Source organism: Malaclemys terrapin, chromosome 21, assembly GCF_027887155.1.
Source record: "Malaclemys terrapin pileata isolate rMalTer1 chromosome 21, rMalTer1.hap1, whole genome shotgun sequence".
Taxonomy (NCBI): domain Eukaryota; kingdom Metazoa; phylum Chordata; order Testudines; family Emydidae; genus Malaclemys; species Malaclemys terrapin.
In genome coordinates this window covers 4,916,620-5,036,954 of record NC_071525.1, presented here as the reverse complement: position 1 = coordinate 5,036,954, position 120,335 = coordinate 4,916,620, and the positions used below count along the sequence as shown (strand labels likewise).

Below are 120,335 nucleotides of genomic sequence, written 5' to 3'. Positions count from 1 at the left end.
TTGAATGGGTGGCAAGATGCGGCTTAGATGCTCTGAACCGAAGGAAATTAACCCACCACTAGTTCTGCGGCGCTCTCAAAAATGCAGGTCGTGGTTGAAGTTCATGGATGTTTAAGACCAGAAAGGACCATTTGGCAGTGGGAAAGGGAGGGAGGCAGTGGGAAAGGGAGGGATAGCTCAGTGGTTTGAGCATTGGCCTGCTAAACCCAGGGTTGTGAGTTCAATCCTTGAGGGGGCCACTTGGGGATTTGGGGCAAAAATCAGTACTTGGTACTGCTAGTGAAGGCAGGGGCTGGACTCAATGACCTTTCAAGGTCCCTTCCAGCTGTAGGAGATGGGATATCTCTGTTAATAATAATAATAATTAATAATCTAGTCTGAGCTCCTACGTAACATCGCCCAGATGATTCCTGCACCCAGCCCATATCTTGTGGGGGAGCTAGAGCGGCTCTCGCTCTAGAGAAAGCCTCCAAGTAATGGAGATTCCACGCACATCTCTTGGGAAACTTCTAATGGTTAATTACACTCACTGCTAAACAACTGGCACCCTTTGACTGTTTCTAGCTTTAGTTGCTGGCCATTGGCTCTTGTGGTACCTTTTTGCTAAAGAGCCCTCTCTGATCTGGTATCTTGTCCCTATGTGGAGGTACTTATAGACCATGTTCAAGTCACTTCTTAGCCTCCTCTTCGAGAACATAAAGGAGCTCAGGCTATCCAAGTCTCTCAGGGTAAGGCAGGTTTTCCAGACATTGGATCATTCTTGCAATTCTCTTCCGCATCCTCTACAGTTTCTCACACTATCTGCCTTCGCGTCCTGGGCACCTTCCGGCAAACACTATTGCCATATTTTAAACCCAGACCTGTAAAGCCGTCCCTTTCTTTTGACAGCTCCTTGTCGAGCATGGTTTGCAACTAAACACAGGAGAGCAACTTTTCTTGTTCCCAGCGGTTCTTGTCTGGTTCCTGTACTGCCATTCTAATCCCCATGTTACCACCAAAAGGGAACATAGGGTGTGTTATCCGTTATGGATCAAACAGACCAATTAGTGGGGCATGAGAAATACGCCTAAATGCATTGGTGAATAGGGAGGAACTTACATGTATGCTTAATGTTATGCTTAATGTTAAACAAGTGCTTTTCTGAATCAGGGACTGGGGGGAAATTTTCACAAGTGACAAGTGTCTTGTTTACAGCAGCAAGATGTATCTACATGGCAGGATAATGCGTGGCGAGCTGGTGCACTCTAGATTCACGCCCTGGCTGGCTGTGCAATAACTCACTTTGTAGAGAAGCCCTGGTTAGTCTAAGTGAAAGTCACTAATAATTGTATTTTAGGTCTTTTCTGTATTATTTCTTTGTCCTCGCTTGGGCATACGGCTCCCCCCAATTTGCAGCCACCTCTGAACTTGAATCTCTCTGCAGGTGACTTTCTTCTAGCTAATGATGAAGGGCGTGATGTACACCTGGGCCCTAACAGATCACTGCAGCATCCTCCCCACTTAAACGCCACCTCTACCCTTCTTCAACTTGATCTCAGCCATGCCAGCTTGGTTTAATGGTGACCCAAGATATTTAGGCTTCCCCTGAAATCAGTGGAAGTTAGGAGCCTAATTACGGTGAGGATCTGGGCCAAACTCCAGTCTGAAGCATTCGGGTAAGGTCTATTAATTGTATATTAATCCTTTATAAACTGGGGCGGAGCCCAAGATAAGCATTGAGAGCATTATGATTAATGTCACCGCCCTGTTTGCAAAGCACTCCAGAAATCCTTTAGGGCAAGTGTTATGGAATATCTGACCATGATGATGTCGCCAAAGGACACTCTGGATTCTGTGATAGCGAGAAATGGCTCCTGTTTTTCTGGTTTGTCTTCCCCCCAGAATATCATGCGGCGAGGTTCTGAACTGCATGTGCACAGCTGGGGGCGAAAGTTTTTATAATAATGCCCCGCTGGTGAACTGTGCCCTGCGGGGTCCCTGTCTGCTTGATGGGAGGGAGCCCAGAAGTAGGGTATGGAACGCCCTGGGCAGACACTAGGGATTGTGAGTTTATATTCTGGAGGCTAATGCTCTTAGCTGGGGGAGGCCTCCCAAGAAGGGAGGGCGCCCGATGGCTTTGCAGTCTATGCGGTGGATGTTTTAAGACTAAAATGTAAGGGTGTGGGGGGGAATAATGGGATATTTCCAGTACAAAAGCTCCTTTTTATCGACTCCGTTGTCTCCTGATCCCAGCCTCTCAAAGAGGCCTTTTCTTCCCCCTCCACCAATAGGCTGGAGCTGTCATGGGAGGGAGCCCTTGGCTGCTTTCCATGTGCTCTGCCAAGGAATGTGGCTAAAAAAAGAGAGAAAAAACACAACAGTGGAATAGTTAGGAGGGCCCCTTCCGATGCAGCGCGCTCTGAGCTCCAGGCAGATACTATGAAGCGGTAGCAGTGGCTGGGGGATCCCCCTTCTACCATCTCCGGACCAGGTTTGGCATTTCTTCTGCTCTCTGGCTTTACCATTATCTGTAGGGTGGTCACCAGCTGGCTTTTTTTTCTTCTTTCCTTCCCCTTTCCGTGTTAATACACTGTGAGAAGGGAGCTACCCGCCGGCTTGGGGATCGTCTCCAAATGGGACGTTGGAGGACAGCGAGGCAGGACTCCTGGTTTCTGTTTCTGATTTGCTCTCTTCTCCCCCCCCAACACTGTGCCTCAGTTTCCCCATCTGTGGAACGGGACCAGATCCTCGCTGGTGTAAACTGGCATAGTTACATTGTAGTCAATCTAGCTACAGTACTTATCTGGCCCCTGTTACTTAGTAGCCGAGAGCCTCACGGTCTTGAATCGATTTATCCTCACCGCCCTCTTGAGCGGTAGGGCAGTGCTACGATCCCCCTTGTACAGGCTGGCCGGGCCGTGAGCTAGCAGCTGTCCCTCAACCTCCTGAGTGACCCTAGCTGGATGTGAAGGAGACTTTAATTATAACGACTGACCCCGCCTGTGTCTAGGGCCGGAGGGAGCGGAATCAGAGAGGGCTCCTTAAACAGAGCTGTGAACTCAGTCAAGGAGGCGGCCCAGGAGAGAAGAGGCTGGAGAAGCCAGCCGGAAAGAGACCATACGGAGCCAGCTGGACTCCTCTGGAGGGGCCCCGAAAGGAGCGGGGAGTTCCCAGAGGGAAGCTGCCAGTGTCCCTAGAAAGGGGGCCCGTGGAGGGGAAACCTGCCTGGAGGTAGCAGCATAGGAGATACGCCGCAGGGACGTTCAAGAGTGGGGGACAGGAGCTGCTAGTTTAGAGATTTACTTGGACCTTTTGTGACCCCAGAAGGGGATTGAACTTTTCAGTGAGCTGGCTGGAGGGCCAGACCCTGGGAGAGTCAGGACACTGTTGGGGCCAAGGAAGCAGTGACCAGGGACGCTAGAAGCAAAGTCCCCTGCAATGCTGTGTCCAGGCACAAGGGGGTGCTATGACAGGAGCTGAGGCACCGGGACTAAGTGACTTGCCCAAGGTCACACAAGGAGTCTGTGGCGGAGCAGGGAATCGAATCCAGGCATCCTCGGTCCCAGGCTAGCACCCCTGTCCCTGGGCCCTCCTTTGCAGCACTCCTGGTCCTCCACCTCAGCGGTGGGTCTGACCCAGGATGATTAATGACGGCTGCTGGGGCTTTAGAGGACTCTGAGTCAGGACTCCCGGGTTCTCTTCCTAGCTCTGCCAGTGGCACGCGGTGTCCGCTCTCTTCACCTCCATTTCCTCATCTGTAAAATGGAGGCCCCACGGCTCCCCTTAGCGGGGTGATGGCTGCGAAGCGCTAGGCAGTCTTATTGCCTGGCAGGGGGGAGACTTTATTCGCTGATGATTGTAGAGTGCTTTGAATACGGCAAGTCGCTCAGTGCTTAACAGCGTCTGCTGCAGAGAGGCCTCTTTATAAGGCTTCATTTCCCAATGCATTTTAAAATCAATCCCATGGCTTCCTTCCTCCTAAATCGCCAGACAGGCAGGGCTGGGGCATGGGAGGTAGGTTAGGGTCTGCTATCATGCAGATTCGGTGCCTCCATTTGCCCCTCTGCAATGGGGATTATGCCCCTCATTCAGGTGCTGATGGTAGGAAGGGTGGTCTTGGGGTGCAGCACTGGATTGGGGCTCAGGGTTTTACCCGGAAGGAGGAAGTGCCAGAGGCTGCATAAAGTCCGCTACGGACTTTATACGATACTGATTTTATATGGAAGGTGCCCAGAGGCTATGGTGATGGGCAGCAGTATAAAACCCTAGGACACCTAGATAAGAAATCTCTGTTCGATTCCTGGCTCCTCGTGTGACCTCAGGCAAGTCAGTTAGGCCCAGATCCTCGAAGGTATTCAGGTTTACCTTTTAGGTTCTGGGCCTTAATCTTTCTCTTCCTCAGTTTCGCCCATCTGTAAAATGGGACTGATACAGCTGTTTGTGAGAATAAACTGATTAAGAATATGAGGCGCTCTGTTAGTTCCTTCAGCAGTGGGAGTCATAATTACCTACAGAGGCAGCATATCGCACTTCTCTCAAGCATCTTACTCCTCCGCATCGCAGGGTTTGTCTGATGCTTGCCAGAACTTGCCTCTCCACCTCCAGCCAAGAACCCTGGAGCTGTTTTCGAACACTAGTGAATCATGCCGCCCCGCCCCCTGGGAGATGGGGCTCGTTACCTGTTTAACAAAAGGGTGATCTAAGGGAAAGCTCCATTATCAGTTGAGCGGGAGCTCTCCTCACTCCCAGCCCCAGTGCTCTACCCACTGGCCCCCGCTGCTGCTGTCTCTTTTGGGTTCTTCTCTGGCCCTCATCGCCACAGCATCTGTATGCGTCATCATCATCGAAGGGTCTTTTCCCCTGCAGCCCACCCCCCGGTAGGGAAGGAGGTGAGCCTGTTGTGAGTATGTGGAGTGGGAGGGGCCCAGTCGAAGACTGAGAGGGAGCTGGAAGGGCCCCCTGCCCAAAGGAATTGGGTTCAAAGATTCCTTTCCCTTTTCTCCCTTCTGACGGGGGACCTGAGCAGGGCCAGTCTGACCCTAGGGAAGATGAGGTTTCTGATTGGATGACTCTAAACTTGGAATCTGAAAACTCTCCTTGGCTGGGATGCCTAAAGGAAACCTGGCAATGGTTACGCCTTGGTGGGCCGATCACTTTCGCCTTGTACTCCCCTGTCCAACTCCATCTGTTGTCTCTTAGATCGGAAGGTCTCTGGGGCAGGGACTGTCTTTTTTTGGTCTGTGTTTGTACAGCCCCTTGCACCATGAGGTCCTGACTAGGGCTCTTAGGTGCTAGGTTGACCAAAATAATAATCAAAGAAAATCTTCAAGATGTTAAACCTTTCAAATCTGGCTCCGCCCTCCCTCTCCTCCTCCCCTCAAAGGGTCTGATGGTTCTCGGTTGGCTAACGCTGTTCAGAGCGACATTCAGCAATGCCCAGGAGTGAATGGGGAGAGGCTAGAGGTGCGGCAGCAGTAGATACAGGCTGGTACGCTCAGAGTCGGGGACAAGGAGATCTGCTTGTCATCTTGGACAAAGCATTGACTGCGGAGCAAACAGCAAAGGCTGGTCCAGAGCCAGATCTTTCTGAACCCCGTTGCAGCTGGTGGGTGTCTCGATTTGGAGCCCCAGTTCAGGGGAGGAGGAGGAGAGGGGAAATCTGACGCGGATTATCTTGTTCAGTACAGCTGTTCCGGCCGATTGGCTCTTTCTGACTTTCTCCCTCTGTTCAAACCTTATGCAACTAACTTTCACCTTGGCTTCTGCTGCTGCCTCCTGACCCTTTGGGAGTCACGTGATGCGGATGGCTGGCATTCAATGGAAGCCTTGTGTGAAACTGACAAAGGAGGATTGATTTCTAGCAAAGGGGTGGGGAGGGGGAGTTGATTTTTTTGCTGCTGTCCTTTTGGCAGGATAGGGCCGTGCTCCCCTTAGGGGAGTTGGGGGAACTCGAGCCAAACAAGGCAACGTTGATTTCTAACATCTGTCGATTTTTGGAGGCTCCCTTTATCGTCACGGGTCTGGCGGATGGTAAAATCTGAGGCAAAATTATGCTAGGTCTTTCCAGAGGCCATTTGTGATCTGTGATGACCTGGAGCACCCAGCTGAGCTCAAGGCTCCATCGTGTCAGGTGCTGCACAGACAACATGGAGCGAGACAGTCCTTGCCCCAAAAGATCTGCAGCCTAAATGGACCAGGCTGGCAAAAGACGGAATGATGCTCATCCTCTCTGCGTGACCGGTTTCTTGTTTGGGCCTTTGATTGTACAGCCTTTAAGGCAGGGGCTGTCTGTGTTCTGGATCTGTACAGCACCTAGTCCTGGTCCGTGAGTAGGGCTGCTAAGTGCTACTGCACTACCAATGAGAATCACCCCTGTTTTATGGATGGGGATGAGGCCCAGATGTTTTTTTAAAGGTATTTAGGCATTGTTCTGCTCACGTCACACGGCCTAACGGGGTGAGGAGCTGAAGTCTCATTGAAAGTGAATGGGACTTAGGCGCCTAAAACTTCAGTTCCTCACTCAGGCCTTGCAACGTGAACAGAGCAACGCCTCCGTGACCTGTCCAAGGCTGTGCAGTGAGTCCACAAGAGAGCTGGGAATAGAGCCCCTGGAGCCTTGCTCCCAGTCTGCTGCTCTAACCACTTGGAAACGCTTGTGACGGGGTTGGATCACAGAAACCCCCTGGGAGCTGCCACCTGATGTGCCAAGACTACCCCTGTTCCTGTTTTCCCTGCCAGCTCAGGACTCCAGCACCCTGTCTTGCTGAGCCAGACACTCCCGTCTGCTCCAGCACAGACCCAGGGTCTGAATTACTTGCCCCAAAGCTGCAGGTTTACCTAAAAACAGCTCACAGAAGTGTGCTTGTCTTTAGCACTCAGATGCCCAACTCCCAATGGGGTCTAAACCCAAATAAATCCGTTTTACCCTGCATAAAGTTTATACAGGGTAAACTCATAAATTGTTCGCCCTCTATAACACTGATAGAGATGCACAGTTGTTTGCTCCCCCAGGTATTAATACATACTCTGAGTTAATTAATAAGGAAAAAAGTGATTTTATTAAATACGGAAAGTAGGATTTAAGTGGTTCCAAGTAGTAACAGACAGAACAAAGTAAGTCACCAAGCAAAATAAAATGTGCAAATCTATGTCTAATCAAACTGAATACAGATAATCTCACCCTCAGAGATGCTTCAGTAAGTTTTTTCTCAGACTGGACACCTTCCAGGCCTGGGCACAATTCTTTCCCCTGGTACAGCTCTTGTTCCAGCTCAGGTGGTAGCTAGGGGATTCTTCATGATGGCTCCTCCCCTTTGTTCTGTTCCACCCCTTTATGTATCTTTTACATAAGGCGGGAATCCTTTGTCTCTCTCTGGGTTTCCACACCCCCTCGCTGGAAAAGCACCAGGTTAAAGATGGATTCCAGTTTAGGTGACATGATCACATGACACTGTAAGACCCCAAGCCTTCATTCCGCCCACCCTGACTCACAGCAAAGCCTGACTGCAAACAGAGCCCCAGTCAATTGTCCTGGTTGATGGGAGCCAATAAGATTCCAAACCACCATTAATGGCCCACACTTTGCATAATTACAATAGGCCCTCAGAGTTGTATTTCCTATTTCTAGTCCCAGATACAAGAGTGGTACATTTATACAAATAGGATGATCACACTCAGTAGATTATAAGCTTTGTAATGATACATGAAGCATATTCCAGTTACATTCTATTCACTCATTACCATATTTTAATAAAACCATATAGACTGCACAACGTCACAACGCTGCTTCCCAGAGTCAATGAGCCCTGGCTCCCAGCCCTTTGCTCTAACCATTGGACCACATTGCCAAAACTGAGAGCAGGGGTTTTGGGTTCTAGGCTCAACCCCAGCTCCCTTCTTAGTTCAAAACCTGCCATCAGTATGAGTAACTGGAGACAAGGAGAAGAGATGCAGATGTTCCCTTCTAGTCCCGGTTCCTTTCACCGATGTGGCATGGTCTAGTGCAGCGTTTCTCAAATGCGGCCACCACCAGCAGATTTTTTTGCAGCCACGACAGCCTCCAAAGCCTGGGCAGAGATTGGGGTTGCCAGCAGGGATCGGCGTCCTGCACTACGTAGCCTCCTCAGGGGCTCTGGGCAGCCCCTCTGGGGACGCATGGGGCCTGTGTGTGTAGCGCCAGAGGTGGCTCTTGTCAGTGGAGGCAGCTGTGGTGTTTGGTCACCGGGGTGCTCCCCTGCTCCAGCCCAGCTGGGGCACGGAGAGCCTGGGACAGAAACTCTGGACCTACCTACCTTCCCCGGGTCGGGTTCTCGCTGAAGGGACAAAGAGACGGGTTTGTCAGAGTGGCCCCCAGCAAGAGTTGGTGGCCACACTCTGAGGCCACCAAAAATGTTGTTGTGAGAATCCCTGGAAGTGGCCAGGGCACTAAAAAAAAAGCTTAAAATCACGAAGCGAGAGCACCGCGAATGCTCAGAAACCAGCTGGCAAATCAAACAAACCCCGAATCTGTGATTTTTTTTTTCCCCCCCCCCATTAAATCTCACGACGTTGGTAAGCCAAGCTAATGACTTGGCGCACCTGATTCGTGATTTTTGGAACACTTGGCAATGCTGCGGAATCCAAGCGATCACAGCTTCCAGGCAGCTAGCGTTCTTACCTGCTTGTGAGATCTTTCGGACTTTTCTGGGCCGGGGATGCTGCTGCTTCTCTGTTTGGAGAGTACCTGGGACGTGCTGAGCCCTCGTCCACAATTCCCGGTGCAAGCTGACTGTATATTCCCTCTGTGTTGCTGTGCAATGATAATTATTTTGCTTTCTCTCCCCCTTTATTTGCAATGTCTTTCCAGGACACCAATGTTCGACCCTCTAGCAAGGGGCTAGAGAAGAGCGAAGCCGCATAGGAGAGTTAGAGGCTCTGAGGGCTTCGTTGCTGCTCTCCTGAAGGCCGATCCACCTGCACCTTTAATATTTATTTCCCCCCCTCCTCTGACCTAAAATGCTGACGATAAAGTTGCCTCAGATATTCAGGGTTCACCAAGTACCTCGTGTGAGTATTGCCCCACTTCACCTCGATCACGTGTCTTGATCTCTGCAATTCCAGTCTGTCTCTAAGCAGGAACTAGATCCAAACAGGCAACCTCCCACACAGAACGAGTCCCAGCTTTGTCTCCTTTGTTGACCAGGCAACTGCATTCCCCCTCCGGGTGCTTTCTACCGCATACGGAGCCATCTAGTGGCTAAATAATATTTTGCAAGTGAACCCTATATTACAACACAGAACTTTGGGAGGCTCCATGTAATTGGTGCATACAATATGGAGCGTACTGATATATCAAGCAATCTGTTGAATTAGGAGCAGGGAGATGAAGTGAGTGGGGATGGGGTGAAGGGACCAGGGTTAGTTCTGGTTTTATTTAGCATCTTTATAGGTGGTACGGGGAAGGCACGTTAAATGAAATTCACACGCTACCAAAGGGGGCCAAGTTGCAAATACCAGGGAGGACAAGCACATGCTGTACTAAAGGGATCAGCTATGGGGGCAGTAGACAAAACGAGATTCACCTGGAGAAAGAAGCAATTGATTTATCTAGGATGGAAGACAATTCAGCACACACAGGGCCTCGTTTGCCTCTCCCCAGCTGGGGTATAAATGGAGAGGAGGGACCCCCATGGAGTTAGAGCAGGGGTACATGAGGAGTCATGCCACTGAAGTCAACACAGTCCTGTTGGGATAGACCTGGAAGAATCAGGTGTACGAGGTCAATGAAAGAGACAGACCTGGGAGGCAACCGGTGGCAAAGACTTTAAAAAGCCCATGTTAACTTCCTGAGGCTTATTATATTGGAAGGAGAAGGCTGTTGTGTGATGTGGTGGTACCATGGGTAGGGACCGATTTGTTGTTCTGTTTGTACAGCGCCTAGCACCATGGGGTCCTGGTTCATGATGAGGGCTCTGGGGTGCTACCGTGATACAAATAATAAAATCTCTTTAGGGGAGGACAGTCGTTACCCCCCCAATCCCTATTCAGCAGGACTCCCCTCCCCAACACATCCACGCGCACACTTAGTAAATTGCTGATTTGAACAGTGTGGCATTTTGCCGTCTCTCTCCTATTAGTCTGCTTGTTCTGATTCATTGTGTCCTCCGTAGTCAGGATCTTATCCCCAGTGGGCATAAATCTGCCCAGATCCATTGGAGCCAATGGGGCCAGATCCCACGCAGCTGGTGAAATGGGTGTCCCTCCATTGGCGTCACTGGGCCAGATCTCCAGCTGGTGTCAGTGTAGACCCTGATTTACACCAGTCGAGGATCTGGCCCCCTGGTCTTTGGGATGAGGTCAACGCTCCCCCAGCATAACATGCAGTGAGTGAAATGACTCCGAGTGGTGAGGACAGGCTGGGTGGGTGGTGGGTCAGGTCCCCTGCCCCCGGCTGAACTTTCTGAACAGTGAGCATAAGGCAGGCTCTGTTCCCGGACTCCCAGCCCTGCCTCTCCCACGAGGCGGTGATTCCAGGATGGATTGTTGCATCATGGGTGTCCTTGCTTCTCTCCTCCAAAGGCAGCTCTGTGCAACTCCCAGCACAGACGCCCACCTGGAAAATCCCCCAATGAAAGAGAAGGGCCCTGATTCTGCTCCTGGTCCAGAGACAAAACCCCCATGCTGTGGGGGGCAGCAGATAGGACTCCGTCCTGGGGGGGTGGGAGACCTGGGTTCTCTTCCCAGCTCTGCCACTGGGCGACCTTAGGCAAGTCACTGCTCCATTCCGTGCCTCAGTTTCCCCATCTGTACAATGGGGCTGTTGATACTGACCTCCTGTGGAAAGCATTTGGAGACACCGTATAGGGATGTCCCAATGTGGATTTCACTACGGGATGAAACAACGCCTCCTTGTGGTTCCCTCTGACCCGACGTGGCTTTTCTCCCCGGGCAGATCTTCTGGGAGGATGGCATCATATCCGGCTACCGCCATCCAAAGAGCTCTGCCTTGGATTGCATCCTGAGCTCCTTCCAAATGACCAACGAGACTGTCAACATCTGGACCCACTTCCTCCCGACCTGGTAAGTGACTGGCTGGGCTGCCCCACATGAAGCGTGACTCCTCAGCCGCGGGACGATGCCCGTCCTGCCTGGGAGCGTGGCTTCCTGGGGGCACGGACTCATTCAATGGAGATAGCTGTGAGAGCTGGGCGGGGTGGGAATCTTTCAGCTAAACACGTCTCTGTCGGAAAATGCCGATGGGTTGAAACTCTTCATGGGGCAAACGGGAGGTTTCAATGGATTTTTTTTTTTAACTCAACCTCCCTCCCACCCACCCTTTTTTTTTTTTTTTTTTTTTTTTTTTTTTTTTTTGGGGAGACCTGCTGGAATGTTTTGTTTCAGCCTCTTTGAAATGAAAAATTGGGCGTTTTCCAGATCAAAGTGGCTCTTTGTTTAGAGCCGTAAAGCCAATTAAAATAAGAAAACCACCGCCAATCAAAATAACCCACGGGAAAATCATCAAAAGCATTGACCCGAACCAAACCTTTTTGAAACTTTTTTTTTTTTTTTACTTTTCGTCCCATTTCTGAATGGGAAATTTCTTTGCTCTCTTGAACTTTCATGGGGGCGGAAAAACTATTTTACCACCCAGCTCTACCACCTGCCCTTCACTGCTGTGGCATGGGCCTTGGTGGAGGGGTGCCAATCTACTGCCCAAAGCTTGCACATTATTACATAGGAGACAGGACTGAGAGGGTCCTCCTGGGTCATAGAGTCCAGTTCAGGCTATTGCAGGCAGCCCCATCAGGTCATCCCGTTAAGAAACTGATCAAGCGCCATCTTCAAACCAGTTGGTTGTTTGCCCCAACTCTTCCTGTTGTGCCGACTGCTCTTTGCCCAATAGTCAATATGAAGAAACGACAGCTGGGTCCCCAAGCAGCTGTTAACTCGTCAGGGAATCCATTCCAGCAATGGAAGCAGGGTGGTCTAGTGGCCAGACCAGGGAACTGGGAGTCATTATTCTGGGGTTCCATCCTTTGGCCTCTTAGGGTGTCTCTACACAGCGAACGAAACCCCCTGGCTGGCCCATGCCAGCCGACTCATGGTCATGGGGATTGGTCTACACCAGTGGTTCCCAAACGGGAGTTCATGAACCCTTGGGGTTTCGCAAAATGTATCAGCGGGTTCTAAGAAAAAATTCTGTAATTCAGAGCCGTCCTTAGGGTGACCAGACAGCAAGTGTGAAAAATCGGGACAGAGGGTGGGGGGTAATAGGCGCCTATATAAGAGAGAGACCCAAAAATCAGGATTGTCCTATAAAATTGGGACATCTGGTCACCCTACTAGGGACCCCAACCCCCGTGGGGGCTGGCAGCCCGAGCCCCGTGACCATGACTTCCTGGCAGAACAAGTTTAAGCTTTGTTGTAGTGCTGCGTGGTTTGCCTGGACTGCTCAAGACCCGAATGCTTGTGGGAGGAACTCTTTATTTGAGTTGGCTTCTTAAATACCTTCCTGCTGTTTCACGTCTGGTACTCCTGGATGAAACATATAGGAGGCTTAATCGAAGTGATACGAGCTACAGAAGTGGAATCTTGGAAGAGTGGTGCCGTTTTCATAACGTAATAAAATTAATAATGTAATGTAATGATAAATAGTGTGCAATAAGCGTGTCCTAAAAACCCCGAATTATTTCCAAGATCACTGCTTCTATCATTTATGCTCAGGTAAGGGAGAAAATCCCTGGAAATATTCATTTTTAGGAGGGGGTTTGTGAGATTGCATATTTTGGTGAAAGGGTTCACGGGCTGTTAGTGTTTGGGAACCACGGATCGACACAGGGTTGTCCCATTGCAGTGCTTGGGCTGGAGCCTGGGCTCTGGGACCCTCCCGCCCCACAGGGTCCTGGAGCCCGGCTTTCTGCCTGAGCCTGGAAGCGAACATTGCAATCAAACAGTCCCGCCCCGCGAGTCCGAGTCGGCTGACATGGGCCAGCCGTGGGTGTTTAGGTGCTGTGTAGACATCCCTTGAAGGAGTGGTGTCTAGTGAGTAGAGCAGGAGTCAGGACTCCTGGGTTCCATTCCCAGCTCTCCAAAGGCAGAAGGGCCTCGTGACTAGAGCAGAGGGTACGGGGAGTCAGGAATCCTGAGTTATGTTCTGTTCTCTTCATCTCTGCCTCAGTTTCACCCCGTGGGGACTGACATGACAATGCTGCGGAGCTTGATCTAGAAACTCCAGAGGTCTGGTTCCCGGCTCCCTAAGCTCAGAGGGTGTGGGAAGTTGGCCAGAGCTCATTAAGGTCTGGGAGGCGCTATCGTCCCTGTGATGCACCATCCCCATTTGTGCCCATGGACCTCTCAGGTATTTCGTGTGGCGGTTCCTGGGGCTCTCCTCCTCCCTGGATTTCTGCAGCGACGCCTACAACTGGCCTTTCCTCGTCTACATGTTGCTGGTCTGCCTGTACCCCTTCACCTCCAGCTGTGCCCACACCTTCAGCACCATGTCCACCCACGCCCGCCACATCTGCTACTTCTTTGACTATGGAGCCCTCAGCCTCTACAGCCTGGGTAAGTCCAAAGCGGCCAGGGGCAGCGAGTTAAAGACGAGGCCAGAGGATCTCTGGGCTTGTATCTAGGGAGGGGCTCGAGCCACAGAATTCAGCTCTGGAATCCGGATGCCCTCGCCAGTTGGATCCACGGTCCTGGGTCAGGTGCAGCTCTGTTTAATAGCCCAGCCTTTGGGAGTACGCTTCTCCTTCTGGGGCAGCTCCCCAAGCTACACCCTTGGCTGCTGTAAACCAGCACTAGGGTGACCAGACAGCAAATGTGAAAAATCGGGATGGGGGTGGGGGGGTAATAGGAGCCTATATAAGAAAAAGACCCCAAAATCGGGACATCCGTTACCCCTAATCAGCACAGCCCCATTGACTTCAAGTGACCCCAATTTACACCCATGGGAGATCTGCCTCTGATTAGGAACTCTCACCACGGTGAGAAATACAGACGCTCCTCTCTTCGCTTGTACGCCCAGCTGGCTCCCCTTCCAGGCTCCTTTGCACTCAAATGCAGCCCCCTCAGCTCTGGAATCTGCTCCCCAGGTCGATCTGCCGGAGCCAGTCTGACTTCTCAGAAAGAACGAGGCGTCCTTGTGGCACCTTAGAGACTAACAAATGTATTTGAGCATGAGCTTTCGTGGGCTAAAACCCACGTCATTGATCAGATTAGATTAACTTCTAAAGTGCACAAGGAGTCCTCGTTCTTTTTGCTGATACAGACGAACACGGCTACCCCTCTGAACAGGGCCGGCTCCAGGCACCAGCTTCTCAAGCAGGTGCTTGGGGCGGCCGCTCCGGAGAGGGGCGGCACGTCCAGGTATTCGGCGGCAATTCGGCAGACGGTCCCTCACTCTGCCTGGGAGTGAAGGACCTCCCTCCGAATTGCCACCGCCGATTGCAATCGCGGCTTTTTTGTTTGTTTTTGTTTTGTCTGCTTGGGGCGGCCAAAACCCTGGAGCTGGCCCTGCCTCTGAAATCCGACTTCTCAGTGTTGTATTGCCCTAAAGCCTCTCTCGTTTCCCCCTGAACAACTGATCAATTTCAGTTTGGGGAGTGAGTTCTCTCTGGACTAGGTTTTGCCAACACCCTGAAGTCAGTTTTTTGATTCACTGGCAATTCTGGAAGAAACATTAAATTAAAACCGGAACTCCCAGTGAATCAGAAAATCCAAAACGTTCCATTTGGGGTTGAATGAAGCATTTCATTCAATGGAGCATTGTGTTCTGTTTTTTGAGCATGTTTTTTAATGTGTTTAAAAAATAAAACAACCACCTAAAAATGAAAGTGAAATAAGCAAATTGAAACGGTTCATTTCCGAAACCGTCAAAATGGAACTTTGATTGTTCGTTGGCATCTTGTTCCAACTGAAACAATGTGACAAAACTGGCATTTTTGTTGTCCCTGAATCCACTTTTTGTTGTTGTTGCCAAAAAAAGATGTTTCAGTTGAAAATCTCCGCCCAGCTCTATTAAGCTCCCGAAGGTGGTTTCATAAAGTTCGTTGGTTTCCCTGCCGCTAAGCGACTAGACCAGGGGTGGCCAACCTGAGCCTGAGAAGGAGAAAGAATTTACCAATGTACCTTGCCAAAGAGCCACAGTAATACGTCAGCAGCCCCCATCAGCTCCCTCCACCGCTCCCAGTGCCTCCCACCCACCGGCAGCCCCACCGATCAGCGCCTCCCCCTCACTCCCTGCACCTCCCAATCACTTGTTCGTGGCCTGCAGGAGGCTGGGGGGGGGGGGCGGGCGAGGGCATGGCAGGCTCGGGGAAGGGGTGGAGTGGGGGCAAAGCCAGTGGTTGAGCAGTGAACACCCCCCAGCACATTGGAAAGTTGGCCCCCTCTAGCTCCAGCCCCGGAGTCGGTGCCTAGACAAGGAGCCGCATGTGGTTCCGGCGCCCCGGGTTGGCCACCCCTGGACTAGCGGAATGTGAGCTGGAGTCTTTATCAATGCCATCCCATAATGTAGTGTGTTTGTGTTCTAGGCTGTGCTTTCACATATGGAGCCTATGCGATGCCAGACCGTTGGGTTAACAGCACTTTACATCATTACTTTGTACCAATGGCTGCTTTTAATTCCTTTATCTGCACCAGTCTGTCTTGTTACTCCCGGTATGTAAGGATCTATGCAGTACCAAGAACCTATCATGCAAAATATCAGGGCGTTCTCCATTGTTCTGCTCTGCAAATCCTCCTTGCATCTGTTTCTTTATGCATAATACACTAACACCCCAGCCAGTCGGCAGATCTGTCCTATTCGCTTGTGAGGCAAATTATTCCACGCTTGACACCCATACAACCCTTGTTGATTTCAGCCGGGGCTGCATTGAGTGGGACTCGTGCATAATTTCACAAGTTGTTTTGAATGCAGTGCCACGTTGGCCTGTGGAACTCCTTGCCACAAGATGCCACCGAAGCCAAGAGAACAATCTATGGTTACATAGGATAAAATCAGTGGACGTGGGGTTTCAACAGTGGACGTGGGCAGGTTAGTCCATAATTATTCTTGCACCTGTCCGAAATGTCTGGTTCTGTCCGCTGACGGACAGGGTGGGCGAAGTAATATATTTTATTGGCCCAACTTCTGTTGGTGAGAGAGACACTCTTTCAAGCCTGCGCACGGCTCTTCGTCAGGTCATCCACTCTGAGACTGGTTCTCCTGCCCTGGCTGATTTCACTCGTGTTGCTTCAGGCAGAGGGTAGAATTGCCTGTTGTATCATCTGTTCTGTTGGAAGCAGGCGCCTTCATTTCAAACGCTGATCAAACAAATCCCTTTGTAGAGTAATAACCATTCAGTCCTTAAAGGGAGCCAGTACCCAGGTAGCATCAGAACTGGCATCTAGTGGCGAGAGCAGCGGATAGGGCGTCTGGCCTGGACTCCTGGGTTCTATTCCCTACTGAGCTACTGTCTCACTGCTGGACCTTGTGATCACTTCCATTCCCTATATCTCAGCCTCCCCCATCCCCCAGTCATGGGTCTGTCTACACTGCACGCTAAGCCTGGGCGCTGACTCAGGTTTGAGCCCTAGCCCCCCTTCCATCCACACACACATCAATCTGACTCGGCTCAGCAAGGACTCAGGTCCTCAGACTCTACTCTGGGGGTGGATCAGAGAAAGTCCCACTGACTCGGGTCCAAGCCCTGTCATTTTTGCAGTGTGGATGCAGCTCAAACCGCAGGTCGGCGTAGTGCAGTGTGGACGTGTTAGCATGGCTGTGAGACCTTGTCCAGCAATTGTAAACCCGGGTTTCCACTGCAGTGTGGACGCTCAGATGTGGGCTTGACAGTCCACGAAGCTGTCTCACTGATGTGGATTCACAATGCAGTGTAGACATACCCTGGATGGATAAATAATTCTACATACCCCAGAGGGGTGTGGTGAGAATTGAATGTCCAAGATTTTCAAAGTGGCAACTGGTTTCAGAAACCCAAAGGGGCTTCATTTGCAGAATCTCTGGGCAGCCCAAACCCCAGCTGGCATCCGTGGGAGCTGTCTGAAAATACAGCCCCAGCCGGGCACCCAGACAGTGGCAACTTCTGCAAACGTTGACGAGAAGGACGTGTAAAGCACATTGAGATCCACAGATAGAAAGCAGCAGGGAGAGATGTAAGGTGTTCTTCTTTAGTTCAGCTCTAGTGGCCCCAGAAGTGCCACCTGCCTGGAACTAAACAGCTCAGAGGATGTGGAAATAAATAAGTTTTGGTTACATTCTGGGCCATGACTTTCTTCCAAGTAAAAACAGTGCAACGAGCGGGTCAGTATCTCTCCTGCTTTATGCAGTTGGAGGGAAGTGTTGTTCATTACTGTAGGTCTAAGATCTCCTGCTTTCCCACCTTGCTCCCACTTCCAGCCCTCTTCTTAATCTTTCCTTGTTGCTGGTCTGCTCTTGAAATTAACAAGAGCAGCTGCTGCTCCCTCCAGGTCATTGGGCCTCAGTCCCGAAGCTGGGAAATGAACCGTTTTTAATTTCAAGGGGAGGTTCTAGCCTGAAATGTGACTTTGTACCAATGGTCCTGTGTGGTTTCTTGCCTCTCAGTTACTCCAGATCAAATCTCTTTTTATTCGCTGGTGAAAACAAGGTGGTTCTAGCTGCTGCTTCTCCTTTTCATACATTGTCACTAATAACACAAATCTTTCAGGCCCATGTTGTGCCATCAGGAACCCGTATGCAGTCCTATTGTCTCCCCTGGGTTTATACAGCGGATTGGAACTAGTAAGCAAGCCTGCTGCAGGAAGAGGATTAAAATCCAGATGGTGCTGTACAGGGCTATACAAATCAGCATAGGTTTATTTTTGCCACTGAAGTCAGCAGAGACAACACTGCCTACCCACAGATCTGCTGAGAAAGGAGTTTTGACATTGTAACTTTCTAAAATAGAATGGCAATTTTTTTTCTTTTTGCAAGCATATTTTCCACCATAACTTGAAACAGAAATGACCAGGAACGGTGTCCAAGTGCTGTTATGCAAGAAGGCAGCTGGACTTGGCAACAATTGTGACTTATTTTCACAGCATTCTCAGTGCAGACTTCAATTGTAATCAAACGCCACACGCTTCCGGGAGTGGAAGGGGGAGAGGAAATCAAGCAACATGCTGGATTTGGTTGGGATCATACTAATCACAATGAATGGGATGCTGTCACGTTGTCTTTGACTCCCTTTGTTAGCTTTTTTGTGTTTAAAAAAAAAAAAACCAAAACAAAACAAAAAAAAAACTATCACATTTTTACAAAACCGGAAGAGTGGTGTTAAATATTCCCCTAGATATCGCCAACCAAATTCCCGAGTTGCCTTCTTGTGCATGAGATCTTCAAAGGGAAATTGACTAGAACCAAAACATTCCCCTGCCTGGCTTGCAAATGCATTTTAGTGTGAAATTCACTAGGAAGAAAAAAAATTAAACTGACCAGTCTGTGCATTTTCCAAGCTGAGTGAATTGCAAACAGTAAATTAACATTTCAGTCTAACATGAATTTCATCCTGCTCTCTGCTCTTAATCATTCAGGCTTGGATTTTCAAAGGTGACTCTAAAGAAATGAGGCACTCAGTTGGAAGGAGTTTGGTGTCTGGGACCCTGATCAGAATAGCTATTGCAGAATAAACTATTAGGCAGTATTCGCCGTTCCAGAATAATCTGGTGTCCACACCGTAATATGGACTAAAAGACACTTTTGTTACAGAATAATTAGTGCCCTTCCAAATCAGAGTAATTATTCCAGAATACTGGAATAGAGTGCCCACATTGGAGCTGTTACAGAATAGCTTATTCTGCAATTGTCAATGGCTGTGTAGACAAGACCTTTGTCTCCTTTGAAAAATCAATCCCAGCTTCAGTGTGTGAAGGTTCATTTGTAGTAATCGACTTGTGATCATGGCTATAATAATCTGCGCTAATAAACCAGGGCACTGGTAAAAGAGGGAAGATTTGGTTTGGTTTCCGCATCCATTCCAGAACTGAATTTAGTGAGGCTCGTGGGCAGCCCTCAGTGACCGTGCGGCTCTTAATCCACATCTCTCCCTGTGTGATTCCCAGGTTCCCGGAATTGGAGTGTCCCCGGCTGAGCAAGGTTTTACGGACAACGGCCTTTGTGTATCCCTTTGTCTATGACAATATCCCACTGTTTTATAGGGTAAGTCCATTTCAGGGGCCATTTGGGGTGGGACTTCCTTGCCCTAGTCTTGGTAGGGAAATTTATGAAGATCCAACCCTTGATGCGAAGAACTTAGTTTAATACATTATTGTACACCAGTGGTGCCTAGAGACCTCAGCTAAGATTGGGTCCCATTGCAGTGGGTGCTGCAAAGCCACTACCCCATAGAGCTGACACGCTAAATAGACAAAGGGTGGGAGAAAGGAAGCATTTTTCTCCCCATTTTACAGATGGGCAAATTGAGGTACAGAGAGATTAAGGCCAATTTTTTTCCAAAAAGGACTAGATCTGCTTTGTTTGCTCTTTGGGGGCAGGGTGTCTTGTTGTTCTGCGTCCTAGTCCAGAACTGAGGCCTCTAGACGCTCCCCCCATAACCATGACTTCTGGATGTGCACCGTGAAACACCTGGAAGAGTCCTGACTTCCCGAGAGCGGGGCCTCAGCACTGTTTGCAGATCAGTCCCCTTGAGGTGTCTTGAGTTGGGGGAGGGGCCCCCCCACATTGCAAATTGCTGTGGCAAATGTTGTCCCCGTCCCCACTGGGAGGCTGTGGGAGAGCCAGCGAGGCGTGGGACTCAGGAGAGTGGTTGGAACCCAGGAGAAGGCGTTTCCATGGAAGACGTTAGCAGTTTTTAGAAAGGGAGTGTCTCTAATGCCTCCTGCAGGGTTATGGCCAGCGATGCAAACAATAACAACTTCCCTGGCTTGTTTTCCTCAACAACGCAGGATGTGACTCAGCCTCACCAGAAAGGAACCGCTCGGGCTTTGAATTTGCTCCCAGCGCTAGCAGGCAGTGGCTGTGTTGCAGAGGGCGCGGGCCTGGCGGGCAGAACGAACACACACACACCCCACCCCACCCAGACACTGCTAGGCTGCTGGAAAAATTCTGCCGTCGATAGCTACTGCCACTCAAGGGGGTGGATTTACTACGATGATGGGGGGGAAAACCCCTTCTGTGGCTGTAGCAAATGTCTAAACTATAGGGGCACAGCTGTAGCGCTTGTAGGGGAGACATAGGTAATGTGGGGCTGGACCCCTGAGGTGTTGGGCCTGCTACAGCACTGGCTAGCGGGGCTGGGTCTCTGAGCTCTGTTGGTAGAGGCTTGTGCTTTTCAATCCCTAGGTCCCGGGTTTGATCCTTGCTGCTGATCCTAGAACCGTAGGATCACGAGGGTGGTCTAGTCTAACCCCTCTGCCAAGACTCAGGATTTGTTGTGTCTGAACATCTGATGACCCATCCCAGGGTCCTGCATTTCCCAGGCTGACCCACGCTGGCTTCTGGGGCAGATCGGGGGGTCTGTCTGGGGCGATGCAGTTGCCGGAGTGGAACCTAAAGAGTTAGGCCCTGCTTTGGGAAAATGCTTAGTGCCGTAAGGTAGGCAGGGTGGTCTAATGGATAGAGCTTTGAGGTTTGCCGTCAGGATTGCTGGGTTCTATTCCCAGCCCTGCTACTAAACCTGATGGTTGATTTCCCCCCCTCTGTGTGCCTCAGTTTCCCCTCCCTGTCTCGACTAATTACACTACAAACTCTTTCTGTGGGTAAGTACCGTGCCTGGCCCCGATCGCTGCTGGGGCCTCTAGCCAGCCCCAAGCTATGAACGACATGTAATGATAGAAAGGAAGGCAAACATTACTAATTCATCCTCACGGCTTCTCGCTGAGGTACGCCGGTGTTCCTGTCCTGCTTTGACAGAAGGGGAAACTGAGGTGGGGGAGAGAAGTGACTTGCTCAACTGAGTCAGCAGGAGAGCTGAGCATAGAACCCAGGAGTCCTAGTGGTTAGAGCATGGCCCTAGATCACATGGCTGGAGCCAGGAATAGAACCCAGGAGTCCTGACCCCCAATGTAACCACTAGAGCACACTCCCACAGCCAGGTTAGAACCCCGGAGTCCTCCCTACAACTTGTCTTCCCTACAACTACTTCTCCTCTCTCCCACCCCATCCCCGTTCTCCCTGCAGCTTCTGTTCTGCTTCGGGGACGGCTGCACCTGGAACGATGCCACCGTGGGTTACTTCTACCACCTATTCTTTGCCCTGCTCACTGGCTTCCTCTTTGCCTCCCACCTGCCGGAACGCCTGGCGCCCGGGCGCTTTGACTATATTGGTAAGCAGGGGTGGGGGAAACCCTGCTCCTGTACCCCAGCCCACTCCTGTACCTCGACGCCCTGTCGCGAGGCCAGTCGACCGTGGCCAGCAGGGCGTGTCGCACTGTGACGGCTTCACCCCTCCTGTGGCCTCGCCCCCCACCCCCGTTCTGCCCCCGGTTGCTCGCTGGGGATTCCAGGAGGCCTGTGACCTGCCCCACATGGAGGGCGAGGTGCCTGACCATGCCCCACCCCCCGGCTACCCCGGTCGCCTGGACGCCGCAGACCTAGCCATGCTCAGGTGCCCAGCACCGGACCCTCCTGCTCCAATGTCTAGATCTGGAGTGACTCTGTCCATCAGCTTCCCCATCACTTAGGGGGGTGAATCCCTGGGAGTCGGGGTGTGGGGGCTGGCCAGGTGCAGAAAGGCCCTTTAGCGCCTGGGGCCAGCTGGGAAAGCGGGGAGGGATGTTTTCTTGGCATCCCTCTCTTCCCATCCCCCCCTCGCCCAGGTCCAAGCCACCCACCAGCCCCTTTCTAACCTTTCACCCCCGCCATCAGCTCAGCCCCTTCCTGCACCCCACACCCACCCACCTCCCATCAGCCAGGTCCCTTCCCCCACCCCACTTGCCCCAGTGTTACCCACAGCAGGGACTGATAATCCCCCCCCAACACTTCTCTCTCGGCAGGGCACAGCCACCAGCTGTTCCACATCTGCGCAGTGGTGGGCACCCACTTCCAGCTGGAGGCCGTCCTGTCGGACGTGCGCTCGCGGCAGGCCTGGCTGAGCACCCGGGCCCCGGCGCCCGCCTTCTCCGCCACCTTCGGCACCGTCAGCCTGGCCCTGCTGGGGAACCTGCTCATCATCGGGGGTTTCACCGTGGCCCTGCTGCGCTGGCCGGGCGGCGCCTCCATCCTGCAGAGCACCGTGCCCGAGGCGGGCCGACCCAAGGAGCAGTGATGCCCGCCCCCAGAGACAGCGGGTGAGGGCGGCTTGGGGTCTGGGCTCAGAGGGGCTGAAGGGAGAAGGGCCCCTAGCGCGTATATCTCAGTGCCTGGCGGGATCCACCTCTTGTACCTCAGACGGCTCCGTGTGGGAGGGGCCGTCCCATGCCTTTGTCACAAGGTTCCCTGACGAACGCTCCCTGAAGTGGGGGTGCTCGAACCTAGGGCTCTGAGCCTCCAGCCCTAGATCCAGCTCTCACCAGTAGCCCATACTCCCTTAGAGCTGGGAGAAGAACCCAGGCGTCCTGACTCCTGACCCCCTGTAACTGCAGCTGTCCTCCCGTGAGGCCGCGGATGTGGGCTGCCGGTGTGTCACCAGTGATGGGAGGCCTCCGGAGACGCTTGTGGCTGTTTGGCTTTGGGAACTGGGCATGATCCAGGGTTTTCCCCTGAACCGAACCCCCGGGTTGATGCTGTCCCCTTCTCGCCCCTGGATGGCTTGAAATCCAAACTGAAATGGAGCAGCTTCACTCCATTACTGGCCAGAGACAAGATGAGAGGCACATTAGCAGGACTCCTGGGTTCTATTCCTCACTCTGGGGAGTACGATTTTTATGGCTAGAGCAAGGGGCTTAGGCGCCAGGACTCCTGGGTTCTATTCCTCACTCTGGGGAGTACGATTTTTATGGCTAGAGCAAGGGGCTTAGGCGCCAGGACTCCTGGGTTCTATTTCCATCCCCAAGGGGAAGAGCTTGATGCCAACGTGCCAGCTGATGCCCTGGAGCGCCAGCCACCAGAGCCACACACATGGGCCTCTGCCACTTGAGCTAAACCACCCAGCTCCGTAGCTGGGGGCCGGGCGTGGAGAGGGCCCCGTGGGCAAGGGGCTTGGCGGGTCTATGGACCGAGGTGAATCCGGTCCGCTCGCATGTTCCTTTCTTTACCAACCAATGGCAGGAGAAGCCTGGTGGGTGCCTCCCACCCCGGGTGACCTCGGGCTCTTCTGTGCTGTCAGGGATGTGTCCCTGGGGGTGGGGCGGGAGTGGTGGGAGGGTTCTTCACAGGATGTGATCTTGAATGCAAGATTCATCTTTAATTCCTGGAGAGTCCAGGGCAATCCTGGAGGGTTGGCAGCCCTAGTCAGGAGGGGCTGACATGAAAACCAGGCTGGTGCAGGGGGAATGTGGCGAAGATTTGTCTTTTGCAACAGGGCTAGTTTTCGTGGGGGAGCAGGCTGGATTCAAATCTAGATTATGTTAAACCTGCATCTGGCTGAGAGAGAGAATGGGTGTTGTGGTTTACGGTGTATTTGTGTGTGTGTGTGTGTGGGGGGGGTTACGGTGTATTTTTGTGGGGGGTGGGTGTGTGCATGTGTTTTATGGTGTGTTTGTGTGTGTGTGTTTGTGTGGTTTACGGTGTATTTTTGTGGGGTGGTGTGTGTGTGTGGGTTACGGTATATTTGTGTGTGTGTGTGTGTGCGCGTGGTTTCAAGTGTATTTTTGTGTGTCTGGTTGTGTGGTTTACGGTATATTTTTGTTGGATGGTTACGATTATTTGTGTGTGTGTGTGTGTGGTTTATGGTGTATTTTTGTGGGGTGTGGGGTGTGTGCGCACGTGCATGTATGGTTTATGGTGTATTTTTGTGTGTGTGTGGATGTGTGGTTCATGGTGTATTTTTGTGGTGTGTGTGGGGTTTACGATGTATTTTGGTGGGGTGCCTACAGTGTATTTGTGTGTGTGTGTGTTGTTTATGGTGTATTTTTGTGGGGGGTGTGTGTGGGGGGGGTTACGGTGTATTTTGGTGGGGTGGTTACAGTGTATTTGTGTGTGTGTGTGTGTGTGTTGTTTACAGTGTATTTGTGTGTGTGTGTGTTGTTTACAGTGTATTTGTGTGTGTGTGTGTGTGTGTGTGAGAGACGTGGTTTACGGTGTATTTTTAAATTTCCTTCCAGCTCGGAGTATAAACTCTCTCTCTCGATCTCGCTCAGTGACCCGTCCAAGGAGAAGTCCATTGTCCCCTCACAGGTGATGCTGGTAGAGGGTTTGCGCTGCGGCACGTTTCTCATTTCCGCTCTCCTGTCGCGTTGACTCTTCGCTGAGCTTTACGTCCTGGCCAAAATCTGCCTCCAGATCCCTCCCCGAGGGTATCTACGCGGCAAACTGGGCGCTGTGATTACGCAGCCCGGGTGGACACAGGTTAGCTGGAGCCAAGCTAGCGCGAGTCTGTCTACCCTGCGCTGCGACTCTCACCTCCGCCTGCAACGCAGACACCCCCGCCTGCCCCTGGAGGGGCGAACAGCGCTCAGAATCCGCCCCTGGGAAATCCGTGCGCTCTGACACATCAGCTTTGTGGCGAGAGCGCTGCATGAAGCCAGCCCTGCCAAGCCCGGCCCAGCAGTGGGGGAACTTGTCCTGGAGAGTCCTCAACCGCCATCAGTCCGGAGGGACGTAGCTGAGATACTCTGGAGGGGTTACGGTGTGTTTTTATAGGGCCTTCGCGACAAGGCCAAATCATCCGGAGAGGTAAAGGGGGGAGATGTTGAGGTTTGAGTTGGTAAAAAGCGAATGACCCAGCCTGGGCTCGGGGTGACAGTTATTCCTGGGGGGTGCAGAGCTGACAGGGTGCTAGGCATCGGTCCTAGGCTGGCAGAAGGGTGGCGTAGCCAGGCCAGCAAGAGCAGTAGTTTGAAGTGGTTCCCAGTAGGTGTTGAGGAGGAGCTAGTCGAGGCAACGAATACAGTAGCCAAATTTTGAGGCCTGATTATTTTCCACACCTCTCCCGGCCCTCGCACGAGTGTGAGACGCTCCCGGATCAGAACGGTGGCGGTTTTTCACTAGTGCAAGGGATGGCAGGAGGAGGGGGAGGGGCGCAACATAGAATCAAATCTTAAGATGCTTTAACACCCTTGCATGGTGCTTATGTCCTTCTGTTTGCAGGCGCTAATATCAAAGGCTAATTAAAAAGGCAGGGGGGAAGACCTCGTTAAGCAAAGAGAACAAACCCCCGAGGGCTTGGCTTCTTTGGGGACTCTCCCGGACTCTGTTCCCCCCTTTGAAGAGGCACGTGTCGGTGTTTCCCGCACCCCCATTCTCTGCACTAGATTAGGGTCCTGTGCCGAAATCACTGGCGATTCACCTGCTTCGAATAGGTCTTGAATTTGGTTCGTTGCCTCCCTCTGTGCTGCCTCTAAAGGGCCCAGCAACTGATCTTGGCTCTTCAGCGAGCGGGGGAACGCGGGGGTGTTTTGTAGGGATCCTGCACCCCTGGAATCAACGTGAGCTTTGCCCTTGACTCCAGCCTGTGCGGGATGTGCACACACCGTCCTGTCTAGAAGGCTGACTAGTCTGGAACTCCCAGAGGCAGGGCGGCGCCAGGCCCCTAGCGGGTCGGAGCAGGGACCTCGTCTTTCTCCACCCACCGACCGACGGATCAATTTCCAAACAAACTGAAGCTGCTCCACGGGGCTGGCCAGACTCCCAGTGGGCATTGGGTTCTTTGTGATCTGGGCTGCTCCCAGCTGCTGCACCGGATCAGCCCAAATGGCTTAGCCCTGACGCCCGGTACAGAAGACAGAGGCAGACACCCTGGGTCTCAGGTGGCCACCTAGTCTGTACTGTCTTGTTCCTTCCCCTCCTTGGCTTGGCTTGGCATGTGGTTGCCTTTTTTCACACTAATAATTTTCGCAAGGCTCCCCTGCAATTACTGACCCATTGCCACACCGTTTTCACTAGATCTGACCTCTGTCTGGTCTTGTAGCCCAGTCCTCGTACCCGTATCAGGTTCGCCCCTCGGTGCAGCATCTCGGCCTGTATTCTCCTTGGAGCGATGGGTGATTGTCTGTTTCAATGACAAGCAGTGTGTGTCGTCCCCCCCACCCCTGCGATCCAGGCTATGTTTTGAGAAGCCTTGGTGCCTTCTGTCCTAGATCGGCCTCCGTTTACCCAGAGGCTGGGCTAAGTCCTCAGCTGGCGTTAACTAGCATTGCTCCATTGACATCTGCTGACGAACACCGGCTGAGAATGGGGCACCTGTTGTAGTTTGGCGCCCCGGCATTATCTACTGCTGTAACAATTCACCTTTGCCTCTTAAAGAACCCAGGTCCCCCTCTAGTTATCCTGAGTTCCTCGGGAGAACCTGGAACGCAGATAAATGTCTGCACGAAGCCGGTGTAGCAGGGGGTAGATTTACAGCATTAAAGCTCTTGTGTGCTGCAAGGGGCTGCCTGCGATTCTGCTGTGCTCCTGGTATTCACCCATGTGTAGAATGGATCCCAAGACGCGCACTTGCTTGTCAGATTAGCTTTTCCCCCCTCTTTGTAGCTAGAATCCTGCCAACAGCAGCAACAGACACAACGACCTGCACCGTGAGCTCTGCCGCTCCTTGGTTATTTCTCACAGAGGAGGCCTCGATTTAGCTGCCCTGCAGGTCGGCACCAGAGCAGCCTTCATGGTGTCGAATCAGTCTGACCAGCTGGCTGTCTCTCCCCCCAACCCCCGGCCTGAATTCAGGGACGTGGTTATCTGGGGGTTAGATCTGGAATACTGTGGGTGTGGGTCGGTCGGTCTGTCTGTCCGGCAGGAGGTTTTCCAGGGAGAATGAGATCTAGTGGTCAGAGCAGGAGATCTGGGCTGGGGTCAGGAGTCTCCTGTTCTAGTCCCTTGACGGTGCTGTTGCTGACTCGCTGTGGGCATGAGGCTGCATTGCTCTGTGCCTGTACAGAAGGAATGGCCCAAGCGTGGGGCCGTGCATGGATGTGTGAAGCTCCTAGTCCCAGGTGTAGTTATGCCTCTGTGTAGAGGTCCTGATCCTGTGAATCTCTGAAGCCCCCGTAGCTAAGGATTCTTCACCCCTACCCGGGATCGGGGCTGGAGGGATGTTTTTCTGTGGAGTAGAGCGAACGGCTCCTCTCTGAGGTCGCTCTGCGTTCAACGGGATCTCGCCAGAGGTTCTGCTTTAAACTCCAGACTGGAGAATCTCTTGGCAGTGTGGCCTAGGCGATAACGCTGTGGATGGGGAATCAGGAGAGCTGGGCTCTTTGTGGCTCAGCATGTGACCCAAGAGAAGGCATTCCCGCTTGTGCCTCAGTTTCCCCATTGATAAAATGGTGATAATAGCTGTCAGCCTATTTTATAAAGGGCTTTGAGACCAATGGATGCAAAGCACTTTATAAGGGCTGGGTATTAGACAACCCGGAGCTGTCGTCTTCTCCGTCCTCCTGCATTTTGCAGGGTTGAGTCTGTGTTTCCTAAAGCAACTTCCTTGCTATTTTCTAACGTGCTGAAAGTGAGAACTCACTAGATCCCAGTGCATTCTGTATTTGTCTCCCTATTTATTGTAGGTAGCGATGGTGGGGGTGTTAGTCCTGGCCTATTGATTTGGGGAAGGACCCCCGACTCGAAACCCGTCTTTGGAAGGGAAAGATTTGAGCCAGCATCTAGGAAATACCCACTCCCATTGACTTAACTTATATTTATACTCAATGTGCTTTCTGGGCGTAACGTATGCAACTAACCCTGAATGAAAGGTCTGGATCAGAGAACAGAAGCTGGCCGACGTGATCAGACGCAGATATGTAAATATCCAGACCAGCTTTGACAGTGACCGCTGGGTGTAGTGTCTGGGAATAGGGTGGCATCCCTTTAAATAGGTTGCAAGCCCTCACACGGGCCTTCCTGGGATGCCGGTTTGTTTCTTTGTTCTCTACATAAGGTTATGTTTAAACCCCCAGGAACACACAACCAGGATCAGTGTCTCTATGCAAACATGCCAGGCTTACCTACGCTGCTGCTGTTGGCTTCTTGAATTAGAAGGCCCACACGTTATTTAAAGGGATCCAACCCAATTCCTCTGTGCTGTGGAACAGTCTCCCGAGGAAATCGGGTGGGGGATGTAGTGTAGGGAGCCACCCCCCTGGTTCTAGGCCTGAATGGATTGATTTGCGGCTTCTCCATTTCTATCTTTCAACGAGGTTTGAGCGCACTTACCGGGCGATATGGTTGCGTGAATTTCCACCCCACTCGAGGGGACACCTTGGAAGTTGGCCGCTGCCCTCCTTTGTCAATTAGTGGGTTGAGAGCTACTGCTGTGATGGATTGTTAATATTACCGCCGTTGGGCAGGCAGCAAACCTGCCTGTCTCTGTGTCCGTCCGTCCGGGACAGCCCCTTGGATCGACTGCGCTGTGTCTGCGCCGGGGGAGAGTTGGTTTTTAACAGCCTGCGTGTGTATGGCATAAACAGCTTTAAATCAAACCTGGAATAAACTTTGGAACAAAAACTGGTTTGTTCGGTGTTATTTTCCCTCTCTGAGGGGTCAGCGCTCGGGAGAGGAGCCTGGCTGCTTGCCTCAAAGAGGAAGGGCCGGCCAATTCCCTCGAATACCACAAACCTTTGCTTAGAAGCTGTGATTTCTGTTAACGCTGACGAGTCTCTCCTTTCCCCAGCCAGCAGTGCCTTGAAAGCAGCGGTGATTTCTATTACATTCCTTTCGTTCCTCTCACCTAAGCTGGAGCGTTCAAGAAGAGGGACTGGGAGCTGGGCCTCCTGGGTTGGATTCCTGGCTCTGCCAGGGAGCGCGATTCACCGATCGGAGCAGGAAGGGCTGGGACCACCTCTGCTGCAGGTTGTTTTCCCAGGTTTTGAAAGGGGACAAGCCTTGCCCTACCGGACTCTCCGGGGAACCCAGAAGGTTGAATCCATCAGGGTCTAGGGTGATCAGATGTCCTGATTTTATAGGGACAGGTCCCGATTTTGGGGTCTTTTTCTTATATAGGCTCCTATTACCCCCCCACCCCTTGTCCCGATTTTTCACACGTGCTGTCTGGTCACCCTATCAGGGTCAGTGACATACACGGAGTTCCACCCTCGCAAGAAGCTGGGGGCTGGAACCTAGAACCCTGCAGGGAGCTGGGGGGTGGCGGGCTAGACTCACCGCTGTGCCCGAAGCAAAGGTGGGGGGGAGAGAGTAAGGAGCAGGAGAGGACACGAGCCAGCAACTCGGTGAAGTTAAGCTTCAGTTTCTTATCTATGGAATAGCCGGCCATGGCCTCTGCCCCGCTAGGGCTGTTTGCCCATTAGCCCCCCTGCTCGAGCTGAGGTCTCTGAGCCCAGAGCCAGGTCCCCGTTTCTGCTTTGGAGATCGCGCTTAGCTTCTAACGGGTTCAGGGCCGGGCTGGTCTTTGTGTCGGGTGTTCAGCCAGGGCCCCGGGCACTACGGCATGTGTTAATAAGGAAAGCTAGCTAAGGTACTTAGATTGCCTCACGCGAGCAGTTTTAGCACTGAGATAGAGCAGTATTATGGTCCTCATTTTAAAGATGGGGAAACCGAGGCACGAAGGGGTCGCACAGAGCTGGCCATTGAACGCCGGGCTCCCCAGTCCCACCCTAGCACCCCCATGTGCTGCTCCGTCCCTCTTCTCTTCGTTCAGCCCAATAAAAGAGACAGCAGCACCGCTCCTCACGTTTATTTTCTCAGACCTCATTAAAGAAACATTCCATAGCATAAAAACAGCGCGACGTGCTGGAAACAGCCAGTACGGCATTATAGATACAAGCGCAAGCGCTCCGGGCTCAGTACAAGGAGCAGGGCTGGCCTGGCAGCTGAGGGAACATAAAAGCTTGTACGTTTAACACACGGTTACAAAAATCAGCCTGGGGCAGAAGATCTCTCTGCTCCCTGCTGTGCTTCTTGGGCAACAATTCCTCTTTCTCTCTCCCCGGCGCTGTGATTGACGTGGGGGGATCTCTGGGCCAGGAAGCTCTAAATCGGCCCATAGTATCTTCTGTAAGCCTCCTGGAAGCCAATGTGGTCAGCCAACTCGTCGCAGTCGGGGTTGAGCTCACAGATCTCCCGCTTGCCCTCGAGAGGGTCGTGGATGAGATCGTAGAACCTGCGTGTGAACAAGGTGGGTTAATGAGTGATAGAAAGTTCTCCAAGTGCTTTAGGGGGCCGGCGTATAATCCACCTACGTGCCAGGATCAGTGCACCTGCCTTGGGACTGCACCCACCTCTGGGGTGGAACGTGGCCGCTTTTAATCCTGGGCGCCATTGCTGGGGGCTGTTAAACAGCTGCCGCGTTCCACCCCAAAGAGCCCTTGGAAATGGTGCACTGGGTTGAGTTCTCCGGGGCTGACATGCAGCCACCTCTGGGGTGAAAGCAGCAACAACGCTAGGCCCCACGTTAGGGCAGGGAGTGAGGAATGCACTGATCCCGTTCTCATGAGCGATGCCTGGGTCGGACCAGGATGCGGGCAGGGCTGCTGGGCCCTGCCGAAAAAACAGCCTGGAATTTTTTATGTCCAAAATCAGCCAGGGCCGCAGGGTTATTGTATTAACTATACAACAGGGGCCCGTAGTGACAATAGATCTGTGCCCCAGAGGGCTGGGCGGGCTGCTGTCGCCTCCAGAGGGGCTTTGGCTGATAACAGTCAAGCCCCAGGTACAGGAAGGCTGGCCCAGGGGTTAGCGCGCGAGCCTGGGTTCAGGTCTCTGCTCTGCTACAGAAGCCCTGCGTGACCATGGGCAAGTCACTTAGGTCCAGCTCCTGAGTAGGGAGTGAGATGCCTTGAGCCCTTTGAGGCTAAGGCTGGATCCAGGGGTGTTGGGAGTCTCACAGGCCACCCCTCCCAGCCAGCCCCCAGATTCGAGTGAAGTATTTCAGCCGTAGGGGCCGACACCGAGAACAGGAGCGGCCGGGTGCACCAGGGAGGATGAATCAGTGAACGACTGTAGGGTTCCTATGGTAACAGGGGCCTGGTGAGAACTGCAGCTGGGCTGAGCCTGTCAACACCCTGCCGCCCCCCTGCTGCCTTGGGAAGGGGACCCCAGCGCCAGCAGCGGGCTGGGGGTTGAGCACACGCCCGTGGCCTTTACCTGCTGTAGACGTAGTTCCGTTTGTGTCTCCTCACCACCTCGGCGCTGTCCTGTTTGGAGACGAATGCTGCAAGGGCAGGAAATAAAGGAGGCGTGAGGAGAATTGCTCCGGAAGGCCCAGCGCTGCCGTAACGGGACTGCCCTGTAGCTGCCCTGCACGGCTTCGGTGGAACGGGGCAAATCTTCCACCCTGGCTATCCTAGGGCCAGAAATAGCACCTGGGAGTCCTGCATCCCCCTCCCCACCCCACCCCACTCTAACCACTGGACCCCACTCCCCTCCCTGAGCTGGGAAAGGAACCCAGGAGTCCTGAGTCCCTGTCTCCCCTGCTCTAGTCACTGGACCCCCGCTCCACAAACTGAGCTGGGAAGAGAACCCAGGAGTCCTGACTCCCAGTCCCCTGCTCTAAACCCATGTGCACACTGACTAGACCAGGGATCTTGCGTTTAGAACAGGGGCCAGGGCGTCCGTGAAGGCTCCCTGAACGGCAGGCAGCGAAGCTGGATCGCACCCAGGGCCGAGCCTCACCTTCAGAGCTGGGCGAGTCATTAGCGCTGTTGGAATGATCCGAGCCTGCAAGGCACCAAGAGAGAGGGGGTCAGAAACGATACGCCCCCTTCACCCGTGAGCTGCCTGTCTCCTGCCGGGGCTGTGCCGAGCTGGGCGGCTACCGCGGGATGGTCGAAAGGTAACAGAGCGCAGCGGAGAGGAAATGCCAAACAGCTGCTGGGGCTGGAGTGGGCCTCTTGCTAGTGACCCCATGCATGCCGCTTTGCGAATCTATTGCACCTGGAAGCAAAGCTCGCCAAGTCCCGGACCGACATGAATGCCCCCCAGCCTGCTACAGCAGCCTAGTTCTTCCCCTGGCACAAATGGGGAAACTGAGGCAGAGGGCAGCAAAGTGATTCGCTCGGTCGTTCCACAGCGAATGAGATGCTAGCATGCCCCCAGCCGCACTATCCTACGTGTGCTCCTGTGTCAGGGAACGGGAGGGCTGAGATTTTAAGCTCCAAGAACATCAGTCACCGGGGGAAGCAACAGCGTAGCCGTGGGCTGGTAGAAAGCGCCTGGTTAATGCATCTAGCAGCCCCCGGTCCCCGTCTTACCTCCACGGCACAGGCACAGGGTCGCCAGAGCCAGCAAAGTCACCAGGGTGAGGGTCTTCATGGTGGCAGCTGGTTTCTCTTGTCTAGCTCTTGTAGGATGCTCCGCTGATGCCTGTTGTAGCCCGTGGCTCACAGGCCACCATTTATACCCTGCTGCTAGCCCTGGTCTGTCTGGGTAAAGGACCACATCCCCGCTCATCCCGCCCCTCCGGCTTTGACCACAGGCGGGGAGGGGCCTGGCCCTGCTGCCAGATCTATTTGGAGCCCATCCGTCTGGGCGCGAGGCTGCCAAACCCAGATGGCAATTGTGGTTTCAGGCACCCCTGGGGTGGAAAACAACCCTGCGTTCTCAGGGCCAACGGGGGCTCATGTGAGCTCCAGGGGAAGAACCAGGGAGGGGCTCGGGAGCATTGTCAAATGCAGAGATGGGCTGGAGCTGTGATGCTCAGAGCTAGCTCCCAACCGGCCTAAAGCTCAAGGGTGTTTGGAGCTGGGGGGGGCATTAGGATCCTGTCATAATGATGAGATTCTTCGCCCTCCCTCTGGTCACCCCAGCATAGGGGCTGCATCAGAGGCAGGATGGCGGGGGCGGGGTCGGGGTCATGAGGGGCAGAACGCCACAGTCCCCAGCTGGTGTGATTTGTTCTCAACCCTTTCCACCTTGAGACCCCAGCAGGGGGACCAGGCCCAGTTGCTTGCTCTTTGTGAACCCCCCTCACTGAGCACCCATGACTTGGAGCAGCCCCGAGGGCGCTCTAAGCTACATGGGGGGGATTTGTTCAGCTCCAGGCCAAGCCAAGAGCTGGGGAGGTGGTTTGGTGCCACCTTTCCCACCCCGCACGCTCTCTGCTCACTGCAGCTGAAGCATGAGGCCTGTGTCTTCTATTAACAACTACTTAACGGAGAGGTCCAACCAACAGCTCGGCGAAAAGCTCTCTTTGTAGAGATGCCCCGGCTTGCACTGCTGTGTCACTGCTCACCGCGCACCCGGACAGCGGGCTGCACAGAGGTCTAGCAGCCAGGAAACCCAAGCACTGGCACAGATTAGTGGGAGCAAACAACTGTCCCCTCGCTCGGGCTCTTCGTCCAGGGGCCTGAGCGCAGCCCATGCGGCTATAACAAAGCTAATGCAGTGCGGCCAATGGCTGAGATGTTTTTATCACCAAGCTCACGCTATTTGGTGTGGTCTTAAAGGGCCAGCGCTTGGCGTCACCTAGTTACGTGCCAAGCACAGCCTGCCTTTTTTTAAACATACAAGCAGTTTCTCGGCACCGTGATACTAACCCTTGCTGTGCCCCTGAGGGCTGCCTTCAAAAAGTTGAAGGCAAAAAAGAAAAGAACCTCGAGTAGATTCGTTTTTAAGCCAGTCTCAGGATTTTTGTCTGTGAGAGCGCGCGAGAGAAAATATTGGGCTGGGATACCAGCGAACTGGCTTGTTCAGGTGACCTTGGCCATAGCCTGTTCCCCTGCCTCAGTTTCCCCACCTGTACGCTGCCTCTCCCACTGCTCTGGAAGCAGGGCCTGGCTCCATGGGGAGCTGGACGCGAGCCGCAGCATTTGCTCTAAATAGCCTGGGTCCCGTCAGCTGCTTGTACGGCCGGAGAGGGACTGAGTCCAGACGCACACGTAGCCCCGGCTTAGCAGCGCCGTTTCCGTACAGCAGCTGACCTTACACAAACGCGACTGAGTCCCCTCTCCCTCGTTCACAGGTGAGACCTGGGCGCATCCCTGCTGCCCGCGAGGCAGCGCTGACCTGGAGCGATTGGGGCAGGCTTGGCAGCAGAGACCCGCTAGGTGACGCGCTTGCGGCCTGTAATTGCGTCTGCGCGGCGGATGTTTTCTGCCACGGCCCAGCGGGGGTTTCCTCTTCGTGCGTGTCCAGGACGCTGAAGATGTAATTTTTTTTGCCTTGCAATTTGGTGCCCATTCCTTCCCCGGTGCATCCTGTCATTTAAGCTCATTTCCTGAGCTCCAGCCCCGGGATGGCCTCCAAACCCTGGAGAGGAAACGGCGCGGTGCCGATCAACCCTCGCTCACCCCAGACGCTGGGCGAGCCCTTTCAAGGAAGCTGCACAAAAGCGGGCCAGCTGCTCTATGCCACGTTCACCAGGCAGGGGCCATGGTGCCCCTAGCAGCGAGAAGGGACGGAACGAGCCCCCTGCACTGGGGTTGCAATTGGCACAGACTGGCCTCGGTGGCCAGGCCCAGGACTGGAGGCCCCAGGGAGACCTGCTTAGGCAGGGTTGGAGCACGTGGGTCTGGGGAGAGCTTGCCCTGCTCCACTTCTTCTGCAGCCGGAGCACTCTGGTTCCCACAGCCACTAACCCAGTACCTTTCGCTCCAGTGCCCACTGCCTGTTCTAGACCCCGGAGAAGGTGAGCAAGAGGCGCTCCGTGGCCATGGGGCTGCGTGCCTCACTCTCACTCATGACGCACCAGGCAGAGGCCCAGGGTGCCAGCACCCATCAGCTCTCTGAACGTTGTCTCAAAATGTGTGTGTGGCGGGGGAGCATCCAGTCAGTGTCCACTTCTGTCTCGCTCTCCTTGTATCTTTTGCCCTCCCCCATCTTTGCCCCCTTTTAATTCACCCCCCCCTGCATTTAGCTGATCTCTTCTCACTCCAGGCGGGGCTGTTATGGTTTGGGGGGAGGGCAGGTTTCTAGTGAGCAGCACAGAAGACACGTGGAATGTGCTTGGGACATGTGGACAAGGAAGGGGAAGGCGTGGGGTGGAAAGAGGCACAAAGGATTATGGGAGAAGCAGTAGCCTGCAACCTCCCAGGTCCGCAGTGGGGGACATATCCCTGCAGGTAAGGGCAGGCTGGGATGATGCTCTCAGGGCCAGGTTAGGACACAGGGCTTAGCTCACGTGTTCTAGTTTTAAGCTCTTTGTTGATGGGCCTGGCATGGAGCGAGATGTCTTGGCACGTTTTAGCCCTTAATCAGAGTGATGGTCTGCAGTACGCAAGAACTCTTTGCTCATCAGACTCCTAATTTATCCCCTCTGGAGTTAACGTGCAGGGCTGTTTAAACCCAAGTACCCACCCCCTCAGCCTGTGCACGTTTGCAGCGAGAGGGCTTTGAGTTCATGGCTGGTTTGGAATAGAAAGCAGTTTGTTTTGAATCGCCAGCACCCCTCGGGCCAACGTTCCACTTCCAGATCCTAACCACTTCCAAACCTCACTTTGGCTGCAGGACCCTAGAATTTGGGGTGGGAGAAAGATGCTGTGGGCAGCTTAAGGCGGCCAGAGGCTGTCAAACAAAGCCATAAACCACAGATCACTTGGGCCAAGTCGCAAAGTCCAAGCCAAGAACAAGGGGTTTGCAGGCCCGATTTATTTAGATTATAATGCAGCAAGGCAAGCTTTGTTTACAGGAGAAGAAAAATATACCTCGTTTGGTCAGGCTCCAAGGCTGTGACTCGCCTCTCCAGGAACTGACATTTGGGTACAGTAACTCCATTGCCTCTGTTTTCAGCATGAATAGTTGGGTGCTGCACAAGGATCAGCTGCCCTTTGTGCATATCATTTCAATAGTGGCTTTTAGTTAGAAGCATCAATTCTTAAGTTCCCCAGAAACATCAGGCAGGAAAAGGCTTTGCTAGGTCGGGCTGTAACCCACAGATACGAGCAGGCCCGACGGCGGCCGGAACTTGCCTAGGAAATCAGTCACAAACCTAATCTGAACGTTCTTCACCTGACCGCGGCCGGTAGGGGTCCCAACCAGCATCTGGATCCCACTGTACAGGCACACAGGGAGACAAGCCCTGCCCCGCAGAGCTCCCAGGCTAAAGAGAGAAGACAGATCATTCTCCCCATTTTATGGACGGAGAATTAGGGCAGACGAGGCCAGATCCTGAAAGGTATTTAGGCTCCTAACTCCCACGGAAAACAATGGGAGTTAGACACAGGGTAACATTTAAAAAAGCATCTTAGTGACTTGCCCCCAGTCACACAGGAGTGATGGGCCGCCGTCGAACCCAACCTGAGTTCAGATCTCCTGAGTCCCAGTCCTGTGTTTTAAACCTCATTGTTAGCTTGAATACCATGGTTCAAGCAGGCACTGGGAATCAGCACAGCTAGATTTTACTCACACTCTGCTAACCCTGTGCAATCTGGGACAAGTCCCCTTTTACGGATGTGCTGCTGTTTCCCTAGCTAACGAGGGGCAAAAAGAACGAGGAGTCCTTGTGGCACCGTAGAGACTAAAATTTATTTGGGCATAAGCTTTCGTGGGCTAAACCCCACTTCATCAGATGCATGTTCATAAGGCTTCGTGTTTTACGCCCACCCTGCACTAAGTCAGAATGGTGCATTTCACACCCAACGGCACAGGTATAAATGACTACAGCACAACAGAGAATCAGGCCTTTTGGATCTAGGCTCTTGGAAGACAAAACTCCCAGCACACCTTGTGTGTTTGTTTTGGCCAAACGTTCCCGTTAAATTTCTGTAAAGAAGACAACAGATGGAAATTAACCACATAATAATGGGTTGGAGCAGCTACTCCTACGTACGTATTTATGTTTCTTGCTAAAAGGCACTTGTTAAAAAAAAAAGAAAAAAGGAGGTGCTAAGATTATAAAAACAAGTTTTATTATGTCAAAACACCATTCCAAGTAACTATGTACAAGTTATTCATACACTGTGGGGGTGCAACATCTCTCTCACTGCTTTAGATGGTCACTTGCCTTGATATCTACAGACTGTTCCGCTGGCAGAAATCCCATGAGCTGAAGTTTTGGTATTTGTTTCTTTCCTCCAAATGTAGCTGTGTGTTACTTGCTGCATAAGGTACCTATGATTGGCTCTATTATACTCCTGAAATCCCATGAGTGGTTATGAGAGTGATCAGTATTAAAAACTCTACATTCATTTAAATTTGGAAATGTAAGTTTGGTAAAGCTTTTAAAAGAACGCCGCATGAATGCACAGATCTGCTATAGCTTTCAAAACCTGTGTGAGATCTTCCTTCCTGTTGAGCTTAGTTGGGAATCGGGGGTCATTGCTAATTTTCCTAAAACCCTGGTGCAGTCGCTCATTTCAAAACATTTTGATCAATTATGTCCCATGACTGTTTCAGAATGTCCGTTCTTCACAAGGTGTTGTAGACAGTTCCCTCCTTTTTGTTTGACAAATGAACACAAAAGCTCTTGACAAGTCAAGTTTTCAGCGCAATTTGAGTGGATATTTATGTAAATGCACAGAGAATCCCACTTCCAAAAAGATCTGCAGGGCTTCACCGATTAACATAAACCCCATACATGAAACTTCTGCAAAATCTTCCCCGGCCTCCTCATTCAGGCTCTTGGAACGTCAGGATTTGTTCTCTCTGTTCTTTACTAATTGCCTGGATAGAAGAAAAAAAAATGGTGAAGTCTTTCTCCTCCACAAACCCCACTGTTGAGGAAACAAATGCAGCACGGACGCAAAAAGGAGCATTGTTTCCACACTTGGAGACAGGACAGTGCAACACCGTTGACAGCATGTGCAGAATACAGCTCATGCATTGTTCAAGGAACAAGGCCCCATAAGGGAAGGAACTGCACATATACGAACACCGCCCGAGGCAAAACACTCTGCTTATGAGCACAGATGCAGGACTAACCCCCACCCCACCGCAAACGCACACGAGCAAAGTTATGCATTTAGGGCCGACTATTCCAGAGAGTTCAGCATCCATTTAGGTATCTAGATAAGGGCCAAATTTGTTTTAAATGCTCAGCCTCCAGCCGCTTCCACTAAGACACGAAGGGCCAGATTTCCAAAGAGCCCAACATCCATTGGAGCAGCTCTTTGGAAAACATGGTTCTAAGAGCAGGTGCAAAGGCAGCCCTGATGAAAAGTCGGGCCTTAGGGGTCTGAACAACTGTATGTGACACTAGACGATGTTTTCCACCTTCTTCTTGCCATTACAGGGACAGTCTCATCTTCCCCTCTTTCTGTAGGTCCTAGCAGCTGTTAAAAAAGAAGTTACATGAATAAGCAAAATCTCACAGGTTTCCTGACTCTCCATGGAAGAGGCGTGATTATACATTGGGACTTCACTGTGGGATGTAGGCAATTAACAGCATTATGCAATTCGCTGAGATGCAATTAATCAGAGCAGCAACCGATGCAACACAATGAAGCTAGATTGGGGCCTCGGGATTTGTGCACATAAGCAAATTCTGCAGTTGAGTTTGGAACTTGCATTCTTGGAACTTTCCATCCCAGTGCAGCCATTGTCTCTTCTAACTGGGGAGTCTGGGACCCTCTCGCTCAGTTTCCTTGGTTTGGGGGCTGGCTGGAATGGGAGATTTTACCTGCCATGTTTGCTTGCGATTTTGTATCTGCTGCTGCATCTCTGAGATTCTCTCCCGTCCGGCCAATACAGCCTCTGCCAACTTCCTGTTCTCCTCTTCCTTTTCTTTCAGGGCTCTACGCAGGTACGTCTGGTGCTTCAGGAGGTACGGCACCATGGCGCTATGAAGATCTTCCTCCGGGATCCCACTGGGACGCCTGGAAGTGACAGGGATGTTGTGAGGACTAGGATGCACCGCCTTTGCATGGTGCTCTACTTAAGTGCTTTAATTGGAACGTGTAATATTTAGAGCGAGGCAAACCCACCCCATGATGAACCGGTCTCACTGCGCCATGACGTAGGTGGGGGGAGGGGAGGAATCCTTCCTGACACTCATGCAATCAGATGATGCCCTGAAGCATGAGATTTGATTAACACACATCCCCACCCTCGAACACGAAAAGCTACATATATTATTGGCAAAAAGACTATCCAGCCTGCCTTTTAAAGACAGCACAATGCGACTCCCAGCACTTCCAGTGCCCAATGAGCCCCAAGGGCTACGCACCGTGTGAATTTTCAACAGATCAGGACACCCCAGGCAGCCACGGTTCAGACTTTACTTCCCCTCCAACGCTATGGACATGGCCCAGAACGTGCGATTCTAGCACAGACGGAAGTCCAGCTAGATGACCGAGTCAGAGATTCAAATAGACTCAATTAAGTGGAAGGTGCACTTTGGAAATCGATGTCCTGTCGGGATACAGTAGTATGATTTTAAAAAATCCCCTCTGCGTGAAATTCACACCGTCCAGAGAGCCATCACAAGATCTATGCACCACTTCACTTCCACGGGGCTTAAAGTGCTGCACGAGGGTCAATTTTATCTCGTTAAGAATCAAAGGAACGGGTCTCCAATAAACCAGCACACACGTACTTCCAACATGCCAAGCAGAGCACTGCCTACCACGCGGGCTGTTCCCGATTCTTTGCTTCCTCCACAATTCTATCCATCGAGGCAAAGAGGTCCTCAAGATTCCCTTCCTTCTTTATCTCACGAATCTCCTCCTGCAGAGGAAAACCACCAGGGATTCAAGAACGATAAGAAAATGGAAGTACAATACATGGACATCTCTCTGCTTGGCCCTTCCCACTGTGGGCACAAGGACCTTCTCCTCCAGATGTCCTTCGAAACAGGAAACAAATGCAACCTATGCTGTACTTCCTCAGTTTGTAGTCAGCTCCGGTCCATTTGCTGCTGCTCACAGCTTTCCCAAGAATGAAAATTGTCCCAGTCTTGTCAGTTTTCAGGGAAGCTATTTAGAACTCTGCAGGCAGTCATGAAGGGGACAGGGATCAGGACAATTTCCCCCACCAGTACAGATAGGCACTGGGGAAAGCCCCATTAAAGGGGGGACGGGGACAGGGAAGGGTATATTAGTTGCAAACTTGCTTAGGATCTCAGGGAACAAATGATCATAGTGCACTACGTTGAAGCACATAGCTTTGCAGTTTCAGGAGCACCACCTAGTGATTGGGAGTCAGATCTGAGGTAAGTCAGCTGTTCTGTGCCTTGCCTATAAAAGTTTACCCATCTGTAAAATGAGTAATATACAACTGTCTCACAGGGTTGATATGAGGCTTGATTCAATAATATTTGGAAAATGTTCCAAGACCTTTGGATGAAAAACGCTGCAACATCCAAAGTATTATATTTCCCCATACACCTTTTGGGATGTTACAAACAAGTCTAATTCTCAGCTAAACATCTGCAGTTCGACTTTAAATATAAACAAGCTTGTTTTAAATTCTGAACCTGTTGGGTACAAATGTATTTCTTGTTTAAATCATCAAAAAAAGGGAGAGGAGATATAGATATAAAAGCAAAGATCTGCTTTGCTTGTTCTTACCTGAATGGAAGTTTGCAGTTGGGATATAAACTGATCATAAATACTTCTGGTCATTTCAGGCTGGAGTTTATAGAAGCGATGGTAGCAGTTTGCAAACCTCTGGTAACTGTGCAAAAGAAGAAGAAAAAAAATGCAAACCAGACAAAGTGGTTTAAAATACCATACACTGGAAATTACAGCATTACAAGACTGTAAAAGCCTGATTGAAGATTCATGTTTATGTCAGAAGAGAACGAAATGGAAGTAAAAAAATATTCTGTAAAATTGTCCATAGTTAACAAACCATATGCACAACTGATCCATACACATCTGTATACTGGTTGGTCTAACAAAAGAGCCCCAATTCACAAAGGTTTTGTTGTGTTCAAAAGAACAGAACAAAATCTCTATTCACAGTCGCTTGTAAAGGGCCAAATTCTGCTCTCAGTGACATCTACACAACCGCTCTGAAATCAGCAGGATTGCAGTGGTATAACTAAAGGCAGAATTTGGTTAAATCAGACAGGTTTTCCTTCATTTCCCTTTGTCAAGCTTGCGCTGATGGTGCATGGCAATTGCAATCAGGAAAGCACTTTGGAATCCTTTGGTGTATAAGATACGGAAAAACTAGTTCTTACTACGTAAGCCACAGACAGGACAGAATGGGTGATTCCGTGAATGGCTAAGTAGGCAGAAAGGGAGGCTGGGACACTCGCTATCATCTGCAGCCAGTAACAGTGTTGGAGAGATCTAGACTAGCAGTCGGTTTAATCTCCTCCCTAGGCGGAACTGCTGTGTGAGCAGCTGAATCTATGGCAGGATCTTGTGGGAGATTAGGGAAACAGGATGAAGCTACAGGTGTTGGACTGCACTTACCGCCAAATGTGTGTTTGGGAGGGGTGGATCTAGTCAAGTGGTGATTTCCCCCCCCACAACAGGGCACCTGGTCCATGAGTTATTAAGGAGGTGGCAGGAACAGAGTGGAGCGGATACTTGCTTTGCTAGGTCTTAAGACCTAGGGTGGCGCCCACATCTCAAGGAAATACAAGACAGCTGTATGAAAGTTATCAGACACTGCTTGTGTTTAAGGGCAGTGCCTCCCCTCCCAGAATTACATTCATGGCATCAGTTTACCCGCAGTATCACAACACCTGGGCCCTTTGCACAATTAGTGCTTGAAATTAGAATTTTTTTCAAAATCTGACCCGATGTTCTTTATTGGCTGTGGGGGGCAAGTCACTAGGTACTAGATAAGGGGCTGGGCAGGCGTATTGACATTACTGTCCGGATGGAGAGGGGGAGCTAGACTGGAGGCAAGATTCCCCCTTCCCCCAAAAGGCTGCACAGTTAGCTTTAAAAGTGCCCATCACTAGGGTGTCCAGAGCTCTGCCACTGGGCTCTGCCAGCACATAGGAAAGAGAAACAAAAGTCTGGCCAACTGGAGAGACTAATCCACAAGTCTCGCGTGATTTCCTCCCAAGTCTCGCGAGAGTCGCCCCGCCCCTTTCTCACCTCTCGCGAGACTTCCCGCTCGAACCCCCTCCCCCGTTCTCGCGAGATGTTGTCCCCTCACCTGCCGGCGGCCACCAGTTTCTCCAGGAAAGCGTCCACCACGGTGTCGAAGAGCTGCCCGCGGCCTGGCTCTTCCTCCTGGGCTGGCAGGGAAGTGAAGCCGCCGGTGGCCCCCTCGCCCTCCGCCCGCGCCGGGCCCTCGCCGCCCGCCGCCGCCATCTTGAACCGCCAAGAAATCTTCAAGCGCTCGGATAGTCCCGCCCCCGCCTCTTCTGATTGGCTGAGGCGGCAGCTCTGTTCCGATTGGTGAAATCGCGTGGCAATCGGGCGAGCAGGCCACGCCCCGTAATAGACAAGACAACATGGGCTGGGTTGGTTCCTTTGTCCTGCCCCTGGCCCAGCAGCTCCTGCCCAGGGGTTGCTGTCTCCACGCACAATCCCTCCTTCCATGGGACTAGGTGGCAGGAGTCTAGGGTGACCAGACAGCAAATGTGAAAAATCGGGACAGTGGATGGGTGGGGGGAGGGTGGTAATAGGAGCCTATATAAGAAAAAGACCCAAAAATCAGGACAGTCCCTATAAAATAGGGACATCTGGTCACCCTACAGGAGTCCCACAAGCCTGGCTCTGCTAGAGGCACTGGTGCCAACTCTTAGCCCCGGGCTCCTGCTAGGAAGTTGTTTTTCTTCGAGCCCAGTGATCAAAACCGCCTTGAGATCATCATGGAAAGTTTCTACCTTTAGGAGTGTGGAGGAAGGCTGGCAAAGGGGACCCCTCTGCACCCTGCAGCCATAGAAACCAGAAAACAAAGAACGAACAACGTGCAAGCTCCTTGGGGAAGGTATCGTCTTTGTGTTTTACCGCTGTACAGCCCTTATCCTCATGAGAGTCCACTCTATGACACGGGCTGTAAGTAACTACTATACTTAAAAAAACCAAAAAAACCCCAAAGCTATTAAAGGCCCGTGTGTTTAAAAGTAATCTCAGCGTGTAGGGGCCTGACTTAAGAGCTTCGGTAACACTAGGAAAGTCACTTCAGTGCTGTGTGCTACTTTCACTTCTCTGCCCTATAAGGATAATACACATCTCAAGGGCACACAGGGTGATTTGCTGCACATTCGTAAAGCACACTGCAATAGTTACTCCTTTTCTGCACTCCCCTAGGAGAGAAACACATGGCTGGATAGCGGGTGTAAGGGGAATACTATTACAAATCCCCTAACATGAAAATATGAATGGAAGTGTGCCTAGCACTGACTTCACAAGAGCTCACTTTGAGGAGTACAAGAGCCTTCTCCTTTGCATTTCCCCATCATCAAGAGCAACGTTCCTGTATTATTAGTATGACACCACCGCTTATCTATCTGGTTGAGGGCTTTAGGTGGTACTGAAATAAGTGTCTGACACCCTAAGCCTGCACCCACTTACATGGGTGTAAGTCAAGCATAACTCTTTTGAAGTAAATGGAATTAACAGTTTCACACTGGAGATTAAGGAGAATCAGGCTGCATCTCATAAGTTTCACTTTGACTTATCCCACCTTAGATGTTATAGGTAGAAATGTAACTGTAAAAGATTAGGGCTGCAGTTAATAAGCTGTTACACAAAACAGACTACTGTTGCAGAGGGTAGAAAAAAAATCAAGTTACATTGCAAAATGTAAATTACCCAACTGCGATAGATGTATAATGAGATGATCAAATAAATAATAAAAACTTTAATTACACAAAGACATATTACAGTGCAACAGTGAAACCTGTTAAACATACACAATACATTCACCCAGCATCATATTTTAGAACAGGCACTGAGTCGTATCATTCTGTACTCCCACTGCGACAGACGTAAGCAGTCAGATTCCAACATCATGGCTTTCAAACTCATTCGAAGATTGTATTGTGTTGGGACCCCACTTTATTCCAGCACATCAGTTCCTCTAATACAATGGAAGCCCTACAATGTTCCATTCCCAGATTTCTTCTTGCAGATTGGCATGTAGGTATGGGAAAGTTCAGATCACACCACCAAATATAATAAAAATTAAGATTGGGCCTGAGAGAGTGGCAAAATTTCAAAATACTCAGTTATCTAGGGGGGTTTGCACTTGGGATAAAGACATGCATGGATTTCATCAGGAAACAATTATACCCACTCATCAGTTTACTGATAGGATGATCATCTACTGTACATAAAAACCAGCAGCATATCAGAAAGGGTGGGGACATCAAGAATAAATTGACAATATGGTAACAGATGAGCAAAATTCAATGGAAATACTGTACTACCACAAGTTGTCACAGCAGAGATTAACATAGTCACTCCACAGCTGATAAATGCCCTTGAGCAGAAAAACCAATCTAAATGAATATAACCACAAAGGGTTTGAAATGCTTTATCTGCCAGAAAAGATACACGTTTTAGCCACTACAGGCTGATATATACTATCATTCTGTTGTGACATCCCCAGTGGAAACCCCTGCCTGATTCAGATCTTAAGGACTAATTAGATATACTGAGGCTTGATGGTTTAATGAAAGTGATCAATTACATCTGAACTCGGTGGAGAAGAGGAATAATCCAAACTGGGCACAAAACAGCTGACTGGAGATGCCAGGTTCGTGCAGAAAAATAGAAGGAAAACAGATTGCCTACATTTTTTCTGCAGGACAAAACTGCATCACTTGTAAAAGTTAAATCCAGACTAGCTGAACTGCACATCAGTCTGAAGGGACACTTAACTTGCTATCTAGTCAGTTTCAGAAGGGACTGCGGTTTCACGTACCACATGTCTCAGTCTATGTTTTTCCAGAATGTTTAACCTTGCACGATATATTTAAATTTGACACTTTGCATATAATCATTTTCACTGTTCAACTACCATCACTTTCTCGGTTAGTGATAATCTCTCCTGTTGCTCTGTGAAAGCAATGTTTTTTAAAAATAGGAAAGTGTTGTGAAAGCACAAAAATTGGCAGGGGGACCCCACAGGCAAACGTAGAACCCGAGGGTCTGTCTACACTGGCACGTCGTTGGCCAAACTTTTGTCGTCTGGGGTGTTAAAAAAAAACACCCCGCTGAACGACAAAAGTTTTACCGATGAAAAGTGCCGGTGTGAACAGCGCTTTGTCGGCAGGAAAGCTCCCCCCTGCCAACAAAGAGCAGCTACACTGCGTGCCTTTTAGCGGTACGGCTCTTGGGCACAGCCATGACGCTAAAAGCCTTGTAGGGTAGCCACAGCCTATTTTCAATTCTTTTTCAGTTGACTAGGTTTCAAGTTGAAGGCATCTCTAAGGTTTCTTAAATTTGACAGTGCTCCTTAGATACATAAGATCATTAAGATTGTTCCCCCCCACCCCCAATACCCTCTCTCTTGTTAGAAATTGTCAGATACTGATGTTTAAAAAAAGAAAAAAAAGGGATCCTCATTCAACCAATGTCCCATTTCCTTCTACAGATCAAGACATGGATTCTATGCAAGTGAACATTCCAAATTGAACCATCAAGTCTCGAAAGACAGGATTATAACCTTCATTGCAGAGGCCGCTATTATGGAATGAGCAGATTTCAAACACAAATATCTTTCAACAAGAACAAAAAAAAAAAAAAAAAAAAAAAAAAATCAGAGAGCTGTTTGTTGAATATGCTGCTTTGAGCTGGTTTGTCATACTGGCTCAAGTGTGAAGTGGGTCATTTGACGAACCCAGCTCTTTTCAATTGCAGAAGCACTTAGTGGCATTACCAGCCTCTGTGTGCTGTTTGAAGCCTCAACTGTTTTATTTTTTAAAAATTGTATTGTGCTACATTTAATCCTTTGAGGACAAATTCTGCCCTCAAATCCAGAGACTTCAGTGACAGCCACCTGTATGGACTTCAGAGAGGAGATTCTGGCCTTTTGGTCAGTGCTTTTCAACTCGTTCAGGATCAGTGTCTGGCAGCTATAGCACAGTGTCTGCTCTGCGTGAGGGGATATATTCCAGGTCACTCAATTCAGTTAATAAAACACAGATAGTTAAAAAGAGTAACATGACTCCAGAGTATTTGAAATTGTTTCCCACTAGAAATCATAAGTTACCTGCCTGAGTTAAGAAACCCTTCTGTTTTCAAATGAAAAAGGACTAATTTATCATGGGATACAATTTCAGTTTACTTACAGTCTTGAAGTCCACAGTAGGACTATAATCCTTTGCTATATTTGACGCCTCACCTGCATATCATTTATGATGTTTCATATGTACATTATATATAACACACAAAGCAGCGTGTCCTCCTGCAGCATGCCCAGGAACAGAACTCACAATCCCAGGTAAGTTGAACAAAACGTTCTCCACATTTACTGGTTTAGGACCCACATTTTTTTTCCTGCAAGTTCATGTGGTTCGATTCTTAATGCGGATATTCTCCTCTTGCCCCATCTTTCTTTTTAAGGGAACTGGCTTTTGTATCGTATTACAGATTATAGTGTTTTGAAGAAAGGAGTTCTATACACCGTGCATTCATGCACATAGCTCAGAGGAGAGCAGACTCAGGGTAAGATGTTGGATGTACCAGCTGGCCTTCTTGCCTGTCTAGTTCCTGATATGGTACCCCATCACCATGGTGTGTTAGCACCTCGTGCATGTCATGGTTATCCTCGTAACACCCCATGTGAAGAGTACTATTTTCTCCACGTTATAGAAGGGGAACTGGAGCACTGTGGCCAATGTCACACAGCGAGTCTGTACCTCTATTCTGTGCCCCAGGGCTGGCTGGGCTCACTCTATCCGCAGAGTAAACCAGGAGCTCCTTAAGTCTGTGCACATCTGGGCTCAGGGGAAGCCCATGCCCTACTGAGAGCTAGAAAACAGGTGAACAGCTGAACAAGAGGTGGACAGCTGCAGTACAACAGGATCGGCACCAAGAACTCCTCATGAAGGTAGTCAGATGGATGAAAACAGACAGCCAAGTATCAATCTGTGATATACGAATCAGTTATTTGGAAGAAGTGGGTTATCTACTCGATCTCACTGAGTCCCCACAACCTCAGTAACTAGCTAGGAAAAGCAAGACCTGGGAGCCAGATTCTGCTCTCGATCCCAGGATGCACGTCTGGGGTAACGTGACTAAGAACAGAATCGGACCCACTGAGTACGGGCTCGTGCTGCACAACTTGATTCGGAGCCTTAGTTTGGTAAGAGACAATCCATAGTTTGGAATAAGCTTTTCTCTACAGCAAACGTGGATTAAAACCCCCTTCCTCTCCCCCAGACACAGGATTTTGATCTATTTTGTAGTAATGAACCGTTACTCAGTAGTTGATGCACTCACACCTATCAGGTGTCGATGGACAGGCAGAAGCGATTTTCCTTCTTGCATCCTATGTCAATTAAAGCACGTTCAGCTCCTACTCCTTAAGTCACATTCAATTCAATTTGCTCCTGAAGACAGGGAAGTTGAGCATTTCCATCACTCTCTGGATTTGTTTGTGCCTAAAGAAATTAAGGGTGGGAAGCAGCAGACATTTCCACTGGGTGTAGAATGTTTACACTCACATTTGCCAAGGGCACAGAGTTAACCAGTCAGTCCCTCAATAGATGTCCTCCCCTCCCTCTCCCACCCTGAAAAAAAACAAAACAAAACACACACACAAAACAAAGGATGATTAAAACCTGGATTAGGAGCCATAATTGCCATTAGCCTAAAGAAACAAACAGTTTAAATGTTACTCAACAATTGTGAGCGTCAGAACACCAGCTCTGACACTTGGAAGATGTGTGAGGAAGTGAAATAGTTTCCAAGAATATACAAAAATTATGTACAGATCTATTCAGAAAGTGGTAAGCAAGGTCTTAAAAACTGATCCAGGTATTTGTTACTCTCTTCCCTCATTTTTTAAAAATAAAAAAAGGATGTTTGAGAAAAGTTTTACTATGTACATATATATATTATATATTTTTCCACCTCTCACGGTACCCCTGCAATTAGCAGACTTTCCACCAGGAGGCCCTGCCAGAGTTTGTACATTTCTCCCCATATGGAAATTTGGCAAAATTAAAAGATTAAAATTCATTTCAAGAATAAACTTCTTCTTTTTTTTTTTTTTTTGCTTAAACCGATAGTCTTTAATTTAAGAGAGATCAGGAAATTGTTAGGTTTCACTCACACACCTGGTCGGCCTTGAATGAATTGTTAGTCAAAAGCTTTGCCATACGTTTGTTTTTTCCCCTAAACCGATAGCAGCAGAATGTTGTGTTGCAACAGACCTGGGGAGGTGACTGCAGCTGCTCTTGATTCTGTCCTCTGCTGTGAAGCCACACAATCCTGTAATTGAAGGAGACCAAGGAGAACCCCAGCTGTCTCTCTTTCGCTGAGCTTTTAACCACGGTCTGAATCCATAGGGTTTATAAGCCGCGCTCTCACTCGCTGTTTGCTACCAATGTCTAGAGTCCACAAGCTCTGGGCGGAGGCTCAACTTCTTCAGCGTTTCATACCCCACCACTATGACGATGGTGGAAGGGGTGGCCGATATGATACGGGCGGAGAGGCCTTTAGTGAGGCCCCATGGGCCTTCCTCTGCCATTAGTTGCTTGAAAGTGAGAATGATGGAGCTCTTGCCTTCCACCTGCAAAGCCAAGAGTGAAACCGTTAAGAGAGGCAATTGCTCAGAGAGGCAGCTCAGGCAATGGCAGATAAAACAACTGCATCTGTGGTTGCCTAAGGGGTTGTTCTGCAATAAGATGGGAAGATATTGCACTCTGTCGAGCTCCTTCAAGAGGTATACCATTGAATTGCCTTCTGGTTTTAATTTGAAGGGGGACCATAGAAACTAGAGCACCAGATCAGACTCGAAGTCCCTCTAAATCCGGTGTCCAGAACCAGCTACTCCTGAGAAAGAGGCAAGAAACCCCAAAGACGACTGTAATTGGGACTCCGCAAACCTGCGATCAGACCCTGCCTCAGTTTCCCCACTCCCGGGTAAGCTAGAGGCCAGTTCCTCAGCCAGCATGTCAGTGAAGCTCCCACCAGTGTCAGTATTTCGTTCCCTTTTCCAAATAATCCATTTCTTCAAAGACAAACACAGTTCATCATCACACAGGTAACTCAGGGATTGCCACATGAACCCTCCTAAGACCTATGCCTCAGAGGGCTTCTTCTGCTGCTGCTGCCTACCCAGTGGGATCCTGAGTCACGTCTTGCACCTAGCTAGTGTGGCAAGCCGCCTTCCAGGTCCTTTCCCTAGCCCAGGGTTTCCTGTAGGAGCCTCTCTGCAGCACTCCCAACTAACTGAGGTGCTTGGATTGTTGTCTCACCACCTGATGAGTCACATGTGCAGCTAAACCCAATTCCCTTAAAGGACCAGCCCACCCTGTGACAAGGCAATTACGCAACAACCTGCCCACCGTGGAATTTAACCACTTGCATTATTTTATGTTTGCTCCATCCCCCTGTGTGTTTACATTAGAGACCCCACAAGCCTGGAGTTTGTCGTGGGACAGAATTTCACTTCCTGCTGGGTGCTGCTCACATCCCCAGAGGTGGCTGCCTTTCAGCAGTGCTACATGGATATCATTTGGGGAGGAAAGCGTGCAATGCAGGTGTAAGTTATAGGTTATTCTGGCTGGCTCCTGCTCACTGCCTCACAGCAGCTCTTTACATACTGATGCTGTTACAGTCCGGAGAGCGGAGATCAGGAGAAATGTAGAGGAAAAACAAAAGATGAGCTGGGTATTTTTGTGCTCATCAGGTCAGGAAATAAACCAAATAAAATACACCGGAGAAGCAGGCTGGTATAATTAAATTTAAACTCTGCCAGGGTACTAGCATGAATTCCATGACCATTGTGGAGAGGGATCTTTCCCCTGAGAACAGTGCTACAGATTCCCCTAGAAGTCAGTCCATAGCAAGGTTACATGAAATGTACACAGTATCATTTCTCTGTTCATACCAGTCCGGGAACCCTGTGACCAACAACAGTCTCACAACGTGGCTGTAGCTAACAAGGTTCTGACTCCACTCTGGACAAGCCTTTAATGACACTAGAACAGGAGAAAAACAAAGGGGTATTCTCCCCATTTTACAGACAGGGAGAGTGAGGCACAGGAGTTTTTAAGACCCAATATGCAACAATCCATCGGTCACTTAGAAATAAACGCTAGAAGCCATTGAGAAAAGAGACAAAGTGACTTGCTCACAGCTGCACAGATCAGTGGCAGAGCTGGGACAGAACTTATGCTTTGTGACTCCCAGTCCTGTCCCCTAGACCACATTACCTTTAGGCCGAGCTCTTACCTGCACACGAGCCCTGATGACGTCCATGGGATTGGTCAGAGTGGAAGCCGTTGCAGCTGCGAGTGGCCCAGATATAGCTTGGAGGAGGAGGTGTGGACAGTCTTTAGGTGTCAGGAAAGAGAGCTGTTCTGGGAACGGGAGGGAGAGTAAAGTTACAGACACATGTGTATATATATGTATCTACTCAGCTGTTCCGTACCTCCTTCCAGCCAGAACTCCCAGCATTCACCCATACCAACCTCATGGGGTAGGATCCGTGTTTTGGGGACGGGAAAACTTGTTACATACATATACACTGCTCACATGCCTCAATGTTTCTAGGACTAGCTTGTTTGCTGTACTATAAAGACACTGCACGTTATCTGCAAAGATTCATATTAAATAGCCTACGGAGCAGTCAGTTTAATACTCCAGAAGGGTAGTACCTAGTGAATTGTAACACTGCTTCTTGCAACATCCCTCCAAGTAGAGAACAACGCGTTCTCTAAAGCGCTTACCACACCGTGGGGGCCATAGCTTTCTTCATTCTGGTTTTACATTTTAGTATATTAAGTAACATCATGTGTAGTTTTTAAAAACACACACACTTCTTCAGGAAAGAGGTTTGTTTATCATAGGATCATAGCAATGTAGGGCTAGAAGAGACCATGAGAGGTCATCAAGTCCAGTCCCCTGCTCTGAGACAGGCACATGTAAACCTAGACCATCCCTGACAGGTATTTATCCAACCTCTTCTTAAAAACCTCTAATGATGGAGATTCCACAACCTCCCTTGGAAGTCCATTCCAGAGCTTAACTGCACTTATAGTTAGAAAGTTTTTCCTAATAGCTAATCTAAATCTCCCTTGCTGCAGATTTAGCCCATTACTTCTTGCCCTGCCGTCAGTGGACCTGGACAACAATTGATCACCATCCTCTTTATAACAGCCTTTAACATTTTTGAACAGGTCCCCCCATTCAGTTTTCTTTTCTCAAGACTAAAAACACCCAATTTTTTAACCTTTCCTTGTAAGTCAGGTTTTCTAAATTTTTTTTCATCATTTTTGTTGTTCTCCTTTGGACTCTCTCCAATTTGTCCAAATCTTTCCTAAAGTGTGGTGCTCAGAATTGGACACAGGACTCCAGCTGAGGCCTCAACAGTGCTGAGTAGAGTGGGCCAATTCCCTCCCGTCGTTGACATATGACACGCTTGCTAATATACCCCAGAAAGGTATTAGCCTTTTATGCAACTGCATCACCCTGTTGACTCATATTCAGTTTGTGATCCACTCTAACCCAGAGATCTTTTTCAGCAGTACTGCCATCTGGCCAGTTATTCCCCATTCCCTGTTTGCTGTACAGGTTAGGGTGACCAGATGTCCCTATTTTATAGGGACAGTCCCAATATTTGGGGCTTTTTCTTCTATAGGCGCCTATTACCCCCCACTCCCGTCCCGATTTTTCACACTTGCTGTCTGGTCACCCTGGTACAGGTTCATATTTTAAGATGTGCTTGTGTCTGCTTAGAAAACAAGGAGAGAGCTCTAGAGACTATTTTTGCTGCAAACCCAAAACCCTGGATCATTTCTACTGGTGTACTTTGTGCCTCAGGGCAGGTCACATGACTGTATTGACAGATCAAGACCAGTATAAACTAGAAGCACCAGGAGCTGGAGGAAAGGCATTTTGAGCCTGAGTCCTGGAGGTCTCACCACCTTTCTGGGAAAGCTGACCCAATAACAGAAGTGAAGATGATTCTTTAAAAATAAATATTCAGTTACAAATGATCAGGCTTCGAAAGGAGAGAATGGAGCTTATCTGAACTGTGTACAGTCAAGTGGTCCAAGACCCACGTACCAAGGCAATTCTCTGCAGTGCTAATAGGATCTGCCAACTCTGAGGAGTGAGCTGGACACCTGGGATGCCTGTATTTTTAATGGTGGCAAACGCTGAGAATCAGTGAACTGCACTGTCCTGCAATCTGTTACAGCTAACTTAATTCAATCATCACTGCCAACAAATCCCCCTTGTGGAATGATACACACACACCAAACTGCTAGTGGGAGACAATGATATCACCTGGGCTAGCAACTTTACAGTTTGCTAACAGCCCGAGTATCACCTATATTGTACAAATTAGCTGAGTTCGGAGGCATTCTGCACAGGAACAATGATCTCCTGAAAGGTACAGCTTTGTTATGTAACACAGTGGTTCTCAACCAGGGGGACATGTACCCTTGAGAGTATGCAGAGGTCTTCTAGGGGGTACATCAACTCATCTAGATATTTGCCTCGTTTTACAACAGGCTACAGAAAAAGCGCTAGCGAAGTCAGTGCAAACTAACATTTCATACGACTTTATACTCTATATACTACACACTGAAATGTAAGTACAATAGTTATATTCCAACTGATTTATTTTATAAGAATATGGTAAACAGGAGAAAGTCAGCAATTTGTCAGTAACAGTGAGCTGTGACATTTCTGTGTTTTTGTGTGTTTCGTAAGCAAGTCGTTTTTAAGCGAGGTGAAACTTGGGGGTACGCAAGACAAATCAGACTCCTGAAAGGGGGACAGTCGTCTGGATAGGTTGAGAGCCACTGATGTAATATTAGGTTTAAAACCTACTGAACACAAGCACATCTTGTTTAGACGCCCAACCGCACCTCAACTTGCTTGTAGCTCTATTTGCTGGTTCTGCTAAGGGATTTCATACCCTAGAAGTCTTTTGGAAGCCTAAAGGGACCCAGGTTCCACGCTTGAGAAAGCACAAGTCACACGTATGCAGCAGTTTTAATTTTCAAAACATTGCGTGAACATCAGCTCTTCCACACGCCTGTGGGGGGAGGCAAGTCTGATCCACAAGTAACTGTTGGGGAAGTCCAGGCAGATGTGCCAAGTGACTTGCCCAAGGCCACACACAGCGTAGAAGAGCTGGGATTAATACTCATTCTTGGCTCCCAGTCCTGCGTTTAGACCAGCGGTTCTCAACCTCTCTCTTTCTGAGGTCCCCCCAACGTGCTATACAAACGCCATGGCCCACTTGTGCCACAACGAATGTTTTTCTGCATATCCGGTATATTAAAAGCCAGGGTCAGTATTATGGGGTAGCAAGCAGTGCAACTGCCCAGGGCCCCACGGGGCCCTGTGAAGGTAAGTTGCCCAGGCTTCGGCTTCAGCCCCGGGTGGCAGGGCTTGGGCTTCAGCTTTCTGTCCTGGGCCCCAGCAACTCTAACGCAGGGCCTGTTCTCTGATTTATTTTGGCAGACCCCCTGAAACCTGCTCACAGCCCCCCAGGGGGCCCAGACCCCTGGTTGAGAACCACTGGGTTAGACCATGCCACTCCCTTGCCAGAGCTGAGATCTATCAATGCTTCACTCTCCCCTGATTAAAGAATGGGATACAAGCCACCTGATCCAAGAGATGATGGCTACTCCATGCTCCAGGGGACAGTCATGCCTCCCCTGACCCGCTCTCTGCCAATGTGCCTTGTGCAGAAAACGCCTTTCCAGCCCCTAGTCAATTCAAATGCATGAGTGTGAATCACTCTGATCTCATTCACAGAGATAACAGCCTTGCTCTGAGACGTTTGGGAATATTTATGTAAAAACAATTCCCAAGCAAGGAGAAGAGGTGGACTGACCCTAGGAAAGCTACCCTCCTATACTGCCCCCAGACAATCGCTGCAGCTTGCCTCCTATCAGAGTCGCACTGTGCAGTGCACACGTGCCACGGGGTGGTGGTGAATAACGCCAGCGACCGCGACACTATTTCCTGTGTTCGTCAGACCTCAACAGCAGTGAATGAGATACACTTTTTAATGTGGGCGTGCTTACAAAATTAGCAGACTGAATTCTGAATTAGTAATTTCATAATTACATGCAATACTCCTGGGGGAATTCGGCGCCACTGCGCAATGCAGAATTTTGCAGAACTTAACATTGTGCGTGCAGAATTTCCTTTGCCCCACAGAAATGGGCTACAGTACGGCTAGCTGTCACTGGGCCCGGCAGACCTCAGCTCACACATAGAAGACACTGCTGGGGGGAGGGAGAGGGAGCTAGAGGGTTCCTGGCAGCTGCAGTTCCCAGCATGCCCTGAGGGAAGGAGAGAGCGCTGCGCAGGAAACTCCATGCAAGCCTGGGACCAAGCATCAGGCTGTTTCTCCCTCTGGGTCCCTGGGCTGGGGGGGGAGGGGGGAGGGGAGGGGGGGAAGAGAGGAGCAGGTGTCTGGGCTTGGGGGGCCACGGCTGAGCTCGGGGGGGGGGGCGTGCGGGTATCTGGACAAAGGGGGGGGTCCTGCAGCTGGGCTCAGGGGTGCAGGTATCTGGGGCCAGGGGGCCCCCAGGGCTGGGCTGTGGGGGGAGAGGGGGTTCAGGTGTATTGGCTGGGGGGACCCCACAGCTGGGGAGAGGTTGTGGGTGTCTGGCCCCCCAGCTGGGCTCGGGGGGGGGGGGGAGCGGGGGGAGGAAGAGGACAGAGAAACAGGAACTGGGTTGTCTTTAACTCTATTCCTGGGAGAATTTGTGTGTGTCTCTGTATTGTTACAGACATACTTGCAGACCGGTATTTTGAAATCAATTATCAAAATAACTGAAACTAGTGTGATTATGAAGTGTTATTTTGACAAATAAAATTTGCGAAATTTTGCAGAATTTAAAATATTGTGTGCAGAATTTTTAATGTTTTGGCGCAGAACGTCCCCAGGAGTAATGTTAAAAAAAAAAAAAAAAAATTTTGGATTACTGAAAATCAGGGAGCGTTGACATCTCAGCACTCAGACCCCAAAGTGCCAAGTAGGTGCCCAAGCCAAGTCATGGCGGAAGCTTCCGTGTTTCACCTACCTGCATAGAAGTGGTAGAAAGGCCACCAAACCGCACTGTTGGGAATATAGGTGAGCAGAGAGGCCACGTAGCCCCTGTAGAAGCCTCTCAGTCCGTCCGCGTTGAAGATCTGTACAAGGATATCCTTGGTCTGGCCGAAGACCACGTTACGTTTGCAGTCTTGGTACCGCACTTTGAACCTGCCCATGCTCTCCCCCTCGCGCTGCATCATGAGGTGCTGGGAAACGACATCTATGGGCACTGTGATGCTCTGCGCCACCAGGGAGGCCGAGCCGCCAGCCACCAGCGACTTGACGACGTTGCTGTTGTTGTACTTGGAGACGTACTTGCGGGTGAGCTCGTAGGTGGTCACGTAGCACTGGCCTGAAATCAGGGTGAAGGTGTTGACCAAAAAGCCCCGGTACAGCCCAGCTGCTCCTTCCGCCCGTAATATCTTCACAAAGGCGTCGAAGGTCCCATTGTAGAGGCTCTTGCCCTTCTGGACCTGAAGCCGTGTTCGGATGAGCGTGAAGGGGTAAACACTCACCCGGATCATCATGGTCATGCAGACACCGAACACATAGAACTTCTTCTTGTCCAGATGCTCCCACTCGATGATCGGGATGTTGCGTTTGTCCTCCATAATTCCCTGGAATGCAGGGGAAGAAAAATTAGTGACCATCAGATACTCCCCTCCACCTTCCAAAGGAGCAGACTAAGGGACTTTTTGGATTAAGCCTCCTTTCTCCGTTGGGCCCTGCAGTAACCTTCCTGCTAGCCAAGGGCTGGACTAAGCAAGCTTAAGAAACAGTCATTATTATAAACAATGATGTTGGTGGGGCCTGAGTGAAACAAGTGGGGTAGCCTCTTGGGCAACCAGCACCCAAGCTCTGATTGCCTGGGGGGCAGTGATGGGTAAATCTGAGGATCCCACAGTCTGCTAGCAGTCAACGAGAAGGCAAGATGTTGCCATTAACAGATGAACACAAATAACCAGAAGGTGGCTATAGGAACTTTGTACATGAGGACCCACCTGGCTTATTCAAGCCTCTTGAGCATAGATGTACCTAGGTGGTCACTCAACAGGATTTGCCATGAGGCCCCATCGGGGTGTTGCTGAGTTTACCAGCAGTTATCCCTTGACCCAGTTAAGAGGTACACAATTGATTTCCCTCACCTGCCGTTTTCTGAGATTAACCACTCTAGCATACTACCAGCAGAAAGTGGATCAGCTGCCCACATCATGCTAGTCTCCAGTGGGGTGGGTAAAAATGTATTTAAAAATGTTTTTTTGTTCTTTTAAATTTAAATTAAATTCAGGTTTATTTTTTAAAAATAAATTTGAACTAATGACAATCTACGGTAAGCCTAAATTCATTGTAATCTATTAAAATAACACTTTAAATACAAAAAATATTAAGTACTACATATTTGCTGACAAGTTTTAAGGAAAATCAAACCACTGAACTGGGGCAAGTCACTGGCTAAGCACCTGGAACCAGAGTCTGACGTGCCAAACCAGTTTTAGGCATATTCAGAAGATGCAGAGAAAATATTTTCTTCACTTCAGTTTTTTCAACTAGTTCAGGTCAATGACTAGTTCAAAGTTAAGAAACCAATTGGGAGTCTCCTCTTCCAATCTATGAATAAAAACTAGGTGTGAGAGGACAAAATCTGCTAGTTCTTGAAGGACAGTGACCAGAAATTATCAGTTCAATTCATTAGCCTCAGAGAATACTTCCTTTGTTTAATAAATCAGGGCAAGTCTACACTACAAAATTAAATGGACCCAAGTTAGGTTGGTGTACTGCCACCACAGAAACTACCCTGGCATGTCAGCCCTGCGCTTACATCCCTTGTTGCTGCCTTTGACAGCCTGAACTGCATCAACCTAACTATCTCGACCTAAGTATTATGCCTCTCACGAGGTGGAGTTATAAAGTTGGTGTAGTGGGCAACTTACAACAGCAGGACCAACCTTGTGGCGTCATTGACGCTTACAGAGTTAGAACAACATCAGCTGCCCTACGTTGACCTAACTCTGTAGTATAGACCAGGCCTCAGTTAATTTCAAAGGCAATACATGTTTTGATAAACTTTTTTTCCTTATGTACCCAGTGCATTTAGGGTAGTTTGATTTAATAAAAAAAAGTTTAATGCTGTTCTTGTGCATTTTTAATTCAATTTGAATTTCCAAAAAGAGCTTGACTCATATCATAAGCAAAAAAACTAATCTAGCAAGAAATGCATCATTCACCATTTTCTAACGTAATAAAAATGTAAAAATTAAGACTCTCAACAAGGATACTACAGAACTGCTTAAATAATCGTGCATAGATATGGTGTATCCTTCTGATTAGCAAAAAAGCACCACCACATATAGTGCAAAGGCCACGTTTAACTGCAAATCAATATGTTTTAATGATTACCAACCCATGAAAATCAATCTTTATTTAGGAAAATACAAATGGAAAACGTGACTTAAATCAAGGTTTCCTAGTTGATTTAAATGACGATTAAAATCCACCCTGCTCTCCAGAATAAGGGAGAACCTCCCTTCATGTATCTTGACTTTAGTTTCCTTTGGAGTGGCATGGGTATGATCCAACTATTCCAGCTCTATGACATACTGAAATCTTGGTATAGACCACACCCCTCTGTGCCTCAGTTTCCCCCTCTGTAAAATAATGCTTACTGACCTTTGTGAGATGCTTTGAGATCTATGGATGAAGAATTAAATATTACCTCTTATTGAACATGCAGAGCAGGAAAATTGCTTGGCAACCAAGGCAGCTTCTCCCCTGTCATTCTGAGTTCACTGGTGCTGCTGGACTTCAGGATCCTACCCTTCAGGTCCTAGGCTGTCTACAAAAGTAAACGGGGATATGTTCTGAAATCTCTGATTCATCGCCTGAATCACAGCTGTTTTTTTCCAGGTTCCTCTAATTTTTGCCTCCCCCTCACTGATTGGAAATGCAAGTCAAGGGGTAAAGTGAAGAATAAGGATTAAAGGGAGGAGGAAGTGAGACCACAGATGTAAACAAGCACAGAATTATGCAGCACCTCTAAGGGGAAGGCAAAGAGCCGGAAAAGAAAATTAGCAAAGATCATGGTTCAAGGAGCCCCCAGCCAAGGAGTGCAGGTTGTACTTTGATGAACTTCGTTCATTCTAGCCATAATCACTTTCGTTACTAGATAATCTTCTCTGGTGCAATAATCCTGAAATACCCGTTATGCCTCCAGCTATGGCTGCACTCGCAGGGTCAGGGATCAGAACGGAGTTTCAGTAAACACAATGACTCCTTGGGGCCACATGGACATTCATGCCACAGAGCACTGTGGTCTCCAGCAGCAGGATGCAGTAAGAGGCTACTCACAATTCAGTTTCCCCCTTCAACCCAGCCGACCCTATTTAACCCAGGTCTCTCTCCTCGCCTAACAACCCACCATCTGATCTCTGCTGAATTGCCCACCGTGCCATAAGCCAATGAGTGCCAACCTTTGTGCGGATGTTTCTCTCTGGGATAAGATTCTGAGCTGTTCGTACCACCTCGCATTGAACTGTTGTTTTCTCACCTGCTGCAAAGTTTGAGCGGATGGTCTGGAGCAGGCCTAGCTCCTTGCAGAGTTAGGCACACACGAAGGAACAGGAGAAAGGCAGCAGGGGCGCTCCAGGACAAAGCCCAGAGGCACTTTGCTGAGCTAAGACGGGAATGCTAGAGCACAAGTCTGGGTGGTTGGGAACCACTCCACTGTCAGCAGCCTCCCCAGATGATAAACTCTTTGCCCTCCCATACGTGAGGCAGTACTGGGTGTGAGGGGGGAATGTATTACAGGAAAGGATTCTAGCCTTTATGCACTTGAGATCATTCAAAACCACTGGCTGTAGGTTTCCATTTCCTGCGGAGATGCAAAGAACAGTGATGGCGCCCCTCCACGCCAGTGACCTGAACTGATCTGGGCGTTTCATAAACCAAAGGAAAGCTCATGATCTGCGTAAGAGATAAGAAGAGCGGCCAATAGGTCCCCCAGATTTCTCACTAGAAAGTCTGTTTACTATCTCAAGTAAAGCCAAGGAAGGCAGCAGGTTGTACTTTGCTGGTTCCATTAGTCAGTTTCCGACTATCAGCAGAAACAGAGGTATTTGATTTTCATACAATTCCCGTAAACTGAAAACAACCCCCTTAAAATCAGTGCTGAAGTGGTGGAAAGATACAATGCCCAGGCAGCAGCCCTCAGTGGCAAGCGCTCCCGAAATGCATATAAATGAGAGACTTGACAGAGAAAGCCATGGCAGCTCACGGGCTTCTGTGATGACACCCCTCTCAGGTGACACTATCTCTGCCCCACGCCCTTGTAGCTACAGGCTCTAAAGCATCATACTAAAGTTAGCCGCATAGCAGTGGCTTGCAAGAGAGCTCTCTGAAGTTGAGGACGCTCATATTTCACTCTGAAGAGATGGCTGGTGGTAGGCCTGACCCATGAAAAGTGTGTTTAGATACATTCATAAACTCTACAGGAAAAAAACCCCATGAGCGTAATAGCTTGGATTTCTATAGCACCTGACCTATCATCTCAGGATCTCAGACAGGATTCTTCACACACCCAGGTATAGACCAGTATTGTTAGCTCCATTTTACAGACATGGAATCGAAAGTACATAGGTGAGGGGATTTGCTCCAAGGTCCCATACTTAATCAGTGGCAGAGGAAGGAACAGAGCTCCGGCTTCGTGAACAACTCCCCTCGTCTGTCTCTAACCACTCAGGCTGGGCCAATGGAAGGCCAATTTTGCCAGTAAGGCTTTCTAGTATGCTTCCCTCCTCTGGCAAAGTATGCCCCAACCCACCATAGACTTCACAGATCTCAATCTGGGAACTCCCCACCAGACAGTGTGTGTCACTAAACATTACCAAAAAAAAAAAAAAAAAAAGCCAAAATAAAGTTATAATATCCAACTGGAGCCAGATTATTGTTAAACTGAACATTTCCCATTCCAGATCAAAGTCTCTTCCCCGGGTTCAGTGTAGAAAAGTTATATCTGTCAGAGAACATCCTGATTATGTAACACAAAGGCCAGAGCCATTCAGCTTTAGCCACAACTTGCTTCAAAGGGCTTGTCTACACTTGAAAGTTATTTCAGATGAAGGTAAAATTTAAAGAGCAACAGCTCCCTGTGTGGACACACTTATTATGGCAGAGTGCCTTTTCCCAGTTTTGTTTAATCCACTTTGAAAGCAATAGCTATTCTGGTCAATTTCCCTGTGTAGACAACCCCTAATCATACAGATCAAGACAGAAGTGATAATGCCGGTGACTGCAGGGACCCTATGTTTGCAACCTACCAGGAAACCCAAAGACAGTCAGATGGAATAGGTGTTACGTTATTACGAAGGGCTTGATTCTCAGGTACGCTAAGGCCTCTTTCTTTACACAGCTCTGGCAGTGAAAGGGAGCTGCAAGGTTTAACTGTAATTCATGCCTATTTTAAAGCCATTTTACACTGTCAGAGTGATAAAAAGAGGCCTTATTGTAAACAAGAATAAGGCCTCAAATTTCAGGCTCCATCAATAAAGGTCAAGTAACCAAGACTATGAGAGAAATGTGCTTGATAAAACAACTTACATATTTGCTTATTCCCTTAGAAGGAAATAGAGGATTTTAGGGTGATGAAATCCCTTCAAAAGTCCTTTAAATTTAAAAGAAAAGAAAAAAAGTTTGCTTACTATCCGCTAGCAAAACGTTTACAGAACATCAGCAAACATTTTTATAGGCTTATTGCAACTTCTACTCATGTTCAGACTGGACAGTGAGGTTGAAAATACCACATGGTATTTGCAAAACAACAATCTGAATGAAAATAAAAGGTATCCTATTTTACCTGGTACAAAAATAAAACCACGACTCACTGCTTCCATCAACTGAAGGAGACAAATGAATATAAGAAAGCTAAGGGCTTGTCTACACATAAAAGTTGTACCACTTTAACTACACCAGTATAGCTAAAGCAGTATAACCCTCTGTAGTGTGGGGAGATAGATACAGATATATAAAAGTGATTAAACTGGTATAGCTATTCCCATACAAGAAGGGGAATAAGCTAAATCATTATACGGCATCTTTGTACCAGAATAACTGTGCCCACACTCCAACTATTTCAACATAAAAATCACACCCCCTAACCAAACAGTTACACCGGTGGAACTTTCAAGGGTAGTCCAGCCTTCAACCCAGTCTGCTCCGCTGCTCAAGTTACTTTAGAAGTAACACAGCGAGGTGAAAAATCATATTGACTTTACCTGTGTTATTAGTATCACCACTGATTATTAAATCAATGGAACTAGGTGAGGTCTAGTTTACTTCTCAGAGTATGCTCATTGTGGACAATGACACACTGGTCACTTTCACTTTCGGGTCTAGTCAGTTTCATTGTTTGGCTCTCAAGCTGTTGCAGGAGCTGCAATGTTTGGCTTGTAAGGCCTTCCCTCCAGGGACAGGAGTTTTACAAGTTCAAGGAAATATTTGCATTGGTTTTAGGTTCTATACTGTGTTGATTTTATTACTGAGGCCATCAGCTCCTCGGGGGAAGAGACTGTACTTTCCTCTATGTCTTGTTCATAACCACGTTCATTTGGAATCGAAATCTAACAGACAATGTTGCTTTAACCCCATTGTTTGCAAGTGATGGAAACAGGGCTATGACAGTGGATTAATCGCTAAAGGAGATGTGAGCGGGAGAGGAGTGCCTGGCATGACTAGGAATGTTTTGATTAAATATACTGGGCAAACTCCTTGCCCCACTGAAATCAATGGGAGTTTTGCCTTTGACTTCAGTGGGGCCAGGATTTCACTTCTTATGCTTCCAGAATTTAAACCTAAGGCCTTGGTCAACACAATGATCTCATTAGAAGACTTACTTCCACCCTCAGACACTCCCTTCCCACCTTTTAAACACCACCCTCCCCACACAAAACAAAACAAAGATAAAAAATAACTGCCAAATTCGCCAATCCCTAAGACCCACACATTAAAAAAAAAACCCAACAACTCACCAATCACTCCTTCCCCCCCACCAAATAGCATGCAGCCAGTATGAAATTTCCAGACCACACACATCATTCTGCTTGTATCTTTTATACCTTTCTTCTGCCCTTTGTTTTGACTATTTAGATTGTAAGTTCTTGGGAGCAGGGGCTGTCTACACACATATTTTACAGAGCCTAGCACAAGAGGGCTCCATTCTCAGGTGGCCTCTAGCCACTACCATAATGAATGACTCCCCCACTTTGGGGGTAAGGACATGGAGACCATTTGTTAACTTGCTCTCGTCTAGCCCAAAAGTCCATGGAACTTGGGCAGCCAGAAGCCTAAAACTACCCATAAATAGGTCTATATTTATACAGAGAGCTGCGTGACTCCTCACTGAGAACAGAAGGAAACTATTTTCTTGAAGTTGTACCTGGTGGTTAAGGCAAATGATTAGGAAGGAGGACTCCTAGGTTCCGGTTTCTGGCTCTGCCACTGCCTGGGTGTGTGATCTTGGGCAAGTCATTTCCCCTTTCTGTGCCTCAGTTTCCCCAGTTCTAAAATGGGGGCACTACCTACCTACCAAGGGTATGTGGAGAGTTAAAGTGGTATGAAAACCTCAGCTGAAAAATGAAGAAGTGCAGAATATTTCTCTGGGGGAAATCTAAACCAAGTCCATATAATTTTCTAAGAGGCTTGACGGATGTCTTCGGATAATCCCAGTCCTTCAGAAAATACACTTTGCCCGGTGGGCTCATGTGTAGTTGCAGCAAAATTTGTGCATAACAAGGCTTTGGTAGCCTGTGTCAAAGGAGGCCAAGCAATGATGGGAATTAAGAGCTCAACCTAGTCTCAAACACAATTGATCAACACAATTTGTACCCCTTTAACACAGCCTGGCCAATCTGTGTTATAAACTTTTTGCTGCAACGATGTTTCAACGTGATTCTTTGGCCAATGAAGACAGGGCCTTTGTTTGCTCCAAACTAGGAGAGATCTCCCCGTCAGCATACTAATGCCTTAGCCTGGAGTCCTGGGTGGGCTGAGAAACTGCCTCTCCAAGATCTATGTTGCCTCTGGACTCTCTCTAAACACAGGAGGTCAAACATTCCCAAAAGCAAGGCCACTGAGTCTCTCCTAATTTTAATTCTTATCTCTGTACTAAACCAGAGGGAACCTGGGCTGGTTAGGTGACTCGGCATTACTAATTTTTAATAAACACTTCACACTTTTATACCATTTTTATCCAAGGATTAAAAAAATACATCTTTTATAAACATAAGGCCTCACAGTGCCGCTAAGCATCACCCTCATTTTACACAGAGTGAAGCTGAGTCATGGAGAGGTTAAGACCAACACTTTCAAACACATCCACTGATTTCAGTTGCTTCAATTTTTGGGCACCCAAATTTGGACATTCCGCAGCTGGTTTTCAGACGAGGCAAGCACCCACAACTCAGGTTCAGAGCTGACTGGGGTGACCTGCTGGCTGTCTGGAAAGATCCAAAGCTGCTCTTAAAATCATAGACTATCCGGGTTGGAAGGGACTTCAGGAGGTATCTAGTCCAACCCCCTGCTCAAAGCAGGACCAATCCCCAACTAAATCCCCAAATGGCCCCCTCAAGGATTGAACTCACAACCCTGGGTCTAGCAGGCCAATGCTCAAAGCACTCAGCTATCCCTCCCCTTCTGATCTACTGTACAGATCGTGAACTTTCCCTTGTTTTATGGAATGTGCAGATCAGTTCAGGTCACTGGTAAGGGCTACTCCTTGGAGTGGAGGGGCAGGCGCTGCACAATTCTTGTTCCCAGCACCTTTGAAAACAAAGCTATAGGTATTTAATTCAGGGCACCCAAAAATGGACACATGCAGAAGTCAGTGGACATTTGCAAGTTTTGGCAGAAGTGACTTGAGCAGAGAACAGGACTCTTATATTCCCAGCTTCTCAAACAGCACCCCTTTTTGACTCCACCATCATTTCACATTACTGCCTAGCCTGCAGCCTTATCCCCAGCACCCCAAGCTGAGTGCTGCACCTCAAGCCCCCGCCCCCCCCACCAGGCCTTGCCACCCCAACTGCCCCTCTTCCTATGACCTCCCCCAAGTTGTGTCCTGCCTCATCCTCCCTTCAAACTGTCCCCAGCCGGTTCCCCTCCAGTGTTCTCCCTATTTGCCCTCCCACAAGCCCCCCCCCGATATCTTCCCCAGATGCACTCAAATACCCTTCTCCCTGGACCCTCCCCCAGCTCAACATCCCCCAACTGCCCCTCCCCAGCCTCTGTCCCACCTTGCTCCCACCCCATCCCAGAGCCTCCCACTGCACCCCCAGCGCCTCAACTGCCTCACCCTGCCCCCAACTGCCTCTCCAGCCCCCCCAATTATCCCCCCCAACTATCCCCCCAGCCCGCCCCTGCCCCCCAACTATCCCCCCAGCCCGCCCCTGCCCCCCAACTGCCCCTGCCCCCCAACTGCCCCCCAGCCCGCCCCTGCCCCCCAACTGCCCCCCAATTATCCCCCCAACTGCCCCCCATCCCGCCCCCCAACTGCCCCCCAATTATCCCCCCAACTGCCCCCCATCCCGCCCCTGCCCCCCAATTATCCCCCCAACTGCCCCCCATCCCGCCCCTGCCCCCCAATTATCCCCCCAACTGCCCCCCAATTATCCCCCCAACTGCCCCCCATCCCGCCCCTGCCCCCCAATTATCCCCCCAACTGCCCCCCAGCCCGCCCCTGCCCCCCAATTATCCCCCAGCCCGCCCCTGCCCCCAATTATCCCCCCAACTGCCCCCCATCCCGCCCCTGCCAACTGCCTCTCCACCCCCTCAATTATCCCCCCCTGCCCCCCAACTGCCTCTCCCCGGTCGCACCCCCCAAGGTGGGCCCTGTCCCAAAGCCCGCCCCGCCCCGCCGAGCCCCCCATACGCCGCCCCCCCCCCGCAAGGCGAGCCCGGTCGCAGGGCCCCCTTGGCACCCCCCCGCTCCCAGCGCGGCCGCCCTCACTCACCTCGAGCGGGCCCCTGCTCCGCCCCCATGGCGCCCCCGAGACCCGGGCCAGCAGCAGCCCCGCCCCGGCCGGAAGTCCGCGGAGGGAGGCGCGGCTCGCGTAACCGTCCGCTCGGCCAATGACCTGCTCGCTCCCCCCCCCCTCTCCGCGCCATCTTAGGTGAGGGCAGAAGCCTCGCCCGTCCCGGTTCCCCTCGCGTGATTCTTGGCCTTAACAAAGATGGCGGCCGCCCTCCCTTGCCCCAGTCAAACATGGCCGCCCGCAAGGCTTAGTCGTGCAATGAGCATGCGCGCTCACCGCTTCCTCCCCCTCCCCCCCAGCCTGAGTTCTGAGACATGCCTCTTGCAACATCCAGGGGTGGGCTGCAGAGGAGAGAGGGGGAGGGGAGGGGATGGTACCCCTTTGAGTTGGTGGGTCCTGATCTGGGGGAGGGGGGCTTGGCCAGGTTGGGGGGGCTGTCTGAGGGCTAGAAAAGGAGGTTCACCAAGGAATTTTTCAGGGGGCGGCTCCCCATGGAGTGTGTAATTGGTGTTTCCCGCGTGGGGTGGAAGGTGGTGACAACTAGTGATATTTTTTTCCAGGTTCTCTCGAGGTGTTTGGGGGTAGGGGGGCCACCCACACATTCCCGGACGTTCTGGACATGGCGTGGGTCTGCTCCTGCTGGCGTGACCTGGGACACATGTTGCCTGCGAGGTCATGCTGACGAGGGATGCCTTTTTTGAAGAGCACGCTGCAGGGGAGGGGGGTATTTTTAAGCGCTCACTGCCCTGCCCCTGCCGGTGCCACCCGGGATGCATGGGGCCTGCAAGATCACGCCGCACGGGTGTGTGCGGGTGCCATGCCATTTTTCACCTCCGGCAGTGTTACTTTGCGTGCAAGGTCATGCTGGCAGGGGCAGAGCGGTGCGCTCTTAAAAACGTCATCCCCCACCCAATACCGGACAAAACCATTGTCCCGGATGGGGGACAAACCCTCGAAAAGCAGCACGGTCCGGTTTAATACCAACCCATTCCATGATGTGATCTACTTCTCTGGATGAGTGTCCTTGTTTGGTGAAGGTGGTGTTAAGTGGGTTGAGGTGTGTATCCTGGACTTCCTCCTTGGAGCCTATTCTGTGGTAGCTGAGGGCCCGGCGGTAGATAACAGATTTTTTGGTGTGTTTGGGGTGGTCACTGGCGTAGATGCCGACTCCATGGGTGCTCCAAATAGTGCCCACACAGCAGCGACCTGCCAATCACCTGTTCAGCGGTGGGCAGGAGGGGATGGAGCGGGGGCAGGGTATGCTCGGGGAGGGGGCAGGAAGAGGCAGAACAAGGGTGGGACCTTGGGGAAAGGGGTGGAGTGGGGGTGGAGCCTCAGGGCAGAGTGGGGGATGGAGCATCCACCCAGAATAAAAGTTGGCACCTGTGGTCACTGGATATCTGTGAAGGTAACCCCCCAACCTCTCCAAGCTCATCATCAGAAGCAAGCGCCCCACGGACACGGACCCACCAACTCAAAGCAGTATCAGACCCTGCTGTAACAACATGCAAAACCTGAAGACATCTCGCCACGGCTACAAAGATTTATAATACCCAGAACACACCTTTCAAGATCCAGGGGTCCTACATCTACCTGCCTATCACAACATGTGGGGTACCTCATCCAGTGTGCTAAGGGCCCCAATAACTAGGTGGGTGAAACTAGACAATCACTACGCTCTCAAATGAACTCATACAGAAAAACGATAAAGGACAAAAACACCATATCGCCCATAGGTGAACGCTTTTCACCAAATGATCACTCCATATCAGACCTCTCAGTCCTCAGCCTCAAAGGAAACCTGCACAACACCTTCAAAAGACAAACCTGGGAGCTTAAATTCATAACTTTGCTTGGCATTGGCTATCACAGTCTTAATAACGATTGTCGGAATAAGCCATAAATCCAATCTGTAACCCACTAACCCCCCTTTTTGTCCTGTAGCTGCCGGGGTGTTAATGAGCTACTTCGCCTTGCAGGGTCCCTTAGAATATGTGGTAACTCCTTATGCTAAACAATGTTCCATCTTGTATTTAGCTGTGACACTCCTGAGTACCTTTCCCTGACCTGAAGAAGAGCTCTGTTACTCCAGGGAGAATTCTGCACCACTGCGCAATGCAGAATTTTGCAGAAATTAACCCTTTGCGCACAGAATTTCCTTCCCCCACAGAAATGGGCAGCAGAGAAGACACTGCTGGGGGAAGGGAGAGGGAGCTAATGGTTCTTGGCAGCTACAGTTCCCAGCATGCCCTGAGGGAAGGAGAGGGCGGCTCGCAGGAAACTCTGTGCAAGCCTGGGACCAAGCATCAGGCTGTTTCTCCCTCTGGATCCCTGGGGGAGGGGGCAGGCCCGCAGCTGGGCTCTGGGAGGTGGAGGGGGGCAGGGGCCTGCGGTTGGGCTCTGGGGGGGGGAGGGGTTGTGTCTCTGGCCCCCCGGCTGGGCTCTGGGGGGGAAGGGGGCAGAGAAACAGGAACTAGGTTGTCCTAGGAGTTTCTTTAACTCTCTACTCCTGGGGGAATTTTGGGGTGTGTCTATTGTAACAGACATGTTTGCTGACAGGTATTTTGAAACAAATTACCAAAATAATTGAAATTGGCGTGATTATGTAGTGCTATTTTGACAAATAAAATTTGCAGAATTTTAAAATATTGTGTGCAGAATTTTTTATTTTTTGGCACAGAATGCCCCCGGGAGCACTCTGTGTAGCTGGGACGCTTGGCTGTTTCCCCAACAGAAGTTGGTGCAATAAAAACTCTTACCTCTCCCACCCTGTCTCTCTAATATCCTGGGACCAACATGGCTACAACAACACAGCAAACAAAGAGACAATTAATGACTCTTAATGAACCAGACCAAATAATGACTCTTACGAGGGATAGAGCCAGGTAACAATCCTTAAAAGACCAGAGCTAAGGAGATCACGGTTTCAGATCACTCCTTTCATTGATCCCTGGCAGTACATACCTGTCAGCACAATTTCTTTTCACATTGTCTGAGGGAAAGTTGCCATTATGTCCCTCTGGTTCGTGACCCATTACTTGCCTTCCTTCTTTAATTGCAGTGAGAGGGGCGTACAGGCGGGGCAGATGAGTTTAGTTGATAAAGCCCTGCTTTGCATGAGTACTAAGCAAACAGCTGCACTTGAAGTCAGCGGGAGCCACACCCCTTTGAAGATCAATCCATAACAACCAGGCTTGGGTTTGCTTTTCCCAAAGAAAGGACGGCCTAGGGATTAGGGCACTAGCCTGGGATTTAGGAAACCTAGCTTCAATTCCCTGCTCTGCTGCTCACGTGCTGTGTGACCTTGGGCAAATTGCTTAGGCCCAGATGCTTCAAAAGTATTTTAGGGCCTAAACACCTTTGAGGCGCTGGGCCTTAGTTGCTCTGTGCCTCGGTTTCCCATCTGTCAAAGGACGATAATAGCACTGCCCTGACTCACAGGGTGTGCGCGTGAGGATAAACGCATTAGAAATTGTGAAGTGTTGAGATGAATCATAGAATATCAGGGTTGGAAGGGACCTCAGGAGGTCATCTAGTCTAACCTCCTACTCAAATCAGGGCCAATCCCCAACTAGCCCCCCTCAAGGATTGAACTCACAACCCTGGATTTAACAGGCCACTGCTCAAACCACGGAGCTATCCTCATCTTGTATCTGAAGAAGTGAGGTTCTTACCCATGAAAGCTTATGCTCCCAATACTTCTGTTAGTCTTAAAGGTGCCACAGGACCCTCTGAGCTATCCTGTTACAGGGATGGAAGCCATAGACTGATTTGCAGTGGTAACAGCATGATCTTGTCTCATCTACCAAACTGAGCAGCGTTGGGGGTGTAGACGTAACTGGTGCGCTGGTGACTCAGTAAGGGAGTGCTCGTACCTCGGATCAGATGCCGAATCAAGGCTCCAGTAAGGACTTATGAGTAGCTGTGTGCACAAAATTGTGACTCTGGAATCTTCTGGCGCTTCAAAGGAATTTAGGAGTCTATCTCCCACCGGGGAAAAGTTAACCGTTAGAGTAGGCAGCAGGTAATGACGACTCCTGGCTCCCAGCTCTGCCGACGGCCTTGCGAACGTCACTCCTCCCACTCTGTGCCTCATTTTCCCCGTGTCAAATGGAGACAATGATGCCCACTTTATCACAGCGCTCTGCAAGCCACTGGACATGAGTGTTACGATAATAACCCTTCTGACTCAACAAACAGCTTCTCCACTGCTTCCCCTGCTGTAGTGTTGCTGAGAGCTGTTAAAAGGCATTCACCCCAGAGCCAGCTGCCTTTCAATGGTGTTTGAGGTAATCCCTGTGGTATTAAGCGCCAAGTAAATGTAGCTCCTTTAAGACCAACAATCGAAGTAAATGGAATCCAGTCCTTGGTTATTAAACACATTTTTACACCAGTGCAAAGGGCCATCCATTCAGAAGCGTAGTGTTTTACACCCTTTTGCACTGGAGAATCAGGCCCTTTCTCTCTTATTAGCAACACGCTCTTTACATGAGAATAAAAAAGCAGCACCTGCGTGTGACATTCTCTTTTTAATAAAAAATAAAATGTATCCGGAGGAGGAACATGTACATCTTTTTAAAAAAAAAAAAAAATAAGGTTAAACATCATAAAACAAGCAACGACGGGCCAGATCCCCAGCAGGTGTAATGTGGCCCTGCTCCACTGAAGTTAATGGGGCCATAGATCCCCAGCGGGTGTAGATCAGCATTGAGCCCAAGGTGCTATTCTGATTGACACCAGCGGAGGATCAGGCCCGAAAGCTGTGCTTAGCACTGCAGTACGGACAACGTGGCACAGACCCCGGTGCTCAGTGACACAGACGGACAGAATGGGCTTTGTCCCACCTGTAAAAGCCCAGGCACTTGATCGAAGAATGTATCATTGTTACAGAGCAGTACACGGCACAGGAATGAGAGCAGGAGGTTGCACACACAGGCACTGCAGAAAGGCATGTGTACCTCAGCGTAAAATCCACATGCAGACCAGGCCCAGGTAACTTTTACCTCAATGTGGCTTGTTCAAATGAACCCTGCTCCTCCTGGAGTTCACCTTGACTAGCCGCATCATGGTAACAACTCCCTGGCCTTGTCTCCAGCAGGATTTCAGAGTCCCATAGCGATCGCCATGTAGATGCCCTCATTTTTATCCAGGGAACTGAATCAAAGAGGGACCGGTTCCAGGCTTGGGTGTTTTTTTTAAGGGCGTTGAGTCTGCCACAGACAATGCTCTTCCCTCAGATCAGGTGGCTATTGTACAATAAGCTGGGGATCTGCCCCGGTTACAGGCATCAGCATAGTTGTGCTGACAAGTTGCAACCCTTAGTGCCCCCAGGCATTGCCACTTGAAGCCAACCCAGCGTCTGAAATCTCCAGGGCCTGGTTCTCATCTCCCCTGCCAGAGCGGGGTAAAAGGACCTGGATGTAACTGGGAATCAGGCCCCTAGTGCCTTAGAAGCTAGTCTTGCCCAGAGCAGGGTTAATGGGTGTGAGCGTAACTGAGAAAGAAGCCTGGATTTTTCAAGGATATCCTGGTAGATCCCGCCCGCTCTGCTGGAAAATGTAACAAGTGAACCCATCCCGGGTTGCATTGATTTCACTGAAGCATAATAGCGGTGTCAGAGCTGCAGGAGACCAGCAATGCAGGGGTTAATTTATCCATCACAAAATAATACTGATGCGGTTGAAGAAGGGTTTTAGAAACGAGCAACTCGATCCCATTTGAGAGGGAGAAATCCGAGGCCTTTCCCGGGGAAATCCACTCGCCTGGCTGCGTTTAACCAAGTGGTTCGTGCGAAAACCGCACCATGTTTGCGCGCCTGGCTCCGACGCTACGAACCCAGGCTATAGGCCAGCCACTGGGCCCGGAGCGGGTTTCGGTAGCCGCGTTCCTCCCACAGAGGTGGTGAAACCAAAAGGGTTCGATCGCTGCTACTGGGAAAAGCTTAACTTAAATCTAAAAACATTACATTAAAAAACCAACAACTTCACATTTGGTCACAACCTCCGCCTCCTCCCCATCCCCAAAGCCCCTTGCAACTCCCCTCCCCCACCCCCCCCCAAGCCGATTTTCCAGGCTGTTGGCTCCAAAACCCCAGGGACTCAGCCTGGTTCTCACTTACCCTAAAAGGCCCCTTATACCACTCCGGCAGGGCAGAGGGGGTGTGGCTAATTGGTGCCCCCTTTACCGGACCGGAGTGGTGTAAAGAGGCTGTAGTGTGAATGAGAATCAGGCCCTAAAGCCCTCTGCCCACACAACAGCAGGGAGTGACAGCACAGTGCCCTCTGATGGAAGGACACCCCCCCAGAGCAGAGCGCAGTCTCCGTGATGTGGGCCGTCTCCGGTCTCCCAGCCGAGGGGGCCAGTTAGCAATGGCTGTTGTGATCCAGACCTCTGGCCAAGCAGGAACTAGACGGGGAGCGCAGCTGCTCACAGGCCGACGAGGATCAGCTGTCTGAACATTGCCAGCCGGGGCTGGCTTTGAACTGCTGACCCTGCACTCAAAGGCAGAACATTAGACCCCATATTCAGAGCCGCGAGGAGCCGGATTGGGCCCCAACAGAGCTACACCCAGCCATCGACTGGCACCAACCGCATCCCACACAGGGGAGGACTGAGCCGGCCAGGGGCACGCTAGGTAACGTGCAGCGGCGGCATCGCACATTGGCCTTTGTTCACAGTTCTCGTGGCGCGGACGTGGCAGCTCCCAGCTGGTCCAGGCCAGTGCTGGGGGCAACAGCCCGGGAGGCAGCAGCTACGCACGCAGCTTAGCTCTGTAGACACAGCAACACTGCGCCCCTTCCGATCCCACAGCGGGGTTGCTCCCTGCTGAAATCCCTGGCGGGCACGAGCCAGGAAGGGCTCACGCACCCTCCAGCGCCGCTCTGCCCCCCAGCTCCTTTGAACCTGGTCATCTAGAGCCCCAGATGTGCTCCTTGTTTGACTCTTGCTTGGTGTGGAAACTCAAAAGTGGAGGGTTTTTTTTGTTTGTTTGTTTGTTTGAACGCCCGTCCCACGACTCTGGTGGTGATGCCCAGGCAGCGCAGTGAGGCAGGCTGGGCCCATCGCTCTTCAGCGGTGGAGCGACCCACCCATGGGCGGACGGCAGCAGCTGGCACGCTGACGAGGAGCAGGGGGCGTTTCTGGGCGCGCTGTGTGGAAGGTCTCCCCAGCTGATACGACGTTTGTTATGAATTTGGGGGCTGGACGCAGACCGGTTTGTTATTGTAGGGTCGCTCCCAAGCACTGAGCCACACACCCTGGTTTGTTATCGTAGGGCTGCTCGGTACCACGACACGGCTGATTTCAAGACGAAAGGCGGGTCGGGGCAGGCACGGCCAGCCTATGCTTTCTCCAGAGCCGCCCCTTGGAAACCCTCCCCGGCCCCCGGGCTGGCATTTAACCTGTTGTTGTCCGCGTCTGTGCCCTGGTACAGGCCCTCCATCTGGAGGCAGCAGTCCCTGGGGTCCTTGGCCCCCTCCTGTGGGCTCCGGCCTCCGTTCAGCGGCACCTTCTCCTGATTGGACACCTTGGTGGCTTCGGGGGTGTTGCATCCTTGCACCTTGCTCTTGGCCTTGAGCCTGTTGTGGTAGGAGAACCCGGCCATGGTCATTGCTATGGCCAGCGTCATCGACAGCAGCACCGTCACCGTCACAAACTGTGCCCAGTAGGAGCGGTGCCCGCCCTGTGGGCCTGCCCCCCGCTCCAGCCCTTGCCCGACCATGCTGTCCCCTCCGCTCTCGCTCAGGATGTTGCCTTCCGTGGGGTCCTGCACCACATAGCGGGCCACAGCTTGACGGTGCCCGTTCTCGCTGGCCCAGCACGTGTACTCGCCCGCCGCCTGGCGCTGCATGATGATCACCAACATCTTATTATCCAACATCAGCAGCCCCGCCGGGGTCTTATCCCCTGGGTAGCTCCAGTTGTAATTGGCCAGGGCGGAGAGCTGCGGGCAGGGCAGCCGGATCACAGAGTTCAGCGCTGGGCTCAAAGCTGGAAAGATACAAGGAGGGGAGAGGGAGCGGTGAGTCTCTAGCTGCCCACCCGGACCAGCTGCCGCTGCTGTTCAAAGAGCTGGCACCAGCCCCTTGCGACTAGAGCCGGGGCGAGTCACGGCGTTTGCGGGGAACAAACTTCATTTCAAATTGGACCGACCGTGATCATTTTTGTGGCCAGTCGAAAAGTGAAAAACAAAAAGTGTTTCAGGTCAAACGAAAGGTTTCGATTTTGAGCGTTTTTAGATGGCTAATACATTTGGAAACTAAAGGAAATTTTGAATGGAAATGTTTCAATATTTTTGGAAATTGTTGAGGGTTTTTTTTTGGACAAACAAGTGGTGCGAAACTGACACGAATGCACGAAATGTTTTGGTGTCTCCGAATCAGCATTTTTCATTACGAAAAACATGGTTCCTGTGAAAAATTTCACGCAGCTCCACTTCCAACCTGGGCACCTAGTGAGAAACCTGATTTTCAAAGGAACTGAGCACCCCCCCCCCCAATCCCCTCTCTCTGCACCTCAAGGGGCGTTACCACAAAACAAAGCAGTTTGGAGAGTCAGACCAGGAAGGGCTAGACTCTGAGTGCAGTATAAACTACATGGAAGCAACTGGAGTGACTCTGGATTCACACTGGTGTCACTGAGAGCAGAATTCCGGCTGAAATTGGAGTCAACAGGCCCAGTTCTCCACTGCCCTGCACCTCGGGCAGTCACTTACTAATATTTAGGGCGTCCTTGCGCTGGTTGCGGGAGAAACGGGGAGCCAAGAGACAGTGCCTGCGCTGAAGAGTATATCTAAGTACAGCGGGTGCCGGTTTGCAGCAATCCCAATATGACCAACTTTCGGTTACTAGCGACATTTTGCCGGGAGCTGATCCCGTCCCACTGGGGATCCAGATCCCGGCAACAGGCAGGCTGCTTAGCGACAGCTGGTTTCGGAAGAAAGGCCCCGGCCACAGGCAGGTTTGCAGGGCTTCAGCCAAGGGAGGAAGCGCCAAGGTCCCAGGCTTGGCACATCCGACCCTGGCTACAGCTGGGGACCCACCACCTGCACAAGAGGGAACAGGCTGGGGTGCCTGCATCTTCAGCCAAACTGGGGAGCACCTGCTGGAGTCCTGGCACTGCGGGTGGGGAGGGGAGGCTGCAGGCTGGGCAGCAGCTGGGTGAGGGCAGTGGGCACCTGCAGGGGTGCACGGTACCTTCTCCAGGCCTGGACTCGGCATGTCCCAATGCTTCCTTTCCGAGTTGCAGCCAGGAAAGGAAGCGCTGGGGCATGCTGAGCGCCGGCAGCAGGCAGAGTTACGGGGCTGCAGCCGGGGAAGGCACACCCCAGAGCTTACTGGCAACTTTCAATGAATAGCAACTTTTGGCCAGGAACTGGGAGATTTGCTAGCCAGGGGCGGCCACTGTATCAGACCATGGGATGGCTGCCATGTTGGCTGATGCACCAGTAGAGACCTCCAGAGCTAAAATCACGAGCTGGCAACAGCCTCTAATCCTCAGTGGATTGGGCACAAAGGGAGAACTGTACAGTTTGTTATTGTAGGGTTGTCCGGGGGACTGGCACCCTGGCGTGGTGTTGTAGGGTTGCCCAGAGTGGCTGGCATGGTGTTGTAGGATTGTCTGGGGGTGCTGGCACCCTGGAGTGGTATTGTAGGGTTGTCTAGGGGGGCTGGCACCCTGGGGTGGTGATGTAAGGTGGTCTAGGGGGGCTGGCACCCTGACGTGTTATTTATTACTGGGCTGAGCACTGCCTTGGTGACATTATTTTTGATTGAAGAGTTTGTCGTGGGATTTGCTCCGCGCTGTTTGCAAAGCAGGGCCAAAGCCCACCGGAGACGCCATGCCTCAGAAGCACTGAGCGGGGCCCCCTTTGTTCCTCCCCGGATCCAGCTCCTCCCTAGAGCAGGCAGCCCGCCCTGTCTTGCAGTGGGGCCTCCTCAGCCCCCCTCGTAGCATTGCAGGCTTAGAGCCCCACCCGCCGGCAGACACGTGCCCCAAGCACAGTAAACCCAGAAGGTCGATACTCAACTTTTTACCAGGCTGCTGCCCGAGTCGTCCCGAGACCTGGGCGTGGCCCTGCCTCTCCCACTGATCTGCTGGCACGTAGTCCCCGGTCTACCCCACTCGACGTCCTGCAGCCAGTCACTCCTAGAGAGGGAGAAGTGACACACTGAGAACCCAAGGCAATGAAGTCGCTTTCAAGCCGCTGCTTGACGTGGGGACGGCAGGTGAGCTCGTTGCTGGGCTCGCCCTGAGGAGTTGGGTTCAAGTCCTCCCTTAGGTCCCAGGACATAAGAACATGAGAACAGCCAAACTGGGTCAGACCAAAGGTCCATCTAGCCCAGTATCCTATTTTCCGAGAGTGGGCAATGCCAGGTGCCCCAGAGGGAATGAACAGAACAGGGAATCATCAAGTGATCCATCCCCTGTCGTCCATTCCCAGCTTCTGACAAACAGAGGCTAGGGACACCATCCCTGCCCATCCTGGCTAATAGCCATTGATGGACCTATCCTCCATGAATGTATCTAGTTCTTTTTTGAACCCTGTTATAGTCTTGGCCTTCACAACATCCTCTGTTGTCGCCCTTTTCTGAACCTTTTCCATTTCCAATATATCTTTTTTGAGATGGGGCGACCACATCTGCACACAGTATTCCAGATGTGGGCATACCGTGGATTTATATCGAGGCCACAGGCGACTGGCCAGTGGCACATGCTCTGAGAGCGTGGTGCCCGTGGAATGCCCATCAGCGCTAGCGAAGCGCTTAACAACACCGTAGGGCTGTATTCCTCGTGGACGGGGCCTTCGGGCTAGTGCTCAAGGAACACTAGGGGCTTTTCACCCTCCCCACTCCCACCACTCCCCGAGGCCCAGAAATGCCCGTCTAGAGCAGCTGTCCTGGGAGGATCTCAAAGCACTTGGCAAGCTCTGGGATTCAGGGGAGTGTTATTTTCCCTGCTTTGCAGGCAGGAAATAAAACAAGTCACTTTCCTAAATTCATACGGTGGGATCAGGCAGAATAAAACGCAAGAGTCCTGATTCCCAGTCCCCTGCTCTAACCACCCCCGCCCTAAGTTGGGAACAGAGCCAGGAGTCCTGACTCCCAGTCCCCTGCCTCTGACCACTACAGCCCACTCTCCTCCCAGAACAGGGAACAGAACCCTGACTCGCCAGGCTCTGCTCTAACCACCAGACATGGCTGCCTCCCTCTCGGAGGTTACGCCGGAGCTGTTCCACACACTGAGCTACTCACGTGTTTTTGTTTGTGCCTCGGGTCTCCTGGCACGACTGGCTGTGCCTGTCCCAGGCGCAGTAGGGGTCTCGGGCGAGGACACAGTCAGCACAGCTCCTGTACACGCTGCAGTTGGCCAGCGGCACCTGCAGCACCCCCTTGGAGTACCCCACATACAGGATCCCCTGCAGGGGGGAGACCCACAGAAAATGTCACATCTATGTCACCTCCTTAGCACCGCCCGGCTGCACATGGGGCAGTGTCTCCACTTCTTGCCTGCTGCACCAGGCAGATCGGTAGGTCTCCTACCTTCCCAGGTGAGAACAGAAGGTTCTGCACAGGTTCCGGGTCCTTAAACAGCTGGATTTCCTCAATGATATGAGTACCGCTGGCCAGAGCCACTGCTCTGTGCAGGAACCCTTGATCTGTGGGAGGAAATATAGGGACACAAGTGTATTTATTTACCATGGGGCTGAGATAATGCATCCTCTCTTTGAGGAGCTGATCTCTTCTCTAAGCTGACTGTGTGTAACAAAGGTATTTAAGTTCCTAGTTTCCGTGGAAGTTGAGTATCTGGATCTAAATGGCTAGTCTATTCAATTCTCTCTCTCTCTCGCTCTCACATACAATTTGCTTAATTAAAAGAGAATGATCCTTCGTTTATACGGGGCCTTTTGCCCCAGTATGCCTCCAAAGCACTTTGTTAGCTGGCTGGCACCAACCTTGTCAGGCTTATGCAAACCACTTTGTCCACCATTAAATGCAGCCACCTCTGGGGTGAAGAGCGGTAAATGTGTTTAACAATGCACGGGACAGGAAGTGAAGGAGAGCCATACCTAACTGAAAATGCAATGGGCAGGGTGTAATTAACAGAGCTGAGACTGGCTGGTAAAATGGGGTGAAACACCCCCCTGCTCTCCTAACACACAAATTCCAAAATAACAAATACACAAATTGGCAAAAAAAAAATAGTAGAAATGTTTAATTTTTTTTTTGAATTTTCAATTTAATTTTTTCCCAAAAGTCTCAAAAACTAAACTAATTTTTTTTTCCTTTTTAGTTTCATCCAAAACCCCCAAAAGTTTCATTTCAGGTCCACCCGAAATGAATTTTTTCTTAATTTTTCAGGTTAATCACCGGAAAACGAACTACTCGTCTGACTCCGGCGATAAGTGCCTGTCCCCGTCCCACTGATGTCAATGGGAGCTTTACCATTGGGTAAACCGTCAGCTGGGTGCAGAATCCAGCCCCACGCACCGATGAGGTGGTTTCCCCTGCTCGTGGGAGCCGTACCTGTTCCCAGGAACATCACCTCATAGGAGGTGCCCGTGACACTGTGGGTCTGATCGACTGCGATCCGCGTATACTTCACGTTCTGCTTCACCAGCAGCGGCTGCTTGTTCCTGGGCACAACCTTCTCATCCATCAGGAAATGGTTTTTTATGAAGGTCAGGACTTTGTCCGCTGATGGGTACACCGAGCACTGCAGTGGGAGGAGAAAGGCAGGGGATCAGAAGGGCTATCAGCTGCGGGATCTGGCTTAGTGACCGGCTTAGGGTTTTGTTTTGTTTTTTGCTCTAGGCACCCTTGCAAAGGGGGAAAGCACAACTGATTTTGCCAGCTTCCTGGAAAAAGCAAGGCAGATAGTCTATTATCCAGGGAAACTGAGGCACGGAGAAGTTAAGTGCCTTGCCCAAAGTCAGTGACACCAACAGGAATTGAACCCAGGTGTCCTGAATCCCAGCCTCCTGGCTTAACCCCAACCGTGTCCTGCAAAGTCATCCTTCGGGGCAGACCCACACATCATCATGCCGTGGCGTTAGATGCGCGAAGCAGGTGATACTCACGCTGCCAGGGCGGGGCTCAGGGATCCCATCGCTGTATGTCATCCACCGGGCGCTCTGCTTGTTCAGTTCCTGGTATTTGCCACTGAAGACTCTTTCGACGTCCTCCAGGTTGAAAGCGCACACCGCCGTGCTGCCTGCGTCTCCCATCTGCCTGCCAAGGGACGAGTGATCCTGTTAGCGGTACACGCCAGCGCTAGGGGGACCCCGAAGGTGGGCAGGTCAGATGTGGGATCCAGCCACACCCTGCCTGTGACGTGTGGGTGAGTGGGCATGGGGAGTCCACCCAATTTGGGGCCCTCTCTAAGGGCTGTTCCTTGGCCATATAAACATTGGATCCTTCTGAAATAATGCCAGGCGCTTCCACAGTGACGTCCATCCAGGGCCTCCATCCACTTGCAAAGCATCAACTCTCACCACCCCGGAGTGACAGGCACTTGTCTATGAACAGAATCCAGGAGTCCTGACTCCCAGCCCCTGCCTCCTCTGACCACTGGCCCATGCTCCTTCCTAGAGCTGGGCCGAGAACCCAGGCGTGCCAACTCCCAGTCCCCAGTGCTCTAACTCTGAAATCACACTCACGCCTAGCTGTGGCACTAGAATCCAGGAGTCCTGACTCCCAGCCCCTGCCTCCTCTGACCACTGGCCCATGCTCCTTCCTAGAGCTGGGCCGAGAACCCAGGCGTGCCAACTCCCAGTCCCCAGTGCTCTAACTCTGAAATCACACTCACACCTACCCTGTTTCCCCGAAAATAAGACAGTGTCTTATATTAATTTTTGCTCCCAAAGATGCGCTAGGTCTTATTTTCAGGGGATGTCTTATTTTTCAGAAATGAAAAATGCCTTATTATCGGTGGATGCCTTATTATCGGGGAGGTCTTATTATCGGGGGGATGCCTTATATTACAACGAGAGGCAAAACTGTAAGTAGGCCTTATTTTCGGAGGATGTCTTATTTTCGGGGAAACAGGGTAGCTGTGGCACTAGAATCCAGGAGTCCTGACCCCAACCCACCTGCTCTGACCACTAGACACCAGTCTCATCTCTTAGTTCTGAAATGTACTAAGCAACTTCTTCAGCAATACCACGTGGCAAGGAGTTCCATAGGTTAATGGCATGTTCTGCAATAATGAAATATTCAGGGTGAACCATAACGCAGAAGGGGTCCTACTTTCTGGGTACAGCATACCCCTTTGAAAGGGCAGGATGGACAGATGCCCCTTCCCCCCAAATGTCCTTCTTGCGTTAGAGCCAGGGGATTTGTGGGTGTGCGAGCCTGGGAATACGTGGGTCCTTGGGGGATTTCGGAGCCCTTTGGGCAGGAGAGGAAAGTTTCCTGCCTTACCATTGTGAGGCGAAGAGTCCATAGAAGACGGCGCCCCCTCCTGGCTGGGGTAGGACAAAGGCGTGATGGATCACGTTGAAAGGGAAGTGTCCAGGCTGGACGCACGTCAGCTGAGCTTTCAGGAACGTGGTCCATTTCTTCTGCAGCACCTTCTGTCCTCCGACGTCATTCTGCAGGAGAGGAATGCCTGGTCACCCTGAACGGAGCAGGGCCTCTCCTTAAAGGGACGGCTGAGAGGACGGCATGTCCTGGGGGTCAGTGCGCAGCCATGCCGCCATTGCGCTGGTACAGCTCCGCCAGCAGGGGGTGTATATGCTGCTCCAAACAGGGGAAGAGCTATTCTGAATGAAGGGAAGGTCTGAGAGGAAGGGTGTCCCAGTGGGGAGACCCGAACTCAATCCCTTGCTCAAAATAAAAAGGGGGAATTCAAGTGGTACAGCTGTGGTGAGTAAACCAACCACCAGGCTCTGATCAGCTGATGTTCCAGACAATGATGTTGTAATAAGCCCTCGTGCATAGCCAGTGAGGTCTGAGGAACTAAAAAGGTGGATACAAGCAGGAAACCACCCAGACAGTGGTAACGGGCTGTTAGGAGGCTAGGGAGCCATTTTAAGATATGGGATTAATAGATTCCAAAGCCAGAAGGAACCATTGTGATCATCCAACCTGACCTCCTGTACAGCACAGGTCAGAGAGCTGCCCCCAAAATAATTCCTAGAGCAGATCCTTTAGGAAAACATCCAATTAAAAATGGTCAGGGATGGAGACTCCACCAGGATCCTCGGTCTTTTGTTCCAACATTTAATTACGCTCCCTGTTAAAAATGGATGCCTTATTTCCAGTCTGAATGTGTCTGGCTTCAACTGCCAGCCATTGGCTTGTGTTAGACCTTTGTCTGCTAGACTGAAGAGTCCACCATCAAAGATTTGTTCCCCACATAGATATGTATAGATGGTGCTCAAGCTACCCCATAACCCACATGGAGCGCTGGGGTCCGAATGCAGGGACAGTTGCAGTGTGACCCTGAAAGGGAGTGGAGGCCAGCTAGCATCATAGAATATCACTGTTGGAAAGGACCTCAGAAGGTCATCTAGTCCAACCCCCTGCTCAAAGCAGGACCAATCCCCAGACAGATTTTTGCCCCAGATCCCTAAATGGCCCCCTCAAGGATTGAACTCACAATGCTGGGTTTAGCAGGCCAATGCTCAAACCACTGAGCTATCCCTCCCCCCTTCCTGGCCCCAGGCTGGTGCAGAGCAGGGAAACGGGACAGCATGTGTCTATATCTGTAAATAAACAGGTGACACCAGCCCCCTCTCATCCAAACGGAACTGTCCCGGATTTCTGCTAGAGCCCAGCTCTGGGAAGGGGCAACTGAATTTTATTCCTCGTCAATGTCTACGTCTATGCATGGCCCCCGGCACAGATCTGAAGGCAATCAAGCTGCCTAGACGCCACGGAGGGCAGAACGGAGGCCCTGTGGCTCTGGTGGGTCAGTTGTCGTCACCGGGGCAGGCCACAAGCGGGAGAGACGACAATGCCGGGGTACGGGACATAGGAGCGCACGCGGTCCCATAGCCAACTTGGGCCAGCCTCATACCTTGCACACACGAGCCACCCGGGAGACCGTGAGCTTCTCAAAGAACTCAAACTCCTCGGCCGTCTCCTCGAAGAAGAAATAGACCTTCTCGTCTCCAGGGATGTTGGCCGAGGCCACGAAGCCTGCGTCGACTGTGGGGGGAAGGAGACCAGGCGGGTTAGACGCCCAGTCCCTGCGTGCTGCTTCCCGAGGGGCAGATGGGGGGGCATGTAATTATCCATGGGAGGCTGGCGGCTTGTTGCCTAGGAAACACATCCCTGAGGCCAGTGGGCACCAGCCGTTCACCTGTTGGCTAATAGGTGACGGCGACCCGAGCAAAGAGTCCCTGAGCCTGATTCTCACTGATGTGAGGCCCCGTTAAGTGGCTAAAGGGCCTTAAAGTGGGGGGAACTGGTCCCCTGAGAATCCTTCCTGAGCAGGGTTCTCCCTGGCCAGCGTGGAGCTGCACCCGCCCCGGCTTAGGGGGCAGATTGTGGGCATGAGTACAGTGCCTTATGCTGTGGTTATTCTCTGCTTCCCAGGGACGGCAGGGGGCCAAGGGGAGCTGCTCTAACTGGCCCCGGAGCCAGGCTCAGCACAGCCTCCGCACACGAAGAGCTCAGAGGGTGTTGCAGCCTCTCACCCCAACCCCACCAGGTAACAGAGGGGGGTCCCGTGTCTGGAAGATCATAAATGGGCAGCTATCGATTTCAGATGCTACCTCAGCCCCTGCCCTTCCCCACACCCCACCCCGTTCCTAGCAGCAGGAGCAGGCCCTCCGACCCCCTCCTCACCATTTAGCCACCTGAGGAAGGTATCGGTCTTCAGAAAGGTCCTGCTGCCCAGGGCACGGGAGATTATGGGCTCGTTTCCTTGGAAGTTGTTCATGGTCCCCGTGTAGAGCTCACCATCTGCAGGCGGAGAGAGGTAGTGAGGGAAGCCCGGGCCGGCAGCTGTGCCGGTGCCTCTGGGCTCGGTTATTTAGTCAGAGAGAGGTAAAGATTTGAGATCTCTGTATGAAAAGTACCAGAGCTAGGACTCGTTACCCTGATGGATTAGAGTGGGTGACCCGGGCATTAAGGGATAAATCTACACACAGCACATCGAAGGATGACAGCAGGACCTTAAAGGTTTCTTTCAGGCCAGCCCTATCCAGGACCTGCCGCACCGAAGACATGTGACTCGACTGGTTCAGCTCAAGACCTAATCCTTTGCTTTGAGGCACCATAACTGTCCATGGGCCGACCACTGTAGGGCAGCGGGTTCCACCTCCCTCCCCATCACGCAGTCCCTGCACAGCCCCTGGTTTCCAAAGAGCTCCGTACTCACCCACCAGGATGGCCGTATACTTGTGGCGGGGGTCGAAGGGGCACTGTCCCTTCCCATCCTGGAGGAGAGGCTCCCCTTGGCCTCCAGAAACCAGGCTGAAATTCTCCAGATTCTACGAGGAATTAAAAATCAATCAATCAGTCGCAGAACAAGAACAAACCGAATGGTGGTCACTTGAGTTCAGCCTAGAGCCAGATCCCTTCCAGACTCCAGGCACAGGGCAGGGGGAATCCAACTTTCATAAATAAGATAATTCTCTCTATTATATTATAATCGACGTGTTTTACCAACGAGGTCACCCACAAGCCAGTGGCAGCGCCAGGAATGGAAGCCCGGTCTTCTGAGACTCAGCCCAGGGCTGTAGCCACTACGCCACATTCATAATATAACCCCAATAAAGTCAAATTATAATACTAATGGAACCCCAATAATCAGGAACTGCAAATCAGGACACCCTTGAATTTTGGAGGAGAAGCCAGGCCAGAGCTCAGATGAGCTCTCTCTTCTGGTGACTCCAACTTGAGAAAATCAGAGGCCACTTTTGAAAATGTTGACCCCGGGTTCCTGTAAACTCACCACTTTTCCCGTAAACCCGGGCCTTTCGTTTGGAAAGGGAAATAACCAGAAAATACAGGAGGCTCCTCAACGTACACACAGAGCCAACAGAGGGCAGCAAAGCCTCGTCTATGGAGACTAGAACTCGAGTCCTGACTCCGCCCCCACTAGCTCTGACCACTAGACCACACTACCTCTCAGACCTGGAAATAGAACCCAGGAGTCCTGACTCTGCCCTCTTTGCTCTCTTGCTCTCCTCTCTCCTCACACACTGCCTTGAAGAGGTGGTCAATAAAGGCCAGATTTCCCAGTGTTTAAGCGCTTAAAGATACGGGTAGGCATTTATTGGGATCTTCAAATGCACTTAGGCACCTAACTCCCTTTGAAGACCAATGGGACTAAGGTGCTACTGTAAATCCCAGTAGGTGCCTAGCTGCATCGTTAGGCGCAGGGCCGGCTCCAGGTTTTTTGCCGCCCCAAGCAAAAAGAAAGAAAAGACGGAGTGCTGCCCCCAAGGGCCAGAATACCACCCCTTGAAAAGGGCCACCCCAAGCACATGCTTGGAACGCTCGTGCCTAGAGCCGGCCCTGCTTAGGTGCCTAAACCCCTTTGCCAATCTGGCCCTAAACCCTTTCTGTGTCCCGCCAGTCCGGGTCAGGATTTAGGGAGACCCCATGTGGTAACCCTGCACAGTGCAGTCTGGGGAACTGGAGGGCCAGAGAGAATCACAAGGTCTCTCTGTGTCCAGCAGCCTCAGTGTCAATCACAGACCAGCCCTGCCTCTTGGCCCATTTCCGGAACCAAACCCTTTGCAGGCTCTGAAGCGATGTACCGGGTGCTGGAGTCAGAGCTTCCCGCCAACCCAGACCAGACACTCACAATGTAAGAGCAGATGGGGCTGAAGGCGTAGGTCCCACAGGTGTACAGGTGAGTCTGGTTCACTGGCACCAGGACACGGATGAAGTTGAAGCACTCTGTCTGTGGGAGAAAAGAACACGCCACTTAAAAGAACAGCTTAAATTTCAGATTGCTTTACAGGCTGCATATAACAGGGTCACTATGCTCAGCACTGACATGCAGCCACCTCTGGGGTGGGATGCAGCCGTGATTTAACAGCCCCCAGCAACATCTCCCTGGGGTCACTTACCCATAATTAAAATGCAGCCACCTCTGGGGTGGCAGCAGTTTCAAAACTACACGACCATACTGCCCAGGGATGGCTCAGCCAGCATTAAAATGCAGCCACCTCTGGGGTGGGACTTGGCAGCAGTTCAATAGCACACAGCAACACTATACAGGTATCCTGCTCAGCACTACAATACAGCCACCTCTGGGTCACAGCGTGGCAGCTGCTTCAAAAGCACACAGCAACGCTGCACAGCGATTATTTACCCAACATTAAAATGCAGCCACTTCTGGGGTGGGACTTAACAGCCGTTCAACAACACAGAGCACTGCTATACAGGGATCGCTAGTCAGCATTAAACAGCATCTACCTCTGAAGTGGAGTGCGACAGCTGTTCGACAGCACATAGCAATGCCGCCCGGCCCTAAAAAACAGCCACCTCTAGAGTGGAGCGTGATAGCTGTACAACGGTTTAGGAGAAGAAGAACACGACCGAGCTGAGCTGCAAGGGGAAGTTAGGGAGGCAAAGGAAGAGTTGGCCAGGACACCAGAATTATCACCCCCCTGCGTGGGATGTTTTAAAAGACCTCAAGCACAGCACAGCACCCCAGGCTGAGACCCTGAGAAGAAGGCCACCGAGTCCACCAGCAAGCACGACCGCTTCCTGTTCAAGGTGTGGGAGTGAGAAGTCAGGCTCAGGAATTGCACCTAGCTTGGTATCACCTCTCACGGCACCACAAAGCACCCACCCACCAGCTCTCCATGCCCTCCATAGACACTCCAAGACTAACCGCGCCCTCGAGGGGCATAATACAGCCCACACCAGCACCAGCTTCTCCCCCTCTCCTTACCACATTGCTTTTCTTCTTAAAGACACACTCGTCCTTTTTTTTAAGCAGGGGTGGCCACGCTATCTGTAAGGGGGGAAAGAGAGAGAGATTCTTCAATGGTTGGGAGGAAGATTCCACCTGGAGAACAGGTCAAGAGCCTGTAATAGTGCACTGGAAGGAAAGGAAGCTGCTGAGAGCAAAATTGTCAGGGCGGGGAATATGGTCTAGTGGTCAGAGCAAGGGGGTTAGGGAGTCAGGACTCTTCAGTTCTATTCTCCCTAGAGGCTTCCGCTTAAGGTTCAAAGCACTTAACCAACATTAATGAATTACATCTCACAATTCCTCGCCCCTGAGTACCATTATCCCCACTTTCCAGATGGGGAAACTGAGGCACGGGGCGGGAGACCAGAACCCAGGTCTGACTTCCACTTGCCCCACCCCCTGGATCAGCCTCCCTCCCTCCTGCACCCCAAATGCTCCCCACTCTCTGGGGAAGGCCGAGCTCTACTCACTGAGCCCGTCAGCTTCATGGACCCAGCGCTGTCCACCCGGAGGGAGAGGAGGGTGTCTCGAGCTCCCACGTACAGAGTGCCTTCGTCTTCGCTCAAGAGGAAAGTATCATAGTTGAAGATTCCGTCCTGGCTGAAGCTGGTTAGGGTCCTCCGGGGGTCTCCTGGCAGGGATCAAACAGTGCATGGTATATGATACTTAGTACCTATATATACCTCTACCTCGATCGAACGCTGTCCCCGGGAGCCAAAAAATCTTACCGCGTTATAGGTGAAACCGTGTTATATCGAACTTGCCTTGATCCACCAGAGTGTGCAGCCCCCCTCCCCCCGGAGCGCTGCTTTACCGCGTTATATCCGAATTCATGTTATATCGGGTCGCGTTATATCGAGGTAGAGGTGTACCATAACGTGGGTCCTATATACCATAAAGAGGCACCAATATCCCATCATGTAGCACCCGCATACTGTAGCGTGGCACCTATATACCATAGCTTGGCACCTCTATTCCATAACTCAGCACCATAGATGTAACGTGGCACCTGTACAGAATAGCATTAGAGTTGGTTGAAATTTTTTTCCAACAGAATTTTTTTTTTTTGTCGGAAACCCGTTAATTTCCACCGAATTTCATTTTTTGATGAAAATCACCTAAACAAAGCGTTTTGATCACGGAACAGAATGCTCTGGGGTTTTTTTGTTGTTGTTTCACAATTCATTTGAGAGGATTTAAAAAAATCAAAATCAATTGACTCAAAACAATTAAAAAAAAATTCATTTAGCAGGAATTGTTGAAATTCTACGTTTCATTCCCATTTGGAACAAAAACCAATTTTGAAATGGCGGAATGTCCTGCTAAAACCAGAAACGTAACTTCCCACAAAACTCTACATAACATGTGTGTGTTGTAACACAGCATTGATCATAAGAACATAAGAATGGCCCTACCGAGTCAGACCAAAGGTCCATCTAGCCCAAAATCTGGTCTTCCGACAGTGGCCAGTACCAGGTGCCCCAGAGGGAATAAACAGAACAGGTGATCATCAAGTGATCCATCCCCTGTCGCTCATTCTCAGTTTCTGGCAAATATATCACAACTTACCATGTATATGTTGTCACATAGCATCTATATAGCAACTTATATGTATATACCATAACCATCTATATGCCATAACATAACACATATGCATGTACCATAAGAGAGCATGTATGTGGTACAGTGGTGAAGGGTCTGGACTATGACAAAGGAGATCTGGATTCTACATCAGGCTCTGCCGGAGACCCACTGGGTGACCTGGAGCAAATCACTTCCCCTCCCACATTTGGTTTGCCTTGTGTATGGAAACACCACAGGGCGTGGCCTGGCTCTCACTGTCTGTATGTACAGCTCCTAGCACAATGGGGCTCTGATCTCCGTGAGGGCCTCTTGGAGATAATGCAGATAAATAATAAATGCATGTACTGTAACAGAGCACCTATATACTGAAACACAGCATCTCTATCTATCTATATATATACACGCACTGTAACTTAGAGCCTACATACCGTAATGTAGCATGAATACGCCACAACTTGGTACCTATATACTGTAACATAACATAGATACTGCAACTTAGTGCCCATGTAATGTAGCACGTTAATCCCATAGACTTTCAGTGCTCTAGGGTGTGACCCGAAGCCCACTGACGTCAAAGGAATGGACTCAGAGGGGGGTTTGGATCAGGCCCCATATGTTGTTTGAACACTGGCAGATGGAGTAGCCAGCATATGCAGTGGAAATGTCCCTGGAGCCGGCACTGCGGCTGGCAGGACCCTACAAAGGGCCTGGGGGAAGAGCGTGCCCTTTTCTCAGCAGCAGCAGGCTGAGGGTGGGTGGGAAAGAGGAAGGCTGCGACTGCTGGTGACTCAGTAGGGGGCGCTTTTCCCTCGGAGCCAGTGCTGACCCCAATGCCCCAGCACGGTGCTGCAGGGACTCAGCAGGGGGCGCTCTCCCCTCTGGGCCCACCTCAACGTGGTGCTAGGGGGCGCTGAGCTGCCAGAAGGATGAGACGGAAATAACGCGGTCCGGATGGTTTGTGGTCATTGAAGATCCTGCCGTGTTTTTGCAAGGGTGAAGGCTTGACAAGGGGATGCAGCTTCAGCCTAGAATATTATAAACACGTTTCCAGAAGGCCTTAGAGCACCGGAAACGCTTCACTGGCCATGATTGTTTATTTAGATACACCGAAAGCAAACAGACAAAAAACAAAAATCCCCTGTGGCACTTGCATCCCAAATTGCAGCCACGTCCTAGGATTGGTGGATGTGAGCTCCAGAGACTCACAGAGCTGTACGGCTGGAAGGGACCTCGCAAGATCATCTAGTTCAGCCCCACCGCCCCATGAACAGAAACTGACTAGATCCCCAAGCCCAAGTGATTTGTCTATTTCCAGAGCTGAAGCAAAAAACCAAACCAAAGGGTGAAATAAGAAAATTAGATCTTGCAAAACTCTTATTGATTTAATAACCCACCACCGGGAAGGGAAATTGTTTTATTAAAATATGCGGGGGGGAGGGGAGGCCTGATTCTCACTACTCAGGCAGCATAACCCGAGAGCCCATGTCATTTACACACCACTCTGAGGCCCCTTTTACTCTGCTAGAACAAGGAAACGGAGCCAGAGGGAGAATCAGGCTCATGATTTTATTCTGGACAAATTCCAACTCCTCTAATTACAACCCTGCCTCCTGTTATTAGGAAGCACGGCCTGATATTCAGCCTGAATGTTCCTTTGCTTTATTTTCCGTTGCTCGGAGCAAGGCTTCTGTAATGCCGGCACGGGATGTGGACTCCGGGGTCTATTCCTGGCTTTCAGCAACTCGCTTCAGTCCAGATCCTCAAAGATATTTAGGCACCTAACTCCCATGGGTTAGGTGCCTAAACGCCTTTGGGAATCTGGGCCTTAATGTCTCCATGCCTCAGTTTCCCATCTGTCAAGTAGGGCGAACAATCCTTCCTTTCTCCCACCCTTCACCTGTCTTGCCTATTTAGGTTATAAGATATCCAGGGCAGGGATTGTCTCTCATGGTGTCTATGCAGCACCTAGATTGGATCCTCTAAACCCTCTCGAACCATCCTGTTTCCTTGACATTCAAGTGCTTGTTAGATGCTTTTCCTCTCTAGCCAAGTCGGCCGTATTTAGCTCTTCTCATCTCCAATCCTAAATCAGGTCCGTCTCCCCCACCCAACAAGCCCCTTCCCAGCTCAGTGGAAATCGCGTGATATTTCTTTTCTTTTCAGAAGGAGCTGAAAGGCGATCGGGTTTAATAGACGGCTGCTCGCTAGAGAGGCTGCAGCTGGAATTTGTTTTCACAGGGTGCCAGCAAAGGCCGGGGTAATTATAAGCATTCCCCAGAGCTCTGGCGTTTACTGCCTCTGGGTTTGGAAAAGGAAGAATGCGTTCGTTTTGTGCAAGCGGGGCCCGATCCAAAGTTGGTGGGAAGACTCACGTCACCACGGCCCAAAGGGACCCTTGTGATCATCTACTCTGACCTCTTGCCCAGGGCAGGCTAGCTAGAGCGTGTCAGACTTCCAGGCCAGATCCTTGGGGTAGGAAAACTGGGCCCATCTGGGATTTGAACTCAGGCCCATTCAAGCCACTGGCGACCCCTGTGGCCTTTGTATCAGTTCCTCGGTGTGCTGACAGCTGCTCCTTCGGTCTATATTAGGGGTTCTCAGACTTTTGTCCTGGTGACCCCTTTCACCTAGCAAGCCTTTGAGTGTGACCCCCCTTATACATTAAAACACTTTTTTATATATTGAACCCCATTATAAATGCTGGAGGCAAAGCGGGTGGAGGCTGACAGATCGCGGCCCCCCATGTAATAACGTTGCGACCCCCTGAGGGGTCCCGACCCCCAGTTTGCGAACCCCTGCTCTATATCATCTCCTACTCTCCCGACTGTGAATCCCATCGTTGTTGCCCCTGATGGGAACGCCGAGGTACAGAGAGCCAGCCAGTCACGGAGCACCGTTGCGGCAGCGCGGCGAATAGAACCCAGGTGTCCTGTATAGCCTCAGCCTTGGATAGGGGCTGGATTGCCAGTCGAGCAGCCCACGGGCGCTCTCTGTACGGGCTGGGGAGGGGCAGCAAGGGCAGAAACATAGCAAGCTCCCCATGCACTCACTGTGCCCCCCCCATGGCTCCGCTCCCCAAATACCCCATACACTTGGCTCACACTGGCACCCCGCCCCCCCAAGCAGATCTCTCCCACCCCCTGCCCCTGTCTTCCCTCTTGGAGGTCATGTGAGCGAGCCTGGCTCGGCATGGCCCTGTGGGCACCCATTGGTGCTAATCCACAGCCCAGCAGCAGCCTTTCCACTGAATCCGCGGGCCCCGGATCACGCCGCAGGGTTCAATATTTGGCCCGCGATGCCCCAAGCCAGGCCGCGGGGGTAGAGTTCAGGATCTGAACTCACATCTTCCCCTGCCCCAGCCTCCCTCCGACGCACCTGCCTTCTCCCCTCGCAGGGGAAAAGCAGCTTCCGAAACCAGAGCCCGGTTCTTTACATGTGCCGCATCGACAGGGAGACGGGAGACGCACCCCCTCGCTCCCCACCATTTCTCACCCCCCCCAGTCCCGGCTACAGGCAAGGAGCCTCTCCCTCTACTGGCGCTCCGTGCCCCTCCCCGGGCCTGGGAGGCTGACAGCGGGCGATTCGGAGGGGCACAGCTCTCTCTTTCTCTTCCTTTAACCCCTTTTTCATTTCCTCCTTCCAACGGTCTCTCTCGCTTGGCTTTCTCCGTTTTATTTAGTCTCTCTGCCTTCTGTCCGTCCAGGCCCATCTGTCTGTCTTTGCACTCTTCTTTTCCTTTCTTCCTTCCGTCCCACCACCCCTCTTTTCTTGCTTTCTCATCCATCCATCCTTCTTTCTCTCCCCCCCCCCCCATCCCCTTTGCTCACCTCTTGGGAAGGTGACCCTGGGAAGCAGATCTGTGCACAGGAAGGCGGCAGGCATCACCAAACTGCACAGGAAACAGAGCGCCCGGTCGGGCATGGCTGGTTATCGGCAAAGGGTGAGGCCTTCGGTGAAATCTGCAGGGACCCGGCCCCAGCTCTTGAGCTGTCAAGAAAGCAGAGTGGGGAGGGAGGGGAAGAGATGGTTGAAGCGAGCAAGGTAACCACATGAAAGAGAACTAGCCCCAGCCTCCGACCTGCAGCGGAAGCGCTAGGCTGGGGAGAGGGCCGTGCGCAGTCATGTTTCACCAGGGACAGTGCTTTCTGCCCCTTCGTGCCAGCACGGGAGCCCCGCAGGCAGCCGCAGCGTCAGGGAGGAAAGGAGCCTCTCCAGCTGAGAGCAGGGCTGGGATGGGGCCACAGTGATACAGGGAGGCTGAACCAGGCGACAGGAGCTGCCGAGGAGAAGCCTCTCGGGGCTTGATTCTCGGCGGTTCGGCTCCTGCTGCTGGGACAAGATGGATGCGGGAGGTGCCTTTAAGCCTTTGCACCCCTCATGTTCTGGGATTGTGCAGGCTCCCCCTGTATCAATTGGAGCAGCCTCAAGGCTGCTCTAACTTATGCTCTGTCCTCTATGGGCCCTGGGAATCAAGGAAGAGCTCACAGCACTCCAGCCACGCCCCTTATGCTGGGTGGGCGTGTCACGCATGTCCCCTCCAGTCCACATGCAAGATAAGAGCCTACTGCTGCTGCCAGTTGATGGGGCAACTCTTTTAGCTCAGGTTGGTGCTGATGGGTGGTGTCTTTGCACCCAGACTAACTCTCCCTGTAGTGGTGCCCGGGGCAGGACGCCCCCCAGCAGATGCTTACAAAGCGTTCCTGTCCTCCTCACATCCCGAGCCCCTCTCTGCCATCCCTCCCCTCGCTCCCGAAACCTGATCCCTCTCCTCCCCCCGGTCGCTCGATTCATTGCTCACGCTCTTTTCGGGGGCGGGGAACCCTTTATGGAGACCATATGGCCAAGCTGCCCGGATCCCGCTCGCCCTCCCCAAAGGGTTGGGGAATGTGTGTTACTGGCCTTGATGATATTTTGGGCCAGATCCAAGCCCCAATCCAAAGCCGGCTGAAGCCAGTGGGAGCTTTTCCACTGACAACCCCGGGGGGGCTTCAGATCAGGCCTTGTAGCCCCTCCCTCGCGTGAGCCCGGCAGCCCCAGCGTTTCAGAAACACCTAGCAGAACTGCCGGGCGCTGTTGGGGGCTGGGTCATAGAATCATAGAATATCAGGGTTGGAAGGGACCTCAAGAGGTATCTAGTCCAACCCCCTGCTCAAAGCAGGACCGATCCCCAACTAAATCATCCCAGCCAGGGCTTTGTCAAGCCGGGCCTTAAAAACAGAGGCAGGCATTTGCATCAGGGACTCCCAGGAGGTGGCAAATTCCCCACGTCCTCCAGAGAGTGGAGCTCGAAAGCCACCGACAGCTGAGTGACAGGCTGATCCGGGCCCCAACGCTGGCTCCACACACAACCCTTCCTCCTCCTCCTCCTCACCCCAGCCAGATTGCAGCACCCACAGCCGCTAAGCCGAGACGTTGCGCCTGTTGCTGGAAACGGTGGGGAAATAGGAGGTTGTGAAATGTGGGGCGCTGCGCTCGTGCGGCTCCCCCGGGGACGAGGCGTGGGGCGGGAAATGATCCCACCCTGCGCTGACCCTGGCCGTGCTCACAGCCACTCCGGCCCCTGCCCACCCTAGAACCTCCCCAACTCCTGAAATGCAGCCGGAGGCAGGGTAGGAACATACCTCGGTGCCCACCCCCAGTGCCCCGGTTAGGCCCTACTGTCCCGGCGCTGGGCAAGAGAGGTATTCCCCCACCTGAGCTGTTTGTTACTCCACCGAGCGGCAGCCTCACCCCGCCTTGCAACTTTGAACCTTGTTCTTTCGTCTGCATAAACGGCAGCTAATAAACCGGGTGGGGGGGGAGACACAAGTGCAGCCCTGGGGTAACTGCAGGGCGCTTATGCCAGCAAGGACTGGCCCGTAGACCAGGAAGGCGACGCCCAGACCCCAAGCTGTACACACAGGCCACGTGCTAGCGAGGGACAGGACCCAGTGCCTGACGCTGCGGGGGTGCACTGTGGGGAGGAGGGATTTTTAAAAAGAAGAAAGAAAACAAACAAACCCTCCCTTCGAGTACCAGCTATGAAAGTGCCCTCCTGCCCCGTGTTTCTAGCAGAGAGTGGAAGCCCCTTCAAGTCCCCTCTCTATCCCCGCTCCCGGAACCCCTTGCCTGCCGCTACCGTAGAAGAGATTCCGCTCTCAGCACCCAACGCAGAGCCGCTCCCGGTCCAGCGCCCCCCGAGCTCTGCCTCGGATCCCTGCAGAGCGGGACCTAGCTGCTCATTCTCCAGCGACATTACCTCTCCTGGGGCTGAGGTCAGAGGGCATGGGCAGAATTAGCGCAGACCTTCGGCCAGCACCATCCATTGGCAGCTAAGCCCCTGGTAGATCTCCCCAGCGCCGGGGGGATGGACTCGCTGCCCAGTGCCCGGTGCCCATCGGAGACGTCCTGGGGTGGCCTCTGGGCCCACTGGCTTGGAATGACCAGCCCAGCTCCAGCTGGAGGGGCTGGCTCCTGGGTTCACTCGGCTCCCAGACGTGGCTTCGGTTCCTTCCCCTCCCGGGCTCCTGTCCAACACTAGGGCTGGGGAGCTGAGGCTGTTTCAAGTCTCCAGCTCACGCTGGCAGCTGCCTGGGCTGGGGAGGGGAAGGGCACGGCTAGATCAGTGTCACTCACAGTGAGTCAGGGAACCAGAAAGTCCAGCCTCCCCGACACGTCCTGACAGCTCCAGGGACCTTCCCTGCTCCCCTCAGCCAGGCAGGAAGCAGCTTCCTTGGGTGGTTGCTTCGGTAGGAAACAAGAGCTTTTAAAGGAGGTGGCGTGGCCCAGCGGATGGAGCAGGAATGGGGGCCCGGATGCCTGGGTTCTATTCCCAGCTCTGGGAGATAATGTGGGCTAGAAGTTAAAGCGGGGGGGACTGGGAGTCAGGACGCCTGGGTTCTATGCCTGACTCTGGGATGGGGAGTGGGGTCTAGTGGCTAGAGCTGGGGGGGCATTGGGAGTCAGAACCCCTGGGTTCTATTCCTGACTTTGGGAGGGGAATGTTGTCTAGTGGTTAGAGTGGAACTAGCAGCTCCTGGACTCCCTTCTCACCTTTGCCACTGTGTGAACTGGGGCAAGGGATAGCCAGTCCATGCCTCAGTTTCCCCAGCTGTACGACCGGGATAATGATGGTGCTTGCCTTCTGAGGGTCAGCGACTGCCAACACAGCCCCTTGAAGCTGCACAATGAATGTTTATCAAGCCAGAAACCAAATCTCTCCAGTCTCAGGCCAGGTCTACACAGGCAAAACGCACCTAGATCGGATGCAGCTGTACCAGCGCACCTGATTTTTTTTCTGGTCTAGTTTATTCCACCCCCTCACCCCCCACCCTGGACAAAATAAGCGACCCCAGTACAAAGCGCAGCTGTGCTGGTATAGCTGCATCTCCTCTATCGGCTCCGGCCAGCACAGCTCTTCATGCCCCTGACCGACAGAGCTGTGCCGGCAGCAGCCCCGGGGACAGACCTGGCCTTAGACACGATGATGGGAAATGTTACTCGCCCACCCAAAGTAACAAAATCCCTCACCCTGGGTGAGCCGACTACTGCGAGGCTCAGAGACGCGCTACCCGTAAGTATTTATGGTTCATTATGACCATTGTATTAACACTAACAGGCCAGCGCATAAGCCCAGGCCCCTCCCAATTCTCCGCCACGCACTTTCAAGTACACTGTTATTTACAAGCTGTCTGTCTAAGCACATCTGGAGTTGAACTCATCTCCCACCCAACGCCTTTACCAGGAGCGTGCTGAACGCAGGGAGAGCTGTACAGGGGCGGTTGCTGCTGGCCTTTCCCAAAAAGGCACTGCTAGCTGACAACCCTCAGCAGTTCTCGAGGCAGGGATCATTAGCTCCATTTTACAGATAGGGAAACTGAGGCACAGAGCCGCGCCTCGACCTACTCAAAGTCACACAGAGAGTCAAAAGAGGAGCTGGGACTAGAACCCAGGTGGGCAGGCTACTGGCCCTCCAAACTCTAACCACTAGACAAGACTCTCCCAGAGACTGGAAGAGAACCCAGCTGTCCCAACTTTCCGTTGCTTGGCTAAACATGCCTCCCCAGAACAGGACACAGAAGTCAGGAGTCCTCATCCACTCTAACCGCTAGATCACATTCTCCCCAGAGCTGGGAACAGGACCCAGGAGTCCTGGCTCCCGGACCTCACTCCCTTTCCACTCAGCCATTGCTGGTCTGCTGCGAGAAGCCATAAAATGGAATGGCCTCTTTCCCAAGAACTGGGTTTCAATGAGTGAGCTGCGCTGATCCGGGTGCTCGGTCTGTGACGGAGGAGGCAGAGACACTGCTCGGGCCGGCGGGATCTCGCCCTGCCCAGCAGTGCCTGGCTGTTACCCTGATCAGAGCTCCTTTGCAGCACTTCCCCAGATATCTACAGCGCCTCGGTTGCAACCTAGGGCCCTGGGAGAGCATCCAGGTGTGTGGGTGTGATTTGGCGTGAACCTGCCTATTCGCCCAGCTGAGGCTGTGCTGCAACAGCTGGATCTGTCATCAGCTGCAAATTAAACAGGAAGAAGAAACTGGAGAAAGGGCTGGAGAGCAGAAGGGTGGAAAACCACCCTGTAGAAACAAAGCACGGGTTGGACACCTGCCCAGCAGTGGGCGTGGCCAGCTAACGCCTCCACCCCCAGCCCGTGGCACTCCACTGCAGCCTTGGCATGTCTGTTCGATCGAGACCAATTCTGGGCCTGATTCTCATGGGCATTAAGGCTCCTTCGGTAGAGCTGAATGAAAACAATTGGGAATTTTTTTCCCCACAAGGGAGGGAGGGAGGGAGTCAATTTTCAGCAGATATTTAAATCCTAAAAAACGCTGATTTGGAAACGCTGCTGTAGCTCCTCATGGGGGTCGTAGTCCAGCTGCCGCATGCTCCCACTCTCCTTTATAGGCCAGGCTCCCCGGTTGGACTACATCTCCCATGATGCATCACAGTGTCCCCCGCTTGGAGAGGGGAGGGGGCTTATCGTGGGAGCCCCTGGCCCTGGTGCATTATAGGAGATGTAGTCTGGCCAGGGAGCACACCCCATAAAGAAGAATAGAGGATATGAGGCCACTGAAATACAACTGCAACAACATTTCCAACTTGAAATATTTTGGTTTTCAGATCTTAGGTCTCCTCTATACGCAGATTTTTTTACTAGTAATAGCCAGTGTAAGTAAGAACCAGGCCCTCTCTCTTGAGACCCATGGGAAGAACCATCTTGGTCTAGCAAAACACACCCAGAATGTGGATTTTCTTGCATAATAAGCATAACATTGTGGTTAAGGCAGAGGAATGAAAGGCAGGACTCCTAGGTTCTTTGCCTGGCTTGGCCAGTCTGCTGCTGTGTGGCCAGGGGATAGTCATGTCACCGCTCCGTGCCTCAGTTTCCCCAGGAATAAAATGGGGATCATCCAACCTCTCAAAAGGGCTCTGTTAGAAGTTGTAAAGCATCATTACTTTCCCAACACCCATAATGATCCCTGGCCATTCTCTGGCCTCTGTCATTTCAGGGCCTCAGAGCCCTTTCCACAAAGTCAGCAAGTTTCTCAACATCGGTGTGTGGGAGACACGTCTTAGCATTGCAATGCACAGGCGGGGAAAGGGAGGCAGGCAGCAGGCTCCTGGAAGCCAGCATTAGGCTACTCAAACCCCGTAAGGGTCTTTTAACAAGACTCGGTGGGTTTTTGGTGGGAAAGGTGCAAAAAGTCTTGTTTGATCTGAGAACGTTCAGGTCAGGACACGCCCCAGGTGGGATTCCGGCACTGTTCCAAAACTCCCGCTGACTTCCAGGCAGCCAGGATTTCGCTCCTTATCTTTTGGCAGCACAAGCTCCTAGTCCTCGTCTTGGGAGACTGTTGCAAGCTACACCCAGGATCAAACCAATCCCAGCCAACACCTTGAACTTTCATTCCGCCCATTCAAACTCTTTTTTCACCAGTGTTCCGCACTTGTGCCTGGATGGAGGTGGGGACGTGGTCATGGCGACACAGTGAGTCAGTAGCAGAGTTGGGGATGGAACCCAGGAGTCCTGATTCTCATGCCTTTCCCCTGCCAGAGGCAGGTGTAGAATCCTGGAGTCTTGAGTCCCAGCTCCCTGCTGTAACCACTAGACCCCACTCCCTTCCCAGAGCCAAAGCTACAACCCAGGATCCCTTATGCCCATCCTCCCTGCTCTAACCACAAGGAAAGTGAGGAGTCCGGATTCCCAATCCTCTGCTCCAACCACTAGACCACATTAAAAATGCTTAGTGCCTCAGTTTCCCCTAATAAAATGGGGGAGAATTCTCACCCTTAGGCAGCACTCTCCACGGCATCGGGTCTGCAGGGAACGGCCTGATGCTTCCACCTCAGATCATCCGTCCAGAGCAGGAACAAGCGGGCTGTTCCCCTTCTGCATGTGGTGTATCAGAATTGGTTCGTGTCTCTTTAAATAGTTTTGCATACCAGCTGGGTTCTAGCACACAGAACACGGTGAGCGCCACTATGGGGCTCACACACTATTTAAAGGGATACTACCTCATTTTTATACACTACATTTTGTTGCCCCGAATGGGAAATGCCCTTCACGGATCAGAAGGAAATGACTGAGGATCAAGGCACCTTGCTCACCTGCCTTAGCCGACAGGTAGCAGCTCGTTAGGCATGGAGCTTTGAGGTTCCAGGAAAGGGGCATATAGCCCTAGCTGGCTTTGACATGAGAACGGCTGTGGGCCAGATTTCCCCTTTGAGGAGCCGATCGCAGGGACGTGTGTGGTTGAGCGCATTGTCTGAACTCTGGGAAGGAGGGGGGGGACCCCTGCATTCGCTATTCGGCCGGGACAGAAAGCTCCTTGTCACACAGAAACTAGGTTACTCTGCCCTGGAGCCGTTGGCTGAGAAACAAGGCCCCAGGGAGGTTTAAATTAGTCCCATTGTTCTGCACTGGTCCCGAGCCACAAATGGAGTGTGGGGGGGGAGGCTTCGTCCTCAGTGATGGCAGGACCCCTCCAGCAGACACAGGGACCTTAAAGTGGGTGGAAGAGGCACCCCAAGAATCCCCCATACACAGGTGCCTTCCCTGACCCGTGTGGAGCTGGCATGGCATGAGGGTTAAATGCCTTCAAGCAGCATGAGAGCTCCTTAAAACCACCATAACAGAGGCGCGCCCCCTGAATCAGAACAAACAGGAAAAGGACCAAACGAATGCCAGGCAACCACGGCGGAGTAGCTGAGTAACAGAGGCCACTGGAGGCAAAAAGGCCCCCTTTAAAATTTGGACATCAAATCCCAGCGAGGCTAATAGGAACTCCAGCAGGTTACGTGTAGAAGTACAAGGCAGGCGAAGAAGGAATGTGAGAAGCAACTTGAGACGCAAAAGCTAACCATACAATTTTTGTTTTTAAGTACATCAGAAGCAGAAAGCCCAGCACACAGGCAGTGGGGCCACTAGATAGGGTGACCAGACAGCAAGTGTGAAAAATCGGGACAGGGGGTGAGAGGTAATAGGAGCCTATATAAGAAAAAGACCCAAAAATCAGGAGTGTCCCTATAAAGTCGGGATATCTGGTCACCCTACCACTAGACGACCAAGATGTTAAAGGAACACCCAAGCAGGACAAAGCCATTACAGAAAAGGTAAATTGTTTCTTTGCATCGCTCTTCCCTGACGAGGATGTGGGGGAGTTACCCACATCATCAGAGATCTCCTTTGTGGCCAACAAATCGAAAGTCCTGTCCCACAGCGATGTGTCAACAGAAGAAGTTTTAGAACATATAGATATATTAAGTCACGAGGTCCAGCTGGTATTCAGCCAGGAGTTCTGAAGGAACTCCAATGTGAAATTGCAGAACTACAAACTGTGGTATGTAACCTTTCTCTGAAACAAGTCTCTGTACCAGATGAGTGGAAGGAAGCTAATGTATTGCCAATTTTTAAAAAGGGCTCCGTGGGCCATCCTGGCAATTACAGACCGGTGAGCCTAACTTCAATACCGGGCAAGCTGGTAGAAACTACAATAAAGAACAGAATGATCAGACACATAGATAAACGTGATTTGTTGGGGAAGAGTCAACACGGCTTTTGTAAAGGGAAATCATGCCTCACCAATCTATTAGAATTCTTTGAGAGAGTCAACAAGCTGGTGGATAAGGATGATCCAGTGGATATACTGTACTTTGACTTTCAGAAAGCCCTTGACAAGGTCCCTCACCAAAGGCTCATAAGAAAACTAAGCAGTCATGGGATAAGAGGGAAGGTCCTCTCATGGATCAGTGACTGGTTGAAAGATGGGAAACAAAGGGTAAGAATAAATGGTCAGTTTTCACAATGAAGAGAGGTAAACAACAGGATCCTCCCAAGGGTTATAATGGGACCAGCGCTGTTCCATATATTCTTAAATGATCTGGAAAAGGGAGTGGAAATGAAGGGGCAAAGTTTGCAGCTGATACAAAATTATTCAAGATAGTTTAAGGCCAAAGCTTCTGCACCCCAAACACCCTCGAAAGGCTGGGGTGGTCAAAGTCCAGAACCAGTTTTGCCGCCTGGATCCCTCTCAGATCCACTGCAGGGAGGGAACCTGTGGCAGTGACAGGAAACTGTCGCAGAGAAGCAGAAAGGGTTAATGCCCCCCGCCCCATTCTAGGGGCCCTTTTATACCGGCATTACATGATGTAGCGCTACCCGCCAGATGTGCGCTGCCTTGGGGTTAAGAGGGACCAGCACAAAATGAATGCACACACTTCAGTCACTGAGGGACTGGGGGTCTGGGTTCTCTGCACAGGAAGACATCTCAGCCCCCTAGAGACAGATTCCTCCCCTTCCCCCCTCCTCCCTGGCTGCCCTTCCCCCCAGATCAGTGGATTTGCTGCAGCCTGATGCCGGCACCTGCAGGTCTGCAGCTGATCAGCATGGACCTCCCCCCTACCCCTGGCTTTATCTTTCCAACGGGTGGGAAACAGCGGCTTCTTTCCAGGTCTCTAGGCTGGGAATAAAAGCACCTGGTGCTTTCTCGCTGCCTGCCCAGCCTCCCATGGAGAATGACAGCAGGGGGTTCTTCTCCTGGTTCTCCCCACCGTCCCCACCAGTGCCAGAGAGAGATGATCTGTCCGGCCCTCTTTATCACAGAGCTAGCAGCCCAGCTGGGCGCACCCCAAACCCGGGTGGAGCCAGCCACGCTGGGGAATTACAGACACTCTCATCTGGAGGAGATGGAGAGGAGAGACCCCGCCCTGTCTGAGCATTGCAGGTAATTCCCAGATGCTGAAACTGTGATTCCCAGAGAAGGCAGCAGCCCCCTGGGTTCCTAGCTACCTGATCAATCTATCTCCAAACAAGCTCGTCCATTCCTCCATCTATCCATCCATCTGTATCCCTCCATACCCTTCTATCCAGCCATCTGTGTCCCTTCATATCCCTCTATCCATCCATCCCCATCAATCCATGCCCCTCTATCCATTCATCCATCTGTATCCATCCATCCATCCATCCGTATCTATCCATCCATATCCCTCCATCCATGCCCCTCTATCCATCCATCTGTATCCCTCCATACCCCTCTATCCAGCCATCTGTGTCCCTTCATATCCCTCTATCCATCCATCCCCATCAATCCATGCCCCTCTATCCATTCATCCATCTGTATCCATCCATCCATCCATCCGTATCTATCCATCCATATCCCTCCATCCATGCCCCTCTATCCATCCATCTGTATCCCTCCATACCCCTCTATCCAGCCATCTGTGTCCCTTCATATCCCTCTATCCATCCATCCCCATCAATCCATGCCCCTCTATCCATTCATCCATCTGTATCCATCCATCCATCCATCCATCCATCTGTATCTATCCATCCATATCCCTCCATCCATGCCCCTCTATCCATCCATCTGTATCCCTCCATACCCCTCTATCCAGCCATCTGTGTCCCTTCATATCCCTCTATCCATCCATCCCCATCAATCCATGCCCCTCTATCCATTCATCCATCTGTATCCATCCATCCATCCATCCATCCGTATCTATCCATCCATATCCCTCCATCCATGCCCCTCTATCCATCCATCTGTATCCCTCCATGCCCCTCTATCCAGCCATCTGTGTCCCTTCATATCCCTCTATCCATCCATCCCCATCAATCCATGCCCCTCTATCCATTCATCCATCTGTATCCATCCATCCATCCATCCGTATCTATCCATCCATATCCCTCCATCCATGCCCCTCTATCCATCCATCTGTATCCCTCCATACCCCTCTATCCAGCCATCTGTGTCCCTTCATATCCCTCTATCCAGCCATCCCCATCAATCCATGCCCCTCTATCCATTCATCCATCTGTATCCATCCATCCATCCATCCGTATCTATCCATCCATATCCCTCCATCCATGCCCCTCTATCCATCCATCTGTATCCCTCCATACCCCTCTATCCAGCCATCTGTGTCCCTTCATATCCCTCTATCCATCCATCCCCATCAATCCATGCCCCTCTATCCATTCATCCATCTGTATCCATCCATCCATCCATCCATCCGTATCTATCCATCCATATCCCTCCATCCATGCCCCTCTATCCATCCATCTGTATCCCTCCATACCCCTCTATCCAGCCATCTGTGTCCCTTCATATCCCTCCATCCATGCCCCTCTATCCATCCATCCAACTGTATGCATCCAGATCCCTCTATCTATCCATATCCCTCCATCTGTGGTCTCCTCCATCCTATCCAATGAAGATTACATTGTCTATCTAATAAATATTAGACCACCAACTCCAATGCAGTGTTGCCTGTTTACACCCGCTAGGGATCTGGCCCCGGTGTCTCCAATGGACACCAGGTGAGGTTCTGGCCCTACGTTCCCAGCCTAGTGGGTTTTTTCCAGACTAGAGATTGACAGACGAGAAGGCAAAGCTTCTTGGGAGAGGGAGAGGGCGAAAGACAGGAGCGTGGTGTAGTGGTCTGAGCTCAGGAGAGGGACCCAGGATCCCTTGAGTTCTTTCTGCTCTTACTTCAACTCCCCGTCTGTGGTCTTGGGGCAAATCACGTCCCCTAGCCGTGCCTCAGTTTCCTCACTGACCAGCCTCCCAGCAGGGGATGCACTGGAGGGATCAGCTCAGGTATGTCAAGCGCTGAGGATTGTGTAGACAGCGCTTTAAGAGCTACTGACACCTGCAGCCCCGGAACCAAGGGCCTGGGCAGCGAAGACCTCCGTGAAAAATGGAGACGGAAGAGAGATCCGCGAAGGGCTCTGGGTCGTCACTCTGTTAGTCCCGCTAACCGACTGTCCCTCTTTAACCCTCACCCTGCACCGGGCCGAGCACCGCTCCCAGCCCAGCGTTCCCACACAGCCGTTCACCTAGCGCCACATGCCAATCGCCGTCGCTCCACTGAACTGAATGCAGCAACCCTGATTTACCCCAGCTGAGGACCTGGCTCGCAGTCTGAGACTCTTTCGGGGTAGTTTGCATTTGTATCATTCTCTCAGTCCTGGCGCGCCCCGGCACTGCCCTCCCTCCATTCCCATAGGCTCCAAAGCACCACTCGACACTTCTCACTAAACCCTGCGGGACAGGAACCTTGGGAAGAGATCCCCAGCCAGCGTCAATCGGTGTCGCCCCATTGGAGTCAGCGGCCCAGCTCGAGTGACTTCCATGGAGTTGGCAGCTTTACGCCAGCTGTTTTCCTCTGCATCTAGCGCATTACCGAGCACAGCGTCGGGCTCCAGAAGAAAACCCTCAGCGCTGGCTGCTTTCTCTCTCTTGAGAACAGCCCCTGTTTCATGCCTTTGCAGTGCATTTACAACCCCAGACCGCGTTGCCAGCTGGCGTTCACCGAGGTGGCTCCACCGAAGCCAACGGAGCCGCAGCGATTGGCACCAGCTATGGATCGGGCCCGGCGGCCGATCGGGGAACGGCGCGAGCTTGGCGTGTAAAACGGGTCTGGCTCTGGATTTCCCACCCTGGCGCTGCCGGTGAACTCCCTGGAGAGGCGCGGCCAGAATGCACAACGGAGCCTGGCTTAGCAAAAGGTCCCCGGTGCCTCGTTTCGCTCGCTGATTAACAGCTAACCCGAGCCGTGCTCCTGTTGGGGACGTGCGTGTTTGACCGCCGGGCTCCTCATTGTTTCAGCAGCTGGGATTTTCCTGGAGGAAACCGGGCGCCGACGCTCTTCGCGGCATGAATTCCCCAGCTGGGAAACCCTTTGGAAAAAGCCAGCTGTGGGTTCCCCCCTTTGCCGGCTGTCTTCAGAAGCTCCCATCCACACAGCCCCCCTTCCCCCGATCGTCATCCCCCAATGCAGAACATCACCATCTTACCTGCTCCTGATTGGCACCTGGGTACTAACAGCTTGCCCTCCATCCTCACCTGAGAGGAGCCCAGATCTCTCCCTCCAACCCCCGCCCAGTCCCCTCCTAGCTCTGATTCCCTGACCTAACTCTACTGCAGCTCCCGGCGCGAGGAAACCAACCTGCTCGGAACGGGCTGCTCCCTGCGATCTAGAGGAGGAAAATCCCTTCCCAGACGCGCATCCCTCCTCGGCCTGCTGGGGACCCTCCTCGCGTTGCCATAGTTACCGCTTACCTCCCAGCGAGCCAGCTACAGCTGGTGAACGCCTGACACGCACACCCCAACCCAGGCAGCAGCCGAGCAGGAAGAAACTGCGTGCGGCGCCGATTGGGATCCAGTTGAGCTGCTGGGGTCAGTGGCAAGGCTCAGTTCCTCTCCCGCGGGCGGCATGGCCTGGCTGGAGAGAAAGACACGCATCACGAGTCAGTCCTTCCCCGTTCCACCCCCTTGTCTAGAAACCCAGCCGCCCCTCACCCAGTGGCACCCCGGCGCTTGTGGGTTTCCCCAGCTTTCACGTGCAGGCCGCAGTCCTAAGGCTTAGCGCCCGCCTGGCTGGTTTGTGACCAGGCGTCATGGCATCGCGTGTTGGGACGGATCCCCCAGGCCACGGGTGGCGGGAGGCCGCCCTGCCTGGCGCCTCACGGGCCTGATCCTGGCGTTGCATCATCGGTGGGGTTATTCCTGATCGACACCAGGACCAGCGCAGGGCCACCCCCACCCCGAGCCTGACCTCTCGTACTGTCACTGACGCCCAGGCTAAGCCGGTGCCAACCGCCAGCAGCTCAGCGCGGTGGGGCCCTGTTTGCCCTGCTCACCACGCAGTCACCGATCCCCGTGCACACCGCAACCGCGCTGACCCGATAGCGCTCGGCACTGGCACCCCCGTAGCGTTTTGCACGAGCCGCGAGGCCCTGTGCGGCTTTCATTTGCCCCGGTGTAAATCAGGAATAGCAAAGCCAGGGGAGTGAGCGAGCACAGGATCGGGCCCTTTACGTGTTTGTTGGGTTAGTTATTTTCTCCCTCCCCACCCCCTCCATCTTCTGCAATCGGGGCCCCGATCTTGTCCCCGCTGACCTCAAACAGGTTGGCCTTTGGTTGCAATAGGTGCTGAGAAGGTGAAGTGCCGCGCGGAAGGTGCCCAACATACATTTTGCAGGATCAGGCTGCAGAGGGCAGGGAGTGTGATTTGATTGGGGAAGGGAGCTGAGATGGGGCCGCTGGACTGTTGGTTCAAATAAAGTCCAGCATGGCAGCGACCAGCCAGCGCGGTTATTGGCTGTATTGCCGTGCCAGGCGCTGTACGAACACAAACCAAAGAGACAGCCCCTGATGCAAAGAGCTTGCAATCCAAGCCAGGCTCTCTCTTATCCGTATTGCCAGGGTCCCACGGTACTGCAGGCTCTACAAACACCACCCAAAACAGCTGTCCTCGCCCCAAACACCTTGCAGCGTAAGGAAGAGAGCTGAGGGGCCTCGTGTGCCAGCTGGGGGAAGTTCGCACTGCCCCTGTCCGGACTCTGCCTGCTTTGGCTAGAGAAAACTTCAGCTTTCACTCAGTTAAGGCCAGTAATGTATCCCTGTCCATGCAGTTAAAGGTCGTATCTCTGGCCCCCCAGATGAGTCCTGCTAACTCCACTTCCGCTTGGGCAAAAGTCCCCCCCGAAAGCCTCCGTGGAGGAAGTTATTTTTCGCTTCCCCTCCTTTAGAACACAAAAGAACACCGCAAAGCTCGTGCATCGTTGCGGGCACAGACCCGCTGCCGCGCTCTGCCCCAGAGGTGGCTGCATGTCAGTGGCAGGAGGAGCAAAACCTGCACCTGCTTCGGGCCGCGGAGAGCAACGACAGGTGACAAGAAGGAAAGGCGCGCAACCGGGAGGGCGAACCACAGCAGATGGTATTTAGACAGGCAACCTCACTTCCTGTCTAGAGCGGTTGTAGTGCCTTGCCGGGCACGAGGCTAGGTTAGACACATCCGGCCTGAGTCATTGCTGTTGTTCTTCTCAGAACAAAAGGAGAAGCTGGCAGCAGCGTTTCCCCCACTGCCATGTACCTTTTAACTCAGCCACCGGCGGACGTACAAGCACACATCCCTATTTCAGTAGCACCAATGCTGCTTTAACATGCAGGCTTCCAAGACTGCTGTAACCACTTCTTGGCCTCAGCTAGCCACGGTTCTAAGCCGTCAGTGCACAAGGACGGTCCAGTGGAAGCCCTCGGTTCAATTCCCTGGCTGCCACAGACTCGCTGGGCAAGTCACTTACACCCTGATCCTCAAAGGTATGTAGGCTCCTAATTCCCATTGGGAGTTAGGTGCCTTAATACCTTAGGGGCATTCAGCCTCTCTGTGCCTCAGTTCCCCATCTGCAAAATGGAGCTAACAGCACCTCACAATAAAAGGTGAGGTGCTCAGATTAGATCCGGCAATAACAGGGGCCGTAAAAATACCATGGATGGACAGATAATAGCTTAGGAACCCAGTGGGTAAGGAAGTATATGCCTTGGTCTTCAATGTCCGGGCCCTTTACATTTCAGAGAGACAGCCACCCCGGGTTCCATTTGGAGCAGCCCCTCCTGGAGCAGCCCACGCGCACCGTGCTCTTCCTCCCATGGGGACTGTGGTTTTTTGTCCTTTCTCCATTTCATTCAAAGTAAAAAGCAGACTGAACGTACCCTGTCTGCCCTGACGGCGTGTGTGGAAATGCACAACGGTCTAGATAGCGCCCTTCAGCCTGAGGGATCCCATAGCACTCTGTGGGCCATATAGCATCGTATCTTGTGGATCAGGATAACCAATTTAGGATCAGATGACCATAACGTGATGGGTCTTTGGATCCAGGTTATTGGGGGGCGCAGCTCTGGTAAACAGAGGATAAATACGCTGTGCAGTTGCATGTGTCTCACAGACTAAGACTGCGAGGGCAGAGCAGGGACCATCTTTTTGTTTGGTGTTAGTACAGCGCCTGGCACAGTGCGGTCCTGCTCCATGCCTGGGGCTCCTAGGTGCCACCGCAATACAAGTAATCAATGATGATAATAATAACAACAGTCTCTGTCATTGAAATGCAGCCACCTCTGGGTTGGAACGTGGCAGCTGTCTGAACAGCGCACAGTAACACCGCCCAAAATTTTTTTAGAAAGTGTCAGAGAATAACAGAGTTCTCACTTTTTGTTTGGGTACAGCAAGTCAGATACTTTATTTTCTCTAACAATTGCGTAGAGGGAGAGAGCTAAACAGGTCTCGCTACAGGTAAACAATTCCAGCAAACCTTTATACCTTTCATTACAGACAATAATAAGCAACAGCTGCATTTTGTTTATACCTAGGCCATCTTGATATCTTATTTTTCTCACTTGTTTTGACTCTAGTCTACATACAATATTTTCTACACATTATCTACACACGGTCGCAACAACTTCTCACGCAGTTCTTTCCCACTCGCCTCACACAATCCTCGCTTCTACAAATCTCGCGTTATTAGGGTTACAGTTAGCCTGACTCTTGCTAACGAACTGTCATGCATTGCATCCCCTTCCTGTCAGTTCTTTCTCTGCTTCCACAAAAGGAAATGAAAAACAATCTAGGAATTTAGGAGTGTGGCGAGGATTTCACAAGCTGGTCAGGCGGCCCCGGGGAATCTTTTATAACCACAAATGGTCTGGACTTTTGCTCTTCATCACTGAAAACAGTGCCTGGAAGCTGGGGGTATGATTCACCACTGACTCAGAGGGAAGCATGTGCCACCTACTGAATCATCCTCCAGCACCAACCTGCTTCTGAGAGATCCTCCATGCAAAGTGAACCAGCCTAGTTCTTGTGGCCTGACCCGTCAAAACACTTTTTAACAGAGAGAGACTCTTTTCTACGCCAAAACTTGAATAGTCTTGGGAGGGGTGTCCCTTCACACCACTCCAGCAGTGCAAAGGAGCTGTGGTGTGAACCAGAACTGGGCCCAAGGTGCTTCCAGGAGAATATTCCCAAGAGCCATGCAGCCCCGTTCCCCTCTCCCTCCTATCAGAGCCAGCCTGGCTCTCCACTGCCCGGCACCTTGTACTTTTGTTCACACCAGTGCAACGCGAGCGAAACACGCCAGCCCTCTGATCCGGCAGCGTTTCACACTCGCTCCGCATCCGTGCAAGCGGCAGCGTCATGGAGAATCAGGCCCTGCTGGCGCTAGTGACAGGCTCCCCCGCGGGAAACTTGGCCGACACGCCTGTGGCTTCCCCCTTCATTTAATGACAGCAAAGTGAGGAAGAATGCAGCAGCCACCGGAAAGAGCCTTCTCCCACACAGCAGGTTAGCGGCGAGGAGATGCGAGCCACCAGCCCGTCCGGGCCAGCCACGCACGCAGGATCACGGGGGGTGGCCACAGGCAGGAAACTGACGAAGCAGCGTGGAGATCAGAGCCGAGTGGATTGGCCCGGTGCGAACGCCCACTGCCTTCCCGTGGATTTCAACGGGGCCCTTAGGGCTGACGTCCCAAAGGAACGGACCGTGGTGTCAAAGGGGTGATGGGACACAGAACCTCATCAGAACACAGACGCCACCAGAAAGGATCAGCCCCAAAGCCCCACCTAGCCCGGGGTCCTCCCTCTGACAGTGGCTAGCACCAGTTGTTACAGGGAAGGTGTAAAACTAAGGTTACCCCCTAGCTGGTATTTGACCGGCCTGGCTGGTTTTTTTTTTTTTTTTACAGATTTGCCAGTTGCCAGAAAAATAATGTAATCTGGCCTTTTTTTTTTTTTTTTAACGTGAGTCTAAAAGTTTGCATGATTATCACAACACACGGGGATAGCTAACACGTGTCCAGCTAAAGATGGGGCAGTGTTCCCACTTGCCCAGTTTAAGCGATAACAGATCAAAACTGGGGAAAATCCGGCAGCTGTCTGCCTGCCACCACGCAAGACCCCCACGCGTGTGAGACAGTCACGTGGGAGCGACAGGACAGCTATGTATTATCCGTATGGGTTCTCTCTCAAGCCACTATAAGTGGCTGTTGAAGGGGAGGCTGTGGAGTTACTTGGGGATTGGGTTGTGGAGGGCTGGCCTTGTGCAGGGGATGAGTGCTGGGTTTTTTTGCATTTCAAAAGTGCTAACTCTATGTAAAACCCTGCAGTAGCAGATGCTGGATAATTCGCCCTCTCCCCCGCCACCCATAGCTCTCACCCTCGTCTCTATCAGAGCTCGGCTCAAGGCCCAAAGCAGGAGGTTTAACATCCCTTCTAAATTCTGCCATTCATTCTGACCATCTCCTTTAGGTGGCGAGTTCAAATCCAGCCCGGGGTGGGGGCGACAGCTTGTGCACAGTGAGTTTGCTTGTTCTCAGCCTTCGATGGAGGGTCCGTATCATCACGACTGGCCCCTTGTTGGCAGACAGCAGAGAGGCCAGGGATGGCCTGGGCCATGGAGCCTGACCTCCCCCGCTTGCTCCTAGGAGGTAAGAAGGAGCGAAGCGCCCCAGGCTGCTAGCGAGCTGAGCCGGCCATCAGTGCAGCCATGGAGCACGTGGCTGACCCCTCACTGCAGGTCCCGACACGCTTCTGCTTTGTATCCTTTGTACCTTGGGTGCACACTCTGACTACAGCCCAGGGTGGGAAGTGACCCTGAAACCGGCCTTTGCACAGAGCTCATTTCGCCTTTCTAGTCAGCATGTTGGAATTGCATCTACAGCACTGCCGGGGCCATGGCTGCTCAATGCACGGTGCACAAGTGGGCTTGCACAGCTGCTACTCAGTGCACCACTGCTTTGTGCACGGCTGCTCTTTGCACGGTGCACGAGTGGGTTTGCACAGTTGCTACTCATTGCATGACTGCTTTATGCCCGCTGCGTGTTGTAAGGGGCACAGAGGCTACTCCGTGCATCCGCACCTTGTGCATGGTTGCATGAGGCACAAGCGGCTACGACAAGCGTCACTGCTTTATGCACGCTGCACGTGGCAGCATTTGCACAACAGCTACATGATGCACCAGTATTTGCACAGGGCTGCTTGCTGTATGGCTTGCTCCCTGCACAGCACAGCAGCCTCTACATTGTTGCGGCTTTTTCACTGTCCTTCCTCCAGGCCGGGGGCGTCGCATCAGACCTGACAAGCAGCAACACTCTCCGGCCACAAGGAGGTCCTTGTGCAAATGTCTCCTGTGACGAGAAACCACATGCTGGGGGAGCATTTAATGACAGCAAAGTGATGAGGGCAGAACAGATTTGCATGCCGGGGGAATGGGGGGGGGGCTCTAAAACTGGGACTGGGCATTGCAAGTGGCATCCATTCCTACTCCACTCTTGGGTCCCTGATCTAGAAGGAGACGGGTGAAATCCCCCCCACCCTGGACCCTCCACAGCTGTGATCATTACCATAGTTGCATTTCTAGCTTAGCTCTTGTCAGCCCTGGCTCTCAGAGCACTTCATGAAAGTGAGTGACTATCGCTGTCCCCTCTTTTACAGATGGGAAACTGAGGCACAGCGAGGCGACGTGACAGCAGGTCAGTGGCAGAGCCGGGAATGGAACCCGGGTCTGCAGAGTGCCAGGTCCGCACCCTATCCTTTAGGCAACCCTGCCCCCTGCGAGACTGCGGCTCCCAGGCTGCGTGGGATCGAGACCCGGCTGCTGAAGGGACCTGAAAGTTCTTCCCTTCCTCAAGTTGCCTTTGCTGGCAGCTGTGGACGGGGGGAGGAAACCAAGGATACTTGGCTGCTGCCCAAGAACAGAGGCCGAGTACAAGGGGCCTCCTGCCCGAGCTTCAGAGAGGGGCGGGAGGCTGGAGAACGTCCCAGCTGCCCGCAGAAAGAGCTCCAGCCGGAGCTGGATGGTCCCCAGGGGCTGCAGGTCCAACAGAGGCGGGGCTGGCACTGAAAGGCAATGCAACGCCTCCTGCACCGAGAGGCAGCACAGCGGCCCCGATTCCCCATCGGCCGGCGGCTCGCGCAGGCCCACACGCCCGCGGGTGTCAAATTCCCACCTTGCGGCGTCGGTAGTGTTTCACGTGCAAATGATCGTGCGAGGCTCCGGGCAGCAGAGAACTGGGCGGTTTTGCTCCGGGGCCACCCACAATGCGAAGCGCAAACTCAGGGGGAAAGAGACCCACAGCATTTGAAAAAGGTGGGACAGGCTGGATGTCCTTGCATGAACCCCCTGAGCTCCAGCTGCTGCCGTCACGTGTCCTGCTCCCAGGGGAGCCCCGGCTGTGAAATGGGCCCTATTGAAAGCCCTATATTCTGCATAGATTTGTCCGTCCCGAGCCTCCACTCACCATGGAGCCCACTGCACTTTACAAACCTTAACTGAGCCCTGTGGCACCCCTGTGACTTAGCCCCATTCCACAGATAGGGAAACTGAGGCACGGGGCGGGGATGTTCCTTGCCAAGGTCACACAGAGCCAGAGCTAGCACGCATGAATCCAGCCTGATTGCCACTCTCCTGCTCCAACCCGCAGTTACAGAACGGGGGAGAGAACCCAGGAGTCCTGCCCCTGCCCCCCAACACCAAATCCCTCACTCTAACTACTAGACCACACTGTCTCCTGAAGGCTTGAATTGAACCCAGGAGTCCTGGCTCCCACTCCCCGCTGCTCTAACCACAAGAAACCCCCTCCCATCCCATCCCAGAGCTCAGAATAGAACCCAGGAGTCCCGGCTCCCAGGCCCCTGCTGTGTTCTGTGGGAATTAGAGGTTTGCTCCTCCTCCCGCCAGGGCTGATTTCACACAGTGAGGGTCATTTTAAAGGCTGGAGGAGTCAGAAAGGCTGGTTCCCATGGTGCTGTGGGGCTTAACCGACCTTGATCTCATACCCTAAGGAGCTTGTGCCTCATGCCTGCCCGCTCCGTGATCGGCCTTGTTTGCAAAGCTTCTAAAGCCACCCGTGGCCACCAACCAGCAGGGAGAACTCATACCTGAGCCGAAGCCCACTGAAGCGAAGGCACTGACCCCCGGTGCCCTGCCTCAACCACTGAATGCAGTCCCCACCCAGGAGTCATGACTCTCGGCCCCTGCTCCAGCCGCTAGACCCCACTCTGTCCTGTAGTCGTGAATGGAACCCTGGAGTCCTGACTCCCATGATCCGACCGCTACCAAACAAACTCTACACAGAGCAGGGACGAGACCCCAGGAATCCTGACTCCCAGTCCCCCGGTAGACGTCACCACTCAGCCTTTCTCCTGCAGCTTTTCTCTGCCCGGAGGGAGCTTATTCCCACGCTGGGCAGTCAGCGAAAGGAACTGGCAGTGGAGAACAACCTCCTCTCTCAGCCCCTTACCCAGCCACGTCTTTTGCTGATCTCCTTAGAGAAGCTGAAACCCAATGCGCGTAAAACTCAGCAGCTGCAGCTCACGTAGGAGTGGATTCACAGTGAATTCAAGTCAGAACGTTGGGCTCTGGGGCTGCATTTCACGCATGCCTGGGTTCATGACCGGCCCCATCGGTGGAGGGAGCAGCAGGCCTGCAAGTGCAGATCCGGCTCCGGATCCCAGCTCCAGGGTGGATTGCGGGCAGCTGGGACGTTCTCCAGACTCCCATGGAGTCAGGTCCCGCTTGAAGGGGGCATGTGACCGCTGAGGGGCTGCCAGGCCAGTTGATTAGCCAGCGGGCGTGGGAGCTTTCGTGCAGGGCAGGGAAATGTTAAGTGAGGCAGCTGCCCTGCAGTTAACTTGCCAAGCAATGGAGTGTGCTGCTGGAGTGACCCCAAGTCCTGACCCCTTTCGGAGCAATGCGAGGGCAAAGCGAGCCTCAATGAGCCGCTTTGTAATGCTGCGGGGGTGAGGAAAGGGCTACTTGTGTAAGTTGCTTAAGGCGCAATCAGGAGTATTTGCAAAGTCCAACCGGCTGCAGGACTCCTGAGTTCTGTTCTTAACTCTGGGGAACATGAGACCGTGACTAGTCGTTAGAGCCGGGGCGTGGCGGGCACTGGGTGTCAGGACTGGGAGTCCTGGGGTCTCATCTCACCTCCGGAAGGCAGGATTGGCTAGTGGTTAGAATGAGGCAGGGACGGGGACTCAGTTTGATATTGCAACAAATCTGTAGACACCTCAGGCAAGTTGTAGAGGTTACCAGGCCAGTCACTGTGGCTTTTATAGCAGCAGCTAGTCTAAAACTCAAATCCTCCAGCTCCAAAACCCAGGCTTTTTGCACGTGAGCTAAAGGAGAATCCTCACTAGCTAGTAGCAGTATAAGGCTTATGACACACAGTCAAACAGCTCTGATTCCACCCAGCAGAAGGCAGGCAGGGTCTCCCTCTCTTCCACACATAGCTGGCTCACTATACAACATGTCAATTGAACGATTCTGGCAAACATGGGGCGGGGGAAAGAAATGGCTGGTTACCGGTTCTCCCCCAACTCAGATGCCTGGAACTTAAATTTACGGCAGCTTCAGACTCTGGTGCTGTTAGTTTGTGGTCAGGGGCCACGGCTGAACAGTAAATACCCGGCGGGATTGAAGTTGGCTAATCTGCTTTATATAGACCCACTTGTAATTTCCAAGCACCCCTGTCGCCCCGTACGCACTGGCATATTTGAGATAAAGCCCTGGAATCTTTCCTCGGGCACTTGTCAGGGTGCTTGCACAAGACGTCGCTTGGGCCAAGCCTTGCCCTGCTGAAGTTAACGGGAGGGCGAGGGGGGGAGGGGGGGAAATCCCATTGACTTCAGCGGAAGCAGGCGAGCAGAGCTCAGCGTATCATATCTTATCAGTCCCTCTCAAAGGCGGCTGAAATTTCTGCTGCCCACGGCTCCCATGCACAACCCTCCTCCTAACTGTTGTTCTGCGAGCAAATCGGGGAAGATGGGATACAGTCAAGCCTACGTTTCAGTCTTCTTTAATAAGCAAGCACAAGGGGGGGAGGGGAACAGAGTCATAATCCCCTGGCCCCAAGTGGGGGAGGGGGGGCTAAATGGACCTCCTGAGGTCCCTTCCAACCCTGATATTCTATGATTCTATGATCAGCAGTGGGGATCGAACCTGGGACTCCTGGTTCTAAAAGGAGGAGCTGTTATTGTCTGCATGAAAAGACCCCCACCGTTAGCCACAGAGGCAGAAAACTCACCAAGCCATATGGGAGACTCAGCCCCTACCCTAAGGGGACAGAGTGCCAGCCTGGGTGGGTTACAATGGCAAAACACAGCGGCCAATGCGTGCCTGAAGCTAGGGCCCTCCATAAAGGGGTCTGCTCTGCACTGACAGGAGAGAACAAGAGCCGTTCTCAGCAGACACTCTGAGCTTTGGCCAATCTGGCTCATTCCTTTAGTCCCTCAAGAGGGATTTAGACCTGTCTGAGGGAACCCAGACTCTAGGGTGACCAGACAGCAAGTGTGAAAAATCGGGACAGGGGTGGGGGGGTAATTGGAGCCTATATACGAAAAAGACCCCCAAATCGGGACTGTCCCTATAAAATCGGGACATCTGGTCACCCTAGCAGACTCTGGCCAGTAGGAATGGGAGCGTTTCAGAGGAAACACGCTGGTGAGTTTAAGTGCCCAGGAGATTAAAGGAATTAGTTACCCAGCTCCCAGAATTCAGCCGTGGGCCTGCTCTCAACATCAACGTTTTGGCAGCTGTGCTCGTGTGACAAAAATCACTCCCCTGACGGACCCAGCCATGCCAGCAAAAGCCCTAGTGTAGGTGCAAAAATGTCCCTTTGCCGGGACAGCTTGTCCCATCTGGGGAACTGATAGAAGCTCTCCCAGCAAAAGAACTCCCCTGCTGGCATAAACTGCGTCTCCACTAGGAGCTATGCTTACAGTACAACTGCAAACATGACGCTGTAATGTCGGCAAGATTTTAGACTCCCTTGAAAATCACAGCCCCCAACATTCACGTGGGGGGGGCTGGAGTCTAGGGCCGGTGGAAGGAAGTTTTGCGCCCTAGGTGAAACTTCCACCTTGCGCACTCCCCCCCCAGACCTGCAGCAGCTCCCCGCCCCCACTCGCCGCCCTGAGGCGCCCCTCCCCCCGCAGCAGCTCCCCCCCCAAGGGAGCCGTGCGGCAGCTCCCCACCCCAGCTCACCTCTGCTCCGCCTCCTCCCCGAGCACGCCGCCCCCGCTCTAATTCTCCTCCCCGCCCAGGCTTGCGGTGCCAAACAGCTGATTGGCGCCGCAAGCCTGGGAGGCGGGAGAAGTGGAGTGGCGACCGTGCGCTCGGGGAGGAGGCAGCATAGGAACGCTGTAAAAAAAAAATTGGGGGCACCGCTTTTTGGCGTCCCCAAATCTTGGTGCCCTAGGCAACCGCCTAGTTTGCCTAAACGGTAGCACTGGCCCTGCTGGAGTCCCAAACTGCTACCTGGATGTGTTGAGGAAGGAGAATCAGGAAATGAAATCGATCAGCCTAGTGAAACTGACCGGACTAGATGGCTGGCGGGAAATTACTAAAAATACACCAACAGCCTTCAATAGTGACGTCAATAAGGTTTAAACTCAGCTTTCGGGGTTAGTCGTCCCAGATGTTGTGAGTAATACAGGGTGAAGAATTCTTTTCAAATATACACGTATATCCTCACCTGGCCCTCAACACCTCACAGCGGACATAGAAACCCCAGTTGGGGAACTAAGGGACAAGCTAGATACAGGCCCAGAGCCTCAAAAGGTATTGAGGCACCTGACTCTCATTGAAATCAGGGTCACCCAGGGAATCTGTGGCAGAGCGAGGAATGGAACCCAGGTGTCCTAAGTCCCCGTGCAACACTCTAGCCACTAGACCAGCCTTTATTGTTATTTTAAAGTCCTGGGGGCAAATCCTGACCCCACCGAAGCCAAAACTCTCATTGATTTTAATGGAACCAGGATTTCTCCCCGGTTGGGTCCCGTTTTTTGACTGCCATTCTCATAGCCAGGGAGAGCTCCTGGGGCAACCCAATGTGCAGGCAGGTTTAACTGCTGTGAAGATCTTCCCTGGCTGCCATCGGAATTAAAGGACTCATTTTGGGGTTCCGGCAAGAGAAGCCAAAGCCTGAGCAGGGCTTTCTATCCTGCTGCCTGGATGATGATGATATCAGGTCATCTCTGTACTTCACGGGCCCCCATTCACTATATGTGTCAGCGCCCCTCAGGCATTGATGGATTTCTCCTCCCAGCATTCAGTATCGTCAGAACTGTCACCCCCATTGCAGGGAGAGGAAACAAGACCTGAAGCGGTGACTTGTCTAGGGACACACAAGGGGTCGGTAGCAGAGGTAGGGGCTCCTGGGTCACACTATGCTGCCTTAGCCCAAGCATCCTTCTTCCCTCTGGTGATCTCGCAGCCTTTTTACAAGGGAGGGTAAAGATTCCTATCGTCACTGGGTCACCTCGGGCACGTCGCCGCCTGTCTCTGTGCCTCAGTTTCCCCATCTGCCAAACAGGGAGAATGCTACTGACCCCGCCCACATCAGGCAGTAGGGAGGATGAGCAGCTCCGTGAACGCCAAGTGCTATTTTTTTCAACTCCGGCACAGAGAACTGAAGAGAACATGGCTGAGGCCACTGAGGAAATCAGTGGCAGGGCGTGTAACAAAATCCCAAGCAGCCCGACATCTGATCTTCTCCTCTGTGCACTGGGACATCCACGGAACTACCCATGAAACAGAAGTCCCTTTTCCCCACTCTCTCCTTAGTCATTCATGCAACATCTGTAAATCTGACTGCAAAAAGTCCTGGAGTGTGACCGCCAACGGCTCCCCCAGGCCTCATGCTTTGGAAAGCTGCAGGGAATGTTGTTTGTAACTTACGCTGCCGTGGCCGTGGTGCAGGCCCTGCTTTCCTCCGGCGCCCTCTCTGCATGATGGCTCCCGCAGCTCACGGTCCACCAGGGTAGCCCCAGTACCCGTTTGCACAGCAGCTCCCCGGCACGGTGCCCAGCCAAGCAGATTCCTACCGGGTTTTAAGGCTGCCTTTTGCCCGGCTCTCCCCCATTCCACCCCAGCCTCGTTCGCGCTGGAGCATTAGTGCCGCTGCATTAGCTGGCGAGCGGCTGCCAGGAGAGCACCTCCTGGTACTTCAAACCCGTGCTGCTAAAAGAACCAAACACTTTCGCAACTTCCCAGCGCAAGAAACACTCAAGGGCTTAGACTTTCTGCTGTGAGCCAGTCCAGCCTCAAGCGATCCGGCCCCCGACTTCAAAATCCCGGCCAGGATTGACAGAGCATCTGACGGGGGCCCCGGAGCAAGACCATTAGACACCTCTGGACTCAACTCACCTCTTTGGACCTGCTGCATACAAACCCCCCCCCCCAAACCAAGGATCTTTTGCTCTGTCGTCCAGCACCTTGCACCGTCCTGTGCACTGGTACAAAGTAGGTCTACCCTGCTACTTAATCCCATGTTCACCGCATACACACCCGGCGAATACTCTTGCTGGAGGGCTGCAATGGGATGCTACTTTTATTAGAATCCAGAACAATAACACACCGTAAACAAACAGAGAGAGAGAAACAAAGCCGGCTGCTCCCTGAGGTCGAGAGGCCCAACGCCCCCAACTTGTTCTAGGCTGGTTCCTTCCAGCCTTACTGCTCCTAGATCCCACATGTCACTTCAGAGCCCCCTGGCATAGGGGTGGGGGACCCTTGCATAGGGGGTGTCATGGATCCACAAGGCATGCTAGACCTCTGACCTTTATACAGTCTCTGGCAATTTATCCCTTCAGTGCTAGGTCCTAGGCCTCCAGTTTTTGCAAGGGGCCCCCCACCTGACTCCTCCAAGACTGGGTCTCTGGCTTTAGCATTCCTGTTTCTCACGGTGGCTCCGAAAAACGCATGAACCGCCAGCTGGAAACTTACCTCTCCTGGGAGTCATACAAGCAGCCGATGTTTTGCAGCGCAGCCTTTGCAGAACAATCTAGAACCGGAATACAGCGTGGAGGGTCCCTTAGGATAGATTGGAAAAGCAAAGCAAGCCCATTCCTTCCTTGGAGGTTTTTAAGGCCCGGCTTGACAAAGCCCTGGCTGGGATGATTTAGTTGGGAATTGGTCCTGCTTTGAGCAGGGGGTTGGACTAGATACCTCCTGAGGTCCCTTCCAACCCTGATATTCTATGATTCTATGATTCATGCTGGCAGCATCGCCTGCTTCTCGCCCGCAGCCGGTTTCCACCGGGGTCGGACCCTACTTAACCCAGGCAGCTCGCTCTCCAAGCTTTGTTTCATGCTGCAGTCACGCAACAGAACAAAATGTTTCTTTCTTCTCGTCGTCGTTTTGAAACACCCTTTTGCATCCAAGTTTCCCGGAATTGCCTTAACCGTGTCCCAAAACGTTTTAAAATCCAAACAGAACGTTTCAATTCAGTTGAAATGAAATGTTTCAGTCGACCCCCGCCCCCCCCCAGAATTTGTTTGCCAATATTTCGATTCGCTCGTCGTTTTGAAATTTTGCATTTCGCGCCCAACCCAAAATGCTGCCTCGTCTGACATTTTAAATGGCTAACAAACCGAAAAGACCGGTATTGGCCCAGGTCTGTGTGGAACATGGGATTTGTTTGTAATCTTGGGAGTTTGTTCAAGTTACCGTAAGATCATTTTCTATAATGTACCAGCTAGGAATTCGCTCCTTCTGCCGGCCGTGCAGTTTAAGCTCATGGTACCAAGGCAGAGATGAAAAAAAACCCAGTACTAGTAAAAATTAGTCAAATCCTTTACTCAGATGAAGCTGTAAATGAAGTCCAGGGGCATTTCTCTGGCTGAAAATTAGACGGAAACGTAGGAATCCATCCCAGGCTAGCGGCCACAATCTCTTGTGGTCCCTCCTAACCCTATGATTCTAGGATCCCAGTAATCATTGCGTCAGAGGAAAGTGCAAGAACTCCCCCTACTGGACAAAAACAAGGAGGAGTCCGGTGGCACCTTAAATACATACCAGATGTATTTGGGCATAAGCTTTCGTGGGTAAAAAACCCGCTTCTTCAGGTAACACGGCTACCCCTCTGAAACTTGACACCCTACTGGACAGTTATGGGATAATCTGCCCACAGAGAAAATTTCTTCTTACCCTTCACCCTAACCCTAGGTGCCTGAATACCTCCAAGGAGCTGGGCCTGTGAAATCTGCTCATGGTCCAGAAGAGAAGGGTTCATAGTCTAGCCATGATTTCTGTAGGACTTGACATGAGTAATTAAGTGCCTACATACTACGATGCTGAACACTTTACCAAATTTCACAGAGAAATTAACTAAAAAATCTCAAGATTTCCCCCCAAAACGTTTTAAAAAAAAACCCCAATGAATCAGGCTAGACCTCAAACTGGGGACGCCGCTTGTGTAGGGAAAGCCCCTGGCGGGCCGGGCCGGTTTGTTTACCTGCCCCGTCCGCAGGTCCAGCCGATCGCGCTCCCACTGGCCGCGGTTTGCCGCTGCAGGCCAATGGGAGCTGCTGGACACGGCGGCCAGTACGTCCCTCAGCCCGCGCTGCTTCCAGCAGCCCCCATTGGCCTGGAGCAGCGAACTGCGGCCAGTGGGAGCCGCGATCGGCCGAACCTGCGGACGGGGCAGGTAAACAAACAGGCCCGGCCCGCCAGGGGCTTTCCCTACACAAGTGGTGACCCCAGTTTGAGAAACACTGGGCTAGACAAAGCAGAACGGAACTGATGGAGCCAGACTCAGGCAGGCTGAGTGGAGAGTCAGTATCAGATTGAAAAAAAAGAGATTTGTTAAACTGAAAATTGGAGGAAAAAGCCTGCGGGAATTTATTGTAAACAAGAAGCTCAACATTACAGGGTCAGTTACAGGAGGGGGTGGGTGAGGTTCTGTGGCCTGTGATGTGCAGGAGTCCAGACTAGATGATCACCATGGTCCCTTCTGGCCTTAAAGTCTATGGGTCTAACATCAGAGTCGTAGCTGGTGTTTTATTAGCAGTACATTGAGGATGCAAATTCCAGCCTCTTGGCACCAGACGGCCACGTCCCAAGGAAACAATTTTCTGCCAGGAGTCCATCGTCTGCTGGATGTTTTTTTTTGCTCTGCCTAGGGGGGTGCTGATTTTGGCTTTCAGATCCTAACACTGAGAAGCCGTCAAAGGAGAGCGTGCCAGTGGAAAGACAAAGATGTGGGCTGAACACGCCCCAGAGAGAAGTGTCCCCTTAGCACGGCAGGCTCGGTAGGGCTTGCTGTCATAGTCACGTATAATACAGTAGATTTTGCTTATTAGCAGCCCCTCGGCTGCCAGCAAAAAAGTTGCTATTGTCTGGCAACAAGTGGAAGGCAGGTTTGCAAGACAACAACTGGGGAAGGAGATGCTGAAAAATGCCTTCCCTGGCTGCAGCCTTGCAAACCTGGCTTTGGGCAGGGTGGCAGTGGGGAGGGGGCTGCAGCCTGAATGCAAGGGCTTTCTATGGGGGGTGGGGATCTGTGGGGCTGCACCATACCTCTCCCTGTATTTTCCGGGGATCGGGGCTCAGCACGTCCCAGCTCTTCCTTCCCTGTGAATAGTCCCCGGTGATACCAGAGAAATTCCCCAGACTCCACTTTGTGTCCTTAGCTTCCATTTGAAATAAGCAAAAGTCACTCCACGGATAAGCTCTGGTAACCTCACCATTAAACGTAGGCTAAAGGTCACATACCAAAGTAAAGTTGGCGGGAAAAAGAAAGTGGTAAACAGGACAGTAGCAGACGTGATTAGAAAGTTCTAACAGGGCAGTAGAAAGGGCAGGGTGTCAGCGGGCAGCTGATAGTCAAGGAGGGAGCTGCAGAAACCGAAGGAGAAGACAGTTGGAGAGAGAGCAGACAACCGAGGAGTTTGTGGAGGGTACGTACCAGAGGAGGGTCGGACAGTCATTGGGAGAGGAGTATGTCTGTGTGTTGATTGTAAAAGGAATTTATGTATGTCAGACATAAAGTACAGCTAAGAACTGCTGTCAGCGTCTCGTGACAGACCGGCCATCTGTGACAAGGCACAGGCACATCGAATCATTTCAGCGGTATGCTTATTGTGGTTTGGGATGCTCTAACTTGTGACAAGGGATTTGTGGGGAGGGGGTTAGATTATTATTGTATTAGCGGTTGTTGTTTGCACCAGTAAAAGGTGTCTTTGTTTTGGAAAGAATACTGCCGGTGTCAATCATTTATCGGAAGGCTGTATCCGTGTCCTCTGGGGGTAACACATCCGAGCGGTTCTGGGGAGCCCCTGGCAAGCCCCCGGTATTTCCTTAGCCACCCTGGAAACCCGGACCGTGGGAAAAATGGACTGGTTAGTAAGTGAGCTATTCTGGGGGCGTCCCCAAAAGCTGTTTTTTAGCTAACAGTCGGCAGGGCACAGCCTGGAGCGTGCAAGGAGAGGTATCGTTCTGCTCCCACAGCCTCCCCTCCCAACCTGCCGCCCCTTGGTAGTGTCTCCAGGAGAATAAGATCTATAGATACTGGGATTGGGGCAACATTTTGCCAATACAGCATTGACTGGACAACTCTACGCTGACTCTACTCTGAGCTGCCCTTGGCTCCCCCACCCAGCTACAATGGAGGAGGGTGTGCGGCAGGCTTCCTCAAACACTGAGTGCAATAGGGCAAATGGACTGGGTGGATCTTGCTGGGCCGTCTTGATCCATCTTAGGCTCCGGCAGGGGCCACAGCTGAACAGTAAATACCCGGCATGACTGAAGTCTGCAAATCTGCTTTATTTAGACCCACTTGTAATTTCCAAGCACCCCTGTCGCCCT

At 51.8% G+C, this 120,335-nt stretch overlaps 5 protein-coding genes across 12 annotated transcripts; 1 reads left to right on the top strand and 4 right to left on the bottom strand.

Moving 5' to 3' along the window:
• Positions 1-2,380: 2,380 nt before the first annotated feature.
• PAQR6 (progestin and adipoQ receptor family member 6) lies at positions 2,381-28,458 on the top strand. Its single transcript, XM_054010974.1, has 9 exons — positions 2,381-2,470; positions 8,825-9,024; positions 10,910-11,037; positions 13,316-13,521; positions 15,492-15,618; positions 19,042-19,138; positions 21,119-21,263; positions 21,933-22,226; positions 24,141-28,458. The coding sequence occupies exons 2-8, from the start codon at positions 8,974-8,976 to the stop codon at positions 22,202-22,204; spliced, it is 1,026 nt and encodes a 341-aa protein (XP_053866949.1). The 5' UTR covers positions 2,381-2,470; positions 8,825-8,973; the 3' UTR covers positions 22,205-22,226; positions 24,141-28,458.
• A 1,177-nt stretch (positions 28,459-29,635) lies between these two features.
• On the bottom strand, positions 29,636-32,379 carry BGLAP (bone gamma-carboxyglutamate protein). The gene is made up of 4 exons (XM_054011055.1): positions 32,166-32,379; positions 31,588-31,632; positions 31,060-31,126; positions 29,636-30,076 (listed from the first exon to the last, which is right to left on the bottom strand). Exons 1-4 carry the CDS (start codon positions 32,362-32,364, stop codon positions 29,947-29,949), a joined length of 441 nt encoding a protein of 146 aa, XP_053867030.1. The 5' UTR covers positions 32,365-32,379; the 3' UTR covers positions 29,636-29,946.
• Positions 32,380-36,736: 4,357 nt separating this feature from the next.
• On the bottom strand, positions 36,737-42,116 carry PMF1 (polyamine modulated factor 1). The gene is made up of 5 exons (XM_054010793.1): positions 41,908-42,116; positions 40,356-40,461; positions 39,413-39,513; positions 38,468-38,663; positions 36,737-37,512 (listed from the first exon to the last, which is right to left on the bottom strand). The coding sequence occupies exons 1-5, from the start codon at positions 42,063-42,065 to the stop codon at positions 37,459-37,461; spliced, it is 615 nt and encodes a 204-aa protein (XP_053866768.1). The 5' UTR covers positions 42,066-42,116; the 3' UTR covers positions 36,737-37,458.
• A 1,432-nt stretch (positions 42,117-43,548) lies between these two features.
• SLC25A44 (solute carrier family 25 member 44) lies at positions 43,549-65,010 on the bottom strand. 2 transcript variants are annotated; one of them, XM_054010884.1, is made up of 6 exons: positions 64,944-64,962; positions 60,538-60,601; positions 57,659-57,778; positions 54,935-55,562; positions 50,112-50,239; positions 43,549-48,444 (listed from the first exon to the last, which is right to left on the bottom strand). In XM_054010884.1, the coding sequence occupies exons 4-6, from the start codon at positions 55,554-55,556 to the stop codon at positions 48,253-48,255; spliced, it is 942 nt and encodes a 313-aa protein (XP_053866859.1). In that variant the 5' UTR covers positions 55,557-55,562; positions 57,659-57,778; positions 60,538-60,601; positions 64,944-64,962; the 3' UTR covers positions 43,549-48,252. The 2 variants fall into 2 exon arrangements, with proteins under 2 accessions (XP_053866859.1, XP_053866858.1); XM_054010883.1 differs by lacking the exon at positions 60,538-60,601 and having other exon boundaries at positions 64,944-65,010.
• A 6,016-nt stretch (positions 65,011-71,026) lies between these two features.
• On the bottom strand, positions 71,027-116,570 carry SEMA4A (semaphorin 4A). Of its 7 annotated transcripts, none has more exons than XM_054011098.1 (16): positions 116,475-116,570; positions 102,974-103,136; positions 90,257-90,416; positions 85,316-85,476; positions 84,825-84,887; positions 83,727-83,825; positions 82,293-82,404; positions 81,758-81,874; positions 80,985-81,115; positions 79,385-79,554; positions 78,043-78,193; positions 77,489-77,678; positions 76,505-76,620; positions 76,217-76,380; positions 74,992-75,110; positions 71,027-72,953 (listed from the first exon to the last, which is right to left on the bottom strand). In XM_054011098.1, the coding sequence occupies exons 3-16, from the start codon at positions 90,348-90,350 to the stop codon at positions 72,304-72,306; spliced, it is 2,337 nt and encodes a 778-aa protein (XP_053867073.1). In that variant the 5' UTR covers positions 90,351-90,416; positions 102,974-103,136; positions 116,475-116,570; the 3' UTR covers positions 71,027-72,303. The 7 variants fall into 7 exon arrangements, with proteins under 7 accessions (XP_053867073.1, XP_053867072.1, XP_053867075.1 ...); XM_054011097.1 differs by lacking the exon at positions 116,475-116,570 and adding an exon at positions 115,428-115,651; XM_054011100.1 differs by lacking the exons at positions 102,974-103,136; positions 116,475-116,570 and adding an exon at positions 115,428-115,651.
• Positions 116,571-120,335: the final 3,765 nt, after the last annotated feature.

Bases quoted from the DNA above. Each gene is read 5' to 3' on its own strand.
- PMF1 (XM_054010793.1), bottom strand. From the start codon at position 42,065: ATGGCGGCGGCGGGCGGCGAGGGCCCGGCGCGGGCGGAGGGCGAGGGG. The intron at 40,462-41,907 runs GTGAGGGGACAA...TCTTTTGCACAG, and splicing joins AAACTGGTGGCCGCCGGCAG to TTACCAGAGGTTTGCAAACT. The intron at 38,664-39,412 runs GTAGGCAGTGCT...TGTCACTTCCAG, and splicing joins AATCGGGAACAGCCCGCGTG to GCGTCCCAGTGGGATCCCGG.
- PAQR6 (XM_054010974.1), top strand. From the start codon at position 8,974: ATGCTGACGATAAAGTTGCCTCAGATATTCAGGGTTCACCAAGTACCT. The intron at 9,025-10,909 runs GTGAGTATTGCC...CTCCCCGGGCAG, and splicing joins GGGTTCACCAAGTACCTCGT to ATCTTCTGGGAGGATGGCAT. The intron at 19,139-21,118 runs GTAAGTCCATTT...TTCTCCCTGCAG, and splicing joins ATATCCCACTGTTTTATAGG to CTTCTGTTCTGCTTCGGGGA.
- SEMA4A (XM_054011098.1), bottom strand. From the start codon at position 90,350: ATGCCCGACCGGGCGCTCTGTTTCCTGTGCAGTTTGGTGATGCCTGCC. The intron at 82,405-83,726 runs GTGAGTGTCTGG...AATTCCTCGTAG, and splicing joins GCCCCATCTGCTCTTACATT to AATCTGGAGAATTTCAGCCT. The intron at 81,875-82,292 runs GTGAGTACGGAG...CTCCGCCTGCAG, and splicing joins GTATACGGCCATCCTGGTGG to ATGGTGAGCTCTACACGGGG.
- SLC25A44 (XM_054010883.1), bottom strand. From the start codon at position 55,556: ATGGAGGACAAACGCAACATCCCGATCATCGAGTGGGAGCATCTGGAC. The intron at 50,240-54,934 runs GTAGGTGAAACA...TCCCGTTCCCAG, and splicing joins TTTCTACCACTTCTATGCAG to AACAGCTCTCTTTCCTGACA. The intron at 48,445-50,111 runs GTAAGAGCTCGG...TTGGCTTTGCAG, and splicing joins TCATCAGGGCTCGTGTGCAG to GTGGAAGGCAAGAGCTCCAT.
- BGLAP (XM_054011055.1), bottom strand. From the start codon at position 32,364: ATGAGCGGGGATGTGGTCCTTTACCCAGACAGACCAGGGCTAGCAGCA. The intron at 31,633-32,165 runs GTAAGACGGGGA...GGTGCCTTGCAG, and splicing joins CCTGTGCCTGTGCCGTGGAG to GCTCGGATCATTCCAACAGC. The intron at 31,127-31,587 runs GTGAGGCTCGGC...CTGCCCTTGCAG, and splicing joins TGACTCGCCCAGCTCTGAAG to CATTCGTCTCCAAACAGGAC.